Consider the following 139,737-nt stretch of genomic DNA (forward strand, 5'->3'; position numbering starts at 1 on the left):
CAACTGCCACTGCTTCATCATTCCTCCATAGCTTCCTGGGAATCTGCAGCCTTGGTCTACAGTTAGCTGCTGGGTGAGCTCGTGTGTGTGATGCTCATGGCTAAGACACAGTCCCAAAACTGAGACTTCCTGGCTGGTAGCAGATGCTCTTGTCCCCTGCCTCAATTTCAAAACTACAGTTCCTGCCTGGGATTCTGTCCTTTACGCTTTGGATCACAGTATAATTCAGGCTGGGAGAGACCTCTGGACCTAGTCCAGCCTCCTCCTCAAGCGGGATCAGCTGTGAGATTAGAGCAGGTTCCTCAGGGCTTTATCTAGTCAGGCCTCGAAAATCTCCAAGGATGGAGACTGCAGTGTCTCTCTGGACAACCTGTTTCAGTGCTTGACTGTCCTCGTCACGCTGATGGCCTGGTCTATAATACACTGCCACATGCTTGCCACTCTTACTGCCATCCATCACAAATGTTCAAGCTGCTCCTTCATGTAAAAAGCCCCCCCAATCTTCCCTTCTTCCTTCCCTGTCTTTCCTGAGGAGCTTGTATCCATCCATCACAGTACTCCCACCACATCTGTTATTCCAACAGCGCTGTAGTAACAGCACGAGGAGCTTTAGTTCCTCCTGCTTGTTCCGCAGGGTGCCATGCATTTGTATCCATACATTTGAGGTGGGTATCTGTTCATCCTTTTTTATTGTTCTTGAGGTCCCTCTGGTTCCCGTCACCCTGCATCCTTTGCTCTCAATCCATGTCCACCGCTGCCTCTCTTAACTTGGTTATAATTGTCCTCCCTTCATTGTTCCTAGCTGAAAGCCTTGATGTGGACACTGCTCTTACCCAGCTTACAAAGTCCCCTTGACATTCAAATCCTGCTTAAAAATTAATTTCTAAAAGGATCTGCAGGAAAATAAGAGGTTGTGAGTACCAGACTGGCATGACAGAAAAGCAGCAGAAAATATATTTGCGCCTCTGCAGGGGAGCGTGATGGAAACATCTGAGCTAGCTTCAGCTGTGCTGGTGCATCTGCAGAGAAGCATGTAACATCATGCAGAGACATTCACGCAGGTGTGGAAGAGGACTCTGCTGCCCAGCAGAGCTTGTCAGCTTGGATTTGGCACACTGCTGGTGCTCTCTTACCTCTGGGTCCAGAGCAGTCGGGCTCTCAGCTGCAACATAGCTGTACTCCCTGCTCGTGCTGGGTCGGTGGTCACCGAGGAAATGTTCTTACAACAGCATGTCTCTGTTCTTGCAAATTTATTTCTAAGTTCAATGTAGTTTATACTCTCTGGGGGGTACAGGCTATGTTTTTACTTGACACAATTTTGTATCTTTGGAAAAATGAAAGATAGACAAAGAACCTTTATTTAAATAATTCTGCCAACAAACTAGTTAAAGGTCCATGCCAAGTCCAGCTGAAGCAAGTTTAGGATTTCCATCCCGGGCTGCTTTGGAGAGCTGGTGAATCAACAGTTAGGAAGTTTTTCAAAGTGAAATCATCCTGTTCACTGGAAAGCTCTCTCTTCCAAATGCTTTGTCTTGCTTATTGCAAAATTACCACTGAAATGAAGAAATCTCCGAAAAACTCTCTAAGACTCAATTTAGAGTTTTAGGAAGCAGGTATTCTTTATTGCAGCGCTGGACGCACAGGGGATCGCTCCACCTAGTGTGCATGTCAAATCATGTAACCATAGGGGTTAAATGCAATTAGGGTATACATATTAATTACATTTGCGAGAAATAATCTAAATATTCATGTTATTTCCTGGAATTCATTAACATATGCAAATGTCCCTGACGCATGCGCCCTTGTGCTCTTTGGTGATCTTTCGGGGTCCTCTGGTGGTCGTCAATAGTCTTCATCACGGTGCCCTCTGGTTGAACTCAGTCTTCATGGATGCTCCGTTAGTCCCTTGGCTTAGTTTACGTGTTTTTCACTTGTAACAAGCTAGCTTATTCCAGTATACCTTCCCTATCAACCCTACAAGGTTAGCTTCTCCATCTAATTAACGTAAAGCACAAAGTTTCAAGGTTCTTTTATCTATTGAATGTCCCGCCTATCTATTCATGAAGCATTCCTAACCCATCTACATCATTCGAACCAAGGAATCTCATGTCTCTTCACTGGTCCTCTCCTTCCTTATAAGGTTGTTCCATTTCCGTGGTTCTGCTTACTGGAGCCTAACAATACTTTCAAGATACACAATTTATCTACATACCTACAAACAACACCTGATAGTTACCTAACTTTAAACAACAAATCTTAACAAACTATATCCCCTACATCAATTTGAGACTTATGATATTGCTCCCTATCACCACCAAGGTTCTCTTCTAGTACAAAATTCTCCTGAACGTCATGGGTAATTTGAGGTCAGTTTATTTGAAACAAGGGTTAGGATTTATAGAAGGCTAACCTGTGCCTGGAGATAAAATCTCTTCCTCCGTAAGTCCTCTTCGTTGAAAGTCTTGATCCACTGCTTTTGCAGACCTGTTTCTCATAGTTTCTTTGAGTAGAGGGTTGTTTTGCTTTCTTTTGCAGGACCTTCCTGCCTCTTTTCCCCCTCCCCATTGTCTTTTCATCGTATCTCATCTGATCTGATCTGATCTGTAAAAGATAGTATTTCATTTGGCCCATAGTATTTTGTGGAGAAATAGTGAATACAGCTGCATCCAAGAAATGGGTAGTTTTTAAAACGTGGCTCTCATGTTGCAATGTAACTTTTTTCGACTGCTTAATTTCTTGTGTAGATTGAGTTTCCATACTGCCTTTTCCATGGCTTGTAGAGGGATCAATTAACTGGACTTGATGCGCCTCACCTACAGTGAGCATGTACTTTTAGGAAGTCTGTTCATTTAAGAGTCTTGTTTAACACAGTCTGTAGTATTAGAAGGCAGAAGTTACCTGCAAATTTTTTGAGAGATGCTTTACCCTTCAAAATTATTTCTGTTTTCCCCTGTTGTTATGGGGAAAACTATGTTCAATTTGTTTCACAGAAAGACTTCAGAGAGAGGTTTTTGTTCCCATGCTGAGCTCTCTCGTGCATACAGATTTGTAGTCAATGTAAACAGTGCAGCCCTGTACAGGAATCTTGCATGGAACAACTCCCAGAATATGTCTTCTAGGTATTATCCTCGCAGCCCGATGGGGGAAATAAAAGCACCACAAATGGCTAAGGCATAGCCTCCCATTTGTGTGGCTGACTCCACAGGATGGAACAATTCCCGTAATTCTGTATCGCTTTTTCTCATGTTGGGCACAGGCAAAACTCTGCTTTCCTGCAGAGAAAGGTATGTATGTTAGAAGTCGGATTGCTAGGTTGTAAAGCGGTATTATTTAAATTCTTTCTGAGTATTTACATCTTTAAGTTTGGTTTTCTAAAGTCCTTCTCTAGGAGCTATTGCTGGAGATTTTCAGGATGAGAGAAAGAACTGGGAGAATACGTAAAGGCTTCATCTTTCAAGTAATTAGATAAATGGTAATTAATATTAGATTAATTATCAAAAATAATTATATAGTGGAAAGTAATACATGTAACAATCCAGCAATAACAAGGAACACTGCCTTGTCTCTTTGAACCAATTTTCCTCCCTTAATTTTCTGTAGTCCTCTCAGTGGTGCACTACTTTTATAATGGATGGGATTTGGGAGAGCATGCTGAATGGAAATGACAATATCCAGTACATGGGAGGGTGAGTATTCAGTCACTGCAGTAAATAAAAAAGAAGCATTACGGACTCCATCGTGAAATGAGATTCAGAGATTTTGTGACTCCAAAAATACAATATAGAGAATTGTTCTGTGGATCTTTAGGTGATTCATACTTCTTCCTTTTGAAAATTATCTTTGGACACCTATCAAAAGAGGGTTTGCTATAATTGCTTGATATCTGAGCTTGCGAAGTAAGATCTCATTTGAAATTTCCATGATCTGTTTTGCTGAGACACTAAAGACCTTAGCTATTACAGTTCTGCACTAAAATTCATGTTTAAGAGGGTTTGCATTGCAGTTGGCTTAGGAATGTGGAATATTCTCATTTCCAGTTCTCCTAAAAATGCAAATGCTTACAGATAGCAATAGATTTTCACACTTCTCCCACTTAGGCTGTATGATTTTAATTCCCCTTTTTACTATAGACAATATTTTCAATTTTTGAAATGTTTTGCAGCAATTAAGTTTATATTTCTTCTGGGAGATAAATAATAAAGTAAAAGATCTCCTCTGTATTTGTTCAATAAGTTGCTGTTCCATTGTGCTGTTGAAGTCTTTGATGAGACAAAGAACAAACTACCTGGCGCTTTCCTTCCTCAGATGTGGGCAGAGGTTTGTTGCATACTGAAACGAGGATGCATTTCGTAGAGCACTGATTTTGAACTGTTGCTCTCTGAACCCCTCAGTGTCCAAGGAACTATGTCTAAAGAGCTCACCAAAAAAAGCAAGAAAACAAAACCCTTTGAAAGCCAACCTGATTGTCAGCCAGCTTCAGTTCACCCAACAGAGGGTTTTAACTTTGGGGATTTTCCAAACAAAACAAAGGTCAAACCAACTGCCATTGAGTCATGGTTGGAGATGTAGCATTTCTTGCATTCCAGCATCACTTTATGATTAATAATTTGTTTAAGTAGATGGTGGTCTGTGAAGTGTATGTCTCCGTCGCTTACAAAACAGGGTTTCTAATGAAGAGAGCAGAAATAATATTTTGGATGCCTGACAAACTCTGAAAGTTATCTCTTAATGGGGAGAGAAGAAATTTTTTCTAGCAGAATATCTAAAGTTTCTGAACCCTGCCCTGGCAAAAACCTTGCCTTTTATCCTTATAAATTATAAATGAGGAATACAGGCGTCTCGGTTTGTCTTGATTTAATTTTATCCCACACGTATAGGGTTACAAGTATGTGGCAGTTAGGCATAAGTGATAGGATTTTATGCTCCAAATGCTGGTAAGAGAGAAGCTTCAGATCACATAGGTTAATGCAGACTTGATTCAAAGACACCTAGTCCAAATCTCCTACACTTTTTTACACCCCACCCACCATTGCAGCAGAAGACTATAAATATTAACTACTGCCAGCTGCTCGCTCCCAGTAGGGATGCCTTCCCCTGAAGTTAATCTTTGTGATTCAGTGGGGACATTTCATTGCCAAGCCGACCCAGGGGCTTGTGAAGCCTGAGAGGGCAAAGAACGGTTTGTCATACCCGTTCCCGGCAAGTTTTTTCCTCCTGACTCCAATAACAGCAGGACACAACCCTAAAATTCTTCTCAGATACAGAAAAAGCGGGCAATGGTGTTATAGCATGGCCATTTCTATTCCTCAGATTTGTGCAATTTATGTTGTTAGAGGGGCTGGACATTTTTATCTAGCATCTTCATCCTGTTTTTCAAAAAAGATTGATGAAACGATTTTTTTTTTTTTTTCCCCCGGAGTTTAATAAGCTAGAGCTTTCAGAGTTGTGCTTCACTTGCTCCCATGTTTGTCCTGGCAAAGAGCAAAATTTAAAGCTGAGCCTTTTTCTTCTGGGTGTTTTTCTTTTCTGCGATAAACACAAAATATGCAATTGGTGTCATGAGAGCAGTAGGTGCGGGATTCAGCTGACACTTCCCAGCAGAAAACTCTCCGTCTTGCCAGGCCGTTGAGCAGAAGCGACAGTGATTCATTTCGGTGATAACGCAGCAGGAACATAAGTCCAATTGTTTGCTATGTAGGTCAGAATGGGGTATGCTGGCATCTCTGTTTGCAGACTTTACCAGGTCGTCTGGGAATGGGAAGCATGACAGGAAAAACCCTGTTCTGATACTACTGAAATTGTTCCCCTGGCAGAGGTAGGCTATAAACAGTTTGCTGTCAAATACTTGCTGTCTAGCTGGCATAGCTGGACACTGTCTGTACATGAGGAGGTTTCATTTTTCAGATTAAACAGCTCGTTTACTCTTTACCCAAGCACTGCGATTAAAGTCTGGGTCTGTGTCAAGGAGAAGGCCCTTAGAAATAGTCAGTGATGCTGTTCCAGCATGAGTTCCTGACAGCAGTTTATGTTCACGTAGATATTTCATGTACTTAAGAGTCAGGGGAAACTGGCAGGTAACTTGGTTAGCTAAGGGCTCTTCTTGCAGCCCTGTGCCTTTTAATGTCTGTAATAGTGCTTCAGAAACTTGTTCACCTGTCAGTTTGGGTTTTGCCTATTCAGTCAACACGGGCTTTGCAAATTGGCAGGAGATGAAGTTGTTGGGGACACAATTTTGTGTAATGCATTACAACATTTTATTGGACACCCCATTGCACATCAGGATGATATGTCTTCTTGGGGGAGCCTACCAGCTCTCCCCTGATGCATCTTCGTTCCAGGAAAGCCTCTGGTTATTGAAAATGAAGAACCAAGCTTTTATCTCTTTCCCTCTGTGAGTGCTCCAAGGGAGGGACCTGGGGCTGCTTTTGTTTGCTAGGTTTGGATGGTATCACACACTCTTTGGAGCATGGCGTGTCTCTGCATGTGCCCACGCAAGCACCTCAGGCTCTAGTTTCCAGGTTTGTCCCTCAGTTACCATTATCTACATAAACAGCAGCACGACAGCTAACGCTGCTCTGTAGCTAGGAGAAGCTGAGGCACACATTGTGCCTTCCTATTTTGGGGAGATAACTCCTTCCCAAATGATGCATCTCCTTGAAACTGACTGTCAGCTGCTTCTCCTACCAGTGGGAGAAATGTGCAATGCCTTACAGCATCGATTGCGTATATTTTATGGCAAACAGGACAGCCCAAACCATACTTTTTTAGGTTCCACACCACACACATTCAAGGAAAAAAATTACTCTCCTTGTCCCGTATCTTGAGAGCTGAATAGATTTTTGAAGCAGCTGGAGGCAGTGTTCCAAGATCAGATCATGTACCCATTATTTTTCCTCTGGAAAAAAGGAAATAAATCCTGATGGCTGGACATGATATTGTCTAATGATCATACTTTTTCTTGGCACGTTTATTAGCACAATGTGGACTTTTATGAGACTGTTCTCCTCCCTCTATCAGTTCTAACCATTTACAGCAATTTTCTTTTCTTCGGGGTTCAGTTAATTATCTTACAAAAATCTGCCTCATACAGGAAAGATACCAAGTCAGGTGATAATAAATTTGAAATAACGATATGTGCTATCAAAGATTTTAAGTTGCAACACAACTCAGAAGGGAAGTGGGTGGTAACTCCGATATTTTTATTTCAGCCTCATCTTGAGAATTTGATTTAATCTATTTTTTTTATTGCTGGTGAGGCTTAATTTAAAGAAAGCCAGGGAAATTCTGTCTACCCACCTAAAGGTCAGATTTCTCTTCTAGTAGGGGCTGAAGCCCTAGCTAGTGTTTGTGTATACATCTGTAGCCTAATGGCTTTAAACAGAAGTCACTAGCTGAGGATCTTGATTGTTCTTTATTATGAATAAAGGCATAAAGAATAATAAAGGAAGGGGATTTTGATTTCCGCTACTGCACTCTTACGTGAAATGCATGCAAACACAGAGCACCGCGTTCTGACACAGGGAAGCATCTGTATGTAAATGCAACTTGAATTTTCAAAGGGCTCCAATGTCAAATCCCAAATCTTTTCGGCACCTTTGAAAAATTACTGAAAAACCAATTACACAGCAGTTTATGCTGGGAAGAAGAAACGGAGCATGTCTTCTGTTGAAGCATCACGCTGTGATGAATGGCCAGTAGGTCTGGTGAGCCAGTCATCCCTTCCAGTCCAGTCTTTGTTTCTGTAAATGAGCCAGTGTATATCTGGAAGAATGGGAAGTCGTCTGGAAACTTGATCCAACTGATCCAACAAACAGCTCAGTTGATGCTGTGATAAAAGCATAGCTGACTATTTCAAATGTTCAAATAATGGTGATGTTTTTAATTAAACAAGATATTATAACCTCGTTTAACACTGCCACTACTGTTTGTTGCTGAAAGAAGTAGAAAAAAAGGAGTATAGATCATGAGATACACACTAATCTTCCCATTTAAATATCTGTAACACCAGAATAAGGAGTAGCATGATAGGATGAAAAAACGTCTTTTGATAAGACTTTACCACACACATTTTGACTGTCAGGCTTGAAGTTTATATTTAGATTTGGATGGTGTAATAATTGCTGTTATATTAGGCTATTTTTATATGCATCTATTTAATGCACTAATTTAAATAAAGTTACTTTTAAAAAGTATTGGGTTTGGTCTGATTCCTATAAAAATTAAGAGAAATAAGGTCCCCCTTGATTTTCTCCATTGGCACTAAGGATTTAGCTGACAAGATGCTCAAAACCTCCCTTCATGGTTTAACCCCAGCCGGCAACTAAGCACCACACAGCCACTCGCTCACTCCCCTCACAGTGGGAAGGGGGAGAGAATCAGAAGGGCAAAAGTGAGAAAACTCATGGGTTGAAATAAAGACAGTTTAATAGGTAAAACAAAAGCTGCACGCACAAGCAAAGCAAACCAAGGAATTCATTCATTCCTTCCCACCGGCAGGCAGGTGTTCAGCCATCTCCAGGAAAGCAGCTCCATCACGCGTAACGGTGACTTGGGAAGACAAGCGCCATCACTCCGAACATCCCCCTCTTTCTCCTTCATCCCCCCAGATCTATATGCTGAGCATGACGTCATGTGGTATGGAATATGCCTTTGGCCAGTTGGGGTCAGCTGTCCCAGCCGTGTCCCCTCCCAACTTCTTGTGCACCCCCAGCCTGCTCGCTGGTGGGGTGGGGTGAGGAGCAGAAAAGGCCTTGACTCTGTGTAAGCCCTGCTCAGCAATAACGAAACCATCCCTGTGTTATCAACACTGTTTTCAGCACAAATCCAAACCATAGCCCCATACTAGCTTCTGTGAAGAAAATTAACTCTACTCTAACCAAAACCAGCACATCCCCCAAAAGTTCAAGGATGGATTTCTCAGTTGTGCGTGAAAGTTTTCTTGTTCCTCCCTCACAGTTCTAAGGCATTTTATACACATCTACGTGAAAGTCTCTTGCTGGGCTACAACAGTCTATCCTACTGATACCGTTTTCAGAAACAAGCTCCTGTTTATAACAAGCAAAATGTATTGAGATTTGCAAAACCCCTCTGTTACAACTCAGAGGGAGTGTAGTGCCTTCCTCCCTAGCGAGGTCAGATGTTGAATCAAGAGCAAGCCCCAGGCTGTTAAACTATTCATGTGGATCAGCTGTGACAATAGTCCTGTAAGTCGACTGAAAGCCTTTTTTTAGTGTATTTACCTTGCTGACAAAAGGCAAATTCCATCTCACTTTTCCGGCATAGATAATCAATGGAGGTAGAGTAGGGAAATTTACCCTAAATCATTAAAAGTAAAAATATTTGCATTAAATTCTGCTGTAGTATAACCCCCCAGGCAATTCTAGCGATACCAGGGAGTGATTGTGGCTACACCACTTCAAGCTCTAGTGAAAACTGTCAACAGCAAAATACATACGAGTTCTGGTGGCTCAGCACAGGCTAAGACAAGAAAATCATGGAAACGGTTAGATTTTCCCGTGTCTCAGGAAAGAAACTTGTGCAGCACTTTCCTGAGCGAGTTCTGGCTGCAGCTGCCCGAAGGCAGCAGCTTTGCACACCCTGTAGCTGGGTTTCGCACACCCTGTAGCTGGGTTTTCCACATTCTGTAACTGGGTTTTTGCGCACCCTGTAGCTGCGCTTTGCACACTCTGTAACTGGGTTTTGCACACCCTGTAGCTGGGTTTTGCACACTCTGTAACTGGGTTTTTACGCACCCTGAAGCTGGGTTTTTGCACACTCTGTAGCTGGGTTTTGCACACCCTGAAGCTGTTTTGCACACCCTCTAGCTGGGTTTTGCACACCCTGTAGCTGGGTTTTGCACACTCTGTAACTGGATTTTTGCGCACCCTGAAACTGGGTTTTGCACACTCTGTAACTGGGTTTTTGCACACCCTGTAGCTGAGTTTTGCACACCCTGTAGCTGGGTTTTGCACACCCTGTAGCTGGGTTTTTGCGCACCCTCTAGCTGGGTTTTGCACACTCTGTAACTGGGGTTTTGCGCACCCCGTAGCTGGGTTTTGCACACCCCTTCAGCTGCGGCTGCCGCGGAGGGAGCTGCCCTCCCCTTGTTCCTGCTCCTGCATTGCCCTCTTGTGTGGGCACAGGCATTTGCATGTCCATGCAGCCATCACCCCTGGAAGAGGGTCCATAAAAGTGACCCCAAAGCCCGCGGTTCCCCTGCTCCTCTGTCTAATGAGCACGGGAAGCTACAAGCTTGGTTTTCTTTTGCTTTGGTGAGCTCCTGCAGCCTGTCAGCAGTAAGTATCAGAAGTTTCTAATACTTATGTTCTCTTTATGTTTTAATCAGAAAAAGATTGACGTGGGCTTTATTCCCAAGGCAACCGCCCCCACCATCGCCGTACCGTGCCTCGTGCCCACACAGCATCCCGTGACGCAGAGAGCTGCTCGCAGGGTTGGGCTCAGCAAGCTCCACTCCTCGTTGGGAAATCCCCCTGCGTAAGCGAGTCCTTGTGCAATAGCGTGGACCTTGCAGCTTTCGCTTTTCTAGCTGTAAAAGAGGTAATGTGGAAGGCTCTGTCCCCATCCAACGTGACTTCGGAGCTGGGAGCAATTATGCTTCAGTGCTCGAATAAGCTGCAGCTCTGGCTGGGGAATTTTGAAATGTCGTGTGCTCCGTCAGGGAGTTTTAGGGTATGTGCCATGTCTCACAGAGACCTTCTCAGCATCCTCCCCCGCTGTCCCTCCCCAGGGCACCCCCTGTGCCACAGCATTCCCCAAATCATCCAAAGTCCCTAGGGATGGGGGAGCTGGCTGCTCTGCTGTCTGTTTGCAGACAAAATCACCCCAAACTTTCCAATAAGGGAGGGAGGAAACTCTGACGGCTGTGACGCTCCTGGATTTAGCGCCAGTTCTGAAACCCTGAGCTAAAGTGCTCCGTTTCTCCATGGAAATGGAAATTCTGGCCCAAGGAAGTGAATGAATCTGATAACATGGAAAGGGCCTGATCCCCTCCTTTGTCCGTCTCCTCTGCAAAGTCCGTAAGAGTGTTTCTGTGCTGCTGAGCCCTGTGAGGGGTATAATGCAAAGCACGTTTTCTCTTGGTATAACACTGGAGGGAGTAGTCCCTTTCTACATGGACAGCGTGAAAAGTGTGCTAATGCTGTTTTCTTCCTTTTAAGGCATTTACACAACTTGAAGAAATTTCATTTGTGTTTCAAAACCAGTGAGCACAGGCAGGTGGACGGTTGCTGTCAGCAGCGAGCGTGACCGCACTGCAGCGTGCGTGCGGCGGGGAGCTGGGGATACACCGAACGGCCGGTGCAGCCGTGGCTTCCTCTGCGGTCGGGGGCAGAGCATCCTGCTCTGCGCTGCTCTGCGGAAGGTGCCTCCCTGGAAATCGGGTGGCCGGCAGCAGCCCAGGGCCAGCACTGCCCTGCGACCCCCTGTGCTTCTCTGCCTTTTGCTTCATGCTTTTCATGATGGTAAAAGCACACAAGTCAGGGTCTGGGCTGTGTGCCATCCCCCCCTCCTCTGGTCTCCTCACACCTACCTTGGAACCTTACTCTCCTCTCTCCCTTGTGCTGGGAAAAGCCCTGGGTAGGTTCTTTATTGAGATAAATAATTCCTGCTCTCTGCCTACATTCTCTCTCACCTGCCAGCTTATTCATTGCTGGCTGCTGCATCACTTACACCTTTCTGGTATTAAGCCCATGTCCTGGACAAATGTTGTCCCTCTTCTGCATGTTCAACAGCTGGGAGAAAGGCAGATCCTGACAGGCAGAAGACAGCAAAACACCACCTCGTGTCTTGATTTTGAGTTTATCCACAGCATTAATAGAAAAAAAACTTCTATCTGCATGGAGTTTAACCATAACCAGTCCTTGATGATGGCAAAGGTAATGGGTTGGAAAGCGCGTAGGGACGACACGTGGACTTGGCCTTGCAGTAGCCTGCGATACGCTGAGAAAGACAGATTGGGTGGTCTGGTCCCAGGAGTAGCAACTCAGTGGGTGGGGAGATGTGGTGGATCATAATTTTGGATGACTTCAGCGCAGCACAGAAGACTGAACTTCACGCTGCTGTTCCCTGTCAAAAAACATTTACTGCTTAGCTGAACCACAGCCGAGCCTCCTCGTCGCAGCTCCATGAAGTTACACGTGGCGCCGGGGGTGCAGGTTGTCCTGCTGTCGGGGTACACGGCAGTGCACCAGCTGAGGTGCAAGCGGCTGACGAAGCCAAGCACATCTCCCCGATGGGGTGCGCGCTCCAGCCAGGCAATAACTGTGTTGATGGGCTTTATTGGAGGGTGTTTAGAAACGTTCCACCACGCTGCTTGGAAAAGTTTGAAAAGCAAAGAAGGTGTCTGGCTCTGCCAGGAAAAACATCTCCTAAAAGGAGAAGATAAATTACTTTTTCTGTGTGGTGGGCTCACTTTCCAGAAAGGCGAATGCCACCAATAGCGGTGGGAGGGATAACAGGCAGCTCGTATAAGGAGGTGATTTCTTTCAGGATGAAATTATGCATCTGTTCCGCCTGCCACAGACATTGCGGCATCGGCCCTCCCTCCCTCGGCTCAGCTTCTTTCTCTCAGTGTGAGGCTGCGAGCTGCTGTGCGAAAAATACATTTTTTTAACATGGAATAGCTGCTTCTGCAAGAACACACGTCAAAGGCACCAATGAGGCCATTGATTAGAAAGGGCTTTGCTGAAGTCCCAAGCAAGCTGGGAAACGTTTCCCATCCCTCCACAGATTTCTCTAAAACTGAATTTGAAAAAGAGTCTTCCCAGAAGGTTTGTTCGTACTCTTCTAAGCAAGAACCAGAATAATGATATCATTTGTTCTGTGACATTTTCCTACAAAATTCTCATTATTCCAGAGTAATTCTTTCAAGCCCTGTTAGGTACATGTAGTAGCTGCATTCTTTAATCCCTGTGAAGATCTATAGACTTTCCTGTTTGGGCTGAGAGCTGATAAAGTCTGGTATATCAGTTGCTGCTTACCAACAAAAAGCTTATCTGTTATTCACTAAAAAAAGTCCTTCTATCAACAATTGAATGAAGAGATAAAAATCATAACAATTTAAAGCTGGGTAACATTGGAATCACAGACCGATAGGGCCGGATGAGGTTGGCGGGGACCTCTGGAGATCATCCAGTCCAACCTCCTGCTCAAAGCAGGGTCAGCTAGAGCAGGTTGCCCAGGACCGAATCCAGTTGATGTTGAGTGTCTCCAAGGGTGGAACCTCTGCTACCTCTCTGGGCAACCTGCTCCAGTGTTTGACCACCCTCACAGTATAGCAGTGTTTTCTTGTGTTTAAATAGAATTCCTTGCATTTCAACTTGTACCCATTGCCTCTTGTTCTGTCACTGGGCACCACTGAAAAGAGCTTGGCTCCATCTCCCTTAAACCCTCCCATCAGGTATTTATACACAGAACTGGACACAGCAGTCCAGTGTGGCCTCACCCGTGCTGAGTAGAGGGGAAGGATCACCTCCCTCGACCTGCTGGCAATACTTTCTTTAATGCAGCCCAGAACACCACTAGCCGCCTTTGCCAAAGTTTCCCAAATCTTTTTCTTGCCCTTCCTGAAGAAGGAGGAACCTTTGCTTTCTTCCAGTCTTCAGGAATATCTCCTGATTGCCATGACCTTTCAAAGATTAGAGTGGCCTCTCAATGACATTGGCCAGCCCCTCAGCACTCATGGGTGCATCCCATGAGGTCCCATGGGCCTGTGTATGTCCAATTTGCTTAAATGTTCCCTAACCTCATCCACTTCCACTGCGAGTAAGTGTTCCTTGCTCCAGATTTTCCCCCTGGTCTCAGGGAAGTCTGTAACATCCTATAGCAAGGATGCACTTTTCTGTTAATTCTCTGCAATGCTCACAGCATATTGGGGTTTTTTTAATTATTCAGTTCTACAGTATTCTCCAGAAAAAATTACCTCAGCAGCAATGTTTCTATGTAATTACAACCACTATATATCTACCTTCCTTCCCTTCCTTTTCGTCCCACTCACCTCCAGCACCTTATTTCTAAATCCTCCTCCTTCCTCAGTGCCTAGGGAGGAGACGGGCTTTGCAGCATGTCCATGGCTCACATCTCCCGCTCTGAGGGGCACAAGGGTTGCACGCTTAAACCCCTGTGGTGTATACTTGAAAATTTCAGCTTCATTTTGCAGAAGAGGAGAGCTCTGTTTCCATTAACCTCATCCCAGCCCCAGCGCTGACATCATCAAATCCCCAGCAAGGCGGACCATTGCCGCATCTTTGCAGTGAAAAGGTGAAATGATTCTGTTTAAGCATACAAATTTAACTTGCTACCCAGGGTGTGCTTTAGAATACTGCAGAATTTCCCAGAAAGATTAATGCTGTTAAAGAGTGCTAATGGCCAGCGAGAGCAGCTTTTAGCCGTACGGCTGTCAGAGGGTGACACAGGACGCTGAGCTGCTCCCCCGCGCTGCTCCCCGCTGGGGCTGAGGATCCTCGCCCCGGCTGCCCCACGCTTGGAATTGCACGGCATGGCACGGGAGCCCACCTGCCTCACCAGAGCGAGCCCGGCATGAGTTGGTCATCTCCTGACAAGCCTTGACCAGGCTTGGGGAAGAGTTCCCGGTGGTTGCTGTCAAGCGTGCCAGTACTCACGCTTCCGCAGAGCAGGCGTACTCTGAAATGACAGTTTTTTTCCAAAATGCTTGTCTGCCTTTTATGTTTGCCTCCTCAAGCAGAAGAACACTCTCTTCATTAATATACCACTGCACCTTCTTCAGAAATATTGGCCCGGCCTTTGCCTGTCCGTCTGCAGAGCCCCAGCCGGCTGGTGGAAAGATTATGTTCCCCTCCCCGTTTCTCTGCATGTGCCCACATCACCCCAGCAACCCGCCTCAGCCCCAGCCTGCTCCCCATCTTCCCGTCTGGTCTGGGTGCCAACAGCCGCCTCTCTGCCCCATGCTGGCACTTTTTTCCTTCTCAGCTCTCTCAGTGGGACTGGATCCTTCTGTAGTTTCAGCCATGGTGTGATAGTTGGATTTTGGACACCGCTAGCTGGAAAGATTTTCTATCCAAGAAAATATTACCCACTGCTCCAGGACAAAAAATGGAGCAAAAATTTAGCAACATATACCCCCACCCTGGGAGACTTGTTGACAGCGAGCATGGAAAGCCAAGCTTCATCTCCAGCTTGTTCCTACGCACCCAGACCATGTTTGCAAGCCCAGAGCAGGTTGCATTCGGCATAAACCAGAAGTCTAAAGCCAAGTGCACAGTCAACACGATGGGCACACTAAATCACCTAAATAGGCAGAAGTGCGGGTCTCTGATTTCATGCACATGCCCCTGCCAATTTGAGATTCTTCTTAAAGGATTTCAATTAAATTCCATGTTCTGGAGTGTATATTTTAACTTGGAGAAAAAGAATGTCCTTCCTATAGGCTTGGCTAGAAAATGAGATGCATCCCATAAGGTATTTTTTTTCTGCATTTAACAGAAAATGAATTACATGGTGTCATTCTCTATTAATCTGCATATGACCAAAGAGTGATTTCTACAGAACCCAGTGGGTTAATCCCACTGCCAAGGCCTGCCCCGCTATGCAGACTGCCCAGTGGGGCACCAGAAACTGGTGTGGAAGACACTGGTGGGGCAGAAACCAAACCGACTGTGCAAGCGTCTCTGCTCCTGGAAGACCCATAGGCAGGAAAGCCCCACCATGGTGAGCCGGGCTGCTCTGCAGCACTGCTTCCAGAGGGGAACGGGCCGGATCCACACACAGCCTCTGCTTTGCCTCTGACATGACGAAGAAGTGCCGCAGCAATCACTTGTGCTCTGAGGTTGATCATGTCTGACTTTCTGTGACCAGACTCAATGGATAGAGATGATTAGAGTAAATTCCGGTGCTCTTTGGCTCTCGCTGGTGCTGGGATGCTGATGAGCAGTGACAGTTGCACCACTGCTGTCCTTTTCTGTGGTGGATATTGGAGATGTAAGTGCAGACACGTGGCGGTATGTGCTGCTCCTTGCAGCCCAGTTCTGGGAGGCTTTTGGCCCCCAACATCCTCGCTGCCATATAAGAGGAATAAGAATTGCGTTGGAAGGTGCATGGAAAAGTGGAATATTTGTGTGCATCTGTAGACACATATATCAGTATTTTTATCCATATTTCTCCAAGGAGAAGTAGCAGATTGGTTGTTTGCTTTGGGGAGGTGGAAGAAAGGTCAGAGTGAACCCCCTACCTGGCTGCACCAGGAGCCAGGTAATGCCATGTTTGCTCCGTGATGCCCTCTCTCTTCAGAGCCGTGTCACCCTCCAAATGCCACCAGAGCCAAATTGCCACATGATAACTCGCATTCCCCCATCTCTGCCCTCCTGGATCTTCTATCCGTGCAATCCCTTCACTTACTGAATGGCACAGCACAAATCATGATCACACCCATAATCATACACCATTCCTCTGGAGCCCAGTGGGAAATAATCACAAACCATTCAGAAATGCAACAAAAACATAGAAGCCTGCAGTTGTGTAATCACACAGTTGTGAAATCAAAGACTTTACATGTGTTTGAACAGTTTGTGAAGGACGTGTGGGCAGGCCGCCGTGCCTGCGCGTGCGCCCGCGGCCAGGGGCTGGCTGGAGACCAGGCACATGTTGCTGCAAGGTGAACGAAGGCGTCCAAGCGGTGCCGTCAGCACAGCGGTACTCGGGCTGAGGTAACCCACCGCAGGTGATGTCAACGCTGGCAGCAGAGAGGCAGCTTCCCGACGTCTTTGGGTTTTGTGTACAAAGCCTTAGTCTCGGTCGGCGGCAGCCACACTGACATGGCCAGCGGGAAGGTGGTTGTATTCCAGGCTTCAAAAAAAAAGATGCCATTTTCCTGTCTTCAAAGACAGCGATCTGTATAGGCACTGTGTTTGCAGGAGATGCTCTCTCTCTTTAGGGGAAGAGAGCTTTTAGTGAGATAGCTTCTCATCTAGCATCAGTGCCGTTTGGGACACTGAGCGGCAAAAGGACACTGGGAAACCAAAGTGAAGGACAGCGCATTTTGCTTTGAAACTTCAGTAGCTGATTACAGAGAGAAAACAGTTTTAATATAAGGTCCAGCGCATCCAGATTTGGCAGCGGGAACTGCTCAGTTGGAGGTTTAGATGTTTTACATATTTCAGAACAGATGTGAAGCTGAAGTTCTGTTATTGCTGGGAATTTCTCAGCTATTCTTTGCCATGAGATGTTTCATATGTTTTATACCCCAATGCACTTCCCCTCCCATCGCTATGGTCCTGAAACACTTAAATTAAAACTTCATTTTGTAGAAGTGGAAAAAGAAAATGTATCCTTTGTCTCCCATCACCCTTTACTCTCTCTCCTGTCTGCCTCTCACACACCAAGTTACTATCCCAAAGGCTGTTCTGGGCTCTCTCTTGGTCTTTGTCACACACGAGGTGGAAGCTTGGTGCTGAATTTTTTTCTGCCAGCAGAGACTGTGGTCATTCCTACTGTCCACTTCAGTTGTGCCAATGCAACTGCTTTTTTTGGGCTGTAGCATAAAATATGTCAGTGAAATAATTTGGGTTAAGAAATAGCAAGCAGCTGTTTAATATATGTTTAAGCAGAGCAAATAGTTTACTTTTCTTACCCATTTTACAGAAGTGAAGTAACTGTCTGCTGGCAAGCGAGGCGAGACGCCGGGTTAGCTGTGGCCAGCAGCTGTGCAGCCCCTGGGCGTGGGGGCTCCATGCTGGAGGCCGCCGGCACCCCCGGGCAGGTCTTGGGACCAGGGCTGCTTGTGCTGACGTGGTAGGTTGCCCCTTTGCTCAAAATCCATAATGAGCTTATGTCCCAGGTGATGCTGGGACCCCCACATCAGCAAACGAGGGATGGGTTTGGAGGTCACCAGCATGAGTAGACCCACCGGCAATACAGTGTTGTGAAGTGTGTCACCACCAGTGTGGCAAAATACAGAATAAAGCCATGAAAATAAATATCCCGAAGGAGCAGGGGCATTATGGGGTCTCATGGTTTCTCCTCGTGTTCTCTTTCCTTCCAGCATGCTCCATTTACAGCCTGGGACCCCATGCAATCATCTCCTCCGCTCATCTTCCTTCTGGTGTGTCACCAAGGGGTGCTGTGCCTGGCCATGCCAGCAGTCACTGTCACAGCAGTGCCTTTATGTTGACTCTTTCTTTCCCCTGGTCTAAGTCTCTCTTCAAACATTACAGCTACATGATCCCAGTGTTATGAAAAAAACAATAAAAAAACGTATTTTCCAACAGCCAGGAAGCTGGCATATTTCTAGTTATAACAAAAAAGTGACCGTAGCCTGATTTATACAGATGACTTCCTTTGGTTAGGCCAAAAAATGTGACTATTTCAAAGCTGATTTATATTTCTAACTGAAGTCCAGAATCTCTCCTACTGTTTCCCCCATCTGAACTATGCTTGGCTGTTGCAGAGCGAGGAATTAGGGTCAGAGGTGGAAGTCAAAAGGAAGAAGGATCAATTGTTCCTATTGCAAAAGTAAACAGCAGTAAGTGCTTGATTGTTTCTGTATTTTTTAATCAAGTGGATTTTTCAGGCTGCTTCGAAGAGCCCCTCCGTGTGTGAGAGCAGCACAAACTGAAACCCAATCAATCCATGTCCTTCTCCTCTCTTCAGGTGCTTGTTTTTCTTGTCGTCGGTGCAGGGTGAGGACAAGCTCCTCCAGTGCTCCGGGCCTCTGTGCAGGAGAGGACTTCAAGAAACCTCCTTCTCAGTGGATCAAAATGGTGGTATCCAGCCCCAAACTGGGACAGGTCTGGAGAAATGTCAGGAAATCCTGCTGGGTCACCTTCTGAGTGCAGCAGGGCAATGCAACCGCATGATCAGCCTAGCAAGCCTGGTCCCGCCTTCGCGGCTGACAGCCACATTGAGGGACTGCAGCAGAGGGATCTGACCCCTGGACAGCCCTTGGAGGCTGCAGGGGGAAAATAAGCTCATGCAAAACCAAGCCCTTTGGTGAACACAGGAGCTGCTGATGCCTCGTTTCCAATGGGTTTGTGTTTCATGCTTGCCCTGGGAAAGTGTGGTCTCCTACGCTATACTTTCCAAAGCAGGTGGGCTTCACCCAAAGCAAAGAAAAAGAAGGTTTCCCAAGAGCCTTGCTCCATTTTCAACGTCAGTCGTGCTCCATATGGCCTGGTCCTGACGCCAGCCAGGCTCCACGGGAGTATCCGGATGGAGGCAGGGCACACAGCTTTGCACCACACACCAGCGCCTGGTGCTCTCGCCGTCTGCAGCAGCTGAGCACCATGGAAAACATCATCCATTTTGGAACAAGCCCTCATCAGAACTAAAGCCACAGGCTGGGCTCCTGGCTGCCCACAAGTTTATATGTCTTCCTGTCACTCCCAGTCTGCCCAGGAATTTCCCCTCCAGTGGGATTTTTAACTGCTCCCTCCTTGCCCTCCTGGAAACACGCTGTTTGCTTTAGCCCTAGCCCGTGTCCTTCAGGAACATGTCTTCAAGTAACTGAGGGTGTGTGGGCTCTGCTTCAGTCTGATTTCTAGCAGACAGGCTGTGTTCAGCAGGAAGAACCTCTGCCACCCAGACCAGCCCTCTCCTTCAGCCCCTCCTAAAGACGCTGAAAGGTGCAGTTCCCCACAAAGACGTTTGATGCTCTGGGCCCGAACTGGGCTGCCACAGTGATGAATGATATTCCTGTGCTTGAAATGGCCTTGTGGATGGTGAGACTGGGAAGCACTGGATGAGTTTCCAGAGGCTGGCTGTCTTGTATCCTACAGATGATTTTTTCCCCCCTTCATATTTTTTCCCAGCGTTTCATGTGTTTTGACAAACAAATGTATCCAGGATGCTGAGGGATTAACCAGGATCAGAAAGACTTTCATGATTATTGGTGATTTTGGCTGTTACATTTCTTCTGCATTTCCCAGAGTCACTGGAAGGCTGCAATGTTCCTGTATGGGTATCGTATAAACCCAGGCTGCTACACTGCAGGTTGACTGTGAGCAGAGATGAAGAAAAGAGTTTAGCTTGGGCAAGAGGCACACCCTCTATTTTGGCAAGAAGCAGTTCAAATTCTTACTCTGATTTACGCTAGTTTATAGAAAAGGCTGTACCGAGCCCTTGAAGCATGTGGTAGTATTTAACTGTATAAAACTTGGAACCAGCTTCAAGTACTTCATGTGGGGAGATCAAAGCTAATAAACTATATATTTTATATAGGGAATATCTGTGATGAAGAAACAAATTCATCTCAGCGATAGCCACCAGGGAGAACCTCGTTCAAAAACAAAGGCTGGCGCGATGATGTTCCTCTGTTTGCTTGTTTTGCAGGGACATTGTTTATTAGAACCGCCATTTTAATATAAACTGTGCAAAGCTTGTGTACTTTGCACGAAGGCGCTCGCGCTCTCGAGGCGAGGCCGAGGGGCGCGGCAGCAGACTGAGCTGGGCTCTCCGGGCTCCGGCACCCGGGGCAGCAGCTCTGCCTCCCCTGCCAGGGGAGGGATGGCGGCTGCACCTTTCTTCTCAGGCAGCAACGTGGAAAATACTTTCCTCCTGGTGTAGTCAGGCTGATGTAACTGCCTCTGGCTGTGTTTTTCCAAAATGGGAAGAGGGAGACGAAAACCTTTGCTTGGTTGGTTTTTGGCACAGCTAATGACCAGTTGCCTAGTCCCAGCTTACTAGGAACCGAAGGCGACCTCCGATGCCTGTCCTAGGGAGCCCGGGAAGGCCATGGTCCTCCTGCACCCCTCAGCGCTGCTGCCGACCTTCCAGCCATCACCAGGGAGGGTCCTTCACTGTGGAGGACGGCAGCTGTTCCCTCCACCATCCTCTTCTGGGACCTCCTCTCTCCCCCTCCCCGCTCGCTCTCCCTCACCTTGTGCAGTTCAGCTTTTATGTCCTGGTTATTTATGTGAAGCCGGCTCTCCAGGGCTGCCCGCGTGGCTATTTTAGTCATTTCCTCCAGCAAGTTCCTGCGATTGTTGGGCTGGCAGTGTGTGAGTCACCCACCATGCTTCCTCCCACGCTCCCTCTCAGCTGGGAAAAGCCTCCTCCTGCTAATTCTCCTTTTAACCGAAGCATCCTGAAGTAATCCCACCTTTAACACCACAAAGGCTGTGCTTGGTGATGGCAGCCCCATGCTTTACAGGTGCCTGCACCATCAACAGGGGCAGAGGACGCCACTGAGCCGTCTGGCAAAGCTACCGCAGATAGGAGAAACCAGGTGGACTGACCTGCTCCTTCATTTTCTGCCTGCAGCTCCATGTGGTTGCCCTGTGCCTGGGGCTCTCGGCTGGCAGTAAAGCCAAATTTCAACCAGAGAGGGACCCAGAGCCGCAGCCTTGCTCCTGCTCTTTGCATGCAGCCCCAAACCTGCTGGGCAGTGCTTGTTCCCCTGCAGTGACCTTCCTCATGGCCTCTCCTGCACGGAGGACACCTGCATGTTGCAGCCAGTATCTGCTAGCCCCGACACGGGCAGCGGTGTGTTTCTAAAACCAGCTGAGACTGACTGCTTTAGCAGACACAAGGTACCACCCACTATGAAGCCCAAAGCCACAAGTCTCTGTGAGCAGAGCCCTTTTGGTGACAGGGATGCTGTCACCACTCCGTGATGAAGAGCAGGGCTGGCAGGAGCCCCAGCACGCTGCGTGTGCACAGGGTGGCGAGAGGCTGCACGGTGCATCTGGGCACCACATGGCCCTGGGAAACCACAGCGCACACCTGGCCAGGCACGCTGGCTTGGCTCCCCTGCAAATGAGCTGCTAGCCTGTGAGCACTGAAAATATCCAAAATATACGCAGGGCAGGTATCTAAATATATGTGATGGGCAAGTGTTAAAAGTCTCAAAGAAACAGCCCAGCATGTTTCTTTACAGTCTATCATGTTTCTTTTCATCTGTTTGTTTTACTTTGGGCTTTTTGATGTTGTCATCCAAAATAAAAATGCATTTTTTTTCCCCTAAGCACCAGACTGGTATGCGACTAACATTTCTGCCCCCATAAGAGTGGAAAACATCAGCAAGCTTGAGTCTAGCAATTCCTTCCTTTTATTTGATGGAGACATAATGTTTTTCACCTTTGTGCTGTGCTGGACAGAGTAATCCTCAGGCATGCTCCTTGCACACCAGCCTTGCCCCCATTCAAAGAATTCTAGCAATGTGCTTGTAGGAACGTTACCTCTGGCCACTGGTCCCCACTGGAGGTGCCCAAGGGCATCCTCCACCCCAGCGTTGCTGCCTTGCACTGAGTGTGGGTGAGATGCAGCAACATGGAGTCCTTTGGGGTATGACTGTACATGCCCGATGGGTCGGTGCTGAGCAGGCAGCCCCACAGCAGGTGGGCAGGGGAAGGCATGGACCATGAGCACGCTTTTCTTACGGCCAGGTGGATGCTTTTCTGAAGCTGTCCCTGAAAGACTAGGGACTGAACATGGGCTTTATACAGCTCCTTCTTTATACAGGAAGAAATCTGGCATTTCTCCCCCATTACCAGCTGAGGACGTTGGCTTGTCTGATGTTATTTCTGCTGCTTGTTAGGTTTGCTCTTCAGTAACCAGTGACATGTTTCCCACTGGGAAGGTACTAAAATCATCACCCAGCTGCAGGGGATAATTATAATTTCTGCTGCAGCAACTCTGATGTTTCTTATTAGCACCAGCGGCATGTGTGGAAACCTGTACTTCGGAGGGAGCAGATGGCGAAAGGGTCCCCTGGGAGTGCTGGGAGAGGAGGAAGGCTGGACTGCCACCAGCAGAAGCATCTGCCAGCTCTGTGCCTGGGTAACATCATCCCAGGCACCGCCAGTCTGAGGCTTTTCTAGCACATGGAGACACGGCAGAAGGTGTGAAGAAAAGGAAAGGAAAGGAGTTTAGAAGGAAAGCTCAAAAAAAGGGGCCTGTGAACAAAATCCTATGACTTCTCTTCATGGCTTCATTCCAGATGTGCTGATCCAGTAGTGATGCAGGAGGAAGGTCCAAGCCAGTGTCATCTGGAGGGATGCCATGAGCCGTGGGTTGGGCTTGGCCTGTCCTTCAGCTTCTCCCAGGACAGGGCCATGAAGAAAAACTGGTTTAGGTCTGAGGAAGGGTGCATGGTCTAATCTTACTGAGTTCTTTTCAGTGCACATGCAAGGGGCCAAATTTCCTCTTCTAAACACTGTGTCCTTACCCCATAAGGAACACAGGGCCACCCTGTACATATGAAAAGGCAGGCAGCGCATCTAAATTACTTCATTCATCTCCGGCGACGCCAATTCTCCCTCCACCAGACAGCTGCAAGGAAGCTGTTGCCTCTGAGCTTGTGCAACAGGACAGCAACCCAAGGGTAATACACCCAGGCCTTTCCTTCCCTTGTCATTTCTCAGAGCATCTGGGATCTTATTTTCTAAAAAAACAAAACAAAACCTGAAAATCACTTGAAGGTCATCAAAATCAGGAGATTGGGAGGGCTGAAATTGCCTCCTCACAGCTGTTTGAGGTTGTGCTACACCTGGGCGCTATCCCGCTTTTGAATGTGTTTCTCTAAAGCTTGTTGCGATAGTCATTGTTGAAATAGGCTGCTGTGGGGCTCCAGAAACACCCTCCTGAATTTTGGTGCCACACAGGTCCAGCTGATCCTTGCTGAACTTCTGCCTGCTGCCTTTCAAGTAGGGCTACTGGGCTGTCACAACAACAAGAGCATTAAGGAGTCTACTTCCTTCTGAATTTAACAGGCTTGGAAACTCTGAAAATCCTGGGGTTTGAGGTGAATCATAGAATCATAATCAAAGAATCATAGAATCATTAAGGTTGGAAAAGACCTCTAAGATCAAGTCCAACCGTCAACCCAACACCACCATGCCCACTAAACCATGTCCCTAAGCACCTCCTCTACACGTCTTTTAAATACTTCCAGGGATGGTGACTCAACCACTTCCCTGGGCAGCCTGTTCCAAGGCCTGACCACTCTTTCAGTAAAGAAATTTCTCCTAATGTCCAATCTAAACCTCCCTTGGTGCAACTTGAGGCCATTTCCTCTTGTCCTATCGCTAGTTACTTGGGAGAAGAGACCAACACCCACCTCGCTACAACCTCCTTTCAGGTAGTTGTAGAGAGCGATGAGGTCTCCCCTCAGCCTCCTCTTCTCCAGGCTAAACAACCCCAGTTCCCTCAGCCGCTCCACACAAGACTTGTGCTCCAGGCCCTTCACCAGCTTCGTTGCCCTCCTCTGGACACGCTCCAGCACCTCCATGTCCTTCTTGTAGTGAGGGGCCCAAAACTGAACACGGTATTCGAGGTGCGGCCTCACCAGTGCCGAGTACAGGGGCACGATCACCTCCCTGCTCCTGCTGGCCACACTATTTCTGATACAGGCCAGGATGCCGTTGGCCTTCTTGGCCACCTGGGCACACTGCCGGCTCATGTTCAGCTGGCTGTCAACCAGCACCCCCAGGTCCTTTTCCTCTGGGCAAAGTAGCTGGCGAGCTGGAAAATATTTGTTTTACTCCCAGTCCTGCTTCCTCCGACAGTTGAAACAGCAGGAGAGACAGTGAAGGATTCATTCCCTTTATATCCCCTATGCCCACAACCTCGTATCCTTGTCTTCCCCAGGGCTACAGAGAACACGATTCTTGAAGGTTTTTTCCCAAAGATGAGCTTTTCCAGTGCAGCCAATGGTTACCATGAGTTAAAGACCAAAAGATACAAGAATTTGAGAAGCCATATCCCAGGCCTGCCTCACACAAAATTCTACTTTTGTGCTGATCTGCATCTACTCACCTAAGTCAGTATCTTAACTACTCAGGTAGTGACCTTAACTGTAAGACTGGAGCATCTTGCAATGCTGAAAGTGGTTCTCACATGAGCTCCCTTCTATAGACAAGGGTGGAAAAATCATAAGGGTAAGTAAGTGACTTGCCAAGGTCAAGCAAATGTTTGCCGCAAAATGGGGTCTCCTGAGCACCTGATTGCCACCAAGACACTGCAAGACCTCAGCAGGACTGCACATGTTAGGACCGGGGTTCTCAGGGGTGACTTAGAGCCTTTACAACCTCTGTGCATTTTGAAATGTGTATTCCGGCTCTGCTTTAAAGCCAGCCTTTAAGCTTTAAGATTTTCTGGCACTGGCACAGGGATGCTCCAACTGACCTAATTTTACTGATCTTTCTCATCTATAACCTCCGTGGTTCATTAACTGCAGGGATTGCTGGGTTTCTCATTAGCGGTTAGAAAGTATTTTTATGCTCTTGTTCACTCAGCACAGAACATAGAGCAAAATCTTCCAGAAGGTTATCCTGCACAGGTCAGGGCTGCAGTCCATGGAGAAGCAGGCTCCGGCTGCGAACTCACCCTTTTTCTCTAAGAAAGGTGCAGCCAAGAAAGCTGGAATCAGACCTACGGTATTCACATAGAAAATTCTCCTTGTGTTGACATCGTATTTTTTATGTAAGCTGCTCAAACTCAGAATTTCTTTAGTCAGGCCAGTTCTCTAAGCACATATCCTTGAACTACTATTTCATCTCTCGTACTTTTGAGTGGTGGAGCTGCCTCTCACAGGTTGGCAGTGGAGCTCTTACTGATGCATGTGATAGCACAGGGGCTCCGGGGTGGTTTTTTGTCACCCTACCCTCACTATCGATTGTGGCGATGCTTTCCAGGCTCCTTCGCACCAGCTTGGGTGAGGCTGTGCAGCTGCAGAGGGAGTGGGCAGCGTTTCCTCCAGCCGCCGCACAGAGCCCTTCTCCCCAGCCAACCCAAACAAGCCATCGCACTCCTTCCAGGCTTACACGGGGAGAAGGAGGAGCAGCGCAGGGATCCTGCTATCTCTCTGCAAGGGAGTGAACGCCCTAGCATCAGCGAGATAAGAAACGGGGCTGAGGTTACCATGAACCTCCCTCTCCCAGCAGCTAGCAGGCAGTGGAGGTTGTATCCCATCTCTCGGACAGCACGTCTACATTTGCACTCTTCTTTCCAGACTGGGACTGAACCTTGTTGTTTCTTGTTAGTTGATTTTTCAGTTTCCTTGCTGTCCCTTTCGATGTCCCATGGCCAGCCACAGAACTGGGGACCCTCACCCACCAGGTGCCAGTGTTGTACCAGGCACCACGTCGCAGAGCCCCCAAGGGGGTGGCGAACAGCAACACCAACACCTCAGGTACGCTGAAGATACCCTGCAGGATATTTTCCATTCTTCATACACCATGGTGCTTCCCTTTACTTGTTTCATCTTAAACACTGACTTGCTGTTTCTTAAGGGGGTGGGGGGGCTGGGGAGAGAAAAAAAAAAGGGCAACTATTAATTAAGCCTGGGGTTTCACAAATACCTTCTCGGAGGCTTTTGGTGAAGATCAAGTGTAGTATAACATTAAATATTTAGTGTGTCCTCTCAAAAGGGATTTGATCTTTACATATGAAAAAGGATGAGACTTAAAGATTAAACAGATCTTTTTAATATCCGGCTTCAGTGACTCAAAATAACAATGCAAGCAGCAATGACTGAAGAATTTGCATGCGGGGGATTAGGCACAGTCATCAGACATCAGGAACAGAGCACAGGTCTGGGGAAGCTGTGCCATATTGAGGGTGTCACTCGGGGAGACACGGAGATACCTGGGAAAAAAGTGACACGAGGCTGGAGAAATACTGGCAGCCAAAAGGAGAGGGGCAGGAAAAAAGTGACTGTACACATGAGGAAGGGTTGTGTAGCGTTCAGGTGTGGTGGCCTGATACTTTCCCAGTTGGCCATCGAGCGAACAACCCATCCTATTACGCTACTGTAGTAGCTCTCTGTATACAATGAAGCTCAGGAGTCTTCCCAAAGGGCTCTGAGGAGTCCCTCCTGCTAGACACTGGATGAAAAACACCGCTCCTGCCCCAGGTAATGTATTCAAACAGAAGACTTTATGCCATAGGAACATATATTTATACACACATGTGCATGCAAATCAAAAAAGAGAATTTGTGAAATGTGTCTCTCAAGCAGAACAAAAAAATATTTCAAAAGGCAGAAGAAAGCGAAAATCATAAAAAAAATCTTTCATGCACAGTTTGTTAAAACTAAGGGTTAAAACAGAAGGATGCCCCTGCTGCCACAAACCCTTCTCTTTTTCTGCTTTTAAGCGACAAAACCATGAGATGAAGACAGCTTACGTTAGAGACGGCAGTTTGTTTCTTTAAACCTCTCTAGGAGGGCTTAACTAACGTGATGTGGCAGCGGCACGAGGTACAACGCAGAGCCCTGCCTTGGCAGAGACCGGCCAAACATGGCCACAGCTGTGGGGAGGCTGCACTTCGCTGCTGCCCTGGCTCAAGCATCTTTTTCACTTCAATCTTTCCTAAACAATGCACCTATAGTGTTTGGCCTGGAAAAAAATGCTTGTCTGACCTTCTGTGAAGTTGATTTCAGCCTTTTTCCCAGTCCAGCTCTGTGCCATTCTTGTGTCTGAATGAGCAGTAACTACATACGTGGGAAAAAGGTGGTGGTGGCTCAGTCAAGAAAATAAGCATTCCCCAGCCTTTCCGCAACATCCCAGTTTCAACTGTGTCCCATTCTGTTCTGTGGAGCAAAACCCTGAATGATTTCAGTCATTTCCCTTTCAAAATAATTGCTTTCCTGATGCAGCCTTGGACAGTCCAAGCAAAGAAATATTTTTCTTTGTAGCAGCCCCGGTGAAGGAGTGGCAGATACTGCAAACGGAGCTGTGGTGAGCTCAGCATTACTAATGCCTATCAGATCTAGTTCTCATCACTGTAGTGCAGCAACTTGCAAACCTTAAAAAAAAATGTACTAAAGCTGGTGAAACCTGTCCTCGGTTTGCCATTTAGATTTGCCGAATACAGAATCAGAAGAGACTGTTACAAACATTTACTCTGACTTCCCAGGCAGCTCAGGCCAGAGCTTCCCTGAATTAGTTTGCCTTTGAACTAGAGTATTTCTGTTTAAAAATGCATTATAGGAAAATTTCTGGGTTTTGAAAATCCACCCCAGCCTATGCTAAACCGTGTTTGATTCATGTCATTCCTAAAACACCTTCCTTTTGATCTAATACCCCCATGCTCTGACATCCAGCTCCAGATTTCGCTGCACTTTGTGTTCCAGATTGATGAGCTCCCTGATCACATCTTTATTCTCTTTAGCATCACTTACAGTGTGGTTCGCCTTGCCTTCCTTTGGATAGCTGCAGTGGGGATGTCTCCAGCAGAGCAAGTCACCCACAGGCTCTTCATACTCAGTTGAGGGAAATAGGTACTTTGAGGATACAATCTTTGTCACCTGTTTTAGACCTCTCCTTCAGCAGAATGAGAATTGCATCCCTAAAGTACTTATTTCTCTGCATTGACTTCAAAGGGAGTCTAAAGAATAAGCTTAAATATATCTGTGCTTAGTCAGATGAGACCCACCCAAGCAAGCGGTGATCCCAGCCCTCTGAACTCATCTCTGACAAACTCCAAAACCACACTGAGAGCCTCAAACTCTGTTTTACAAAGTGAAGTTTTCAATCCTTCCAGTTACGCCCATTGTCCTTCCTCAAGACTTCAGTTTCCCAAACCCTTCCTGCAGCGGTTGCTGCTATGATTCACAAGATCCCACCAGCATAGCAGCCCGAGCTAGGGAGTAAGCTCCCTACCCATGACAAGGGTGTGGCATCGTCATCATTCTTTTGGGGTTTATTTTTACTGCCTTGCCTGTGTCCGTGGAGAGCTCCAGGGCCCATGTTTGCAATGAGGCTGCCCCCTAAATAGGCACGACCTGCTCCCAGGGCATGGCACATCTCCTCTTCCCTTGCCAGACAGCCCTGCTACGCTACTCCAACCGCTTTGTCCAAAACATCGTGACGCACCGAAGACATGAAATAGAAAGGGAGATGTTGTTGACTCAAGGCCAGAACGGAGTTTCCTCAGCTCTCAGAGAGCATAGTCACTGAAGGAAAAGCTTCTTGGTTTGGCGGGGTGAGCCCTGAGCAGAGATCAACCGGTGTGAAAGACGGTTTCTGCAGGAAAACGCCGTCTTCCTTCCAGCCTTCCTTTGGCTTCCTCCGTGCCCCACGGCAGAGGCAGGCGGCTCTGCAGCTGCAGCAACACCAGCGCCGGCTCTGGCCGTGCTGCTCCTGCCCCCAGGGACAGGCCCTCGAGCCGCTGGGCAGTGGTGGTGCATCCCTCCCTCCCTGCTTCCCCCGGACTGCCATTTCCCCTCTCCGCTCTATTCCAGGTCTTCCTTTTAGAGAGGCTTCTTCCTGCATACCCTTTGCCTGCACCATTTATGTGTACTTTTAGCTCATCCAAAAATGCCTGATCCTTCCCAGGCCTTTCTCCAGGACACTGCGGACAAGAAGCCATCAAACAGACCCACTGAGACCAAAACAAGAGGGTCTCATTTTCCTTCCCCTCGTCAGCTCTTGGGACTTTTTGCTGCTTCTGCAAATTCAGAGCAATCCTTCCTTGTTGTGGGGCTGTGTCTGGGTCTCTGCTCGGTCCCCGGAGTGCCTGGCGTTCCCCTGGCAGCCAAGGGGAGGAAGAGAAGTTTTCCTCTTCTTTCCTGAGCAGGACTACATGCATAGCCCAGCCTGCATGCGAACATAGAGTCCCTAAATGAGGGACTGGAATTGCCACCACTGCAAAGCAGTCGAGCAATGTGCAGAGCAGGAGGGAGCACAAAAAAGACAATAAATGCTCCGCAAGTGGATGGTTTGCATATTTGGAAAGATCAGAGATTGCTGACACCCCAGCGCTCTGGGCAGCTTCAGGCACTTCAGAGCAAACAGCGCACGTCGAGCTGAGAGATAGCTGCCTTCCGAGCCTGGAAAGCCACCCTGTCCCTGCCAGTCCTGTCCCATCCAGCCCTGTTTCCCCAGCCCTGTTCCCCCACATCCTGCCTCCTCCATCCCTGTACCCTCAGCCCTGTCCCTTCCAGACTTGTACCCTCAGCCCTGTCCCCTCCAGACCAAACCTTCACATACCCTTGATATCCAGAAAACCCATCTCTGATGTCTATTAGGTTTTCCCATTTAAATACATAAAATGTGACGTACAGCCACAGGCTGTCAGCTGGGCTCGTTTTAGCTACCCTGGAGCTGGAGATAAAGCGAGCCCTGGTGAGAGATGGGGGACAAAGAGTCAGGAACCACAGTGTCCCCTTCACCTGCAGAATGGGGTGACGATAGGTTGGCATTGCTAGCTTCTGCCCTATTAACTGTTGGGGTTTAACATCCACCCCTGCTGTCTTCCTGCCCATGCCCACGTGGGCAGGGAGAAACTTTGATCCGTTTGTAAATTCGTATTGCTTCAAAAGTAGTAGTGGATTATGAATGAATATTAATATAAGAGAATATTACTGACACAGAACTGCTGATTTTTTTTTCTTCCTGGCCTGGTTTTGACAGTGATCCCTATGCTTCTGTTGAACTTCTTCCCCATTAGTTTTACTACGGTTTCATCCCATACTGATTTTCCCTCAGCTGTGTCTTAGCTTTTGCTTTTACACAGTTCATCAATAGCAGACAATTCCCTTAAGAGGAAAGCAAAACCTTCATTTACTGCAATTATTTGTTGCAATTTTTTTTTGCAATTTTTTTCTGTGTATTCTTCATCACTGATCCATGGGAAGGTGGGTTGTTTTGTTTTAAAAACATGTCTATTGAGGTAAAGCTGAAAGGAAATCAAACAACCTACTGGACAAAACTCTTGAAGGCAATGAAGGGTTCCCAACTGGTGATGCGCCTTCCCTTGCTAAGGAAAGCCCCACCAGTGCAACAGCTGTTGAACACAGGTCTGGGGAAATGCATTCCCCCAGTCATCTTCTCGTAATACAGATCTGGTAGGTTTGAGCCTTTAGTCTTCCAACCGTTTCCTTATGTGCGTAATTAGCATTGATCCTGAAATATAAAGCAGTCCTTAAGAAGGATAATATCTGCTAAGTAAATTGCATTGTTAGGTACAAGTCTATTATGCCCCTCTTTCTCAAAGATAAACCTCAAGGCTTGATGTATGTTTGTGTAAAGACATCATACCTCCTCCAATAACTGGGGAGAGTATTGATAGTGAAGCTGTTATTACAAAACAACCCATTTAAAAAAATCCATCTTTGCTCTGCTACATGGAGCAGAGCATGAACATGCTCATTGCAGGCACCGAGACGCCGAAACAAGGCAGATGGTTTTGGTGAGGGCTGTAAAGAGTGGCACAGACAGAAAAGGGTGGGTGGGGTGAATTAAGAGCAAACCTCAAATATCAGTATGGGTAATGTTCCTTTTCAAGAAGCGTCTCTGCCTGTCTCCAAGGCAGAGTCCACAGAGGTGAATGAAACGCTCTTTCGTTTTACCATTGAAGTGCATATATTGAAGGGCCATTCAAATCCATCCCAATTGTCCATGGCATTTTCTTTTCGGATAACCCAAGCTAATATAATGCAGCAGCCTTAGGCTGAATCCAAACCGAGAGCAGAGTCAGGTCAGTTACATTACTTCTGTTTGTGATTGTCCTCTTAAGTCCTTCATAAAATAAGACGACTGTATCTAAGGTAACTTGTAGGTGACAATGCATGCTGATTTGTGAGAAAGGATTTTCATGGCCGGCGAAATGGATTATCTAGAAATCCCATCAGCAGGGAGAGTGCAAAAGCACATCATTACTCTGTCCCTGCAATCAGTGGGGTGGGTAGAGCTCGTTAGACACTGGCCCTTCATTAGGGCTTGCAGCTGTTCCCTGCACACCAGCCTTTATCTTCCTCTGGCCAGAGTGACCAACAGTGGCACATTCCCCAGGAGACCCCATGCCTGATGTGACCCGCTCGGGGTGGTGGTTCCCAGCTCACAGGCAGTGGGTCCATGAGCCCTGTGGCCACAGTGACAGGGAGAGAACGATTTCTGCAACATCGCAGACGTGCAGCACTGATGCCAGGCGGCTTAGGGAAAAGAAAGTCAGTATCATCAGTATCTTTGATTTAAGGCTCTTAAGATCTGTGCTGTTCTCTAATTAATTGCCTATTTAATAATGATAATAATAATTAATACTGAACTCTTATCTATTCTTTTCATTAGTAGAACTGAAAGTACGTTACAGAAAAGGTGATTATTCCCATTTTACATATGGTGAAAGTGAAGCAGAGATGGGTGGATTGCCTTCCCCGACGTCACACATCAGTTTACTGGGAATAAAACCTCCGTTTTCCAACCCTTGGTCCAAGCTGGAGCTCTGTATCATTCAAGGGCCTTCCGAGGGACGTTTCCTATTTTGGAATGAACTTCACTTCTTTCCTTCTCTTCTCCTTTCCCCGTGTGTGCCCTGTACCACTACCCAAACACAAACCACTGCATACATTTTTTCTTCGTGGCCCCTTGTGCTGTGGTAGCATTGATTCCACCTCTACCCTGCATTTTATTTCAAGATCCACTTTCTTTCTGCAGCCTCTTCACTCTTTCCCTGGCTCTTTTGTATGGATTTGTTGTGTATCCTTAGGTACGTGTCTTGCAACACCTCTCCAGTTAGTGTTTATATTCATCCCGAGCCACAAGCGGAGGATGGCTTTGTGAGAACCGCTTTGCTCTGTCCTCTCGTGCTGCGTAAGAAGAGACACTTGGCGAACGGTTGTCTGACACCTTGTACACCACTTCTGTAGCACTCAGTATGGCCCTTCCTGACGTGGGTATTATGGGTTTTGTTGAGTTTGTGTAACGATGGCAAAACCTCTAGGAAGCCTGTTACCCTGGAGGGATTCAAGGATGATTAACTGTAAAGGTATATCTGGGGTTTTTTTCAGCTGAGATTTCCTGTATTTCTCAGATTTGATTAGCTGAATTCTTATTTTATAGAGGAAAAAAAAGACTTAAAATTCACTCTCCAGTGAAATAATACTTGCATCCTCTCTATCAATGAGTAAGCTCCCGCATATCTCTTTGCCAGAACCGAAATTTTTGCAAAATCTCCTTCAGGCAAGGCTGTAGTGTCCTGAAATATAACAGGTTTAAGCAATCATTTTGTAGCTGGATATTCCTCAATTCCCCTTGCATATCTCACTAGAAAGGAGAAAGGAAGAACAGCTTTAAAAAGCTGGGAGAAAGTGGAGCATTTCTGTATTAGCTATTAGCAGGTCAAAGGCTTTTCCTAAGGAAACCTGCCCATTTAAACAGAAAACTGAGAGCACGCAGAGTTTTTTCCTCCATCTTCCCTGCAGAGAGTGAAGTGAAATCTAGGCATTAGTGCTAAATTGTTTTCAATTTTTGTAATGGCTTCACATAAGTAGCTTTTTCTCCTCCATGTCAGTACACTTGACAGCCGTTAAATACCACCCTTGTCAAAACAGACCCTTGTTCCTTCAGACCTTATCCTGGTAAAACTCCCAGTTCCTGGTTGAAATCATGAATCCATGCTGCCAGTGAGCCGTTGCAGTGGTCTCTGCGGTTGCTGCGTATGGACAGGCAGCGAAGCTCGCGCGGGGCTGCCAGGGATAGCACGCCATGGCCAACCTGCCCAGCCAGGGGCACCCCGAGCTCCCTCCCGACACATGCCCCATCTTGCTCTTGTGCGCCAGAGAGTGTATTAAAAAAAACCCAAGCTATTTCAAACTCTTTGAGTGCCTGAAGACAATTACCAAAATAACTCTCCGCTCTGCTATAGCACCCAGTGCCTCTACCAGGGCGGTGCTGCATACCGCACGAGAACCAGACCTTCGGCAAGAGCAGCTCCTAACAGATAAGTTCGGAAAGACGTATTGAAAGTATAAGTGATGAATAAAGTTGCTTTTACTATCTGACATCTTCTGAACACTTCACAAATGAACCTTCAATCACTATCTGAAATACTTAAGGACCCTTTGCATGTCGGGTCCCTCCTGGGGTCTGAAGGGTCCCCAGCACATGCCGGGGAGGCTCCCTATCCAGAGGTCAGCATGGGCAATCTGGGGTCAGCCCCCAAACCTTAGGGTTAGACCCCAGGTTCATCTACAGCAAGGACACAAGCATTGCCCTCATTTGAATGTAGCATTTGTGAGGAAAGGCGTGGAGGCAAGTGGGTGCTCACCTGCCGTGGGGTTGGCACATTTCAGCTGACTGAACGTCTGGCTGCTGGGCTGCCCTCCACCAAACCCACCTTCAACCCCACCAGGCTTTGGCATCGTCTGGTGTCCACCCAAATGAGGACATGCACCAGGAGGAGAGGGCTCTTTGTTCCACAGGACTGGCTTTCTGATGCTGAGATCAAGGGCCTCCCACCTCTCGTTGGCAGCGGTTAACCATGGTGACAACCAGCTATGCCAACCTCCTCACGCCCAGGTGAGGGGCACAAACAAGCTACGAGCAACCAGGTTACCACCATCAGCTGCCGCTGCTGCTCCCTCCCATTGCTGCCAGCAGGACCTAGACCCCAGCAGAGCTGTGGCATCTCTGGACAGAGGAGCACTAAGGGCACCTGCAGTCCACTGCTGTCCTTCAACTAATCAGTAACAAGGAATTAAAGCACATTATTTTCAGTGGAGTGTCTGCCAATACACAGACATAGAGTCTCCTCATGGTGGGAAGGGGTCCTGTAAAGCACACAAGACAGCCCCTCTCCGGCATTTCTAGGGTTGCTGCAGTCCCTTCCATGTGCCACGGAGGAGTAGGTGACCCTGCTCCCGTGGGTACGTCCCACCTTCGCAGCACCAACCCTCCTTCCCAAACCGCCTCTCCAGGGGGTGAGTTTACCAGCCTGGCTGGACGGAGCTTTTCTATCTCCAAAAGCCCTATCAACAGCATACATGTGTAATTTGGCCATTACACCAACAGCAAAAAGAAAATGTGGCTTACTTTCTGCATCATTTTCCCCTGGTGTCCTTTCTCTATTATTTTGTTCTTTTTCCTCACTGCATTCATTTAAACAATTTCCAGTCTCACATTGAAGTGAAGTCATTTTAAGACGGCTTCCTCCTGTTTAAATTAGGAGGAGAAAGAAAGGGAAAAGAAAATCTTTCTTGCTTTGCTGTCAGCCCTCCAATATGAGCAAGTAAAAACTGTGTTTGGTGGTGGTAAGTCCCTTCACCGTTCTGGCATGAGTACCTTGCCTATAAAGGTATTGTCACACTGCCAATCTGAGATACAGACTTGAAGGCAGTCCCATGAATCTAACTGCCAGGCCAAAAATATCTACCTGCTCTTCTTCCAGCAAAGTTATGGTGGTGGTTATAAGCTTTCAAACAAAATATTTTCATTATATTGATATTTTCCAATCATATGTTGAAATACATTGGTAGTTAAAAAAACTGATATTGGTAAGAGGAATTATATTTTTCAAAACATTTACTCTCTATTAAAGATCAATAAATAAAATATTCAAGGAAACACATTAGTTTGTCAATGAGGGACAACAGTCATCAAAACAGAAACAGCCACCCCACAGTACGGCTGCAGCAGCAGAAACCAGCCAGGACCCACTCCCCGAAGGGCTGGGGACCCACAGGAGGGGATGCCCCAGGGGTGGCCAACACCCTTTTATTCATCAGCTACAGATGTGACCGGTGGGACAACTTGGTTTTTTGGACCCCTTCCTCTGGCTGATCAGCCTTGCCATGTCTGCTTCTAAACTGGCAAAACTTGTGGGGATTTTTTTTTTTTTTTAAATATCACTGCTAATTGACTGCTCTAGGAGATGGGGGAGTTAAAGGATTTAAATCAATAATGCTCCAAGTATGCAGGAGAGAGTAAGGACAGCTTTTCGGCTATTGCACCGGGCAAAGGCTCGGGGAGCCCAGCTCGGCTGGGGGTACAGGCACAGTCCCCCCGCATGATCTTGAACCAGTCATTTGCTCTCCTCTCATCAGCTCCTCACCTGCAAGATGGTGAGGACGTGTTCATCAGCGTTTGGGAAATGCTCAGAGGTTGGGGTAACGAACACCACTAATGAATGGAGGTCGAAAGGGGACATGGCACTTCCCAGTTCTGGCTTTCGGGGCACTTGCTCCAGCCTTTCCTCCCCCAGGAGGGCTCCGGGGAGCTCTGTGAGCAGCGGGAGATGCTCGGGGGCCGTGATGCTGTGGCTGGATTTAAGTTGTTGGCCAGGGAGGGGCTTGGTGAAGGCGCAGCATCCCAGTGCATGGGAGCAGCTGTCTCCATCCATAACTTCAAGCACTCCCACAGCAGCTAATTAGCGTTGGTTATTAGTGCTGCCTTCCCCTAGCGTGGCACGCTGCAGATTGCCTCCGTTATGTCCCTCCCTACCGCCCCAGGAAAAGCCCTGGAAGCAAACGTGCCTTGGAGCGTGCCCTGCAGGTCAGCTAATCCTGCCCCTGCGGGACCAGAGTGGAGGGCTGAGCTTCAGGCAAGGAAACCTCATGCAAAAAAGCATCTGTGCAAGGAAATGATTAAGGGTTTTCATCTTCTCTGCAGTGAGGTACTTCTTGCTGGTTGATAAGACCAGCCTTGCTGGGGATGCTGAAGCCGTAGAAGCTGAGTGTGACGCAGCAAAGTCTCCTCACCGGCACAGCCTGAGCGGGAACTGGTGGTGTGAAACCTCTGTGCACCCTGGCTGAGCCCCTCCCTGCCCACAGCACAGCCTCCCCAGCGTGGCCGCCAGCTCACAAGGCAGACTTGCCTTCACGCCATGCGGCTGGGAGCCCAGCAGGCATCGTTCAACAGAGACACCCAGCAGGGAGCCTGATGAGAAACACAACATGCCACCAGTGCACCGTGAACACCACGCTGCTCCGAAGATGAATACCACATTAACAGCAACATCTGCTTACACCACATCTACTGCTGGCTCTTCTCTACAGTGACCACTGGCTGAGCATGCAGAAGCAAATGCTCCAGGGGAAAATTAAAGAGCAATTTGTTTTTGTCTGGCTGAAATGGGAAAAAGAGGATCCAGCATACATGCTCCTGTACCAGAGACCCCTCTCACAGGTGAGAGGACGGGACTTTGGCTGTGCCTAAGGCAGGACTGGTATTCAGGAGACATCTCCACGGGGTACTCAGGTGAATGTAACCTTGTTGTCTCTCCGGGCAGCTTGTGCTTCAGCACACTCCTGTGCTGTGCCCACCACCCTCACCAAGTGGGCTCTTGCCGAGTTCAAAGCTGTGCTCCTGCTCCATGCCTTACGCCTGGTGTAGACATCTTCCCTCGGCTCAGCCTGCGCGTGCCCCTTCCAGCGCAGCCGGTCCAGCAGCGGGGTGCCAGCCTAACAAGATGCTTACTTATGATTAATATATTGTGTTAATTGTAGTTCATGGAATAAGTGCATGTGGCCTGTGGCTCAGAGAGCTTCCCAACAGGCAGAGGAAGGTCTCACAAGTGGGAGAGCATCTCACGAGCAAGCACAAGCTGAGGGGTGAGCTAAAAGAAATCACCCAGCAGCTTTTTAATTTGTCGCTTGGATTTTGATCCCCTCAGTTTCATATTTTTGAGCTTTTCTCCTCAAACAAGAGAGCTACTAACATTTTCCTTAAATAAACTTAGGTCTTTTCACATAATCAGATTATTCCAGGAGCTGGAGCCTTGAAGAAAAGCCAGAGCCTGTTACACGAGGTGCAAACACAGAATCCCCCGAGCATCACAGTGCTGTCACTTGGATAGATGGGAGGCACGTTTTTGCAGGGGGAGGGTTATCCTTCATTTTTAAGATTTGCATTTTGATCCAGTTAGCTTCTTGAAGATTTAGCAGCCCCTCTCAAATTTTCTCAGAGCCTCAAGGGACCAGTGGTGGGAGAGCAATGCAGGAGGAGGACGACACACCATGACAGCAAGAGACTGCAGCAGATGGAGAAGGGAAGCTGTGAAAAGCGCAGGGTCACTGGAAGGACAGTGCTCGGATCCTGGCTGTGGCCAGGGACTCTCTTTAGTTTGATGCTAGATTCTGTGAACTTGGCTTTTGCCAGTGGCTTTGAGCAGGCATTGGTAAGACCACCAACACCAGACATATCACCTGAATTATTCTGCTGTGAACTTCTGGGGTAGCAGAGGAGGATGAATCAGGCACAGGTCAAGAGTTGCTCTCTGAGTCATCAATCTGACAATGACCCACAGCGCGTCTTAAAGCCAGCGATTTAACCTCCCATGTTTCTATTTCTTTATCTGTAAAATGGAGCAAACGAAGTATTTCACTCAAAAAGCCTGAAACTCATGTTTGTGTGACATATTGAAAAGCAGTGTTGTGATTAATCTCCCATCTGCAGATGCATAGGAAATGAAGATAAACAAAACGCTCTGGTCTTTGGTTTCCTAAATTCAGAAATCATTTTTATCTTCAAATTGATGCAGCCGACACTATGTTGCCTTTCTTTAGGAGTCATGAAGGTGCAGTAAAAAGTAGGTTGGGACTTTGAGTATCCAATTCATGCAATATTTTCCCTGCCGCTTTACTTAGCAGTTGAGTCTAAATGGGAGGAGAAGGAGTGGGTTTGTTTTCAGGCAGCTTGGTTTCCATGGGACTTTGAGTTATCGATCAGTAAACATCATTACCACAACAGATGATGTGGACTTGCTACAGTCATATTCATGGCACCGCCTGGATTTGCTAATGCACAGATTTTTGCTATCTTAATATACCGCTGGCTGCGGTTCATTGTTAAGGCTCCTCTTGGATTCATTTCCTTGTGAAAGCTATGCCAACCTCCAGTGCATAAATAGGGTGTCAGTGTAGCGCATCGTGAGGACTAGATCCAGTTGGATATTTTCCAGCTGAATGTTTTTTTCCATTTGAAAATGCCAGTTGGTCAAAATGGGAATGTTCTGCAGGAATGTGTTGATTTTGACAGATTGCAGCAGCCAGGGAGTTAAAACCCATTAGTTTTGCCATGGGAGCTCTCACTACAAAGCCCCTCTGCACCCCAGGGCCCCAGATCTCCACAGCAGCTCCCACAGTTGCAGGGCTGCGAACAGGAGCTGATTTTCCCTGGGGCCCCCTCCCCGTTTTCCTCCGAGCAGCCCTCCTGGGGAGCTGGGCTTGTGCAGGCAAACCAGGCAGGCATCTCTGCTTCCTCACAGCAGAGCTTTCCTAAGCTTTTTCAAATCTCCTGAGTTTTCCCAGAGTGGAAGATTGTTTTTCTGCCCTGTCTCAAATAAGAATCCTTAAAAAACCCCTGTTTATGGTCTTTCTGTCATTCTGGAATACCAACACATACAGACGCATTGGAATAATCGCTGGTTAACTGCTTTGCTTCTGAGTATTGATAACAAGTGCAACCATATCTCCTTCAAACAAAGATGTAAACAAAAAGGAAAAGAAAAATTCTAATGAGATCAAGGAGACAAACCTGACCAATAATAGAAAATGCTGCATGGGCCTGAATTTCAGCAGCACACCACCTTGCCTTCCTCTCCCCTGCTGCCCTCGGGCGCCGGCTCGCTCACATCTGGGCAGGGGAGCCACCCAGCAGCAATGGGTCACAGCAGCCTGGCTTTGTGCCCAGAGAGCCAGTCATTCTCTGAGAAGAAAATGCCTGTGATACCCCACTCATCTCCTCGTGTGGCTGTGGACAGGGCGTAGTGTTTCTTTTTGCCCCATCTGCCCCAGGATGCTGGCTAGGGCTGCTGCCAACTCCGCTGTGACAATGTCACATCTTCTGGAGCCTGGCCTAATTCATTTAATTTGAGCTGCCAAGTAGTTCTCAGAGGGTAAGAGCTTCAAACTGCTCCTGTCTTAAATAGATTTGAGGAGATTAGCTAAAAGCGAAAGACTCTGTACTCAGGTCACTCCCTGCGTACAGCCCAGCACAGTCTGACGTTGCTTTTTTGCAGAGCAAAAATGAAATGCATTGCAAAGGGGTGGTAAGGAAAGAGACCCACCCATTTTGTTACTTAAAGTGTAATAAAACCAGCTTCAAACTCAGGAGCATCCGTATGAGGGGGTAACGCATGCAACTAAGATATTTGCACCTTGTTTTTGCTCTGGTAAATGTTCCCACTCCTGTCTTCATAAACCCTTTTATTTGGTGGGAAATTTCACTGCATCGCTGTCACTGTCCAGGAGCCCTCCCTGACCACATCCCGAATGGCGATTAAGCACTGAAAACTTGCGTTGCGACAGCAGCGAGGGGGCAAGCACAGGAGTGCCGCTCCGTGCCGTATAAAGACATGTAACGTAGATGCAGTTGCTAATCTTTTTGGGATGCTTTCTCCGTACTGAACTGACCAGTGCCCAGAGTAAGACTTGTGGCCTCCTGTGAGTTTCCGGACTTGCTGTGGCAGGTGGGAACGGCAGGGGTGAGACAGGGCTGACCCTGACTCCAGCAGCAGCTGCTTCGTTGCAGCTCCCCAGCAGCTAGTGCGGGTACATCCACAGCACGGTCTGTGGGGCAGGCAGAGCTGCCTTCAGAGCAGGGTTTGGCCCATAAAGTACCAAATGCCCTGGCTTTGGAAGGAGCCACTGGCATTTGTAGCTTTCTACAAGGCACGCAAGATTTCAAAAGTATCAGCTCTGCAAGTTGTGTCTGTGAAGGATGGAGCTGGGAGCTCATCTGCCAGCCTCTGCGTTATTCTCCTTAATTTCACCGTGCTTTCTTGTAATTTTTCGCGGGAAAGGTTGCTGTGAGCTCTTCGGTCTTAGCGCAAATCCGAGACTGATTATCAGAACCTTGCCAAAAATATCCTTGTTTTTCTCCATCGCCTCTAAATATTTGTGCATTGCTAATCAGTGAGTGACCCACATCGACAGTGTGAGGCTTGGTTTTCTGGAATACAAACAGGTAGGAATGAGTTTTGATCTGCTAGGGGCAGTGTATAATTTGAGTGCAACTACCTTTGTAGCTTTGCTTGTGAGTAAATTTCCATAGCTCAAAGGAGCAGCTTCAGCATCTGAGAAATCCTATGCTAAACACCAGTTTCAGAAAAAAATCAAGCAGAATTACTGTGGCCATAAAATTGAGGAAAGTTCAGTTTGCTCTGACCTTAAGCTCAGATTCTTTATACTTCCTGGGAAATCCTGGTGTTTGCTCCTTTTGATGCTCGCTGTAGCTAGAGCATGCTCATCCTTGTTCATCTCCATCATTAAAAACCCGAAGAGGATTTACACTGCCTTTCCCAGAAAACGTGCCTTCTAATCTAAGTGTACAAAGCAGAAATAGGTCCCAAACACCCAGGATCTTACAAGAGAAAACAGATTAAAGTGCATCAAAGAGGAATCTAACATGATGTTTTATTTCCCTTTTTAGTGTCCTTTCTCTGTGCTCTCTTCTTTAAGTTCGATTCCTGTTACCAACGCTGTATGTTTGTGTAACGGGGCAGGCAGGTGTGTGTCAGAGGTTCGTGCCCTGCCATGCCAGAGAGGTTGGGACACTTCACATGAGAGACGTCTCACCACCAGGAACTCATGGTTGGAATGGAAAAGCCAGACAAAGGGCTCCAAGGAAAGATGGTTTCTTTCAACATGCAGATGGGAATGGAGGCAGAGAGGTATGCGGATAGAGTTTCTTAAGAACTCGGGGCTGCCAAGCACGGGCAAGTTTTCAGAAGAGCTGAGCTCCCATTTAGTAAGTAAAATAATGGGCTAATTCTTCCAAAGAACTCTGGACAAGGGGAAATGAGCTCTTCTGGGGATCTTGCCTTATATAGTTATTGTAACGACTTGGCTTTAGTGCCAAGTGTATGAAAATCCATCACAAAGTGACTTGCCAAAGTGATACAGGGAGTCTGCGATTCATCTGGGGATCAAATACTGATCTCTGAGACAAAGTACATTATTCAGGCCTCTTACTTGTCTGCAAAGCACAAGATTTGGCCTTGGCTTAGCTGTCTTGCTTTAGACAAAAAAAAAAAAAGCTCAAAGCAGATCTTGCAATTCCTTAAGAACCTTTTGCGCGTTTCCCCGGGGAGCTCTAAAGAAGGACCTGACCTCTCTATGAGAAAATGTCCTCGGGGCTGGTATGACTGTGATGAGGTAGAGACAGCCCCACCTCGTCCTGCCCGCCCTGAGCAGTGCAAAGGGCTTCGGGCCTCACCAGGGTTTTAGATCTTCCATGCACACTTCATAATTTTTGAACAAATTCCTCCAGGGCTGCTAGGCGTGATGAAGGCTTGGAGAATCCCTCTGAGCAGGTTGGTGAAGCACCTTTCCCCCAGCCTTACAATATCATATGCAGGATAACTTTTCTTGCAAAAAACAAAGGCAAAACTTGAACGCTGCTCTGCAGGTAGTGCGAGGGGTAAGCGTTGGTGTGGTGGCACACTTCCTGCGTTTTATTCATGACCTACCTTTTTATTCAGTAGGATCTCTAGCCCAGCGTTTCCTTCAGATAGGCTTTCACACTGCAGCCTGGACAGCCACTTGGCTAATTGTAACAGAAATAATTACAGGTAAGTAGCTGAAGGCAAGGCATGGGAACAGAGGCTTTCTTAGGGATGCAGGCTGCAGTTCTGGATGCATTAAAAAGAGACTTATTCCCCTCCCAGCTGTCTGGATGCCTCCTGCCTTGCTCAAATTGTCAAGAACTGTCACATGAAAATAGCCAAGGAGCCACAGAGGCCACAGGACAGGACTCCAGTTTGTGTCAGACCCACCCTTACTTTCATTAGCAGCAATTACTCCTTTTCCTGGAGGAGCAGCTGTCAGGCCAGACCCACTCCCTTCCTGGTGGCTGGCTCTGCGTTTGGCTTTCCCGGCATAGAGTGACAAGCCATAACCACCACCAGACATCGGCGGCGTGATGGCACCTAACTAACGTGGCTCATTTCGTGGTCCGTGATACAGGGACCTGCCAGAGGTCCCTGGGCTCCTGCAATTAGAGGTGTGAGGGAAGAGAGGAACCATTGTTATTACCTAACAAGAACCATCACATGCTTTGCCTGAATATCAACATTTTCTTAAGTTCAGCAAAGAGCTCTGCTAACTCTGTTTTCCTCATTAGCCGCTATTTTCAGGATCTCTGTGGTTCCTGCTCCAAAACCCTGGTTTCCTTTCCTCTCAGCCTGCTGTTTCTCCATTTTCTCCACAATGTGTCCTGACACCTCCATCTGAACAAGGACCTCTGTTATTTCCTCCCGTCTCATTGAATGCACCTTCTAAACCAGGGACTTTATCCTGCCACCTTCCAGCTGGACAAGTTTGTGGGAAAGAAGTCTGTGGGTTGTGGGGAGCATCATTGTGACCATACTCCTCTTTTGAGTCAACAGATGTGCTGCCCACCGGCCTCCTGAGGCACACCATGCTCTTGTGCTACTTCTGTTCACACTTTTTAGGGACAGCTTGGCAACACGTTGCTCCAAGTCTGGATTAACAATCAGCATCCTAAATATACACACCATCACTGCGGGCACGACAGCGCAGTCCGTCCAGACATGGGGCATCGCTGCTGTGGGGGCACATACAGCCCTCACCTGTGTGGTGGGTTGGCCCTGGCTGGATGCCACGTGCCCACCAAAGCCGCTCTGTCACTCCCCTCCTCAGCTGGACAGGGGAGAGAAAATACAACGAAAGGCTCGTGGGTTGACATAAGGACAGGGAGAGATCACTCACCAATTACCGTCACGGGCAAAACAGGCTTGACCTGGGGAAATTAGTTTAATTTGTTACCAATCAAATCAGAGTAGGGTAATGAGAAATAAAATCAAATCATAAAAAGACCTCCCCCCCACCCCTCCCTTCTTCCTGGGCTCAACTTCACTCCCGATTTTCTCTACCTCCTCCCCCCAAGCAGCACAGGGGGACGGGGAATGGGGGTTGTGGTCAGTTCATCACACGTTGTCTCTGCCGCTCCTTCCTCCTCAGGGGGAGGACTCCTCACACTCTTCCCCTGCTCCAGCGTGGGGTCTCTCCCATGGGAGACAGTCTCCAAACTTCTCCAACATGAGTCCTTCCCATGGGCTACTGTTCTTCATGAACTGCTCCAGCGTGTGTCCCTTCCACAGGGTGCAGTCCTTCAGGAACAGACTGCTCCAGCGTGGGTCCCCCACGGGGTCACAAGTCCTGCCAGGACCCTGCTCCAGCGTGGACTGCTCTCTCCACTGGTCCCCAGGTCCTGCCAGGAGCCTGCTCCAGCGCGGGCTCTGCACAGGGTCACAGCCTTCTTCGGGCACGTCCACCTGCTCTGCATGGGGTCCTCTACAGGCTGCAGGTGGATATCTGCTCCACCGTTAACCTCCGGGGGGACAACCTGCCTCACCATGGGCTGCAAGGGAATCTCTGCTTCGGCTCCTGGAGCACCTCCTCCCTCTCCTTCTTCACTGACTTTGGTGTCTGCAGAGTTGTTTCTCTCACATGTTCTCACCCCTCTCTCCGGCTGCAGTTGCACAGCAGTTTTTTCCCCTTCTTAGATACCTTATCCCAGAGGCGCTACCACCGTCGCCGATGGGCTCAGCCTTGGCCAGCGGCGGGTCCATCTTGGAGCTGGCTGGCAATGGCTCCATTGGACATAGGGGAAGCTTCCTGCAGCTTCTCACAGAAGCCACCCCTGTAGCCCCCCCGCTACCAAAACCTTGCCACACAAACCCAACACAGCCCGTATTGCGAAGGAGTTCAGAAGGGAGCACAAGAGTGGGAGAGGCCTCCAGCTGCCCCAGTTTGGCTTGGTCCTTCCTGGTCCTGGATGAGCACTGCCATGGTGGCTTCTACTGCACATGCAGAGCAGCTCATGGTATGGAGGGTACAAGATAAGACAGTGGAGTTCAGAAAGGCACTGGTCACAAAATAAAGCAGGAGCTGACACTCCTAAAACTACCTGCTGCACCCGAAAACTGCTTTGGTTGGGTATCATTATGTAACGCAGTGTTAAAGACAGATACACATACCTGACTGCAAGAATGTGAATCCTTTGTTAACGCAGAGAAAACCCGTAATCTCATAAATCAGAAGTCAGTTGCCTTCATTTTTGATCCTGAATGTCACAATAAGTAATCTTCCTTTCCACAATAATGATGAGTATATAAACATTGCAGGAGATGCAAAGAGCTCCTCCTGCAACAGCAGAGCTTTCTAATAACACAAGTTCTCCAAGGCAGAAATTCCAGTTTATAGCAGTCACATATCTAGTGCAAATGCTCCCTGCTGATGGATGAGCCTTACGGACCTCAGAAAACACCTCATAACAAAGGCATATTAAGTAGCAGCAATCACATCTGCCCATCTGGCAGGCCTGGGGGAGAAGATAACATCTAGAGTGGAAGGTCTCACTGGGCACTGCTACTGGCACTTCTCTGTTGCTGAGCAAAACCAGCTCTTCTCTAGGAGTATTTTCAGTCTTGTCCCCAGTGAAATTTAGCTGTCTATACAGCCTGGTTTTCAGCTATCTCATCCAAAAGCTCCCATCAGGAAATGCATGTTCTTCCTTCTGAGATCCACATGGATTTTCTCGTTCTGTCTTATACTCACAGCAAGCCAGAAAAGGCTGGGAGATGGGATGTAGAAGAAGGGCAGATAGATAGATGGGGCAAGAAAGCTTAAATAAGACATAATCAGATCATAATACCTCTTTCTAACATTATAATAAAATAATTCCAACTAGACAGGAATTTTCCAATCAAATCTATTAACTGAAATCCTCCCACCAAAAGGAAGCTCTTTCTGAAGCAAATCACCATAAGGGCAATATAATAACATATTATATCCAGAAAATTAGGACAAAAATCTGCTCAATACAATTGACAGTTTGGTTATATCTTCATCGCAGAGTTACTGCCAGTGATTGGCATCAAGGGCAGTGCTCCTGGGCCAGCCTGGCTTTGATGTCAGCAGTCACCCCAGAAACTGTACTGACCTTACTGTGCTGTTGTAGTGCTGCCCTCACCTGTGTGGGTCCCCCATAACCCATCGCCTTGTCAGAAGGTGAGCTGTTCTATGGTAGCTGCCTAGTAAGTAATTTAAAAACCACCCTTCTAGGCACACTGGGGAGATCATGCTTCCCAGTGCCTTCTAGGCGTGCAGGGAGATATGGGAAGACTACCAGCAGCTGAATGATTTCAGCTTCATCGTCTTTGCAAGCAGGGTGTTCCTTTGCAAAAGCAACCCCTGAACTCAAGTCCATACCTGCCAGTTAGCCCAGATTTGAAGCATTATCAAACGCAGGCATTCTGGTATGAATGGGAGGAGAGTTAGGGATGCACCCTACCAAGAGGCCAACTTAGCCACAGTCACGATACACTCGTAAGCATCCATGGAGAAGAGTTAATTATCCTTATTTTCTCTAAATTTGTTAATTTAACCAAAAGAACTTGCTAAGCAACACAAATTCCCACCCTACTCCGAGCGATTGCAGATACAGGCCAGGCTTACACTTCTGTTACTGGCAATTCAAATAATTAAAAGTAAGCCTTGTCCCGACGCAGCCCTGGCCACTGCCACTGAACCCTTCCTGGGACAACTGTGAGGTACCCCAGGCTTGAAAGGTCACAACAGCTTTCCTTATCGCATGCTGAGCACAGCAGGTCACCTCCGCTGAAGTCCCAGTAGGTCCTTGGCTCATGCTTGGTTCCTGGTGATTCAGTCATTTAATCCTTTGCTTCTCTGCAGAGTCCTGCGGTTCCCTGAGATCCACCACGGCAGGGTAAGAAGAACCTGCACCATTACAGTTAGTTTATACTATATATTACTTTAGGTTTTGCCCAGTACTCATGTACTAACATCCAACACAACTTCAGAGGTTTCTACCATGTGAAACAAAGTTGATTGTTGGGGCAGTGGTAAGCTGTGAAACTTAAATGTTCTTCCACAAGTACTCGTTCCAGAAGGAGATTGATTTGAATTTGTTCATCATGCCAGAGCTGTGGCAAAGCCTGCAGAGCCTAGCTGCAGTGCTCAGCCCACCCCAGCATGTCCCTGCTCTTGCTTAGCAGACCTGGATCTCCTAGGGCCAGGCTGGTGGGTACCTCCGCTCCATGTCCCCTGGACCTGTCACCTCCCCGTGGGTGCCTGGGCCTCCATCGAGCAGTGTCCCACATAACCCTGAGCGGGGGTCAGAGTCCTAATGCCATTAACTGGGAGATGCTTCTTGCTGGGTTGGGTGCAACTTCCTCATGCAGGGACAAGACCTGCTGGGTTTGGATAGGAGAAGCAATGCCCACGTAGGGTCAATGGCTGCCAGCGCCCCTCCTGTGCCAGCCAACAGGGCCTGGATCCCCCAAACTGGGTGCCCACAGCTGCACACACATCATTTAAGGGGAAACTCTTTGGTGAAATTGCCTGGGTTAACTTGCAATTAACTCTAAGCTCGTTCGGTTTTAGCTCATCACGTCTTTTCGTGTTTTGTGTTCACTGATGGTTGTGATTGACATAGTTTTAGAAATAAATAGAACAGAAACAAGCACTGCGATCTGAAAAGAAAATAATTCAAGACGGATCAGCTTAAATTCACTTTTTTTCTTGTAATTTTTTAAATTTTCGACAACTATCACAATTTTGTGTCTTATGGTACTCGATATTGGGAGGGGCTGGTTCAGGGCCTCAGTCCCTGGAGTACTTTGATTAAAGAAAACATTTGCTTTCTTTTACAACAGAAGTACCAGATTTCAAAACTGCAGAGCAGAAGTGTGAAAATGTGGTCTGCTACCATTCCCAATGGGCTTTTTTACCAAAAGTTTGTGTTTTCTAAATCAATCATGTGGTTTTGTGCAGATCCTAATGGAAGATCTTTTAATGGTGTGGATTGGCAATATCACTTCTAGAAGCGGTTCCCTAATTCAAATGAAATAGAAACTTTTTACTTCTAATTCTCAGTTCACTTTATAAAAAAGGGAGAAAACACACAAAATAGATGGGCAACTATTCAGGTTCCTTTAACATGTAATTTCCCATCAACAACATCTATTATGAATTCTTCATCCCATTATCTCAGAAGGGGAGGCCAGTAAGGGAGTTCTTGCTGCTGCAAAATTGTACTTCATCGTACAGTTCATTGTGCTTCACATTTCCTTTCACTTGTTGCTCGGTTCATCTAAATGCTGACTGAAATGCAAAATTGAATCCCTAAATAGTTCTAGCATGGGCCGTGTTTTATTCTGCAGGCTTTAATGGAAGGCAGGTGAGCACCACAGCTTGCAGACCTCAGCCCCGTGTGATTACGGTGCAGAAATATCCAGCATCGCACAGAGGGTGCTGAAAGGGAATGTTCCTCTCACAGACCGGGAAAAATTTGTTGCTGTTGACACTTGGGAAACGGCCATTCCAGCTAAGATCCGTAATGTTAGGGTTGGATGAAGAGGGAAGGAGCTCTAGGAAACTATGCAGAGCTGACTTTGTTTTGGAGGCAGCGGGCACGTTTGTGGTCTGCACTGCAGCAGGAGGACACGTCAGGCAGGGAGCAGGTCTGAGCTGCCTCAAGGCATGAGAGAAAAATAACAAACTTCATCAATAGGCAGGTGTTCGACTTCCAAATGCTGGCTGCTGTGTCAGAGCCTAAATCTGGCAAAGGTTTCAGACAGAATGATTTGGTTTTTTTTCTAGATAAAAAATACAAACTTGAAGGAACTGGTTTGTGAATTTGGGTCCAATTTGTTGATTTGTCTAGGAGGAGAAAGGAAACGAACACTAACCCCGTCCCTCTATTGCTACTTTTCTCCACATCCCAAAGAAAGAGCAGCAATGTGGAATGCTGAAATGCCTTGCCTTGACATTTTAGAAATGAAACTCTTCATTTCTTTTATGTTTGTTTTTAAAGTGCTGTTTCTTTGTAAATTGAGTACAGTCTGACCTAAGAGATAAACTAGAAAAACCAAACCATGCGTTAGAAACAATTGTTTTTACTTAATTCAAAATGATTTTTGCTTTCTTCCCTCCCACTTATTTTTTAAAGTTTCTCTGGGAAAATGGACTCTTTTCAGGTCAACCTGCAGAGCAGCTTCTGCTGGCCCCTCTTCCTCCTGCTGTTTCCTATCGAGCCAGCTAAGCAAAAATGAAAAATATAACCCTCTGCAGCACAGAAACTTCCTTTGTGCATGCAAAGATCCTCCATCCAGGTGGAGCAGGGAGCACAAAAAAAGGAGATGGATTGTTTTCTTCCTAAAGCCCTCTCCAGCAGCTTGCAATGTTGGTGCACAGGTCTGGTGCCTGTCATACCAGTATCTCTGCAAACTGGGAGCCCTGGGCTCCCCCAGCTGGAGCTCCCCGCAGAAGGGCTGTAGCAACACCTGCCCCTGCCCCAGGAGCATTTCGCATGCCTGCTTTCCTTGTGGGGTCCCATGCAAGGATGAGGTAGAACCTGTAGCTGGGAAACATCAGTGGAGTTGATCTTACTGCAATTACAGCAATACCAAAGAAAGCCAGCTGGGGTGGAGTGAGCTGCTCGACTGGTGGAAGGAGAAGTTGGCTGATGGGCCAGAGGCATGTTGATGGGAGGTTTGGGGACATTTTGCTTCTAGCTCAGATGCACACCCCTGCCCATGGTACAGATGCTTGGGATTCCAGTGGCACAGATGCTTGGGATCCCAGTTATCTACCCTGCAAAAACTCAAGCTCAGGTGAGCCAGGCTGAGCCAAGCATTGGGGGGAGCTCAGAGAGCTCAGCCTGAGCTCTGGGAAGCAGGCTGACATCTGCAGAGATGCCCCAGTCCGTTCTGGGAACCTGCGCGCTGAGCTGGGCGACAGGCTTTTAACCACTGCTGGCCATTAAAGATACCAGTCTTGTACATCAGAGCGAGCTCTCCTGCAGCCAGCGGTACCCAGGTGACCCAGCAAGCTGACGCCCCGTGCTCCTGGCCAGCACCCCAAGAGCGGAGTGCAGGCTGTGACGCCCCAGCCAGCTGCCAGCTCCTGCCGACGGACGGGAGCCGGCCGAGCTGCCGGCGGATGCTCCGCTGCCTCCCTCCTGCCCGGTGCGGGCAGCGCTGCCAGACGGAGCTATCCTCCACGCCGGGGTGGGAGGTCCGCCCGCGGTTTTCAGACGGGATGATTACGTCTGCAAAGCACTCGGGAATGCTTTGGGATGAAGAGGGTTATGTAAGTGTAAGATAATGTTATTTATAGAGCCAGGTTTTATTCAAAATAGAATTAAACTTGTGTTCCTGAAGCCTCTGCTGTCAAAGACAAATTGGAATTTGTCCTCTTTCCTCTAGTGTTTTGCATCCAAACTGTTTTTCTCAGTTCAGCCCAAAGTTTAAGAATGCATTTTGTTTACAAATCATACCTCTCAGAAAGTTAATAGATCTCTTTTCCATCAGCTGCGAGGTGGCCCTGGAAGCCAGGACTGTAGCCATGCTTTGCAACCACAGCAGCTGTGGCACTAAAGTGTCACAAACCAGGAAACGAAGGCAGAGTTTGAGCTGGATTAAACAACAAAAACCCCAAACCAGTATCCTGGGCACAATATTTTGCCTGCATTTAACAATCTCCGTAGCAATCCATGAGCTGCAGGGAGGATAGCAAGCTTACATCCCCGTTGGAGATGACACTTGTTCAGCAGGCTAATGTCTGTGCTCCCGCAGAACTACAGACCTCGTGGTCTTTTAAAATCTTGCCTCATTACCTTAAAGAGCATTATTTGCTCTTTTGAAATATTAGATTCAAATCACTCATATCTGTACCTCTTACAAGCCATGAAAACCCAAATTGCTGGGATGCCTGCTGAAATCCATGCTAACAGGTGTTAGGAATATTATTTTTCAAGGTACGGCACCTTACATAGGTTAGTTGGTGCAGTTCATCTGCTGCCTCTCACTTGTCATAGTATCTAGCATGAAATTCCACACATGCCTTTTATTTAGGAAAGAACACAAAAGTATGTTATCTTATTCCTCTGGAATTTTCCATAGTTACTTAGCATGTTAGTTTAAGCATAATTGGTCAGCGGGCTCTTGAAATTTATATCTTAGCAGTACTTATTTACATCAGGCTTAAAGTAGTTTGTTTCAGTTGAGGTAAATGTGAAGCATTAGATTGCAAACGTACCTAATCCGTCTCTCCTCCCCCATGACTAGAAATCCTGTGGTTAAAATAACACAGCCTCTATTCAGAGCACAAACTTAGAGCTGCTAGCAGGAGCAGGCTTGGGATTTAGACAACTCTCAGCAGATGAGTCTGTTCAAGGGTCTTTCTCAGGTTTGTTTTTCATCCTACTTCTGATCCATGAGAGGAAACCAGGCTCTCTCCTCTGGGCATGCAAGGTAAAGATTTTCTGCATTCTGTATATGGTTGCATGTGCTTGTAAAGGAGCGTATAATTGTGATTGCAAAAATGCTGTTGCAAATGCAATTGTAAAAATGTTGTTGCTTGTAGAGCAAGAAGAGTTCGGCAAATGGCTTCACAATCTTTAACTGTTAATCTGGTCTTGTGGCTATTTCCATACGACAGTGAAATGATGAAATTACAATCTTGCACAGAGAAGCAAGCAGCAGCAATTCTCCATCACAAGTTAGGGAGGCTGAGCGTGTAGGCTATGTAGGAAATAACAAACTATCGCGATCAAGCCAGACTAAAGCAAAACTGGCATTTTGTTGACTGTCAGGTATAGTCCCTCCTGGGTTTGTCCAGCTGCTGTAATCCCCATGCGGGAGGCTGAGGCTGTGCCGGAGGATGGCACTGGGTCTGTTTACAGAGTATATGCTAATGCTGTTCCAGCGTGACTCTTACAGTAACGCGGAGCAGTGCTTTCAGAAATGTTTGGATGAGGCATGCCAGATAATTAACTGCCTTTATTTGCTCTTACTGCTTTCCAAGTCACAGGGGATATAGGAAAGCATCATCTTTTCCTTGAATCCTTATTTTATTTGAAATCCAGGAAACAAGCATGATGTCTGTGCTAATGTCCGTGGAACTGTACTCCCAGTGCCGGAGCCTGTTAACGCTCCCAGCCCCTAGACTCTCGCTTCTCCCCGTGCTGTGATTCACGGGGGATCCCGAGTACCAAATCAGTCCTCCTGCACCATGGTGTTAAAACACAGTGGGTCACGCTGCTGGATAATACAGAAACACTGTTACTCAGATTTTTGCTTAATTTTAAAAAAATGCTGCCCCTCCCTGCCCCGAGGCATGGGGCAGCGTGTGTGTGTTGGGGGGCACTTATACTCTCCCTCTGTCAAGGTAGCACTGAACAAACACTGCTCCGGGTGCTATTTTGCCAGTGCTGGAGAAAGCCTTTCTCCCACCCAGAGATGCTCGCTTTCCTCTTCCCCTTCTTTCCACTCCCCCTTCCCTACCCTGAGCGAGACAGGATGGTTTCACAGTGTCCTGCCTGCAATAACTGGCCTCCCCTGGTCCCCGCTGTCCCACACCCGTGTCACACCGCAGCACGCGCTCCACTCCTCTGCTCCTCTGGAGAAAAGAGGAGGACCCTGCTTGGCACACCATGTCCCTCACAGCACAGAGCTGCCGCGCTGCGGGGAAGCCTCTTGGCTGGCAAAGATGCCCTCGTCCCTTCAGCCAACAATACTGCTTTGTCCTGGAGGAAGAGACGCAGCTTTATCACTTGGGTGCCCGGTGCAAGGAGGGGCAAGCAGGGCTAGAAGGAATACAGACACACAGCTTTTCATGATGCTCATCCACAGCACGCCGTGGCAGAGAGGCAGCTCGGAAGAGAGAATATGTGCAGAACAAAGAAATGCGGTCAGGCAGCAACTATAAAATTTCAACATAGAAAGTGGAGCTGATGTCATTTTAACGTCCCAAGCAGTGCCAAGAATTCTAAGCTCCGTATCAAGATTCAGTGCAAATCCCCCACATACTCACAATTTGTTCTTGTGGAAAAATGAACTTTTATGGAAAATATGCATGGGAACCTGCCAGAGGAGTGTGTTGCTTTATTTCTTTTATTAATTTTGAATACATTAGTTCAGAGAACAATCCCATTTTACCATCAGCTGCTTCTATCCAAGAAGCCGAAGCTTAAATGCAAATACTGGAGGCGAGGGAACTGTGTTTTTCTGTACGACCAGTTGTTAGATGAGAAGAGCCGTTTGAGTAGGAAAGGGTGTGGGAAGGCTCAGTGGGATGACTGAGTTAAAGCTTTTTTACTGGTGACATGTCTGAATCATGATAAGACGCACCTGAATGGAACAGCATCATCAGTTATTATAACTTTGAATGTGTCAAAGGTAGGATTGCATGCAGCTTCTATGATTAAGGTTACTCATATGTGTCCTGCTATAAGACCACATTCGCAGTTGCTTATAACTTTGCCAGATTTGAACCATTTAGACTGAGTTCTTCCAACTTGATTGTCTGCCTTGGGCTAAGTTCTTTTCTGGAAAATTTCAGCAAAAACTTTCCAGCCATTTCCAAGAATGAGCATAGGGAAAAAGGCATTGTTGTCCAACTGGAAAAAAAAGAAAGGAAGAAATAGGAGGGGGGAACCTGGTGATCCTTTCCTTGGATAGTTCTTCTCCCTATGCGCTTTGGAGTAGAGATCTGAAATTTGGCACCTTTGTGTTAGGAATGCGATTTTTTTTTTTACATTTTTTTAAATCTCCTTCAATTTGGCTTAGTGATAGCTTTTGAAGGGAAAAAATAGCAACTTATTAGGAACGTGCTAGGGCCAAGTAGTCAAAATCTGCTGAGATTCCTTTCCATGTGAGCGAGTCCAGCTCAGCATCTCCGCAGCTCCCAGTGCCGACCCCAATGCTCCTGTGCACCCAGTTGGTGCTACCAAGTCCCTGCTGCCCCTGCTGCCTCCCCACAGCTCTGCAGGGACCAGGCTACCCGTGTCCCCTCTCTGCAGCCCAAGAGCTGTCCCCAGCTCTAGGAGCAGTATGAAGCTGGGCTCTCCCCGTAATGCTGCTCAGGGCAGAGGGGTTGGGCAATGGAAAGGCAGGCAGAGAACAACACTCTTGACACCTTCCCTGCACAGCCAGGAGGCAGCCAGGGACCCTGGGAATGCTGGGCTAAGGGAAGGTCTGGTACTGGGATGCTAAAGCTGAAGGATGGCATGGGACTGGGATGGGGAGTACATGGTACAAGTGAGGAGTCAGAGGCTCAGGGGGCTTGGGAGCGGGGCAGGGAGGTGTGCGTCAAGGTGTGAGCCATAGGGAGAGTCTGGACATGCTAGAGCCTGACATGAAATCTGAGCTGTCTCATCCATGGTCCCTTTTTGGGAATATGAGTGCTGCCTTGCAGAACTGACTTCAGTCCTGCTCTCCCTGCAGGGTCTTTTTTTGCCAGGTCTCGCTGAGGCTTTCCCCTGTCTGCAGTCAGTAGCTGTGGGGTGTGCCCCCCTGTCTGCACATGCCCCTGGTACTGAATGTCCTCTCCTGGGATGGGAGTTGGTGGGACCTCTGCCTGAGGCATGTCCAGTGCCGCCTGATGCTGAACACTCTTGCACAGCCCCAGCTATGTCTGTTGGTCACCCTTTGGTCTCAGCTCATGACCTTGAAGCACTGGGCTATAGGCCCCGTGAAGCCTGCAAAGGTGTATGTGGGCATGGGGGACAACTGGGATAGGCGACCAAGCCAGACCCCTGATAAGCTGGTTGCTTGCATGCCTGTCTCTTCCCTTCGTTTCCATTTTGTTCAAGTGGCACCACCACACCCCTGACAGACGTACCCGAGCTCAGAGATACTTTTGGAGCACCAAATACTATAGGGAGGTGTGCCACTGAAATTTTTCCAGAGGAGTACTTGGGTAGCAAAGAAAGCCTAGGACCACACTGAGCACTAAGGAAAAATTCTATATAGAATTCTATAAGGAAGAATTCTATATAACATCTCCAGTGAAGACAGTCCATCCTGTACCATGGGATAAAGCTGAGACCTCTGGCAAAATACTGTGTGATCATCTAATTAGCAAGTGTATCATAACACATAGCACAAGGGAGGCCTAATTCTGGCATCTCTTGCCTCATGGGTTCTTCAGTCTTAACAGTATTCTTAGAGCCTATTTTTGTATGCAATATATATGCAGCATTTGCAGACAGATGGTGAAATCTCAGTGTTTCCATTTTTCCACTTGACATGATTTCCACATTGAAAGGTAGGGAGCTGCAGTCTGCTTGTTTCCACTCCTGTTGGAGTAGCTTAGTGGTTTCCTAAGGGAGAGGTGATTTCCTTCACTTCTTTTATGGCTATGGGTTATGGAGCATCCTGTACAGCCTCTCCTTCCACAAAGCCAGGCAGTGAAGTTTCATTATCTTCAGCAGCTCCTGGGAGCCCCGTGCACACACCAGGACTCAGCTGTGCAAGACAGTGTAGAAACAAAGACCAGAAGAACAGGAGCTGACAATGTGAGAAGACCAGAGCTGCCTACTGACAGCTACTGAGAGATGAAGGAGTTCTAAGAAGCTGTGAGACGGTGTTGGCCAGCGTGGCAGGCAGTGCTTGCTGCAAACTGACAGATTCACCTTTGTCAAGGATGTCACAAGAAGGAGTTTTAAGCAGGGATTTGCAGGAGAAGTGGAACAGAAAAGGAAAAGGAGTGTGGATGCTTACAGGCTTCTGCTCCAAGTGTCATGGAAGAAAACAAGAAAGTGCTTGTCTGGACACTGTGGCAAACAATGCCCTAAACTTTGATGCTGGATGAGGGTGGATGGGTGGAGTGGAGACTCACAGTCAAAGGACAGGAGATGCTTACTGGGGATGTCCTTGTGGAAGTTGTCACAAAAGAAATAAATCCAGAAGGCTGTTGCTGTTACAACTTTGATGTGATGATTACAAGTGGGGAGCAACATCATGAATGAAGCAGTCAGGTCTGTGTATAAGGTTTCTTGCACAGCTCTGGAAAAGCTGCCACCTCCTAATCTGCAACCCTCGCTGGTCCAGCCAGCTCCTTTCTTGAGACTCAGACCCTGCTCTTATCCCACCTCTATTCCCAGCTAGCTACTGGCTATATCCCATCATGTTCTTCCTACAGTTTTGTTCTGAATTAAACCACTATGTGTGACATGAGTAGTTCAACAATCACAACACTGTGCCTTGGGACTTGGCCTTTGCTGGAAACTAAAGTACATGCAATTAATTCTACGGTTCCTCAATGAACAAAATGGGGCTTTTGTGTAATTCCTATTTCTCATTTGTTTCCAAATAGTCATGAATCATGTCTCGGAAATTAATGCTTTTTTTCCAAATGATCTGCTTTGACCTACTCTGCAGGCCCGTGTGTCTCCACAGATTGTGTGGGCCAGGTCTTCTGTCCTGAGCCGTACCAGGATCTTGGGTTTCTGAAGGTGGTTGTACAGCAACATTGAGGTCCCCAGATCCTATGGCTGGAGAAAACCACATTGATCCCAGCCCTGAGAGAAGCTTGCTACCTTCCTGCAGTTGCACCCCAGATATAAATTTGTCTTCATGTTATTCTGCTGTCCAGTGACATGGGATAGGGTGAAACATCAAAGAAGTTTGTTCATGAATGGGTGCACAGATTTTGTCTCCTACCAAGATACAGTCCTGGCTGAGTACTGCTGTAGCAACCATCTTGCTAATCCAAACAGTGTTCCCCTGTATAAATCATGTCCTACTTCGTACAGGGGATCTGCCCTGTCTTCAGATGCATCCATGAAATATGTGTCACCTGGGCTGCGTGACCTTTACAGAATCCTCCAATTTCAGGGACACTTTGGAAAAGTGATTTATTTGGTGCTCTATTGGCTTGTGAGTTAAATTTGGAAGGGGAGTGAATACACAGTTATATCAGAAAAGAAAAACTCATTTCTGATAAGGCAAAGGCCTTACCTTTTTCAAAAGAAGAAGACTAAAGGATGAGGAAGATGAGCATTTCAGCCTTGTGCACTGGTGAAGACCATTTGGGAAACGCCTACCCAGACATAAATTCAGGTTTCATACCCTGAGGCAAGTGTTGTGGGTTCCCCTAAGTCCTTTTCTATCAATTAATTTATAACACCCTTGTGAATCCCATAGTCCAAATCTATGTATGAGACTTATGACATGCACAGGTTCCTAATAACCTCAAACTCAGTGAGGGTTTTTCGACTGCATGTTTTCACTTTTATTTAGATGCCTTGTCCCTCAGCAGTGAATTTCTCTTGTTTTCCCTTCTTTTCTGCTGCTACTGGTTGGATGTTTATGCCCTTGGCATTTTCTACCTGCAGGGCAGAAAGCATGTCCTTGTACCAAACCTCTGACAGCGCACGGCGTTGAGCTTTGGCTGGGCCGAGCTCACCGCACAAGGTGAATCCAGCTCTGTAGCCACAGAGCACAATAAACTCTCACCCGAGTTGCCATCCCTGAGCCTCAAACAAATCAAGCAGGGTTTTAAAGTGAACGCGTGTTGCAATGTGCAGCCCTCTAGTATCAAGGCTGTGATTGTCTGTCTGTCAAAGACCAGCCAACACACATCATGCATGATCAGCCATACCCATCTTTGTCCCCTTCTTCTCGGGCACACAGTCCTGCTGCTGCGTGTCAGGTCGCTAGCTGTCAGGCAGGCTATCACCTGCAGAGCTAAACCCTGCATTTACTTCTATCCCCAGCTGTCTCATCGGACAAAACACCAACGGGGCTTGTAGAATGGCTTTCTTGCACAAGGCATCCACTGCTGGGACTGCCAGGGTTTGTACCCCTGCTGCACTTCGGCACTAGGCAGAAATGGTGTTGTCAATAACCTATCTCCGAGAAACAGAATCAAATGAAATTGCTTTCTCCTTCTCTGCCACCTTTGTTCATAACGGTTTGTTTTGGCCTCTTGCATATATGTAATCAAACACTGCTGCTTTCCACATGCTACAGCTCACTGTGTTTAAACTGAGAGGAATCTCCCTTAAATATTTATTTAAACAATAACATCCCTTGAGCTCTTTATAAATTGCTGTACAAGACTGCCTTTCATAAAAGACCCCAACCTTTTTATTTTAATTTATTTGAACGGCTTTCCTGCCTCACTGCCGTGCTGTGGGCAAGCACCTCCTTCTGCCGGGGTTGCAGATCCCGCAGCTCAGAAAGCCGGTGTTGCTCCACGGGGCTTACAGAGCCAGCCCTCAAATTGTGCCAGCCGCTCCCAGAGTCGCAGGGCAGAGTTTCAGCAGTCATATTGTTTCTGACCCAGGACCTCAACAACCCTGTAACTTCCAGGAATAGGCTCCTTTCAGACGCAGGAAAGCTGCTCTGAGAGCCGTCTCTTCCTACTGGTACCCACACACAACGGCTGAGGCTGGAAACACAGGGATGCCAACCCCCTATGGCTCTCGCCAGCCAGGGGGGGTGAAGCTGAGGCTGCTGATACCTTTCAATAGTATTTAAATTATAACCTCAGAACCTGCAGTTCTGGGCATTTTCTGAGCAAAAGGCCTTCAAGAAACATAAAACATGCCCTGTACTATTCAGTTGGAGTTCGCAAATCTAAGAGGGACTCACCATCCAAAATAAAAAGATTTTTATATTGTACATAAAAGAACGGATTCAAACTCTTCACTTAGCAGGCCATTTGTTTGTATTTAATTTTAGCTAAAGGTGGACTTTCACCAAAGTATTGGTTGTGTTAAAGTTATCTGCTAAAAAGTTTGCCCAAAATTATCAGTGTTTAAGAGTAAGTGGTGGACACCTACAGTCCTTCTTCTGCACTTCTAATTCCACATTCTTCCAGCATCTTGATGAATCAGATATTGGAAAAATCTCCATAGTCAACATGGGTTTGGGTAGAAATTGGATTACTCACCAGCTAAAGTAAGTGCAAAGGAGGTAATTCATTATGCTGTTCCTTAACTATAAATGAGGCTCATCTCCCCGTTCTAGGCTCTGTGTGGGTTTAATCATGGGAGCTAAACAGGAGAGAAGTACCAGAGCTTCTCTGAATCATTTTTATTCTTGTCCCAGTTCTTTATCATTAATTACATCAAGGCATTTCCATGGAGACTGAGAGTGGTGCCATCAGTCTGCTGTCCCTCAGGTCCCCCGAAACCTTCACTTGCTTTGCTAAGTGCAGTGCGTCTCCAGAGGGTCCCTTGGGAGGAAGAGGCAGGCTGCGTTTTGCTCAAGATTCTTCTTGTTCTGAGTGCAAATTTCATCAGACTAAATGAAAAGATATATCCTTTCGAGAGCAAATGCTATTGGTGAAGCTGGGGGATCAATTAGCCTCTTCTGGTGGCTGAGGATGATTGCAGAAACAGTTTTGAACATCAGGAGGGCATTGAGTATTACTTTCCTCCCATGGCAAATGCATATGTGGAAAGTCTGCCTCAGACATCCTTTTCCTTTTTCCAGTCTGAACTGGAAAGACTTTCCTGTACTTTTCTCTCCATCAGGCAAGGCCATTGTCAGCAACATGGATGTAGTAACACAGTTCAATAATTTCAGATCAATACTTCATTACTTTGCTCTGTTCAGAGGAAGCACATTTTTCTCCGTGTGGGTATGTGGAGCCTTTATCCAGCTCGCATCCACCCAGCCATCTTGTGTCAGTGTTAGGGTCAATTCCCTCCTTTTAATTTCCTCCCGTTCTTTATTCACAGCATCTGGCATAGACCTTTGACGGTGAATGTGTCTGAAAGAGTATTTCCAAAATGAAGTTCTTAAATCTTTTTTTTTTTTAATTTCTTGCCTAGTCAATCTGAACAGCTGCTTGGTAGCCAGAAAGGGCTCTTTCTTCCTCTTCTTCCAAGCTTTTGCCTTTCAGTGGTAGCTCTTGCATAGCTCCTGCATTGCACGTGGCTGCACTGGGCCCAGCGTTTCCATTTCATGGGAACTTCTGAGAGTCATACCCTTGTCTTTGTACACAATCAGGTCAGAAAGTCAAATTACAGAAAATTTGAGGGACCTGCATGGTCCTGAACATGTTGTTTCAGACATATCCAAGTGTCCTGGTTTTGGGCACTGAATTCCAGAAACAAAACATTCTGATGGTTCAGAACTGAAGCAACTTGTTTCCAGCTTGAACTGAACCAAAACCTCTGACTTCCTCTCAGTTTGACATTAGTCCATGCCCTCTCTTTTCTGCTCTGGTGTCTCATGGGGGCTTGTGCTTATCTACGGTAGCTATGGCTCACCAGCTAGGCTGCATGCACCCAGAGCCACAGCAATCACACTCCTGTGTCGCTCCACTGGAGGTGGGAACACCTCTTCCACCAAGGAATAGGTTTTTCTCATGATCCTGCACACCTGTAATGGAAGGTGTTCACCCAGAAAGGACTTTAGTGATGTGACCCAAAGCACTGCAGCAGAAATCCCATCTTCTCCTGGAAGCCCCTGGAGACCTGAGATAAGGCACTGAAAAATGCAAGACTGAGGAAACCTACCCAGGTACCATAACCTGAAGCTGTGCCAGAAGAAGCAAACCCATCCACGTACCATGACCTGAAGCTGTGGCAGAAGAAACAAGCCCACTCATTTCACTGTACTCTTGCAGGGGCTGGAGCTGCCTCCTGGACATGATGAGACTCACTTCCCAACTTCTACCCTCTTAGATTTGGAGAAGGGGCTTGAAGTGCGATGCCCCACAAACACACTGGCTGTCCCACCCACAAAACCAGATGTTTCCTTCTGACCAGTAAGGGCTGGAGGGCTGTGGACAGCATAAGCACAGGGCGATAGCAGAGCTGGGCACTGTGACCGCTATACCGGGCACCCCTGCAGAGGTCCCTGATGTTTGCATGGCCAAGGTCTGCTCAAAGAAGCATTAGTTTAATTTGGCCGTGTTTGTGTGGCTTTATGAGCACTGAAACAGTGTGAGTCCAAATGATTAACTGTTGTTATTTATTAGGTATAATACTGCCCAGTCCTGGGGCTGAACCCTCCAAACTGAAGCCCAGTATATACAGTCTTGCCTCTCTCCAAACAGCGCGCAGCATCAATCATGGCACTGTAAATTGTTTACACAAAACTGCAGACATCATAACTTATTAAATAACTCTCTTGTCAGTCAGATAAGTAAATATTTCGAAAGACTGTGAACACCATGGCAAGCTCCAACTGCCCAGACCAGCTCCGAATGGATCCAAGTTAACAGGGGACCAGATTTGCCTTGCCTTTGATGTCCCTGCTCCAAATCGGGTTGAGAAGGGATCTAAAAACAAGCCTCCCTAAGGGAGGCTAATGCAGTTTAAAGATGCTCAACTTTCAGTAGAGATAACAGGAGGAAGAAAACCATGGAAAGTGTTTGCAAAGAAACTATCTTCCTGAAGCTGTAAATTTGAACTTTTGGGAGTCAGAGCCTCCCCCTCCTTCTCCACGTCCTCCTCGCTTAGCCAGACAAATGAGGTGGATGCCAGCAAACCTCTGCTGCAGAAAGGATGGAGTTCACTCCTTGGGCCATAGCTAGAGACTGCAGTGATGGGTCTCTAGCGCTGTTGGTGAAATGGGTGGTGGTAGCAGCTTTACACAACCACCTAGTGATGCAGGCAGCAGTCCCACGGGCTTTGCACGTGAGGAAGGGACAGGCGTTGGCATTGACTCCCACGCCTCCATTGCCTGCCCATGGTAAGTCACCGTGCTTTTGAAAACACACCATTTCACAGCTAACTGCTTCTGAAACATTCAGCTCTCTGTTTGGCTTAGGATGTTGTTTTATGAGATATTTCTTTCCAATCATTTCCAACAATTATTTGGGATCTTTCTCCTTTCGAGTTCACTGAGTTGTACCACTTCACCTCCTTTTCAAAAGGAATCGTGTTACAGGCAGGAATGCGGAGTTGAAAGGGCCTGAGCCTTTGCAACAGGAATTTGTTTTGGAAGCAAGCGAGTCGGAAGGAGAGGAAATGGGCAGCCCACCAAGGGCTTCGGCAGGATTATCCCACCCTTTCAGCAAGCCATAGCTGGGGCAACCCATGGGCTGGGGCTGAGCCTGCTTCCAGGGGCGGCAGGGACAGACAGACCGCTGTTACCAGCAGTGTTATACAGCACAGGATCTGGTCCTGTTGTTTGAAACGTCATCTGAAAAATCCCCACAGGCACAGACCTCACAGTAGCCACCATGAGTTGGAAACCTTTGCGTGGGTGCAGCTGGATGCATGCTGCTGGGTCGCTGGGGTGCTGAGGAGGGCAGTCTTCCATGCAGAGCCCCATCAAAGGTCACGCACAAAGTTCGTTATCAGCTGAAAACTCATTGACTTGAGGCTAACCTGATGCTGAGTCATTGGCTCAACTGCATGTTTGGCGTTTGCTCATTTGGTACCTGACTGGGACCTCCTTTCATGCAATTCCTTTAATAAGATTTTAATTCTTTGTCTTTTGAGTTACTTCGATACCTCCTGTTGCTGGTGCATGGGGGTGGTTTCCTTAAAATATATGTTTTTGTGCACTGTGTGTATTACTTATTTAATGTCAGAGGCATGTGTGAGGCTGTCCATGTTTGCAAGAAGGCAGGATTTTCATCCCAGGACTAAATCAAATGCTGCCAAGACAGCACAGAACAGACATAAATAAAACACAGGTTGTAGAGACAAACTGTCAGTGGTTCTCATCTCCTTAAATTCTGTTCGTGTTTGTGCACAACCATACTTACTGGCACTCCTGCCTCAATATATGAACTATGAATCGTGTTACAGGCATGATGATTATGAACTGATGATTGATTGAGAAAACAAGTTTAAAAAAAAGAGTAATTTCTTACTGTGGTAGCACAAGTGGGTAGATGCAGAGGGGAGATGGGAAAAGGGTGCAGAGGTAACATTGACCCGGTGGTGCACACGCCAATATGTGAAATGCAGTCAATGCAGTCAATATGTTCACATCCCACAGGTGCGGAGAGGTTTCACACATTGGAGTAAATGTTTCCTAATTCCTAGACACACATAATAGGAAAGGACAGTGCCCAGAAGGAAACATATTCAGGGAACAGAAAGAAAGGTGCTATTTTTTTAAAAGAGAGCTGGAAACACTCCAGCTCTGGATCCAGATCCAGCTCTAGCCTCCAGCCACGGATACTAACCTGCACTAGTGCGGACACCACCTAAGTGCCACCACTCTTATGGGCTACATACCTGTACTGCATTGCCTACATGGTTGTCAGTGAATGGGGTGTCCCAGTGTGCTGTATGTACCTGTGGACATTACAGGAGGAATATCCTCCCACCACCTGGAGCCCCAAAGCCCCGGGACTCCCATACTGTGCAGAACCCCACAGCTCACAGCCCATCACAGTCATGTCCCCTCTCCCATGCTGGGGGAAGGGGTGATCCACCTTTTCCATCAACCACTGCCTGCCCCTGGATGCCTACACTGCTGGCTTCTTTCTGAGTAGGTGATGTGTTGGTAACTATGCTATTTGAGGCTTTTCTGTAAGCTAAAGGTGCTGTGCAGCTGTCTCTGTGTTAGTGTTCCTATTGACCAGCACCTACAATGGGAAGTTCGCAAGGGGGGTAGATGTGCCCTTAACTAAGTGCATTTCTTTTCATATCTTCATTGCAACATCACTGGTTTTTCATCCATTAGTGATTTTTTTTTTCCCCCTCTTAACATTGTCTCTGATTTCTGTGTCATGAGGGGGAGTATTGTCAGATCGCGTTCTCATGATGGGAGAGGCAGAAAATCCGTTCTGTATATCATGTGCCCTTGGCTCCCAACACCACAAAGGATTTCTTCAAGCCCTGCTCATTATCTCATTTTATACTTTAAAAGAAAAGCTAAAATGTTGGTGACAAATGGCCTCGTTTATCACATTTAATTGACTGACTGTTCTTTTAAGCCTCTGAAACACATACTTTGGGCCAAAGCACTGGAAAAAGAACATGCCATTTACCCTGGTCTGCTGCCAGGTCACATTAAAAAATGTTCAGGAGGTGTTTGCTAGACCAATACACGGGGTGCGCTTTCTCCAGCAGTCTGTCTCCAGCTGCATGATGTGTTGCTCTTTGAAAAGGAGATTGAGCAATTGCATCAGAGGTACTTTTTATCCTTTTCTAATTGTGCTAACAACTTTACTAGAAACTTGTGCATGTGCAGCACAAGGCCTGTGCCCTCTGCAGAGGGTAGGACTTGGCAAAAGGTGCAAAGATCCTTGAAGTAGAAACATAGCCATTCTGGAAGTGGCCAGCCATTTGCACAGCTCTTACCACTGTGAGGTTGCTAATATTTATTACAGTAGCAGAACTGAGTTGCATGCACTGAAAGGGAGGCACCTTGCTCCTAACCCGTGCTTCCCACCCCTCATGCATTTTGCCCTGCCGCAGCAGAGCCCCTGCTCCGTTTGAAGCCCTGTCTGTGCCAGCCCGTGCATGACCTTATGGGATCCCAAGATTGGGGTCTACAAAGCTTTCCCACAGCAGGGCCCATGCTCTGAGTGGCTCTGAGTCCCCCCTCTCTCTGCTTGGTGTGGCAGAGCCTGCAGCTCCCACAGCCCCCACCCTGCGGGTGCTACCTGCTGTGCCACCCCAGGCTTTGCCTGCAGTGTAAGTGGGTGCACTCCCACCCCAGCACCCTTTCCTCCTGGTTCCTACCAACCCTGACAGTGTCGTCCCTTTCATGAGCAAACAGCAGAAATGGGGTTGGAGTGAAACTGTTATGGGAAGGGTGAAGCCATTACGAAGTTGTATGTGGAAGGTGTCAATGCTTCCCTGTTGATTAGGGGAGTGTTTTGAATGGGACCCTGGGGGTCTTCCTTCATCCCAGAACTAACCAACAATTTCATTGACAGCTTGGGCAATGGAAAAATAGAGCAATGTGCTTGTTGCAGCTATGGCGGGTGTTGCGCTGGCTGTAGGTTGCAGGAATGACAAACTGGAGATCGGGATTGAAAAGCCCTAAGATGCAGTTTGGGAGGAATGAATGCACACCTCTCCCCAGTGTCCCTGAGCCAGGCTGGGGCTGACTGCCTGGGCTGCTGGTCGGCTCCAAGGACCTGCAGGTTGTGATCAGTCACGGACTGACTGAGCGCCTGTAATATCATACTGTTGCAAAAAAAAAACCCCAAACTCCATTGTGGAGTACCTAAATAGAAATACAGCGTGCAGGACATCTCCCTTCCCTCTGTTCAGCTCCCCCTGTTAGTGTGAGACTTCACCTAGAGATTTTTTTTATGGATGGGGATGCTATTCCTCAAGAAAAGCGTATACAGGTATGTGCAGGAAGGTAGGCTAAAGAAACTGGGTTTGATTAAAGAACAGATGTCTGAAGGCAGAAATAATGGCTTTCAGGCACATAAGGGGCTGAACAAAAAGAAAGTAAATAAACTGCTCTCTGTCCCTGCTGTAGATAGCAGCCACATGCTAAAATTTCAATGAGGGTGTGTACTGGGTCTGGCTGGGAGGGAGTTAAGAAAGATTTAAGACAGATTTAAGAAATGTTCTTAATAGTAAGAGCAGTAAAACGCTGAAATACTTTGTCTCAGGAGACTGTGGAGGTTCTGTTATTAGAGATTTTTAAGAACAGGTTATCCAGACATCTGTAAGGACTGAGCTAGGCATGGGGTGGAGGGATGGACTGGAGCCAGCCTGAGTCCCCAGGGACCCTTCTGCATGTCATTTTCATCATATTAATGTGAACACACGAGACTCCTCTTATAAAGTACTAAAAACATCACCCTGGTTTCTAAACAGCCCCCAGAAAAGGCTTCAGTCTCAACTGAGCCCATCTCTAGTTTGGAGATGGAAACCTTTTGACTCCTTTCCCCATCCCACCCTCGGACAAATCTGCTGCAAAGGGGCCACTGAGCCCCCAAGTCACAGAAATCTTCTCCCCCCTCCTGTCCTCTGCTGGTCTGGGAGCCCCGAGCTGGAAAAGGCAGCAGCAGAACCCTTGCCCGAGAGGCACCGGGGTCCTGTGCCCTGGGAGAGCTGGTCCCACATCCCTGCTGCTCCCCACGGCAGCACACACAGGGCACCCCAAAGCCCAGCACCACCCCCCACGGCTGCTCGCCCCCGGGGAGACCCAGTCCCTTCGCAGCCCCAGCCACCCATATGCTGACCACTGGGGGACTCGGCATTGCATCCTAAGTAAAAGATTGACACAAATCCCGCTGTCCTGATTAGCAGCCCGTCTAATCCCCGTGATGTCAGCAGGGTTTTGTGTGGCAGGATTTGGCCCACTGCTCTCGTACAGGCACTGCCAAAGAGCTTTGGGTTTTATTCCCCTGCCTTCTGGCCGGCGGTGGGCAGGAGCAGGCTGCAGGTGTGAGCCTGCAGGAGGAGCCTGCGCTGGGCTTTTAGCCACCCAGCAAAATTCACTGCCAAGTTTTGTTTATCTCGGTGGGAAAATGGGACAGAAAGGTGTTTCCTGAAGAATGCAGAAAAATCCCACTATGCAGTTCCTCTTTAAATGCACAGCATATCTATATATGGGTTTGATTGTATCTATGTGTATAAATATATATATTGCAATTATGCTGTTTTCATGCTTCCTACAAGCACAGTTTCTGGGGCTAAGACAAGGTACACATGTGGTGGGGGGAGGAAAGGGAGACACAGAAGGAGAGGAAACTGCCGCTGGACACGGCAGCTCTCCTCTAACTCCCATTTTTTACACTGATGGAATGCACCCGGAGACTGTTTCTACTATTTAAGGAAAAAGGTTCCTATACAAAATCCTGTGGTTTTGAAGTGATCCTTTTATAGGCATAAAGAGATTTTTCCACATCCCTCTTTGATTTCTTTTTTTATTCAGACCTGGCTACTCAGATAGATATTTGCAGAATATCGTGCACTGGAATCAGACACTTTGTTCCTATTCTTGGTACTGGAGATCAAATATCCCACCAGTTTACCACATAAAGCCACAGGGATGCAAACTGAAGTCAGTTTAGCTGTAGGGCAGTGCAAGAGAGAGTTGAATCTGGTCCTGTACCCATCCCGAGGGATTTTGAACTGGCAATGCCCCGTGACAGAATTGAACGTGCTGTATGTTCTGCAGTGGGTTCGCCATCGCCACAGCGCTCTCTAATGAGTTGTTTACTCTCCTGCTTCTCAACAGTGGTGATATTAATGGCATTTGTAATCTCCTCGATTTGGAATAAGATTAACTATATGTTAGCCTTGAGTTAATAACACAGATTTTTAGGGTGTGTATCCTAAACAGCAGTTGGATGCAATGCACAACCTGCACCTGGAGCAGGGACCTAAACACTCATCTCTCCTGTCCCAGAAGTGGGAGATGTGACATTCATGTCTGTTCGGGCCCAGAAAACCGTGAGCACATCCCACATCCTGGACAGCATGTTGCCAGCAGCGATGTGGGACGGGGGGGTGACGTGGGGTGCCTGGGCTGTGACTGTGGGTGCTCATGTGGGAAGACTCGGCCAGGCAGCCTGTGTCGCCTGCGGGGTCTCAGGTGGGAGACATCCAGCCTGAGGGCAAATGCTGAGCTGCTTGGCCTGGCCAAAATGCTGAGATGTGAGGAAGCAAAGCAAACCTTAGGGATTTACAAGGAAGCCCACAGACACCTGAGAGCTCCCTGAGTCCCTCTTCAGGCACCAACGTCCTTGGGGGCATCCAGGCACAAGTGCTAAGCTGGGGACCCAAAGCAGCGTTACACAGCTCAGTGCTTTGTAAGGACAACACAATCTTTAATTTATTACTCCAGACTATACAATCATATACTGTGCTGGAGGTAGCTTTTCTGCACAAAACTACAACACAAGGGATTTACAGAGCCCCAGTAGCTGCTCAGAGCCAGATGTCTATTATCTCATCACATACATATGCTGCACAAAGATGCCGGCACTAACATTTTCCTTCATTACCACGGAGACATGCCTGGTACCACCAGTTTGCACTGCCATAAATAACAACCTGTCCAAGCATCTCCCCTACAAGTGCTGGGGAAAGGAGGAAGGACATATGTTCCAGATGGAAATACAACCGGGGGTTGTGCCCTCGGTGGCTTTGGGTTGTATAATTTTATCTCAGTGCAACCTGAGTGGGAGTGATTCCTCCACAAACTGCACCGTATTTGGCTGCTTGCACACTTCCTTTTTTATGAAAGTAGGGACTGGTAATAAGGACGATGGCAAAACTACTGCAAAGCAGCTGAGACTCCCAGTATATGGTAAAAAAAAATTAACCCGCTATGTGGTTCCCCCTTGACAGATGAGGCATGTTCACTTATTATTTACATCACTTTAAAGAGATGTAAATCTCTGATTTCAGAAGAATAAATCCTGATTTACTGCCACACGGAATGAGTGGAAAATGCTGAAGTTGGGTTTTGGATCAGTGGTACAGGTCTCAACTCTCCAGGCTTTGAGGACTCTCAACTTGAAATCATCTTTTAACTGTATATGAGGCCACCATGGAAAATTGTGTGATCCAGATATGCTTCCAGCTCATCTAGAAGGAGCGATTAAGGCCAGGCTGAGGATATATTGACAGAATGGGGATGGAAAACTAAGTGATGCCTGCCTACAGAGGGACAAACTCATAACGCTCTCCCAAATTGTGGGTGGTCTATTGTGCATCGCTCTAGTCAATGAGAACATTACACTCATACATGCAAACCTAATTTGAAAAAGCATTATTTAAACTGAACAATGGATGTATTGTAACCTCATCATTCGCACACACTGAGCCTCAGCCCTCCGTTCTTCTCCAGTACATAGTAGCCTCTTCAAAATCCTGCAATTTGATTTAAAAAAAAAGAATGCTGTGGGCGTAAAGTTAGCATAGAAGTACACAGACCACTGATGACTCTGTTTTCATCCGCACAGAGCATAAGGCAACCAGATGATTTATTTTTATTGGCACTGCAGGCAGATAAGCTTCCACTATTATGAAGGAGAGAAGTGCGGGTTGGCCCAGGCTGTCAGTCAGAGCACGCCCAGCAGAAAGACTACAAAACTCAATTCAGTAATTACATCCTCCTTAAGGACATATTGCTGAGGAAGGCCAGGATCTCTGCTGCTCCCATTGCACTTGGAAATAACCAGGAGTGCTCGTAGTCAAAAAAGGACTTGGACTGTTGTTAATTTTTGTAAATGTTGTGGCATGTCATGGCATATCACGGCTACGCTGCAACTGAATCAAAAATGTCCAACTTAAAATAAGAACTAGATGCTGAGGCTGAAAAATAGAAATCCTCTATAAAGGTCCTGAGACCTGGTGCCGCAAACCCCCTTCCCAGACTTCGTCGAGGTGTGGGCAAGGGCAAGGTTGAGCATCTCTGCTTGGAGAGCTGCGTCCCGGGGAGGCTCACCAGCTCCCGGGGAGGCTCACCAGCTTCTCCCCCTCTCCCAGGCAGGCTCAGCTCCACGTGGCCCACCCAGTGCTTGTCAAACCTGTTCGCAGCCTCCCCGCCGGCAGCCTCTCCCACTGCCCCCTCGACTGCCTCATTGCTGCAAGTCACCTCTGCCTCCCACGGGCAGGGAGAGCAGCCCTTTTTCCCCTGCGACCACTTCAGCTGGGCTTTCCAGTATACAGAGCTCACCGGAACAAATCTTTTCCCTTTGGTTGTTGCTCTCCTGGCTTCTACAAAACAACATTTTGTGGTCACCTGGACTTTGGCACTAAGGGAACAAACTTTTGATGGATATTCCCACTCTTGCTGGGTTGTGGCTAATTTATCTAGATCCTAAGCTTTCCTTGAAGGAGACCTTGATTATCATGCAAATTACATTTTTACCCTGTTCCTCTGAGATCTCAAGTGGGAAATGAATTCTTTTTGGATTAACGATTGCTAGAGGATTCTAGCAAGTAAAAAAACCATGAATACAAATGGATGATCAGCGTCAAATATCAAATGATATTAACAGCACTGCAGAATTGCTCTGTAGCTTTAAATTTCAGTGGTGCGGGTCTGTGTGCCTCCACAGTTGTACTCACATTTCTTGGATGGAAGCATCGTACTTTGTATCCCCTTCTGCTGAGGAGGAAACAAGGCAGCTCTCCTGCAGCTTCAAGGCCAACAACGAAGACATCCCAAAGAAGAGGAAATCACAGCTCCATGTACACGTGGGCATGCTTTGGGCATGTCTTAAAGCATCCACAGTGGGGAGCAGAGCTACTCAGACTTTTGTGACTTTAAAAAGTTCCTTCCAAAAAAAGGGATTTTATCATTGGTTTTAAGTCCCTTGTTGTGGGAAAATGTTGCTTTTGAGCAAGTTTTTTCCAGTGGATTTAAAATATGACACCTGTAGTTTAACTTTCTAATTTTTGAAAAACAAAATACCTTGAGAAATTTGAATGTCATTTTTCCATCTCTGGTACTAGGCCTAACAACTCAAAAAATATCAGAGGGTTCTTTCTATTTGTTTCTCCCCCCTTTTTTATCCCTCTCTCTTTTACCCTTGAAGCCTGCGCAGCTGCCCGGGTGCCTCCCGCCTTTCCCGTGCCTTGCCAAATGGGTTCACCTGAGCGGCAGCAGGACCTCGCCGCCCCGTGTCCCCCGGCACAGCCTGCGTTTTGGTGGGGGGCCAGCAGCCCCCGAGTGCCAGCCCTGCAGGGGAGGAGCTGCGCCCCGGGTCACGCAGGGCACCCGTGGGACACCCCCGGGCAGGCCCCCGGTCGGGTGCTGTGTCTCGGGGCTGCTCCAGCGCTCCTTCTCCTCCCCGTTTTGCAGCCAGGGCTTAGCAAAGGTCTGAGTTCCCTTTATGCGGCAGCTGGGCGCGCTCGGTGCTTTCTGCTGCTGGCGTTGAAGACCAGGCCTTGGAGGGCAATGTGCTTTCCACAATGGAATCTGGTTGGAAGCGGTAAAGATCTGAGGGCTCCCTCAGCCGGAAAATCAGATTCAGCTTACCTGAATGTCAGGTCGTCTGGGCTGCAGTTAACAAACAGCTCGGGACGGACGGGGACAAACAGTGATGGAGTTGCTCGTAGGGGCCTGTGAGGTTGGTTTCCTGCAGGGCCCGGCCCTTCACGCTGCCTCGGCCACGGCCTTACGGCTCCCGCTGCCCTCCCCGGCGGCCAGCGCTTGCCTGGGCGAAGGGCAGCTGGTGCTGAGGACGAACCCAGCTCATTGCATGTCCCGAACCTGTCAGGGCTTCACGCCTTGAAACGCCTCCCCGTCAGGAGTGGGTGGAAGTGGCCGGCGGAGCCACAGCTGCCACAGGCAGATGGACAGACAGCACAGCCTCACAAGCCTCCTCTTGGTGGGAAATGCAGCTCAAACATCTAAGTGGTTATTTGTACCTGTCACCCAGAGGCCGGGTCCCGCTGCTGCTGGGCTGCCAGGTACCGGAGACACCAAAATGGACTGTCTTGTGTTCCCAGGGTTGTCCTACCTGCATCCCTGACCGGATAGCCAAAGCCTGTGTTTCCCCTCCCCGCCACAAATGTCTGAAGAGGTGGAAGAAGGTGGATTCTCCAAGAAAACCTTGGTATATGGTAGCTCTGAATATGCTGAATTGCTTGTAGAGAGAAGTCCCTGCTCTGGCTCTATGGTCACCTCCCTGGAGCATCCCACACGTCCTCCTTCCCTGGGCATGTGCTGCCCAGTACAGGGTCTGAGCACCCCCATGCTGAGCCCAGAGTTTCTTTCCAATGTGGGAGAAGAAGGCAGACCCCCATGCACGCCACGGGTTGTTTGTGGGACTTCCTGCGCAGGCAGGGCTCTGCCCACGCCGTCAGGACGCCGTGCAGTGAGATACCTCGCTTTGGAAGAGGGGACAGGGACAAAGGCGAAAAATGCAAAAAACGTGCTGAAAATGTGACTCCCGGTTGCCATGGCTGTAATCCTCCTCGTAACCCCGCGCCGCTGCAGCTGAAAGAAAAAGAGAAGGTGGTTCAAGGCAGCCAGGGGCTCTGCCACGGGGATGCCGTGGCCTTCAGAGGACACATGGGGGGACGGCAGGAGTTGCGAGGGTCTCCTCCCGGCAGGCACCGGTTACGGCAGTGCTCCTCTCCATGGATGTTTCAGGGTCCTGGCATGCCTGGATTTGGACCCTTTCTGCTGCCAAAGCATGAGTGCCCCCAAAGCAGGGACCACCACTGCACCCTCAACCCCTCTCCTTTTGGGCATCACACCATGAAATGGGTGCAGTGGGAAGGGACGTCCAGAGGTCATCTTGGGACTCAGGTTACCAGCCCTTACCATCTCTTTCTAGTCAAAGATGAGATTATTCCTTTCAGCTGCCAGAGGCTGAAAAAAATATGACTCAGATCTGATTTTGTACCACTGCAGTTAGATTTTCTGTCCTGTGCAGGGGAAACAATGAAAGGTGAAATCCCTGTAGGGAAGGATTTACGAAATTCTGCGGGAAATTGGTATTACAGATAATTGTTTCCTGCTGAGGGGATCTAACAGAACTTTGCAGAAAAGCTGCCCTTTTCAGCAATATCCACTGCAGCGTACCTAGGCACAAAAGTCTGTCTCTAGCATAAATGTGCTTCGCTGCACATTTTCCTGCTGCACCTGAAATCTAATATTGGTTAATTCCACCGGGATTTCCTTTAAAAGAGACACCATAATGTAAATGATAAATCTGTTAAATTGCAAATGAGGTGAAATGGTGGGTGCTTTGGCCTCTGGAGAACAAAGACTTTGATTAGCTATTGAGACTTACCTGTTGAAAACGTGTAGGGAAAATTTACTTACTCTCAGAACAAACCCTCCCCTCCTAAGCAGGCTTTACTGCCAGAAGGCACCAACTTTGTTTCATAACAAAAAGGCACCAACTTTTTTTCACATGGCTGAGCATAAAACAGACACTTATGAGCAGCAGCTTTTTTGTTTCTGGTTCCCTGTATTTTGAGAATATGTCCTTTATTTCTCCCTGTTGAAGGTACTCCATTAAAATAAGCCAGCATTAATAGAATAATAAATACGACAATTGATGTAATACTAGCTTTTACCATTGTATACAGTCATGGATATGCTTGTACACATCCAGAAAAATCCATTTTTTTCTCTAAGCCGAGACACCTTTGGTAGGCTACTCTGAGCTGCAATAGTGTTAACGGTGGATGGGAGAGTGGGTCCTCAGACAAGCTCTCCTCTTCGCTCTGCCACGGAACCTACCAAAGTAAACTGATGGCACTTGCTGGATCGGATACTGCTGTCCATTGAATGAAGCCCTCTTACTCAGCTGCCTCTGACAGCTCTAAAATTGAAGCAACAGAAACTTTGACCTAGACAAAAGAAAACTTCTGTTTATAATTATCACAATCGGAACAAAACCAAGAGCACTGTGACTGTTTTATTAATAGTGTGCTTTGCTGCTCCCAACCTTTGCAAAATCTGTGTATCTGGCTCTCCAAGAATATTACTACTTGGACCTATTTCATATGGATTGTGAAGGATAAAGCCATTCCTGAAAGCTCACTTGCCAGCTCTGCTGCTCTGCCAGCACCAGTAATTTTAGAAGGAATGATGGTCCCTTTGAAATATAGATCGCAGCATGGCTAGAGTACGGGGCCCAGCCAGATACACATGCATGGACATATCTACAGACAATTCATTTTCTGCCCCACAGTAACCCTCATCTTCCTTCTGCTGCTGCTCTGCAGTTTTCCTGCTGAGGACATGTGGGCATAGCAGACACCAAATCTGGTCTTTGTAATAATTTCAGAAACTTGCTTCCACATCAGGCTCTCCTCCTGATTGTAGGAAGAGGAGCCAGTGGCAGAAGGCTGGAGCAGGAAGGAGCTCAAATCTCATGTTTTCCTTACATGTCTCAGTAATAGCTTTGTGAAGAATTAGAGCATTTTTGCAGGACTGAAGGGTGCTGACGGCATCTGGTTTAATATGATAAACCTTGCTTGTCATCCCAAATTTACTGGCTATCAGATCAGCTCGTCTGTTAGATTGGTATAGTGGCTCCCTGACATCATCAGGAGCGAATGTGTTACATCGATTAAGCCTTTTACAGTCCAGCATGGATTTAGGTAAACTGCAGTAACTGAAAAGCTTAATGAGAAAAACAGCCTGTGCGTGTAGAGCCCTACCTGAGACATATATTTGAAAAGTGCAAGTGTCTGTTACATGGACCCCTAACTGCTTTATCAGATGAGAGGAGAAACCTGGCAAAGCTTAACGATCTCATGGCAAGACACGTGAATGTGGTTGAAAGATGTCTGTCAGATCACTGAAACAGATACTCAGGCTGTGGGAAGGGGTGCTGCCATCCCAGCTAAGGCGTTCCCAGCACATGGCCCTCAGCTCGTCGTCTACCCAGAGAGCTTCCTGGGAGGTAGCCGGCTTTTTCAGGAGCAGGGTGAATAAGCTGTAGTAGAAGAGCAACTATGCTCTCTCTCGCTCCCTGTCAGTCACAGGAGTTTGATAATCAGATTTCTGTAATTATTTTGAGCTCTATCTTGAGGAAAGAGGCACATGGTCAGACATAATCTGCAAGGTAGTAGAAGAGTTAGTTAATGGAGGAGTTTTATACCGTGTTAGGAATGACTTTAAGCTGTTCTTGTACAGCTTTATTGACAGGTGGCAGCATGAGTGGCTTTGAGCCTGGCATCCCATGACCCATCCAGCTTCCAAACATGCAGCAGCCACCAGACTGTGGAGTCCCCCTGGCTCCACTGTTCCCTACCAGACCATCAGTAGCAAGGGCAATGGAAGAGGGAATATCTGTTTTCTGCGATGGGTGTGCTCGTCATTTCTATCCTGGACCCCTCTTAGGGAGCGGGAGAAGGGGAGTGCTACATGGGAGGAAACGTACTGAAGCCAGGCTAGTGGCAGCCTATTCCCTTGTCACCCTTGTGCCATGCTCGTCATGACTCTCCAGTTGCAAAGAGCCAGCCGCCACCACCTCCCCCATGGTGGCTATACTGATGGGGAAGAGCAGCACCAGCCGCGGTTTGAGCAGGGGCAGCTCCAGCTGCTGAATTCAGAGCCCAGGGCACAGCCCTAGAGCATCTGAGCGACCCCAAACACAGCCACCTCGTCTGCACGGCTGGATGGCAGAGAGGCAGGGGGCAGACTCTGGTGCCCAAGCCCAGCTAAGATGGCAGCACCTAGAGTCACCTCCATTGCAGAAGTCCAAGTTTTTAAAGAGGTTCTGGGAAGGGATGTACAAAAGGGGGAACCTAAGTCCTTAGGCAGCTGTGAATTGCTGTCTTGGATTTAGGCACCTAAGTGCTTTTTTGGACCTCATCCCAAACACTTCATTGAGTGAGTGTTGCATTAACAACAGCCCAGTCAGAGGATAAGCAGCAACAGAAATGCTCCAAGCTGCTTTTTTAATGCATCCTAGGATGTGAACAAATGATCACTGCAGAAACAGCTGTACTGGGTTATGGTGTCATTGCCCCAAGCTGTGTCCTTCATCACTTCTACAAGGAAACACCCCTCAGCAGAGCTTTCCTCACTGGCTTCACTGCAAAACCGTCAGCCTAGTGCACTCCAGAAAACTACCCAGGCTAGTACCGCTGACGGTGTTGAAATGGATTTGCAGCTCCCACCATCCCTGCCTCTGACCCTGTTAGGGAGGAGGGTAGAGGAGGACAGCATCTTACAGCAGTATTGTTATTTCTGTAGTGATTGTTTGCTTCTTTCCTTAAATATGGAGCAGCCACTTGTAAGGATCTGAGCTACGCTCTGAGCTTTGCAACTCGCTCTTCAGGTTCCCTTCTGAGATGTGTCAAGTACTTACATGGTTTGTGGTGCTGCTCATGACCACTAAGTTCATGTTCAATAGAAGAAGAACAGAGGGTCTTCTAGAAATGATGGGAATTAAATGTAAGGCTGCACATGCTGCTTTTCACTTTGGGCAAATGTACTCTGACTTTGGAGGACACACGGTCGCAGGTGCATGCTGCCTGCAGGGCACAACAAAAGGCAGAGCTGAAGTAAGAAGACTCATTTCTATTTTAACTTTCTTCTTGGAGTGGATGCAGCTTGGCTTCTCTGATGTTGTCTGCTTGACTATAAGTTGCACATGCAGGGGAGGGTTTAATCTCCTTTCAAACAGCAGTTCATATGGAGGCTGGCTGGCTGCTTTTCTCCCAGAGCCTTCCTGAGGACAGACAAGGCACTCCAAAATTCTTGAACAAAGGATCTCCTTCTAGGTTCAGGTCTTTGTGAGGTGAAGGAAGGTCTTGGGAGGTCCCCCCCAATCTGGGCAGGGGGATGTGGGACCCCCCAGAGTAAGGACTTGCCTGTGGGGATGACTGGGTTTGGGCAGGGTGGCGATGCAATTAAAGAGTGAGGGTGATATAAACGTCCCACAGCACCCCGGTCTTTAAACTGCCTGCCTCCTAATGAGAGCCTGCATGACGCTTCTACATCACAGCACTGCAATATGCCCAAATATCAGGGGTGAAGCTTGAGCCAGCATAAGAAAGGATGTAATAAATTAAGGCTTCCATGGTGGCTATTTCTGATCCAAAGCACAGAAAATACGGTGTAAGTAGAGGTGTAATTTCCACTGATGAGTCTGAAAGCCCTCTAGTGAATCAGGGGGCTGCATAGATTATACAGAAGGTGGCCTCGGACCAAAATAACCTAGTAAAATGCACACAGACACCTTCTGATTAATCTGAATGAGGCTTTGCCTAATAAAAATCTTCTATGATTTTGGCGCTTGGTTCCATTTTCCCTCTGGTCCTGCATAGAAGGAGGGAAATGGAAGAATTCAGCTTGACAAAGAAAAGCATTTTGGTATGAGAGCTTAGATTTCTCTACCTTCCAAGCAAGATTTCTTTGTAATATCAGTATCAACTTCTAGCGGATAATTAATAGATTTCAATGGCTTTCAAACCCAAATACAATCCCTACAGACCTGCCAACCTTTATGGTGTAGGCTGACATTCTGTTGTTGGTGCTGCTGTAACTTAAAGGTTATTGAGCAAAACCATGTTTCCGTAATGCTGCTCAGATAAGTTCTTGGCAAAAGTACTTTTCAAAAAATGTGTCTCCTCTCCAGTCCCTCCAAAAGCAATTCCAGTAGAGAGCTGGTAAGAAATGGGGATGGCAGCAGTATCTGCAGAAGTGCATACCCTGCTGTAAAATAATATGAAAGCAAATAAGAGTTAAATTCAAGACTAAAATATGCATGCTCAAGGCAAGTTTATTACTGTGGGTCTAAAGACACATCCCCACTCGCTCCTCTAAACCTGTCCACCCGCGGGTGTGAGGGGGAAGGAAAGCAGCTTGGTGAGCATGACTGTGCAACGGGGGTGTTCTGTGCAGCTATATTTTTCTTTTTTTTTGATTCCCACTTGAAGCAGAGGTGGGTCTGTACCACTCCCACAGATAACAGCACGTTCCCTGTGTGATTTCATAGCTTTAAGTCAGGCATTTGGAAAAGATTTTTCTATGAAGAATGGATTTGAGCCATAATCCTTTGACCCTCTGGCCTGTTCGAGACGGCCGTGACATGTCATTGCTCTCTGATAACGATTCTCCATGCTGCCTCTGCCTGCTCCCGTGGCGGTGAGCTGCTCCGGGGCGGGTGCACGTCCCTGGCCTCACTCCGGAGCTCTGGGATCTGTGTAATCTCCAGTGTCAAGATGTGTTTGGATACGGAAAGCTGCGACACTCTGGTATATATCAGCTAGATAACAGGAGCATCCCCCCTCCCCAGGAGACAGATGCCTGGTGCTGGGTGTTGAGCCGCCGAGGGCCCGTCCCTCTGCGGGCTCTCTGCCTGCTCTTTGACCCTGGATGACAGTCACATCTTCAAGGGGCTGTTCTTTGGGAGATAAACATAGCTTTTCTGGTTCAAAAATTACAAGCCATTCTCACATTTTTTCTCTTTAACGGAGAAGGACTGTAATTTCAGCTTTTTGGTTGAGGCTTTTTGTGGGAATGCACTGGCATGAAGGGATCTTGCAAACTCTTGTTGAACTTTTTGTGTACTCCCATTAGAGACAAGCCTTTCTTCATGCTCTGCCCTTGCTACCGTGCTCAACTTCTCGTATGAAAAAACCCAAACAACCTACTATAGATAGTTTTCTCCCCTTGATCTCTCAAAAATCAGCTCATGTAGATCTACAGGAGGGAGGCAGTATTTCAGAAAGGACAGTGCTGCCCTTTGAAACATAAGATTTAAAAATTAATGTTACCACAGCTAAAAGCTGAAATTGATGAGTTAAACTTAAATAGCTATTACTTAAGTCCTTATGGAACTAATAGGAACTATGCCACAGAGCATTTATAAAAAGAGCCTTTTTATAGTGTGCTGTGGTTTTGTCTTAAAACGCACCACTTCAGCGATGCTCCCCCCTCCCCAGCACGAACCTGTGCTCCCTGGGGAAGGGCTTGCTGCAGAGGCTCCAGCACAAGTTGTCCCCAAAGCCATGCTGCTCAAACCACGGCAAGTGCTGTGAGAAGGATGGTATCTCAATTTTGAAGCTGTGTTTTATCTCCTGCCTTCTAAAGGCAAGCAGGAGGACTACAAGGCAAGCAGGACATGCCAATAGCTGGTTCACAGCCTAGAGCCGCCGGTCTGACTCCCCGTCCTGCTGCATGCCCCTGCCTGGCTGCACCCCGGTCCCTCAGCACCTTCGTGCCTCTCTAAGTGGCAGTGAGGGGGGCTGGGGGAAGGGAGTAACATGCTCCAGGGCAGGTTTCCTTCATTTTGCCAATAAAGAGCCTGGCCAAAGCTTTTGAAGAGTGCAATCCCTCCAGACTCTATGTATTGATATTTACTGCTGTAACTACAGGTTCTTTTACCATCAGTACATATTTTTGTTTGTTCCTTATAAACCTCAGGGCTTCATTTGTATCTTACAGTAGCGATTTTCATAGTGTAACTGTATCAGTGGAAATAAATAAGAATCCTTCTATCAGTACTGTATTTGCCGACTTCCAGCTAATTGTTTATACATATATGTTCAGAAAAGGGAGGAGACATTCCCAAACCACCTCTCCTGTTTCTACATTACTTCACGTACCTTTATCACCCTGCCCCTTGTGCATCTCCTCCCCCAGGTGTCCCTCTATTTCAGACTCTATTCTCCCAGATAAAGAGCTGCTCAGCACACACTATGTGTTTGTGAGTTAAATTATCTATATTGCTAAGAATACATTTGCGGCTGTTTTGAAGATGAAGTTGCTTTTTTTCAAACTAGATTTGCAATTAGCTTCATGAAAAAGGTAAAGAATTTTTAGCTAATGCCTTGGGCAACCCGAGTTTGCTCTCATCCTTCGCTGTAACTCCCACAGGTCAGTATCTCCTCTCACCACAGTAAATCTGGAGTCACAGTTGGGTGGTACTGAGGTGTAGCTTGAAATTCGGTGAGAGGACAGGGTGCATGCTACTGTTTGACTAGACCTACACTGGATATTGAGCACGACCCAATGGGCTGCTGAGTGTTGGCTGGTAGTTGCTGACCACTCACAGGTAACGATGAAATGGGCATTTTCCCTGGAGATCATCAACATCTTGTGGTAACACATGAGATCTGACCAGGGTCTGCTTTTCTTTTACCTTATTTGAAGTGTGTTTTCCATCAGCACTGGTCCACACAGTGATGTTAACGGGATCCACAACTCTGGCTAACCCCTTCTTTTTGACTAGAGAAATCAAGCTAAAACCTTGCCTGTGCTTGGAAAAAGACCATTTCCCATTTCAACGACGACCTCACTTCCCAGTGTCTGTGAGACTTCACTCCTTAACGAGTGAAGCTCACATCACTAGCAGAAATGACTATGTGACCATCACAGCTTGGCCTCCATATGTACCTTCGTGGAGATCGATGGAGCTGCGATAACATCTGTATTGTACCGTTCGTGTACCCTTGTACGTAATGCATCAAATCCATATTACTTTATTAAGCAAATGCAGGCATTAGCCTTCTCTAGAGCATCCAAATTTTAAAGTAGGAAAAATAGGAGAGATCCAGCACCAATATGCTTTGCTACTGTGTAACTATTCCCCTTTCATCTTCCCTTACCTTTAGGGACAACCCTCTCCATCCCCAGTCCTGACACCTTGCTGGGTGGCCAGCTGGAGCTCCTAACCCTTCTCGAGAGCTTTTCAGCTGAATGACTGTACAAATATTTTGGTCAGGAAACTCTCCTGAAAAATGAGGCCTAACTGTTTTCTTCCTCAGCTGGGGACGGGGGTAATTACTATGATAATTTCCCTTCTCTCCTGGGTGTTATGATGAGAAACTCATTAATATTTGGCTGAGTACCCTGAGCCAAGTCCTTGAATGAAAAGCTGTAAGGATTATTTTAACAATACTTAACACTTCAAAAAGTGCAAAGCAAACTTCAAAAGTTTTGGGAGCTCTACCTAATTTTCCCAAATGTAAACCAGCTAAATTCTGAAGGGTAATTTGTGTGCCACACCTTAGCCTTTTCGGCAGTGTTCACAACGTTCAGGTGTCTTCACACACACACTATGTGTGTACACTTCCTCCGTGTTAACTATTCTTTTATTTTTTAGCTACTTTTTTCCCTATTTTTTCCTCCCTCCAGCACACATTTGTGTGTCATACCTTAGGACTCTGAGGCACATCTACCAGAGATGATAGCTGAGTCCTTACATTAAAGGAAAATATGCTCCATTAGCGCACTGAACTATTACTCCTCCCCAGCAGCCTGTGGCCCAACACCTCACACAGACACTGACTGCTGTGCATTAAATGGTCCTTGCAGAATGGGCACCACTCGGCATCGTGAACTATTTCCCTCTATTCAATACAGACCCACACCTATCCCATCTGCTTCTTTGGGATGCTTAGGAAGCAATAAAGTAGTTCAAGAACTGCATCCCCAAATACCAGATCAAAATACAGCTAAAGAAGCACCAAAGAACTGGCAAATGAAAACATCCCCTCTCCATGGCAGTGCTTAGTGTTTCCCTTGATGTAGCTATAAAATATCTGAAGCTCCTCTATTTCAAACTAAAAAGAGGTGCCAATTCTATAAACAGGTGATTACTGGCGGGATGGGTAGTGTAACATGTTTTCTTGCAAAAGGGTAATAGCTGTTTTGTTTATGACTAACAGCTGTTCTAAGAAAGTTTAATATATCATGGCTGTAACATGCCATGTAGGATGGACAAGAGGAAAAAATAAGCACGGGTTTAATAGCACATCTGTGGCTAGTTAGTTATGGTAAACTTCAGGTATGTGGTGATTTCAGCATACGTTCCTAAATACATTCCCGGCAACTGGATCTAAGACAAAAACTGTTACAGTCTTTCAGGGGATAATTAATGCACCTAGTCACTTCAAACCACACCAAATCATGAAGAAATCTGCTTGATTTCAATGTAAAAACCACTAACGCAGGATCATCTCCAGAAATGAGGCTCCAAGCCTGCAACAAGCTCGGTAGGAATGGCAGGAAAGCTCTGGCCCTGAGCAGCAACGCTGATGATGGGACATAAAACATAAACAGAGGACTCCCAATCAGGGAGGTTTTGAGGCCAGAGAGAATTATATAGGCATAAAGCAGCAATAACTTGCACCGAGCAGAGCAGCACTTCCCATTCACTCATCACGCAGCAATGGCACGCAGCAGTGCTGTTGCTGAAGAGCTGGCGGGCGTGCAGCATGCCTGTGTGTTTTTCCTTTTCCCTTCCCTGTGCATTAATTCATCTGTATTTCCCCCATCTGGCCTGTCTCTCTTGTGTTTGTGTGTTTCTGTTTTCCACGATTCCTGTCCATAACGGCCACTCACTCAGACTTGCAGGCGCTGCTCTTCGTCTCCCGAGGAGCTGAGCCCTGGCGTTCCCTGCTCACCCAGGCACGTGGACCTGCTCTACCGTGTCCTGCCGGACAGTGATCTGAACCTGACCGCTGTGACACAGGGGACAGCTTTACCGCTTGCTTGGGTTCGTGCAGCCCCTCCATGCTCCTGTCCAGATACCTGCCTTTGCCGCATACAGCCACCGCTGGCGTTTGATTCATGGTTTCTTTGCTCTTCTCCTTGCCCCCTGCAAGCCATGCAAAGCAGAGGGGCAATAACAGCTCCCTCCTCTGTTGCCCCATCATGTCACCCTGCCCCATCACACTGATTTTCACCCATCTGATGAGTTCTCAGTGGCAGGGCAGAGGCTTTAGTGCTCCTTTCTCTTCTGCAAAACCTGTTTGTATGCTTCTCCCGCAGCCATGTTTAGTTCTTCCAGCCCTTTTGAGGCTGAAGCTCTAAACTGAACAATGTCTGACTGCGGTCCCCTTCTCCGGAAAGAGAGGAGAGGGAGATCTCCCCAGGTGGCTGCAGGACTGTGGGCTTTGCAGGGGAGCAATGCTCCATCAGTTGTGCATGTTTACTCTGACCATCAAAAAGCAGAATTTCTTTCCTGCCTCCTCTGCTTTTCTTCATCCTTGCCCTTCTCCTGGCAGTCACGGTCTGCATTGCAGTAGCCACCTGAGACCACAACCCCATTGATCTGGGCACTGAGCTAAGGCAAAACCAGAAGCAACATCTGCCCAAAGAGTTTGCTCTCTAACAGGCAGAGGGCAAGATGCCACAGGAGCAACAGGAGTCCCTGAAAGCCATGTGGCCGCCGAGGAGCACAGCCCATCACAGCACTCAGACTTCCCAAACCACAATCTAATGGCTTCACGCGTTACACCAGCCCTCTGGGCAATCCCGCTTGGACATGACTTGGGGCTGCCAGCTGTCATCGGTCGTTAATTGTGAAACCAGCCCAAGAGATCCCTCAGATGGTTGTCTCAAAAATCGTGCAATTTGCTTTCTGGAGTCTGACTGTGGAGCTACGTTCAGCTCAGGTTTTCAGGCTTTTCTCTGTAACAGGAGAGCTAGAAGCACGGGCGGCTGTTTTCTTCTTTTAGGAGGAAAGCTCTGTTTCTCAACTTGAGGCCCTTTGACTTGACTTGAGGGAAATCTTCAGTGACTGCAGGACTCCAACCAAATCTGCAGAAGTGCCTCCTTCCAAGGGCTGCGCCTCCCTTTGCAGCCCACGAAGTATTCTCAGAAGAGGTGTAACAAAAAATACCCCCAGGTTCAGAGAGGCAGCTCTGAGGTGTGCTGTCCTCTGCGCTTTTATCTACTCTCTGCAGGCTGTGACCTCTCGAAGACAAAAAGATGTCCCTTCCTTTCACCTTGACATTTTTCAGTAAATGATCCAGGTTTCCTTCACTGGAGTGGCAGCTCCAGCCTGTGCCCCCGCTCTTCCCATTCCCTAAAGCCAGTACCACAGCAGCTTTCCCAATGGAAAGCTGAGAGCTCCGGCAGCGAGGACCTGCTCTGTGCGCTGCCTTGTAACTACCCAACAGGGAGCAAAAGCTTTTTGGCTCGGGAAGGAGGGATGTAAACAGGACTCTCTCCTACAACCAAGGAGAGCAAACAGCTCTGAGCTGCAGCCATGCAGATGAGAAAATCATCCTGGAATTTTTTTCATACAAGACAGTAGAGACAGGTATTTAAAAACCCACAACTCCCAATTTGCCTGTCAGAGTCAAGATATTTAAATAATAAACCGTAACTTGTGCCAGCACGGCTTCCTTGATGAAAACCCATGCTGTCGTCACACCCACAAGAAGCTGCTCTGTGACAAAACCTAAACTTTCTACTGATTGACTGTGTGAGCGACAAGGTTTTACCATGGGAAAATATGGGGAGTTCCCAGTCAGCAAACCCGTGGAGAACTCCGCAGGTACCCTGCCGGGACGGGGTGTAAGGTGCCTGCGTGGGGTCCTGCTGGAGGTCCCCCTGCCACCGGTGGCATTGCTCTTGGTGGATGCTTCATGTGTCAGCGGCTGCAGGCTCAGAGCCTCACTGCTGGAAGACAAAAGGAGATGTCTGTAGAAAAGCAGGTCAATGACGATTACGCCCAGCGCCCTACAAAACCAGGGCACCCGGAAACCTGTACTCGGTTCTGGGCTCTCCTGCAGACTTCTCCCCTGACCTTGGACTCGTCGCGTAACTTCACTGCCCTTGTTTTCCTGCTATTAACTAGAGCACGTATTGAATAGGACTCAATTTATGAACATGTGTAAAGTGCTTTGATAGCCTAGGGTAAAAGTCAATTAAGACACGGCCAGCAGTTGATGGGCCCAAGCAATTGCTGAAGTAAATGATTCACAAACATACTCTTTCAAGAGTGTCATTAAACCAAAACAGATTTGCAAATTATTCAGCTGTTTCTAGAGGCTGAATAAATGATGGGGAGGGGAGAGGTGGGGAAACAGGCAACCAGCAATGCTTCAAAAACCCTTGCGGGTGTCCCAGTGAAAACCATGGCGAGGACGAGCCCTTTGGGCATGCAGCCACATGCCAGCAGGCACAGCGAGCTTTGAAAGGATCTCCTCTGGTCCCTCTCTATCCTTTATGGACCCCAGTCTTCCCTTCTGCAGATTTTCCTCATGCTGAGAAAGTTGATGTCTGTCTTCTCAGCTGAGCTGTGTGTTGAGCTCAGCTGCGGAGGGAGGGGGCAGGAGGTGCCTGTTCAACTTGTCAGAGAAAACAACCTGCCCCATGTAAGAGCGTGTTCCCAGCAGGGCTGCCGCTGCTGGGGCAGGCTCCTGGGTCAGGCCCTCCTGGGTTATCTTTCTGGAAGGATGCACTGCTGTTGGACATGTCCCTGGCCCAGCTTCGCAGCTAAGTGTCCTCGGAGCAGGCCAGTGACGGGTGGGCTTTGGTGCTTGAAGCTAACCAGACCTTCCAGGGCTCGGCTTTTTTAGCTGGCAAGTGCCTCATGCACATTTCATCGCCGGTGCAGGACATCAGCTCCCCAGTGCACAAGGAAACATGTTTACAGGGATGGATTAAAAGAGGATCGGTGGAGAATCGGCTGGGAAGGCAGTGTGTAACGCCTGCAAGGGCTGGTGCCTGCGGCTTGCTAAGGGCAAAGAAATGTTTCTCCAGGCCGTAAGCATGGCTCCGCGGGTGGGGGTCCGATGCACTGCTGCCCCGGGAGCTGCCCCAGCCCCACGGCGTGTGCTGGGGACCCTGCGGGCATCGTGCCCCGGGCACCCGGGCTGCTCTGTGCGGGGACGGGGCGGATGCAGCGGGAAAACAAACAAACAAACAAACAAAAAGGCAAAAAATAAAAGGGGGGGGGGGAGAGAAAAAAAGAAAGAATAAAAAATCCCGCAACGTCTCTTCGATGGAGAAACCGGCGCTTCTGGGCTGGGATGCTCCGCGCCGGCGGCCGGGGGAGCGCAAGGAGCCGCCCGCGGGCGGGGCGGGGGGGGGCGGGACGGGGCGGGGGGGGGGCGGGCGGGGCGGGGGGGGGGCGGGCGGGGCGGGACCGCCCCGCCCGCCCCCCCCCCGCCCCGTCCCGCCCCCCCCCGCCCCGCCGCGGGCTCGGAGCCTCCCGGCTGCCGCGGCCGCTGAGCGCGGCGGCCCCAGCCGCCACCCGAGGGTCCTGCAGCGACCGGCCGGAGAGGTGAGTCCCGGCTGGTCGTGGAGAGGGGTAGTGGGCAGCTGGAGGAGCGGGGTGGGTTTGGGGTGGGGGGAACAACGCGGGGTGGGCGGCGGTCTCGGAGGTGTCCCAGGGCGGGCGGCGATGCGCGGTACCGGAGGACGCATCCCTCGGGTTCCCGTCCCTGCTCCGGCCGCTTTGCACCTGCTCGTTCCTCTCTTCCCCCCATCGCCCCCGTCTCTCGAGGGGGCTCTCTGCCGACATTCCGAGCCCCGCATAGAGCCCAGCTCCCCGGGGGAGCTCGACTTGAGCAGGAGTCCCAGGCAAGTCAGTCGGAGCCGCTCACCTTTATTTAACGCCTGTCGCTGCTGTCCCCTGAGCCCGGGACCGGGGCACCGGCTGCGACTCGGTGCCGGCTCCCATTGACACCGACCGGGATGTGGCATCAGGGTCTGACACATCAACTGCCGCCCTTCTTGGTGTTTATTCTTACTCCAGTATTTACACAGCAGTCAAATAGATTTTTTGGGTTATTTCCTTTTTGGTGGTTGTTTTAAACCATGTACTGTTGCAAAGGAGATGAAAAAAAGCTGTTATGTCAGAAGGAGATCTGTGCTGTTATGTCATTTCATAATTGCCTTAGAATTACAAATTATGGCCTCAGTCTGCCACTGGATCTGTGCCAAAGAACTCTTGCATCTATTAAGGGTTTTTTTTTTTCCTTTCTTTTTTGTCAAGAGTTGAGAATAATGGCTTTTTTGTGGCATGCACCCTACATGTTAAGTTACTCCAGCCCATGTCTTTAAGTGAAAATACGACGTAACTGTTCTGAGTAGTCAGTCTGATCCACACAGTCAAGACATTAAATCTTGGCTAGTGACAATGAGAATTGTGTCCTGCCGAAAAGTATTCAGCTACACTTCTTTGCATGAGCTGAAGCATTTTCTCTTTGTTACTTTAAAAGTTCTGATTCTGCCCAGAAACGCAGTTGCTGTTTGTGGTTAACAGATACACGGAAAATAGCAACCTTCCAGCTTCAAACTAAAGAATATCAGATTAATGACAGAGAAGGGCTCTGCAGTTCAGAGATGCAGCCACTGCGAGAGCCTCAATTCGTGCCAGCGCTTAGTTTGTAATCACAGAGGCTAGATCTGCCCTACCCTACTACGCTCTTGCAGTTCTACCACTCACCATGGTACCACTTGGAGGAAAAAAGTGTCTTCCTGCCAGCTATTCCCTCTGCCAAGGATGCCGAGGGCAGCAGGAGTTCGGAGGAGGTCGAGGCAGGTTGCTGCTGCGGGGCAGAGAAGCTAGGCAGGGCTGTCCCCCTCAAGGTAGGATGCTCTCCTGAGCTCTGCCACTGGGGCACGTTATAATACCAACTGAAATACCAACTTAGTCTGTTGTTTTCGATGGCTGGGCCCACTTCTGTGTCCTCCCTTCCTATGGTGATGTTCAGGATTTCTCCATGTTGCGACATGTATTCGCCAGCTCTTGGAAAAGACAGATCTTTCGGAGTCTGCCGGGCTGTGTGTATCAAGTGGCATATTACAGTAGTATATTGTTCTTTAGATGCATAATTTCACTAGCCTCTTATGACCTAAAAAGCACACAGAAAATAAACAAGAGCATATTGTTCGGTGGGAAGGATGCAGAAAATTCTTCTGCCTTAGCCGTTAGTTAGGGAAAGATTACTTTAAAGTGTTTCTCCTGATTGTCAGAGAAATGACATGGCACATGTGAGCTTGGTTTTTGCCAAGCAGGCTTTATTTGGAAGGTGAGGCATTTCTGAACTCCTCGGTCACCTTGGAACTAGTTATGAGTGCATAGTAAAGTCCTGCCCAAATCTTCTCTTCTAATTAAGTTGGCTGGAGGCCATCCTAATTAACCTTGAGGGAGTTCAGGGGTGGGAGAGCTTGGTATGAAACAATTGTTCTCTTGTAATTTGCTGTTCACAATGTGTTGACCAAGCCACGAGCTGCATCTCTAAAATCCTCTGGGTCTCTTGCTGAAGCCATTACACCGGTTTATTTGGTTTTTAACAGATGTTGTTTTCCACTTCTTGAGTGGAAAGGGTTATCTCACTTTCTGCAACCTTGTTATTGTGCTTTGTTTCAAGAGCCAGTGGGCTCGGGCTTGCTGGGGAAGCTTACTCACCAGTTCCAGCTATGAAGGAAGGGGTTGGTCAACCTTTCAGCGGTCTTGATGCGTTCGTTAAGATCTCTATGTGAACTGATGGCATCTTTTCACATCTACCTAGAGATAACCCTCAGTTCTTCTGGTATTGGCAGTGCCTGCGGAGAACAAAAATCAGGAGCAACCTCTTCGTCGCCCAAGTGTTACAGTTAGGATATTAATAGAATTTGTCAGCCCTAACTTGGACCATCTCAAATGGTGGGGCAAGGGAAGGAAAACAGAAAAAAAAGTTAAAAGCTGAGTTCTGCTTTTTGAAAGTGCCGAGGGCACCCTGCAAGTCATTAAGTGTGTGACGAAGGGGGAAAAATTAACAGCCATTTCTGAAATTTTAGGATAGTCCCTCTTCCCCCGTCATGATGATGGCTGCTCGCCTTGTTGGTCTGGGGGCTCATCTGTGCTCAGGAGCTGGGCCACCTTTCACCAGCCTGGGCTTACCCCACTGGCAGGCAGCCCTGCCCAGCACAAGCAGCATAACAGTGCTTGCGCGTAGGCTTCTCGAGTGTCTGTCTTGTTTTTTTCTACGCTAATGCATACAAACGCTACTTTGGCATTTATTTTCTGGTACTGCGAGGGGTCAGGGGGAAATCCTGCTGAGACTACAAGGCAGGACACACAGATGCAAGAAAGAAAGATCAAAGGCGTCTATAATACAGGAAGAAGCAGAGGGTCAATCCAGAAGAGAGGGCATTTGATTATACATACAAGGGTAATATAAAAGGGATAACAACACAGGAGAGGATGGTAATGTCTGAAAATGAGTAAACAAACAGATGTGTAAGACTATGCTGAGAATTTATTTACTCCAGCAGACACAACCCTTATCTCTTTGAAAGAGGAGAAGACCACACTAACCTTGGAGCGCCTCTGCTCCCAGCCACGTTTGTGAGCAGGAGAAAGTGTTTACGGATCTCTCGTCCGTGAGTCCTGGCCTGATGGGCCGGCCCGTCCTGCTGTGATTAGTAGGATGCTAATGTGTGTAATCCTTTTGATCACAGAGCCCAGGCTCTATAAGTCATGTCACTGTCACCTCAAAGAAGTTCAACTATGTGATGGATCCCTTATTAAAAATTTGTACTTTGAAAAATTTAATAGTTATTATTGAGATCCTTTTTTTTTCTTTTCGTTTGTACAGATGGAAAGCTTTTCTGTTAAAAAACGTGCAAACACTAATAATGATCCATGTAGTTCTAGCGTGGGAGTAGCTTATTAGCACTTTGCCATAGGTATTTTAGGTGGGATGATTAACCCTTAACATCTTGATTTTAAGATGCGAGCAACAAGTGTGATTCCATGTGCTTTGTTCCACCAGAGTGCATTGCTCTGTACAAAAGTGTCGTAAACAGCATGGAAACATTCGTCCGAGTCCTTAAAAATATCCTCTTCTGCAGTTCCTTTTTGGGAGGGAAAGAGTTGGCTAATTACGCTTTGTTTAATAAATGTACTATTTTGTTCTCCTGTTGTGACAAACAAAAGCTGTCATTTGAGGAAATACACCATATGCTGCCAATTGGTCGAAGGACTGGTTGTATCTGGAGGACAGAGTAGCAGTGAGTGCTCTTTAACAATCGCTCCTTCTCTGAAAAAAAACCTGGACTGATTTCAGTGGAGTAATGTGCTGCTCTGTCATCGGTGGAAGCGAGCTGTTGACATTTTGAAAACCAGCTAATGCAAGCAGTGGTATCTGTGCATGCTTGGACGTTTCCTCCCTCCCTTTATGCGTTTACTTCTATTTGGATGCTTATGAGCCTCAGCGAATCAGTGCTCAGTTGGGGCTGGATTGGTCCATGGCAAATTTAAAAATCAACCTTATTTCAGACAGTAACTCCCATCCATGCACCGTCAGACACGTATTTCATCATTGTGTGAACCCAGTACTCAAACACCCACATTACTTAAAAAACCAAACGAGCTCTCTACTATTTTTTCTTGGCAAATCTAAGAAGGCAAACTTTGAAATATGACCTGAAACCTCCTAACAAATGGGGCTGGCAACCCCTGGAGAGCAGCCGTCACTCGTTAAGGTCTCCCCCAGGAGATGCTCTGCGCTCTCTCTCATGCCACAGTGGGTTTGCTGATGCGTCTGCACCGGTGAGATACAAGACAGGAATAACTACCTTCTGAGAGTTAAATAAACTCTTCAAGACTCGCTCCTCTTCTCCTCCCCACTTCCTAATTTTATTGGAGACACGTCGTATCATTAATTTATTCTTTGGCACAATTCCTCGGTGATTTCAGTGAGGGCTTTTTGCTCAAAGAATGCAAAGAGGATGTGAGCTGTAATTTTCACTGTCTGTGAATCTCTGTGTTAGAGAAAAAATGTGAACCCTCCTGCCCACAGGTAATGAGGGTTAAACACAAAAATTCACAGATTTCTTTTTAATTTCTGTGAGATGAATGGGAGAGACATGCAGGCCTGGGAAGACGTGCGGAGCCATCATAGAGTTGGCTTATCTTCCAGCAATGACTTTGGCACATCTTCTTCCCATGTAGTCAGCAGGGGTGATTGTGCATTTAGCACTAGTGGTTTGAAGCCCTCGGTGCTGACTGCAATGGGAACTTTTTTGAAGCTTTATCTGGGGTGTGTCCATGATCTGATACAAGTCCTCTGGTCAGGACTCTGTTCTGGTGCTTCCTCTCAGGTCATCTACTGCCTCTTCTCTGTGTGGGATCCTTCAATGTGAGTGTGTCTCTTGTGTCTCAGTGTCCCTATCCCTCCCATCCCTTTGCCAGGAGAGGCAAAGTTTCTCTTCCTACTAAGTGGTGCTTGCCAGGCTGCCTTGCCAGGCCTGCCCGCCCTTGGCACCCCCTCACTCTTCCCTGCAGAGCACAAGATGTCAGGACAGGGGGGTGCAAGGTAGGTCGTTGGTGGCATTTTGTGATAAAGTGTTCATTTTGCTTTGGACAGTAGTATCGGGGGAAAAGCCACATTGTCATTCAGGCAAGGTGGCTATTTACAAGACTGGGAATCTTGTACAGGAGGGTTTTGATTTTGTTGGAGAGAAGGTCAGACTGGTAGACAAAATCTTGTGTACGATGTGTTACCTTGGGGAGTTGTGCTTCCGACCCCACTTCTTTGTACATCCCCAAAGGACTTCGACTCCCAAAAATCAATGCACTGATCCTCCTCAGCTGTTTGTGACTCACAATGGAGGTACATGGAGGTTCATGTGAGCATACAAAGCCAGGGAGCCAGCCCCACAGGAGAGAACGGAGGCCAACAAACTATAACTGAGGAATCAAGGTGGGAAATACTCGATATTTGAAGTCTGGAAACTCCAGGTGTGGGGCATGCCAACAAAACAATACCTTTTTTTGGGGGGGAGGGAGAGGAGGAATGTAAAAATATTTTGTTTCCATCCCAAATCCCTTGGTTCTGAGGCGGAATCTGCTTCACCTGCACTGTTCCTGATAGATCTTCATTTAGCCTATTCTTGAAAACCACTGTTGATGGAGATTCACAGCCTCCCAACATAACCGGCAGTTAACTATCATCATGGCTAGACAGTTCCCCCTAATATCTAACCTAAATCTCCCTTGCTGCATGCTAAGCCAGTCCCTTCAGTTTTCCACATCCGCAGGGAGCGGGACAAGATTATCACTGTCTTTTAGCAGCCTGACATATTTGAAACTTGTTATCATCTCTCATTCTCTCACCCTCATTCCTCCTCCCTTTTCTTTCAACTGAACAAGCCCACTTCTTGTACCCTCTTCTCAAGGGGTCACGCTTCCTGAACTTCTAATTCTTGTGAGCAAGTGGCAGGGAGCAGCATCTCGCTTGAGGTAAGGCTCAAAACTGGATATAGGGGTGAGAGGAGTAAAAGAGCCTGACATGTGATGCTCCTCTTAGTAGATCTTCAAGCATATTCACTTGTGTGTACCAAGCCCGGCGCTACTCTTGATGTCTTCTCTCTTTGCGGCTCTAGCCCCCGAGATTCTTGCGCCATACTGCTCCATTTTGCACTTTTGCATTGCATCCTTCTTCAACATGGTGCTTTACGCCTGCCTGTATTGAATCTCAGTCATTCATTTCAGACTGGGTCTCTAATTTATTAAGATTTTATTCTAATTGTAATCCCTGAAAATGCTCGCAGCACTCCCTACAGATTTGTAATTGTAATCTTTATTCTAATTTACAAGTCATTAATGGAAATACCGCATAGAGCAAGACCCCAGGCACAGACCTTATGTGTCGTTTCAGGTTGACGTTGAATTTACTAACTATTCTTGAGTACAGATTTGAAACATTTGTATACCCACCTAGAGTAAATTACACCTAAATTGTATTCACCTGGTTTGCATATGAGACTATCACATGCATCCATCAAAAGCTTTCCTCGTTCCAATGTGCGACCTCTACTGTTTTTTCCTCCCTAGTCACTATGCTCCCAACTCCATCAAAGAAGAAAGTTAAATTGATTAGACTTAATTTGTTCTTGACAAGTTTGTGTTTTCTGTTTTCTCATGACTTTATCATGTGGGAGTGGACGCAGCTGCAGTGTGGGGTGGGAAGCAGGGAGCTGGAAATGCCGCTGCTCCTCCTGGATCGCATACTCGCTCCCTCCCGCTCTGTGATAAAGCGACACCTTTATAAGTATTTACAAGTGGGTTGAATAATAATTTGTCTGAGTCGATATCAAAGCCAGGCTGTTTTGTCTGTGATACCTCAGATCTGTCTCCTTCCCCCTTTTGTTTGAAGTTAGATAATATGTTTGCCCTTCGCCTATCCTTTGAGAATTTCTAGGAGGTATTTACTCATGGCTCAGAGGCTGCCCTGGCTAGTTCCCTACTCCTTCCTTACTCCTAGCCTATGTTTAATTAAGCCCTGCCGAGTTGAATACATCCAACTTACATTAATATTCTCTAATCTCTTTTTCTTGTGTTCTAGACTATCTTTGCATTAAATATCTAAAATTTGATCATAGTGAACATTATCGTTGAAGGCTCTTCAAGCACATGAATTTTCCCTTTCCTGGTGGAGCATGGGTCTCCAAGCCAGTGAATGTGGTGGTGGTTGTTTCGAGGAGGGCAGGGGCACGGCACGCCGGGGTAGCTGCATGCACGGCAGCACAGCAGCCTGCTGTTTACAGTCCCATCTGACTTTATGGTCCCCAAAAAAGATGAAATGATCAAGGTAAAAGCCTCATTTAATGTGTTTATTTTTGATAAGCTGTCTCATATGCACACATGCAAAATCAGAGTGAGAAAACAGGAGAGATTACAATGGCCAAAGACTTACATATCCTCCTGGGATGTAGCTCAGGATTATATTTAGACTGAGCAAGTAGTACCATCTAGTTAAAACTTCTACTACAAGAACTTGTTTTCCATTGCTGTAGTCTGTCAGGCTTTTATCACTTGATCTGAGACTTTCAGATTGTGTCTCTCTCTCAGGCTAAATTTATTTTAATATCGTCAGCTAAACCAATTCAACCATTTCCAAGGAAAACTAGTGGGGGAGGAGAGAGGAGAGAAGGAATGTTGTTTTGCCCACATTAAAAAGGGGAAAGAAAAGAAATCCTCCAGCTGTTTGATTGAGAACTGCGGTGCCATCATGTTCAGGAACAGGATCTATGGTGACAAGGCTCGGAGACGTCCACGCATGTTCTCGCCAGACTCGTCTCTGTTTCTAGCCACTCTCTTTTCCGAAGATTTTTTCCTCCCATCCATCAGCACCTCACAGCCTCTGGTACTGAGCAGCCCACTCGTGACCCAGCCCTGCGCAGGGACGGTGCTCGTGCCCTAACCGCTCCAACAGATGTTCCAGCAGAGCACGTCTGCGTAGCCCCGGCGCGGGGCCCCTGCCCAGGGCTGCGGCGGTGGAGCTGGATTGTCCCCGTAATGACGGCTCCTGCTTTTTCCAGGTACAGGTGAGATAGGGTCTCGGACCTGGGAGCAGAGAGCAGGCACAGAGGTGCTTCTGCTAGAAACATAGATGGGACAGAAGCTGGTTATCAGGAGGAGAAGGAGGAAAAATTGGGATGAGGAATGCAAACAGAGGTCTGGTGGGAAGAAGCTGTAAGGGCTGCAGGAGGGCAGGGTGGGCTGGCTAGCACGGTGGTGGGAAGAGTGGCCGGACTGGTGGGACCAGGAGACGGGAAGGCAGGGGAGGGATGCTGGGTGGTGGTGGGAAGGACGGGTGGCTCTGACCGGCCAGAAAGTTGGGAAGTGGGAAATGAAGGCACCAGTGTGCGTGGTGGTGAGGAGCTGACAGGGGTGGGAGGGAGATGGGGGCTGCGTGGACAAAAGCATTGGTGCTGGGTTAAATGGGCAGAGGGACAGAGGAGAGCAAGATAGACAAATTACTGCAACTGATTTTTTGGCTCATCCTATACCTTCATTGTGCGGGCATCTGACTTGCTACACTTGGCTTGACATGCCGAGGCACTAGGTTCTTGCAGCAGTTGCTTTGAATGTACCTAGTTCAGTTTTAAGGCTAAGCGCTTTGAAAAATCAGGTTGTAGACACTTCAGACTGAGTGCATAGAATGGAGAGGGTTGTTTTCATTTTAGTCTATCTGCATAAATACTTCTGTCTGGCACACGTCTGATATGAAATGGGAATAATGTCACCCAGACGTGAGTGAAGATAAGCTAGTTTAATGTGTGACCCATCTGGATAATATGCTTTGTAATTCAGATGCCTGTTAGTAACTCCGTCTTCAGAACAGTGTTTGGATAGCTGCTGTAGATAAAGCCTAGGAAGACTGGCATCACCTGGCCTGGGTATCAAAAGAGGCAGGAGTCCTGCAGACTTCAGTAGCCTGAAGTCATGTAATTACAGACTGCGGCAACTCGTGCGTCCATGCAGGGTGCCTTGATTTTGGCAATTCATGATGTTTGTATGCTTCATTTTGCAATATGAATCATGTTCCTTTGATGTTTTCTTTTCTCTAAAGTTGTACAAAATCACTTACAAAAATGTTATAAATAGTTCTGCAGAGGTGGGCAGGGCAAATCACGCACAAGAAGGAGTTTCAGGGGTCGTATTTGAACAGTTGCGCAGCTTTATTTAAAGTAGCACCTTCCACTTTATTTAAAGTAGCAGAGGGCAGGAGAGTCGTAACAATACGTGGGTGCTGTGCCAGGACGCTCTCTGGACCAGGGCTAACCCAAGGAGCACGCCAATGGGCTGCTCTAAATGCCATGCAGAGACGATTCAGTGGCACACAAGCCGTTTCAGAGCATGGAGGTAAGAGCTGCTTCTGCCACTGCTGCAGGTGTTGGCATTCATCATCGCTGGTACTGGTCATCGTACAGGTGGTGGTGGTACCCCCCAAAATAGTAAGGCTTGGGAACCCCTGCCACTGAAAAAACCTGCAGATAACGGCAGACCATCAACAGAAACCAGAGCGTTTCCCCCACCGAGAACGGGCTCCAGAAGCATCTCAGAGGAAACTCTAGCACCAAATTTCTTTAGGGTGTCTTTCAGGAGTGCTTTGGGCTTTTCTCAGGGCCAGCGATGAGATCCCCACTCTGGGACAGACCACCCCGAGCCGAGGTGCTCTGATGACGTTTCCATCTGGTGGTCCCATTGTGTCCTGCTCGCCGAGGCTGCGGGTCCCCATTGTGTCCGCGTACACGGGGGCTGATGCCGATTTCCGTCAGCCTGCGCTTGTTTCTTTGCATCTGAGAGTGCTGCTGAGAAGTTTCCAGAGAAAAGCTTGGCCCCTGTTTCCAGTGTAATGTGGAGTTGTACTGGCTGACGGGGACAAGTCGGAAACGCTGGCAAGATAGCAGGCATCCTCAGGAAGCAAACCCTATCAGAAAGCACTGATGTCATTGGCAAACAAAACAAATGAGTGCTGGAAAAACAAACTGTTTTCCAGCGTTGTTGATCTTCCCTCAAATTAGAAGCTCTGCACAGCCTTTACTCTTTGGCCCAGTCTGACAGATTATTTACAAGACAGCGCCGCAGCAACGGTTTTGTTACTCCTGCCAATCCAATTCCTTTGATTTTATTTTTCAGATTTATTTATCTAAGGGAGGGTGGGAAGAGCATCCCAGTGCCACAGGCAGGTTTGGAAAGCTGGCCAGTGTCCTTGCGGACGTTGGGTGCTGACATGGTTGATGTCCTGCGGGCTTTGCTCGGGCAGGGCCTCCAGATCCCCTGCCCCGGCCAGGTCCGATGCGCGGTGAGGGTACATCCCTGCGATTCCGGCGCAGCCCTTCGAGGCATGTGTCCGGATAGCATCCCGGCTAGTGGCCACCCGCCACCACTGCTACCGGCTCCTGGGAGCTTGTGCCATGGGCACGGAGCATTCTCCATGTGGTGGGTCTGGGGAGGGCTTGTCGGGGGGTTTGGTGCCGAGGGCACCACGGCAGGCAGAGAGGTGCAGGCTTCTCCATCTTGTTTGTTCCCATTGTGGAGCTGTGATGGACACTGTAATAGCATCCCGCTCCCAGCTGGGCCTTCCCACCGCCTGTAGTACCGCGGTTTTCCCTTCCACATGCGATAAGTTTGCAGAGCAGGAGGAGACGGTCGCACCAGTTCCTCTCGGTGCATTTCCACCCCGTTGCTTCTCACCACCGGTGCCAAAAGGAGGATCAGAGTAAACCCCACAGGCTGGAGGGTTCTTGCCCACTCGCCTTTGCTGCAGTGGGCGGCAGAGAGAGGGTTAAGCTGCGCTCCCAGCCAGCCTGACAATAATAGCAGGAAAAGCACATTTCTTCCTTGCACCTGCGAGCGCTCGGATGGGCTTTCTGCTGTTTATGGTAGTCACATTGGATCTTTCTCGTTAGAGGCTGAACAGCTCTAGCAGCAGCTGTTCCCCTTGCTCTGTTCGTACCTGGCTGCTTGCACGGTCCGGGGAGGCGGGTGGATGGAAAATCAGCCTTTTAGGTCAGCATTCAAAAATAATCCACAAAGCCTTCCCTTCCTTCCAAGAGGGAAGGGTCCCGCTCCTCCCTGCTTTCTGCCTGCTTGTACTTACTGCTGGCTCGCATACTCAGAGCACTTACTGGGAATTTGGAGTCCTGTTCTAGCAAGGGATACTCCTAAAATATCTTCGGCACAGAGCTTTATTTCTCTGTTTTTTAAAGGGTGTGTAGCATTACATGTGTGAAAAGGGAAGAGATTCATTAAGCTCTAGAGACAAACCGGTTTAAGTGCTCAGCAGGCTTTCAGGCTGAAAAGCCACTTTTGCAGCGTTCCAGGTTACCAGTTAAATTGTGGCTCTGCATAAAAATTGTGCGTGTTTTTCCACACTGCAGGCTGTCCTCGGGCAAGCGCCGTGGCCGCTGCGGGCAGTGCATAGCAGAGGCGGCTGGAGGGTCCCTGCGTGCCCGGGAGCCGCACGCCAGGCTGGCCCGGAGCGGCCGGCCAGACCGGCTCTGCAGTCTGCAGAGCATCCGGGAGACAGGGCGGGAGCAGAAAATGGATGGGGCGCTGGATAGGCAAAAAGTGGCCATAATATATGGAGTGCTGCACCACAGAAACTGGTTTATATTCTAAGCCAACCCATCAACTCCTGTGTATTTGTAGCCTGAGAGATTCAGTACTATTAAATGTGCAGCAGCCATCTCAGTAGTTGCTCCATCTAAAGTAAATTATTGTAAACAGCAGTGAACAAAGTTCTCCCTTTCTTCTTGCCCAAGGAGGGCATTAGAGCCCGGTGTAGAAAATGCACTTGCTTTTCATAATCTTTGCAGAGACGATCTCCTTTTGATCAGCTGCCAATGCTGGGCTCCTGTCTCTCAGGTAGACCTGCCGCTACTAAAGACACTCACTACTCACCAGGCATGTTAAATGAACTCTTCATGCAGGGAAAATCATCTCGAGTGTTTTATGTTTTACATAACAAATCTATTTCTGTGTGTTTCACTTCTTCTTTATGCACCTTTTTTTTTTTCTTTTTTCTGATAACACAGTTCAAGCAAGGAGGAATGTACCAGAATGGGTCCATTGTTGTGCACAACCTACAGAATAGATCATTATCTTCCACTCGTTTTAAAACTCTGGAAGAATGGGTATTCCGTAATTGCCATAACAAGCTGCGAGAGTGGTATAGACAATAGAGATTGTTTCCGGCCAACTAATTCAGTTTGCTGAATCTTTGCTGTAGTGAGTGCAGAATTGAGGGCTGTCACTGGGAAGAAAAATCTTGACTGTCCCGTGTCTTGGGAATCATTGAGACACAACAGACATGGGCATCTCAGGTTGTTCCCAGTCATTTTATACAGTGAGAGTGTGCTGTGAAAATAGACCATACTTGAAATCTTAGGTTTTGTATTATTCTAGTTGAGGATTGCTGATTTCCAGCAGGCGAATGCAGGCCAAAAAGAAAGTAATCTGTAAAAAGGACTGTTTAGCTGGGGTATTGCATGATATTACCTGGGTTTCTCATGTGGTTGCATAATTCATTTTTGTTCTCATGCATATTTTGTCCTTGTTCCTGTGAACATTTTTTCTTAATTGGAATATGCAGAGCTGTAGGGAGAGGCATATTGCCCTGTAATCCGCCCCCTCCTCCTGCAGCAACTTAAAACGTAATACAGAGCACACCTCTCCACGGCTGGGGAAAAATTGTTTTTTAAGGAAATGCCTGACTCAAATTGTGGGCTTACCTCCGGTGCAAAGATGTTTTTGAGATCATTTAGTGAAATCTGAAAGCTGCAATCACCAGTGAATTCTTCAGTGAAGCGGACTGAGTCAGCAGCAGCATGGCATCTGCTGCTTGGCTGAGTGCGTGGAGGTGTATTGTCTAGGGAAGGTCAGCACATGATTCATCAGCACCTGCATGCACTTTGCTTCATCTATTTTATTACAAGGGTGGAAGACTGAGGCCAGGGGATGAGACTCTTAGCTTCAGCAGCCTACCCGCTGATGAAAGATATCTTTCCTTGTTTAAAGTGGCCTTCTGTTTGTTTTTGGTTTTGTTTTCCAGTGATGGGTCCTGCTGGAAAGAGCTTTCTGATGGCACAGCTGTGAGTGAAACCAGCACAATATGTTCAGTGTCGAGGACCTTCTGATTTCTCATGGATACAAATTGTCAAAAAATCCTCCTGCTTCATATGAGAACAGATATGATGGATACCGGCACGAAATCGCGGGGAACAGATCTGCTCAGAGAACGCTGAACGGGTTTGAGGCAGAATCGAGAGCCGGGGCATACAGCAAGAAACCTCTCGTGAAAACCAACTCGAGCAGCACTGACAGCAGCCATGGGAGCCAAGGGAGGCAAGCGGGTCCTGGTTACCACCATGACCTTCAGGGTTTGTCCACTTTTCATACTTCAGAAGGGGGGTAAGTTTCAGCATCATGCCATGGCTTTGCTTTCTCTTCCTTTTGGTCCTGACAGATAACTAAGCATGACCCTAACCCTTGACACCATCTTCCTGTGATCTTTTCCTGCTCCCATACTAGTGACCATTTCCATGCGCTGCAAGTCCACACGAAGCAGTGGCACATCCATTCACCTTCTGCTAGAGCGAGGCCTTTGAGAATATTGGGGTGATGGGAAGTGGCCGAGTGTGGGAAAATTTCATTTACTAATATGGTCTGTATCAGAAAGGCCTTTCTGATGGGCTTAGAAAAGCTCAGTCCAAGTATAGTAAAAAAAGTGGCAAAAGCGCTTCCTTTTCTTCAGTTTTAAAAAACTGAACCCAGCTTCTTCTGCCACATACCCACCCTGGTTTTTGCTGTAGATTCAGCCATGTGCAGCTCTCGGTGGGTGTTCCTACATGCACCGAGGACTTTCTTGGTTTTCTAAGACCACTCTCACGGAGTAAACATGAGAAGGTGCCTGTTTGTTTCTTTTTAAAACAGCTCAAAGCCAGTGGAAGCTCTTGTTGTCACTCCATAAAACGTGCTTGTACAACTGTGGCTGGCTTAACGCGGAGTACGTGCGCGCTGGGGCTGGGGCAGGCTGGGCAGGAAGAGCTGTGTGTACACACGGCGGCTCGGCCATTGTTCTGCGGCTATTTGAGTGCTGCAGATGAACAAAGGAAAGGGGCTAGAGCAGGACTGGAAGCCAGCCCAAGTGTGACGATGGTTTACGAGGAAAAGCCCCTTCCTCCTGCCGAATGGGCTTGAAACTGAAAGCAGGGAAAAACGCTATCGCCTTGGGAGCTTGTCCTCTTACGAAGACCTTCGGTAACATGTGGCAAAGGCACGTGTCCCCTGACTGCTGGGCTCGTCTGCTCTTTCCCTTCATATCTCTTCCCCTTGTGAGCCTGCTTGCCTGGAGCAGGGATGGCTCCTGGCTGCCAGCTGGGATAACGGGCAGGAAGAGATGGAAAGCAGTCCTAGGGCAGCAAGTCCCAGCCACCGGTTGAAGGTCCCCAGCTGGCATTATCCTTTCTGGAGAAGGAAGGAGAGGACACAGGTTTAAGAAGGATCCCTCATCGTGTGTTTTGGTGAAGTAAACTGGATGACGATAAAGTGAGAAAAGAAACTGAAAAAGAATGAAAAAGGATTTGAAGAAGGGGAAGAGAACGTACAAGGGTGTCACGGAAGGTGACGCTTGGCCTTGGAGCAGAGTTTACAGTGTGGAGAAGAACTGGTGTGAAGAAGATACGGCTGTGCAAGGCTGGAAGCGACCGCAGCGCTGCTGCTCCCACGCCCTGTAAGGCAGAGCCTGCGTGGGTGGACGGCGGCGTGGGAGGGCTGCTGCCCCCCTGCCTCCGCCGCGCCAGGTGGTCTGCCCCACGTCGCGGACGTGGTAGAGGTATCTGTAACTGCTGGTGTAGGCTAAATACAAAATAATGCTCTCTGACCGTTTAAATGTCTCTTTCTAACATCTCAAAATGCAAGGGGTGAAACCTGTCAATCTACAGCCTAGTTAGATATTATATCCTGTTTTAAAAAGTGGCTTTTCCCCATAAAATAGGGAATGCAGCCCTGGAAATGGCTTTGTCATACTTTCACAAAAATAGAAATCTTTTCATACTATTATTGTTACAGCAAACTCTGATTCCCAGTGAGCCTGTTGGGAACTCTTACAAGGCACTAGCAGCTATGAACAAGGGAAGACCTTTGTATCAGCCGTCCCTTTCTTGCCATCCCTGGGTGTGCAGAGCGTGACGCTGTCCTGCTGGTGCAGGAAGGGAGGAGCGAGGTCTCCGGGCCGGACCCAGGAAAGCGGTCTGCAGCTGCAGTGCTGCAGCACCTGTGTTCCAGCTGCTGAGCTCCAGGGTGACAGTCCCCCTCCAGACCCACTCCCCTGCCCTGGGGAAGCATCCGAGGCACGGGGCTGCCATGCAAGTGCGGGCTGGCTCAAAACTGAAGAGAAGATTTTTGTGATGGCCCACTCTGGGATGTTTTGGCCTGTTATGGGTGGGCCATAGTGAACTCCACCGGGGATTTTGATCTCACGGTCTGGTTTCTGGACTGTCGCAGGAAATAGGTTCCTGATTCTCAGGCTGGGAGGGAACTGCACACCGCAGAGACTTGGGGGCCATTTGGGCCCGAAGAGGGGGCAACCACCTAGCAAGGTCCAGCACAAAGACACTGCTCTTTGGGCATCGCAGGGTTCCTGCAACCATCTCCTGACGCTGCCTTCCCAGTGCAGCACAGTGGCAGGAGAAGGCCAGAAAAGGCAGCGTGTGTCCCAACTACCTTCACTGACCTTGACAGCTCCATGGCAATTTGGAGCATGGCTCAGGCTCCTCAGATGAGGAATTAGCTACACCACACTCATGCTCAGACCACTGATGTAGAAGAACTAATTACCCTCCAAACACCACAGAAGTGGGTGGTGTTGCCCACCTCATTGCTGCCTTTGCAGACAGGTTTGCAGGGCTCAGGGTGTTTCATGACGGCAGGGGATGATGCTGTTGTCTCCACTCATTGGGATTGTTCTGCTGATCAGTCCTTGCTGAGGAGGAGGAGAGAGGCTTCATAGCAACTGCATGTGGGCACATCACACCGCCTGCCGCTGCTGCTTGCAAGGGGGGAGTGATGCCCCGGCAGAGCGGGGAAGGAATGTTTTGCTCCATCCCGTTGTTCTTCAGGCAAAGCGTGGGGGCGCAGATGGTGGGAAGGCTGTCCTGGCTGCCCTTGCCTAACTGAGCATTAGGAGGCCACACGGTAAAGGTTTGGAAGAGGAGACGAGGCAAAGAAAATGGGAAAGCTGACCCTATGGGTAGAGATGAGAGGGTTCACAGGAGGAGAATGCCCTCCTGCTTCTCTTCTGAGTGGAGAGAAGAGGCACTTTGCTTAGCTATTTGTGTGGGAGGAACTATGTTGGTAGCTAGCAAATTTAGAGATAAATAGATAGCATCATTAATGAGATTACCTGCTGGAAAAATTAGAAAAGTGTATTGGTGTTTCCCAATGTTGAGGCTTGGAAGAGTGTATGTGAGGATAGGATCCCAAAATAGAACAGAAGCTGCCAGTGTCCAGAACAGCCCTCTGAAAATTTTTCCCCCTTGCTGCCAAATCCTGGAGATTTCTTAACAGTGCCTTCCCGTTGGGCACAAAGTCTGTCCCGGCACCTGCAGCTCACCCTACGAGCTACTGAGTGCCTAACACCTACCGCTTGCATGCTGGCAGCCAGAAACGGACAGGAGCTCCCATGGTATTGCTAGATAGCCCTGCAGCGGCCTCATTCTGCAGGGTTTTGGTTTCATAGCCTGTGCCATGCTCCTGCACTTCTAGCCCCGTTCTGTGAGTCACGCAAGGTCCTGTTGGTCCAGTGTTGCCCTGGGGGAACTGGACAGCTTCAACCCATTGCTCTGAGAGCGGCAGCTCAGTGAAATGCAGTCAGCTGCAGGGTGGACTGATGGGCTCATTTCTTGCAAAGGCCTAAAATTCATAGAAAGCTAGCAATACTTGTTTTTTTTTAAAATGCTTTTCATTGGATTAATTTTATATAGAATCAATTCAAAGCACTTTATGACAGCAAATGTGATATTTGTTAGAAGCAGGCCCATTAGAAAAGAGTTCATAATGTTAAAATCTACCTCCTTGGTCCCATGGGACCGCTCTGTCCCTGGCACTTAAATCTTTCTGGTTGGTCCCATGAGACCGTTCCACCCTGGGCACCCCTCCCAGCTGTGAAGCACTTGCAGACCACTGTATCTGGGTGTGCATTTCTTCACGTGTCAGTACCGTTGCATCACGGAGTGAGACAGAATGGCGTAGTGGCACGGTCAGAGATTAGCTGCTGCTGAGAGGGACTGTGCGGTCTCTTCATTGATAGTGTGTCACGGATGCAAAGACTGCAGCATGACTGGCATTCGCCATCCAGAGACGTAGCATTGCTGAGGATGTAGTGAAGCATTTTGAACTTGGGGTGGCTCTTGGATGCTTCCCTTTCCCACCACTTCATTTGACTGCAAGACCCAAAAGTGCCATATATCCTTGGAAGAAGCCACTCTGCCGCAGTTCAGCCACAAGCAGTGTGGTTGTGCTGTGCTGCCCTGCTGCCTGCCTGCCATGCCTGCTGCGTGCAGGTGTGCAGGAGCCACTCTCCATCTTTGAGAGCAGAGGAGTCTTCAGGCTGGAGCTAAGCTGGAGGGTCCTTGGGGAGACTCTGGAGCATCGTCTTGCGCCTGCGCAGCACCATCCTCTCCAGAGGCTTGTGGGGCCCAGGAGACAGGCTGTGTGTGTAACCATCTCTAGCACCTGAGCCAGAAGCTGGAGAGACAGATACTATCCACCTTGTTAATAGATCATAGAAAAGGTCAGGTTTAAAATGCTCTAAAAACCTCCTTTATCTTTTCTACCTTCATGTTGCAATGATGACATAGTACAGGTCACAGTGGTTTGTACCATGTTCAGAAGTTTATTACTGGAACCTAGTTATTAATCTTTAAATTTTTAAAAATAAATTTAATCTTTTAAACAGCTTTCAATAAATGGAGGAACATCCTTTCTGTAACTGAAGCTGTCCTAACTTAGGGCTAATTTACTTTAATGAATGTCTGAGCTTGGGTTTTGTTTGTTTTTGAAAAAGCAAACTAACCAAAACTCTTCTGTTTCAGTGGTTTCCTAGGAAAGAGTCGAGTAATGCTTCCTTCCCTATTCCTGATTTCCTATGAAATCCTTTAAACATCCAGCCCATTCCATTCCTGTGCTGTTAGTTGCAATTGTTGCAAACCTCAGTATTATTGTCTATCATACGTCCTTCCCCCAATGCTTTTTTATTTAGGTTGATAAGAATTTGGCTTTACTTTGGGTTTTTTTTAATGGTGAATTAAGCTTTGCAACATCATCTCTGGAAATTTAAAGATCAAGATTTCTAGATGCTTTTCTAAAAGACATGCTACCACTGAAGCAGGAATCATTTCAGGGAAGTCTGATGGCCTGCGTTGAGCAAGATGTCAAACTAAATAATTGTAACTGTCTCTGCTGATCTTGGAATCTATGAGTCTGTACTTCCTGTGATTTCTATAGACCCTTTTACGATGATGGTTAAAATCAAACAGAAAGAGTAATCTGTCCATTCCCTCCTCGCTATTGCTAGACCCTGTTTCTCACCTCGTTTTGTAAATGCAGATACAAATGGTGCCATAGCAGCATGGGGATGGGATGAAAAGGTATATTTGATAATCTCAGAAGAAGGCAGCATTTGTTCAGCTGCATGTTTCCACATGCAGAGAGGCATGGAAATGTTCCTTGTTACAGCAATCAACTTTCCAATATAGGAGGTGTCCTGTTATATCTCACTGATTAATGAAGACGTCTGTTACTTCCTGGGGTTCAGCGATCGAACTGTACTTTGTGCTTCAGAGGGAGAACATTTTGTTCAGATGTTAAGTCTTAATCCAGTTGAATTAATATGAACAAGATGCTCCTTATCCCAGTTTGGTTTTTAAACTTTCATAGTCATAGGATGAAGTTAACATACATACAAGAAAATTGCTGTGGATCGAGATTGCTTAGTTTTCATTCCGAATTTTGAATTGTATTATGTTTTCACAAACTACGATTTGAATAGATCACTGTTTTTAGTAAAAAAGAGCCAGATGACACTGTTTATATACCTTGGGGTGGAAGGAAGAGAAAGAAATTCTTGGGTTCTATCTACATACTTGTCCTATTTCTGTCAATTTTCATTTTTCTTTCCAGTCTTACGCTGGTGGCAGCTACATAGTGTAAAGGCAGTTATATTGTTGGACACCTTAGGTACAAGAATAGCAGAACACGGTTCAAGGAGAAGGTTAATTATTTATATAGAAAGGTACCAATTTTGTTCAGCAGTAATATAGGAAATAGTTTACAGTCTGTTCAGAACACACAAAGAACCTATTCTGTGCATGTAAATCTGTGTTCTGATTTCTAATCCGCAATAAAATGTCTAATGTCTTTCATATTTCAGTAATGGATTGCTGGAGTTAATCCCTCTTTTATTTAACAGTGTTATACTTCTTTTGAGGTATTTTAGATTTCAAATATTGGTTCCATCTTATTCAGAACTGTGCCGATACATCACCATTGTTGTGGCATGTATCATTTCATCCACTTTGAGAAATCTGTTCCCTTTGAAAGGTGAACAAGAATCAACAGTGGAAATGACATGTTTCATTTCAGCTCTTGTACTAGGATGCAAATCATGCTTCTTACTGAATATATCTTATGAAATAGCCCCCTACCTGTTCTTCCTACCTCTGCTTTTTAGCTTTGGATTCCTATTAGACTTGCGTACCACAGTAGTCTCCTTGACGGCTAAAGGTTTTGATGTAGCAGAGTGCAGAAATAAGTTCAACAACAATTTCTGGTTTTCTGGTATCCATCGAGGAGGGCTGTGCACGTTTGCACAGCACGTAACTGTGTGCATTTGTTTCTCTTTCTAACAAACAGCTTTGCATAGCTAACAACATGCCAGCAGAGCATCAGGCCTTTCCTTTACTCATGTTAATGACTGACTTTTAAATCCTCTCATTAAAATCATAAATCATCTGGCTGCAAATGGATTACACAAACCCCATTGGCATAACTCAACATTTGACCTCCTAATGGCCTTACCCATAAGGGAGAGAAAGGGCATCTGTGCAAACTGCCTGTGACGCTGCGTTTCTTTTTCAGGGTTTATGACAGGCCTCAACTAGCATGGTCTTCCCAGCCCAAGACTGATAAAGACCTTGCCTACTGGAGAAGACGAGGACAGGACTTCAGCGTGCTCCTGGGCTATTCCCAGAAAGGCGGTGTGGAGATGAAAGGCCTGGCTGCAGCCCCGGGGGCACCCCGGCACCCCAAGGAGAGTCAGCTGAAGGTGGGGACGGGCGCAGGGTACGTCAGAAGAAGCGGCTTGCAGGAGAGCTGCGAAGTGCCTGGAGACTGCAAATGGCAAAGTCTGGGAATGGAAAGCTGGAACCAGCCAAAAAAGGTAGGAAGGCAAATGTCCGACGGTGACAGGGAGAAGCTGCTACAAGAGCTCTATTCGCTGACCCTGGGAGACAACGTACTGAGTGCCCACAACAAGGGGAAATCGCAGTCCTTGCCGAGGGTCCTTTCGCCAGAGAGCATGAGATGTGTGGAAATGCCCTCGCTGACCAACAGTAACAACTCACTCAGCATAACTAAAACCCCCTCCTATCCCCCAAACAGACTGAGTGTGGAACCAGCCAAGCACCACGAAACGGGAGGCCATTTCCTTCCCCTGGTGAAACCCAAGTACGGGAGACCTCTGAAGCCTCCATCCTATGAACTGCAGCGGCAGACGAGGGCACCTGCAGAAAACGCGGGTTTCCAGGACCACTACCAGAAAGACGAACCCGTCTCCTACTTAGCCAAAGTTAATGAGCCAAGGCAAGATGCCTGCATCCAAGACTCTGGTTTGGAGCCCCCGGTCTACGTACCTCCTCCTTCTTACAAATCCCCTCCTCACCAAAACGTGACCCCACATCCCCTCAGTGAAGTGCCTAACACCAACACGTATGCCACCAGCGATCAGCAGGGTCCTGCAGAGCGGGTTGTCCCCTGCCAACGACCAGCTGCGAATACTTCTGAAGTGGGGGGAGAACCTTGCAAAGACAACCATCTTCCTCACGGGAAGCAAAGCCATGCGAGGCGCCCCACTGACTACCTGCGTTCTGTTCAGTATATTCCCTTTGATGATCCTCGGATACGACATATTAAAATTGCACCACCAGAAAGTCTGCAGGACAACTCTAAACACCCTGAAAATGCATGTAGTCCCAGTTCTAGTGCTTTGCAAGAGAGAGATCTTGAAGTACAATACAACAGTGCCTTTTTGGATGCATCAAACTTGTCCAATTCCGCAAAAGGAGAAAGAACTTCCGACAGCTCCACCCATAGCAACAGATGGTTGGCACCATCCATCCGAGATCAGGAAAATTGTGCCTTGCCGGACCAAAGAGACAGTTGTAGCACAACTAATCACAGCTCCCGTAATGAGGCCAGCGCGGAGTACACAAAAGGGAAACTTTCTGTAAGAAATTCACATATGGACAGCACCTGTGAGACTGTTACAAAAGTGAAAAAGTTTGAACCTGGAACTGGGATGCAGAGCAAAAAGAGTTCAAAGAAAAAAATGAATGAAACTATATTTTGTTTGGTCTCTATCCCAGTTAAATCAGAATCCAATCTGCCAGATACAGATAGGAACAACAACATAACCCAGAGCCCTGATAAGAATGGGTTTGATAACAATGGGGCTCTGCAAGAACAAAGTCTCTTAAGTATGTCTGCAACAGACTTGGAGTTACAAGCGCTTACAGGAAGCATGACCAATAAAAATGAGTTACAAAAACAAGAGCTGTGGAGACCAGAAGAGTTCAAACAAATGAATGACCTCAGATTTATTCAGCCTACAAAACACAGAGAGCTCAAATACTCTGGCTCCTGGCCAGGTGATCAGTACAAAGACCAGCAGACACAGACCAGTTTCACCGAAGAACCTAAAAGCCCACAATTTTTCCATGGTACAAAGCCTGGGCAGCCCAGTAGTAACAAACTGCTGTCCCCAAAGCTCCTAGGGTGTACAGCATCCACGATAGGGTCAAAACAGACAGGGTTACCTTCTGACGAGAGAAGCTGCAGACAGAGCGCTTACGGTATGAAGGGTCAGATGTACCTCAGCCAGTCTAGCAACAGCGCGTTTTCCAGGACTGCCACCTCGGTCCTTCAGGCCCCCTCCCCAAAAGCCCACCAGAGCCAGCCTGTGCCTGCCCAGGAGAAGGAAACCGGCCTTCTTTCCAAGGGAGATGTAGTTAAGGGAGAAGCAGGCGCTCCCTGCAACAGTAAAGAGCTGTTTGGGCAGTTCCTGTTGAAGCCTGTAAGTCGCCGTCCCTGGGATGCAATAAGTCAGCTAGAAAGTTTTAACAAGGAGCTGCAAGGGCAGGAGGAGAGCCCAAGCAGTGAAGAAGATTTGGAAAGTGCTGCGGCTTCTCCGCAGGCAGGTGCCCTTACGCAGAGGAGGGCGTCCAGAAATGAGAAGTTGAACCAGGAGCCAAAACACGGTGGGAAATCGGAAATGGTTGTGCCAGAGGTGCCTGTATTTAAGTCAGGAAGAGTTAAAAGTAAGTCTGAAAGTTGGAGCGTGGGGATGGAGCATGGCGGCGAGCCGGGCTGCGTTGGCTCTCGAGGCTCCTCGCAGCCAGGAGGGAGCAGTGAAGGAGTCGGGCCAGCAGATGGAAGTCTGATAACAGAAATGAGGACGGGGGAAGCCAAGAGTAGAACAAGCAAGCAGCCAGTTCGCGTGGGCCCTCTCAAGAGAGTTTTGTCCAGTAGCCCAAACAGTTCGTGTCACAGTAATCCTTTCAATAACCCTGTCTTGCAGGCGATGAGCGAAGACCAAAATTACCTAGCCTTTGTTAAACTGAGCAAAGGTGCAACTCCCACAAATGATACGGTGTTAGAGAGAGGCTCGGTAGTACGCTTGTCACTAACGAAGAGGAACCAAGGGCGCTCTGAGCCAGATTTGAGGTCAGTGGGACTTGATGTAGCCCCAGGACCTGGTGCTAACAATTCTGATCACTCTTCAAATGCAAATGCAGTGGAAATCCCTGTGAATGAGTCATTGCAGGCAAGAGCTGCAAGAATTTTAGGTATAGATATAGCAGTGGAGTCTCTCCTTCCAGATGACCACGCTGGGCCCCTCCCAGACACTAGCCCTGCAAATGGTGCCCAGGACTTTGAGTCATCAGTGGGGAGCACAGTAAGTGACAAAGAAGGAAAAAAAGATGGTTCTTATGAAGGCAGACGAAAGTGTGGTTGGACAGAGAGTGCTCTCTTTGTTGGAGTGGGAGGACGATCTTTATACCCTGATGAATGCCAGACCACTCACCAGGAAGCCAGCGCTAAAACACTGGTAACTGAGCAAGTCCCTGAACAACCTGCAAGTCCTAGCCAAGGTGAGGACCAAACCTTGGTTTGCAAGTCAGCTGTGTATCAGCATTCAGAAAAGAGAGTGAGAAGCACCTCGAAAGTGATAGAGACACTCCAAGGCAAGCTCACTTCTCCACCTAGCCGGACTGCCATGGATCGCTTAGTGCGAATGAAAGAAGTTGACTCTGTGTCCCGGATGAGACGTCTGAGCATTAAGAGCACAGACTTGGGAGAGGAGGTGGACGAGGAGAAGCTGTCGAGGGTACAGGAGGAGAGAGGAAGCAAACTGCCAAGCTCAGGGGCTGTTTCCAAGCGTGTTATCGCTCTCAGTGAAAACGGATATTTAGGTGGAATGGACAAGAAGAAGATCGACAGAGATTTTTCTTTAGGTAAGACCCTATTATGGGAGATCCAAGTGGGTACTGTTTCCTTATGTAATGGGCATGATCTGTTTGACTATGCCCACATAATGCTGCTCAAATAGTAACAGGCTGTAGGTGGTACTACCCCGTCTGGGTGCCACCCCCTTTGCTCTCCTTGTGGAAGAGATAACACGAGTGTTCTCTGATCCGATTTTAGGAGGAGTTACTGTAAAACTCACTTGTGATACTGAAACTCATTCACAGAGACTGGAGCGCTCCCTGAGGTCTTATCTCCGTCTAATTGTTTCAGGGAACGGCCAGCTTCAAACAGCAGACTTCAAAGACAGTCACTCTAGTGCCAGTGTTTGGGAACACGTGGTGATTTAATCATAGCCTCTCCTTGAATACCCATTTTTTCCCTCTCTAATACTTAAGTAGACACATACTATATCAGAGTTCAGAAGAAACTAAAAATAAAAATCTGATGTTCTTCTGTGAAGCCTCTGGGAAATGGCTACATTAAGGGGCCTGGAAAATTCTCTCTCTCTCTCATGAATATTTTCCAGATCAGATGTTGAGAATAACTGTTATCCCCAGGTCAAATGGAAAGTTGACTTTTTCAGTGAACACCTTTTTTTTTTTTTTTTGTGTTCCTCATCTCTTAAAAGCATATAAACTTTTGTAGTCCATATGCATCCCCAAAGTAACATGAGCTGTTCTCTCTCCGAAACAGTTTTTGTACGGCGTTGTGTTGAACAACTGAAAATCAGTTGTTGCCATAGATCTGTGTAAAGGGATAAATCTCCCAGGCCACCTGTCTAGTCCATTAAATTAATTGGAGTCAGCAAATGTATGGTGTGAACGTTGTTAAATTAATATTAATCTCCTCTTTCCTTTTTCCATCCTCTCTGTAACAGCTGACACTCTACCTTGAAATCTGCACAGGTTATTCATTAAACCTCATTGATATAAATCTGTTCACAGTTTTGCAGTATAGAGGGACTGAAATTAAATGGAGCATACTTTAAAGTGGATTTACGTATTTCCATCTGAAGAGAAGTATTTGTATGAGTTCTAAGTATTGGCTCCTGCAGTCTTGCAGCCTTTCCCTTCATGTCTTCTTCTGTATCCCACTGCTCTGTGTCTCTTTCTGCTCTGAACTGTATTTCTCTAGACCAGATTTTCCAAACAGGCTAATTCAGCTCCCTTGTACCCATCAGGTCTTTCATATGCATTTCATATGCTTTCCTCCCTTGGGTTTTCTGCTGGAGTGAAGAAAATAACGTTGTGGTGACATGACTTCAGGGATGTATCAAAACAGATTGTGTGTGTTTTATTGGAGCGTTATTCTGCAGTAAATTAGGTCTAAATTTATCCCTCTTGCTGACAATGCCAGGCTTGTATTCTGCAGTGTGTTCCCATTGCAGCAGTTCCCTCGCAGACGTAAGAGCCCTCCCCGCGCCTGGATGGCGTGGATGTCCCTTTCTGCTGTGCACATCCAGTACTCACGCGGGGCGGGAAGCGTCTCCTCCACCGGCCTCCTCCCATCCAAAGAGACCCTGGTTTGTTGACGGCCACAAGGTCTTCACCTTATCTTAACGGGGCAGGACTGAAGATTCATGTTTGTAGAAAGGCCTGGTGTTGGGTCTTCCTCTGTTAGTCCTCACTCCAACTTCCAGACTAGCTCACTGGTACCACTGAAAGCCAAAATGAGAACTGATCCTGGAAAACCATTGGATTTGTTGCTTTTAAAGAGTAAATATTGCTAAAGGCCATTCTATTTGGAGTGAGGTAGGGTGATGTTGGTCTTATAATTGCAGACTGGGCCCGTCACAAAGGCTAGAGGCCTTAGCAGAAACAGGCTTTCACATGTGTAATGCCACTTGGCAGATGAACAGTCATCTCAGAGTAAGAGCTCTGCCGAAACTCAGTGCAAGCAGCTCATCTTACTATGCAAATACTGCCATTAGAAGAACATCTCCAAATGTTCCCAAATGCACTGGATGTCTTTTCTTCTTTGCTGTTTGAAGACAGCTTCCGTGAGGCTGCTGATCTGGCTTTGTTTCTGTAGAGAGCATTTCAAATGAGGTTAACCAAATGTTGAATAAACATTTCTGTATCAGTGCTAGAACACCAATGCTTGTCCCCCCAGAAGTGTGACATACATAGCCTGGCAGTCTGGCCCTTTTGTGTCCTTGGTTTAGGTGCCGAGGGTGTGGGTAAGCTTTCAAGGAATAAACTGAGCCATGCAGAGGCTCCATGTCTCATGGTCTGATTTTCTCCCCCTCCCGCCACTCCCCGAAACAATGAGCACCTGCAATTTTGTGGGGAGTTATATTAGTGTGAATGTGTCTGGCCTGAAAAAAATCAGGTTTCTGAAATGTAAATCCATTTCTATTCTTAGGTCAACCTCCCACAGAACAATTCAGAATTTTTGTACATTCTAGCAGTTTAGATGGCAAAATACTTACAATTGAAAAAATTTATTGCTTTAGAGTCATCTTCCCACACCATCAGTGCATTAAGCTTAGAAAGACGCAGCGTTATCCTGGAGTGCACTGGCCCTCAAAAACTTTTTTCCTCTTGATTTTTTTGCATTCACGTGGTGTCTGTTCTTGAAGTTTGGAAAGACCAGAAGAGGCTGAAGAGTGATAAGCAGTTCTGAAAACATAGGTGTTGCTGGCACAGACTCCTTTCTTGGCTGGCTTACCAATTTGAGAAGAGTGGGCAAGAGAAGCGATAAAGGATCCTGCACTAGGAATCCACCCACTGGGGCCAAATCCAGAAGTTCTTTCTTAGCCAGCCCCCCTGGTATGAGTGTAGATGCTGCAGATGGACCACTTGCACACAGGAGTAAAAATTTCCCTCTGAGGATTTTTGTGCTTGATTAAATGAAGATGTTCACTCACAGCAACATAAAAGTCCTGAGGATGAACGTTTTACTCCGAAGTGTGATATTTCTGTGCAACTATTTTCATGCCCAGCTGTTTAAATGCGAGTGCTGTGGGAGTACAGCCTACCGGAGGGATATTTAAAGTTAGCACAGATACCCAGGTTGCGTAAGACCAGCAAATAGCACGTGCTAGCACGAGTTGCAGTGCTGGTTTGTCCAGGCCCCTGTGTGCCTACAGACTCCTCCGCAGGTAGCCCTGGTTCCTGCATGCCATGACCGTGCATCCCAAGGAGCACAGGATGGCACAGGGCAGGCAGATCTCACAAGGCAAAGCCCTTTCATTGCAGTCCTGCCCCAGAGTCACAAGGGTGAAGAAAAAGGCTCGTATCTGCTCACTTCATGTTGGGATAAATCTAAAAAAAAAAAAACTGATAGAAGGCTTCAGGAAAAGGAGAAGGAAGAGTGATCTGTCCTGTGAACTGACAAGAGGTAGGCTGAAAATGAAGACCAATGTTAGTAAGCCAGTCCAATGCTTTAGTGAATAATGTTCAAAACGTGAGCTGCAGTTTTGCAGACTGAAGCAAGACAGTCTAACCGTAGTGATGCAACGCAGCTGTGCTTTCCTGTATTCTGCTGAATTAATCTGAAACCAAGGATTTGCAGTCGAATGAAAAGACCCTGATGACTGGATGGCATCATCACTTCTTCAGCCAGCCTTAAACACCCTGCTAGGATGCTTAAAGCATTTACCTGTCCTTAGTGTTCAGTACAAGGGGGACAAATCTCGTGTCTTTCTCTCCCTGTCAAAGCATCTGAAAACTAGAAGTAATCACTTAGCAGTCAGTGTGCTGGTTCCTACCTGCTCAAGTTTTGTATCTGCATGCATTCGATGCAAGTTGCTCCCAAATTACACTGCTGTAAACACGTAATTTGGGTCAGGAATGTAGTTTGTATCTTTAAGGCTGTAAGTCCAGTATTAGCTTCTTTTTTTAATAAAAACTAGAAAAAAGATGTCTCATTTCTGCAGCTAGCACTGTTGAATAGATTTCACAATACATTATTAATAGTGTTTTCTTGTCTTTTTTTCAGATACATATGACCCCACCAAAGTTGAAAAGGTGTAAGAAGAATGGAGAGAAGAATAGAGATTTCTGCTCTACTAAGAATGTTTCACTGATTTTTTTTCTGGGTGCTTTTTGTTTGTTTTTGTTCTTTGATGCTTGGAAATTGCCTCCATTTGTGGTGTTCATGGTGTACTTATAATGCCTTTACCACTGTCACTAGGAATTAGCTAGTCATATCTGAAACTGTTGCGGAGACCACAGAAAAATCTGACTTCTACATTGGAACCATCTGGCTTTGTAGCGTTAAGACTTAATACCTACCGTTGGCAAAGAGTTTTTATCTGAACTCTATTTCAGTCTTCAGCGGGGATGATGAAATGCATGAAATGAGGCTTTTGAGCTTTCTCTTTGGTGTAAATGTAAACGTGGGAGATTAGTGAAATGATTTTTAAAAGAATGTGAATTTATAAGCTAAACTTCTAAGTATCTACAGTCTAAACTTTGTTTAATTTAAGGGATTTTTGGCCATAAGTAGAAAGTGCTGCTGCACTATGTGGGGGAAGGAATGCGAGAGAATGGTAGCAAAGACTGATTGTGAAATTATTTCTGACTTCCAGAGTTTGAATTTACTCGGATTAAATACTTACTTGCCACCTAGAAAGAAGAAAAGCAAAAACCCCAAAGCTTCTAAAAGATGGAAGACTTTTGTAGTACAGTGTACAGAACGTGTAAGTATAGTAGCTGGCAACTAGTGTTTCAAACCAATGCAAAGTATACCACTGGCTGTTTTGCACTCAGTATTACCTATTTTTGTTTTGCTGTTTAGAAATTCTTTATATGAAAGAATAGTAGCTGGTTTAAAATAGCCCATTTTAACAAAGTAACTATATTTCTTGTTACAGAATACTATCTATTTTTCTACGATGTAAACAATTGCTAACAAGTGGCAAGTATAAAGAAGTATTATTATTATTATTATAATATTTTAAGAAGACTTATCCCTCTGAGTGAAGGTGCCCCAAGCAGATTTCACTTGTATATCTTAATGCACACTCCATATTGCCACATACTCAGTAGTGCTACCTTATATTGTTCTGAAAAGAGCCATCTATGTATGTATGTATGTAAGTACTACAGGGTTAATTTCTATTTTTCCCCACTCACCCTTGGATAATTCTTCTTGGAGCCACTTTCTGAAACACAGCTGAGAACCATCGGGGCTGGTGTTGCTGCCATTACATTCCAGTAACAGTGATTACCAAAAAGTGGGTTTGGATCTTTGTCCCTGTCTCTGAGTGGCTCAGAAAAATACCTGGTTGCTTTCTTTTACCTTGTTCTCTTTTAAACATTATGGGTTTGGATTAGGCCAGTGTATAAAAATAAACAAACCTGGGTTTAATTCTTCCCTGAAGTCAACTGATGTTGCTGGGGAGGAGTTCAGGTGTCCTCTTGATGGTATTTAAATACATGGCTTTAAGTATATTTTATCTGCACACACAAATGCATGAATTACAGAGTTTATAATAAAGCCTATACATTCTGCTCTTTGATACTGAATTAGCCTGCATAGTATCTGTGTCTTCAAAGCCTTTGTGTCCACTTCTGTGTGTTTTTTTGTAAGTACCTGTGTACTAACATTCTTCTGATGACTTGTTCATGTACTTCACTCGTCTATTCTACTGGCCTTTTCTGGTTTTTAGCATAATTTTATTTTTTAAAATCTTCTAATTTCTTGAAATCTTTTTTCCTAAGTCTGTTATTTGGAAAGAACGACGAGGGAAAAACGCTCATCCTGTGTTTTGGCAGCAAGAATTTCTTGTCTGTAACACATGATTCTGTTACATATGGACTATTTAAAGCTTGTTTGAAAGGAAAATGTGGTGTATAATTTATTTTATTAACTCTTGTGCATGCTGTGTAGCGATAGTTGTTGACAAACTGTTCCCACCACTCTTACTATATCCACCTTTCTTCATCACCATCTAGGACATCTGGGGGCTAGTAAATAGCTACAAAACATGTTTCTTCCCCCACTCCCCCACCCCAATTCTACCCATAAAAAAATACTTCTTAAAAAGAATTGCTTTGACTCTCATCATCCCACTTACTAGTAAAGCTGAGATGCCTGGCAATAACTTGAAAGTTTTAATTCATCCTCGATTTCTGGAGAACTGTAAGTTGTCACATATAACCAGTCCTGCTACCTTCAGTTCATGTCTCTGTGGAACAAGAGTTTTCTGTGCATTTTATTTTCTTCTGATGGGGAGGGGGTTAATTGATTTTGCAACATGTCTGTTTCATCAGTCATGTCAAGTAATTATTTTTCCAATGCTTGTAAACAGCCAAGATCTTAAAAAAAAAAAAAAAAAAAAAAGGAAAAAAGGAAAGAAATAGGAAGCAGCAATATTGTGGGGAAGGTTTTATTGGCTAAGAATGAGAAATTAAAACCTAGAAAGTTAGTAAGCTTTGTTTTGCAGTAGTATGTGACTGACCAGTGGATGAAAGACTAGAGTTAGTACTGCTTTAAAAATGGTGTATTCCTCTAACAACACTGGCTGTTTAATTTCATACTATGATACAGGCAACTAAGAAATACATGGAGTACAGTTTTATGAATGATTGTGGCTCAGTGTTTCTACAGTACCTGTGCCATAGCTAAGATGTCAGCTATCGGAATGGGCTGGTTGGTGCCATAGCTGAACACCTTTCCAGAAGCCTTTAGCCAGTTGCAAACAGCAGCCAACAGAAAGCTTCTTTTATGCCAGATGTAGGTAAAAACCAGTAAATGGTGACTTACAGTGCCTGTCTGGATGGGTGCATAAAACTGTCATGGCAACAGAGGTCACTGGTAATGGCAACGGCAGGAGCTCAGGGCTGAGTGGATAGAGAGGAGGGGGATGTGGGAGTCTGTTTCCAGACTGCAGTGCAGTCGTGTGGCTGCAGAGCAGCAGTGAAGAACTGTGCGTTTATCTTTATTCTCAGGAGGAAGAGCAGAGCTAGAACTTCAGAAATCACGTTGTTACAAGCTGTTGTGTGTCCAGCTTGTGCTGTTGCTGTATTGCTGCAGCTGGGGATGCTGGGGTTGGATGACAGGTTATCAAAGCGCTTGGTCGGGAAGATACCGGTTTCAGGAACGTTCCCAGAAATTCATGCAAAAACCCCATGCCTGGTTTATACATTTCAAAAATGGGGAACTCCTTAGGAGATGGATAGCCACACAGGACCTGCCATCTCCTTCCATTTACCCCTGAAATCCAGAATGGATAGTCAGCCTAAGGGGTTAGTGGCAGTAGCAGCACTTGGTGGCAGCGCTAAGGTGCCGGGAAGATAAACAACTAACCCAGACGTTCAGGCTCTTATCTTCCATCCGAGAAAGAAGAGTCACCCGTGAGCTCCGGGGGCTCCCGACTCGTCCGAGCCCAGCTTTACCCACCGCCGCGGACGGAAGGCGGGCGGGCCCCCCGGCCCCGCGGCGGCCGGGGGCGGCGGGAGGCGGCTCGGGGCCTGCCCGCGGCGGGCGCCGGGTTTGGAAGGTGGAAGCGCTCCCTCCTGCGGTTCCCCTGAGCACGAGCTGGAAGTTTGTTTCCACGAAAAATCGCTATTTCCAGGTCCAGTCTCCTTGCTAGGCGCATTCTGAGCGTGGTCTGCGAAGAGTCTGAAGTACGTGTTGCAAACCCCACCGCCGTCACAGCTAAAGGGGGCGGGATGGGGGGGGCGAGGGCGGGAATCCCTTTGAATGGCTCGCGATCACCGGTGATCGAAATGCCCAGCGATACGCCTGACTAAGCATCACTTGTCAGCTACTAACTCAAGAAACCTTCCCTAGGCGTGAGAAGGACTGTTGTATTCCATACCACAGGTTTTATGGCAGGTTAGTCCTTACTGCAAACTATCCTTCAAGTTCCCTTGACTCGGCTCCTGATGTGGGGAGCAAATAGTCTATATACTGAAACATCCAATAACTCTAGAAAAAAATAAAGGACAGCATATGCTTAAAGTGGTCAAGTTACAGAATTAATCTGTCACCCTTTGAAAATAACCAATCCCATCAAGCTTATTTACATATAAATATTGGAATTTAGTAAAATATTTCTGTTTTTTTAATATCATAGATCAATATTAATATCTCAGGTCAACATTCTGTCGCCTTTGCCACATTGGACAACCAGCTGAATGTTAGTTTTATAGCACTCGACCTTCTCTTTGGGTAAAAATGTTGATATTCTCTTCACTGCCCCTTTTCAAAGGAAAAACTAGTGGAGCGATTAGGAGAAAAGTAGAAGTGAAATGTTCTTGCATTTTAAATGGCAGAAGTTCTTGCAGTTGCAAAGGGGGCCCTTTTGCCCAGGTTCAAGATCTGATAGAGGCAAGTATATGGCAGAAGCCATCAGCTCAAAAAAGAGAGAAAAACAGCGTTAAAAGGAATGGAAAGGATTGACAGCTGGTCAGCCTTTTCTGTAATGTCCTTTTGGAGGACATTGGTATTTTCTTGGTTGAGGATCAAACAATCCCCTAATTTCCCTCCACTGGCAATAAGCCACAATGCTGCAGTCCTAATTTACTGGAGTAAGATTTAATTACAAGTGGAGTCTACAAAGTTTAAACTTCTGTTCTTCTGCATAATCCCAATAAAGAATCAAGCTGAAGATTTCATGAGATGATGACTATATCATTGAATTCATTAGAAAAGTTGGGAAATTGTGATTTACTTCTTATTCAAACTTGCATGAAAATGTTCACTGCACCTCCCCCTGGGGATTAAATGAAAGCTGTTTACCATCAACTCTATTTTTAAAGAAAAAAATGTTTCAAACAAAGAAAAAGGGAAATCCTGATATCAATAGCAAAGCCCAAAACCGCAATGCTACCTCCCACCCATGCTGAAAAATATGTTTGCAATATGGCTTGCAGAGCTGCACAGCAGGGAGAGGGTGAAAGGAACTTAAGTCAGAATTGACCGACACATGGCTGAGATTAGAAATAAAAATGAAATTTCCCAGCCAAGAGAAACCGCAATAACATACAGATTATAACATGAAGGAGGAACTTTCCACCCTCAACAGCAGCAATCTCAGCCTTCTTTCGAGCTCTGGACAGGCAGAGAAAATAATCATTCCAAAAAGCCATTCCTAACCTGGAAGGAAAACAAGGAGATAATGTGCTACACAGTATACCAGTACCCTTGCGTCTTTGTCCTTACACAATGCGTAAAACAAAGATAATTCTCCACACTGACTTTCAAGATACTGTGGCCTATCTCCAAATCTAATACTATGTCATTGCCATGGTTTTCTGGTCTAACTAGCTCAAAGGCAGATTTAGAGGGATAAAAAGAGAGGAAATAGGGGTAAGCAATTACAATACTATTTATATGATATCAGAAGATGAATGTGTTTTAAGAATTTCCTTTGTATTTTTTTCTGCACAATGCAAATACTGTGTTTCTGGGCTTATGTGTAAAACTGGAGGGGTGCTGTTATTCAAGAGGAGACATTCTCCAAATAAAGATTTTGCATGGATACGCTCTTCTGTGATGTTGTTGATGTTGTTATCATGGGGCAAAATGGAGCATGTGCTCTGATGTTTGCTTTGCCTTCGAGAAAGATAAGTGTATTGGTGAAGCGTTAAAAGGCTGCAGTATTCTGCAGGGGACTGCTACTCCAAAACCTGACATTGTGACTGGGCTGTTACACCACCAGGTACAGAAATTGTGTTTACTTGGAAGAATTACTTTTCACATCTGCGCTTTCTCAGATCAGCACAGATTGTAGGTCACTCATTTCCAAGTTGTGTTCTGCTTGTTTGCTACCTTTAGGGTATGTTCTGCCTCTGTGCGAGAGTCGATTCCTCCTTTACTGCCTGGCAACCAGCCAGGGTAAACCTGCACTGGGTAAACCTATGGTGTCGGAGCATTTTCCACTCCATGTGAGTATTTTCCACTCCCTCTCCACAAGTTGATATGGCACTGGGATAGTTTACTTTGGCTACGTTGCAGTAAAGAACGCTCTGTATCTGTGCTGATAGGACTTCAAGAGAGCTAAGTTATCAAGTTAATATAAAAAAGAAAATCTTTTTTTTTTCAGGCAAAAGTGTAGGCTGCTCATGGCTAGAATGCGCAGCTCTGTCTTTTGTCACTGGCTCACAAGCAGGTTAGACCTTACTGTCATGCTCACATATATTGCTGTGTAGAAGCAATGGATTCATCCTGGTATTCCTCACCTGTCACCAACAAACCTGTGGAACAAAAGACCTGAGAAATCTGGGGAGGAAGATGGAAATCATTGTGGCAGTTTTTCTTTTTATCATCCAGCCAATATGACCTCATTATACCCTGTCCTTTCCCACCTTCTTGAAGTATAAAAATCTCTAGTCCAGCATGATCCCATCTTCCACCCAATTTGAGTCTAGAAACCAATTTTCCTACTTTTTTCTGCTGGTAGGAGAAGGCAAGCATTCAGTTCTTTCCAATTGCTGATGGGTGGTTTTTTTGTTTCTACTCTTCTCCTTAGTTTTGGTCCCTGCACCAATGCACACATATTGATCATTACTTTTTCCAGAAGTAGCCATATACATAACAGAATTGGCCCATTTGCTATCAGCTACAACAGGAGGAAATCCCCAGAGTGCCTAGGGACCAAATCATCCTGTTTCCCCGAGACCTGATGTTTCAAAGCGAGGGGATGGACATGTCTTGGGGAGCCTACACACAGCTCAGTAGGAAAGGTGAAGGCATGAAGGCAGAGACCTTTCTGCGCTTGCTCCCACCCACCTACATCCACCCTCTCTGCAAAGAGGTGGGCAGCTGTATCAAGGCTGATGCTGGCTGACACCAGCAGGGAGCCATCTCTCGCTTTTGCTCTTGGATGTTACCTGGCCAGCATTCCCACGACATGCTTCAGGCGGTCAGATGTTCTGCTGTCTGCCAGCAGACAGGGTCGGGGATGGCCAACATGAGTCTATGCTCCCTCCAGACAAATCTGTAGGTGCTCAGGCTCACCCTGGACTGCAAAGCAAGTCAGCAGGAAACACAGGGGCAGCTAAGGATGAGTGGATGCAGCTCAGCCCTCACTCAGAAGGTTTCTTGCTAAGTCAACCAGAAACCTTCCCAGCTGCAGGGCTTCCTTTCACCCCCTCTCCAGCACTAGTTGGAGAGCCACCAGCTCACTCACCCTTTGCCACACTAGCCCACACACGCCTGACCCTTGGCTAATCGCGTAAGACCTTTAGCTCTTATCTTACTCTACACACACCTCATCTTCTTTATCTCTCCCACTGACCTCTTACAGCCCTAGAGCATGTTTGACCTTTCCTGGGTAACAATGGTATGCGTGCCCAGGTTCAATTAAAGCTGTATTATCTCTGTCTCTGTTCTGCTCTGAATCTTCCCTTTTTTGGGGGAAAGAAAAACAGTCCCTTTGCACCATTTATGCAGTGATGTGCTAACACCTGCCTCCAGAAATGTCATACCTTGGATAACCGAGATCAAGGCAAATATTTGCCAAAAACAATAGAAAAAAAGCCCTTAAATCTCTTTGAGAGGATATACTACTACTCTGCAGCAATGTACTTCAAGGGCTACCCGTATCTCGCTTTGCCATTGATTTAACAGCCAGTCCTTGGGAAGTTCTGGGTGGACAGATGTTGCCCTAAGCGGGGAGCTTCAGCTTCTCCTCTTACCCCTTCCCTACCCCATTTAGCCTGCCGAGTCCTTAGACTCACTTTCTGTGTACTGGCCCAGGTACAGCCTTTAGCCTCAGTTTTGCTATAGTAGCAACAACGGCCAGTAACCTGGAACCCCCTGAGCAAACAGCATGGTGACCTAGCCAGCTCGCGTCATTTGAAGTGGCAGGGTTATGGCATTTTGTGGGCAGGAAGGCTTGTCATTTGTCCCAGTTTCTCATTATTATTATAGCATAATGTTTAGAGTATAAAGGAAGTCCTCTGCTCTCCCAGTGGTGGGTCACACTATAAATACCCCAGATGGCACAGGACAAGGAGGGCTGTAAAACTCAGGATGTGGGTCACAGGATGGCTGTCTGCTTTCTGTCTGGGAGAACACGATAATAAACCCTCGCAAAGAACTCTGATAACACCACATGAAAGGAATACAAACACTGTAGAGGAGATCTTCGGCTGCTGTAAAATGTCACCGCTCTCTTCACTTCATGATATGCTGCTTTTCTTATTTCCTTCCCTTCTCAGCCTCCTCTTGAGTGCCCGAGACTGAAAAGTATCCACAAAACTTTTTTTTTTTTCCTTCTGCATTACTTTCATTACTTTTCAGCTCCTTCTCCCTCTCAGTGCAGACACACCTCCCTGTTCCTGCAACACCCTCCTTACCCTAAGCAGCTCTCATACAATTTGGTCACTTCAGCCAAAGGTCCCCTGAAGGATATCAGCATCATGCCAAAAATATAGGGCCCTTTCCCCTGCCCCCAAGAATGACAGTCACTGCGGGGAGGTGAGTCAGGACAGTCAGAGGCCACTGGGCTCCTGGGCCAGATTTTAAACGGAAACATTCCTTATGTAAAATTCATCTTCTATTTCCCTAGAGAAGTGGAAAACAAAATTCGTGAGTGTTGTCAACTCTTGTAATAAGGGGATGTTCATTGAGAACATTGTGCCTTTTATTGCTGTGTACTTTGCATATTTATTATCAAATGATTACTGGCTATGGTGTTGGTATTTTAATAACCCCTGGATAATGTGTTTGATAACAGATTTAGACAGAGGATTTGGGGGAAGTGGTAATAGTGAAACAATTGTGGATACATTTCAAACCTTCTGAAATGCTCTTTGAAATCCCTCCCCCCCGCCTCAAAGTAATTTTGCATTTTTTTATCTGCTTACACCTCCAGGTTCCCCCCACCCCCAACCTTTCATACCACAACCACCAAAGCCTGGTGTGCACACAGCTCTATGGAGCAGAATATTTATTGCAGCTGAAGTTACAATTCAGTGGTTGGTAGATGTTGGTGTCTGCATTTATATCTGTACAGTTTTGTTGACTGCTGAGAAATTATACTGCTTTAACTATGTGAGTGAAGCAGTAGAGTTTCATAATATAGGTCCACATTTCACCAGACAGGGTTGAAAGGTGTAACTCATGCCTCCTAAGGCAAAGGAGATTTATTTATCCCTTTTATTCTCCTTCCCCCTGAGGTAGGAACTGCCCTCTACTGCTGAATCAGCAGGATATGCCCTGTGACACAGACTTTAGCTGGCTGAAGAGCGTTAATGGGCCCGAAAACCATATCCTACCCCAGCCTCCCTTCAGGCAGCATGTGCGGGAGAGGCAAAAAGCCGAGCAAGCAGCATGGGAGAGGGAAGTGGAGACCCCTGATACACACAGCTGTTATCTGTGATAAGCTGCATCCTGTGCCATGCTCCACCTCACTGCAGCAGGGAAGGCGTTTGAACTCCAAGACCCTTTCTCAGTTCAATCCCTATCTGACAAACACACAGCAGGCAGCTGGAAGAAAAAAGCAAAGTTCAACCCATTCTCAATGACTCAGTTTCTAAGACTTCTGACCAATTTCCTAAAACTCTGCCTTCAGGATTTTTTTAGGTAGTGTCGGTACATTTGAACCATATAAATAGTTGAAGGAGTTCATAATAGTTGTGGAGCAGTGAAGCGAAGAGATCGAGCTGAGAAGGGAAACAAAAAACTCAATTACATGCAGGCAGGGCAGTAAAAAAGCCAAGCTCCTTTCAGGGGAGCCACTTGTTTAAAACGGCTGCAGCTGATCTCTGATCTCCCGTCAGCCCACGAAACTCACTGGAGTGTGGTTGTTGGCTTGCATGTCCTCTTTACAGACAGTTAGTCACCTCTATTCTTGCTCTGACAGTTGGGATTGACTGTGCTCTTCAGTGGAAACCCCTGGGAAGACGGCAGCAGACCTCCTTCCCCAATGTCCTCCTCAAGGACTCTTCACCCATGAGGGTGTAGACCTTCATCCTCAAGGGTGAAGACAGAAGAGACAAAAATCACAGCTTTGAAGTAACCTCCCCTTAACTTCAGATTATCTTTGTCAAGCACTTGTTCCTCATTTCAGTGTCCACCCTGTTTTTACACAGCAGGGCACAACAAACGTTCACGGGCCTCAGTGGCCCATCAGGGAGTTGGCCCTTTTCCCTCCTGTCTGGCCAGCCCGGAGCACCCCTTCAGCAGGACTCAGATCTCACTTCTCCATTTCTCCCTCACACAGAGGAGCCAAGCGGAGATGAGAGCTGCTGTGACCCCTTCCTTGCAAATCCCCTCAGAGGCACGGCCGCTGGGCCACAGCCCCCGGGCCACAGCCCCCCGGGCCACCAGAACTCTGCAGAGCTGGCAATCATCACCGCCCCGCACAAAGCTGCCACACAGCCCCGATCCCTCCTGAGATGTGCCGTGACCCTAGGCCAAAATCTGTGAGGAAACACCAGTGTTTCCCACACCCGGCACTGCTGCTGGGGCCGGTGCCATTTTGTGCCGACGCTGCGGCCAAGGGGCTGCAGGTCTCTCAGCTGGGGGAAGGCTGCCCTTAGGCTTGCTGCCACGGTTGTTTGTTTGTTTGTTTGTTTGTTTTCCGCAGAGGAAAGCCCGTCAGTGAAAAATTACTGTGCTTTTTTTTCTTTTATTGGTGTTCCTTACGTAAGGAAAACGTCACGAGAAGAGGCCACGGTTTGTCAAGTCTTTAAGGCTACTGCCCACCCCGTGGCAGCCCCACTCTGCGTAACCTCCTTAGGGGGTCCCCCAGCGTCCCTCGGGATCACGGGGCTTTTTCAGAGAGGGGTAATTACAGGCAAATTCAGGCCTTCCTCGCAGCCTTGCGAAAAACCCTGCCGCAGCCCCCGCCGGGGCGCTTCCCCAAGCAGGCGGCGGGACCGCCGGCTCTCGCTGCTCTCCTCCCGCCGGCGCTGCGCGGCCCGACCCTCCCGCCGCGCGGGGCCGCCCGCCGGCGGCAGCCTTTGCAACAGCGCCACCTGCGGGGCGCGCGGGGGCCGGGCCGGGCCCGAGGCGCTGCGTGGGGCGGCTCAGCGCCTGTGGGGCCGCCGCGGGCCGGGGGTCACGGGCAGGGCCAAGGAGAGGGCCCCGGCTCCGCCAGGTGCCAGCGGGCGTGAAGCGAGGGATTTGGGGCACGCGGGGACACCGTGATCGGGGTGCTGGGGATCAACCCCCCAGGCACACCGGTGAGCTGAGGCAGAGGGTCCCTGAGGAGCTGACCTGGTACCAGGCGGAGGAGAGACCCTGGCCTTGCGGCGGAGCAGGGTGGTCCCTGAGAAGCTGCTGCCAGGCCTGTCGTGACCAGCCCGCCCACACGGCTCAGCCCCGACAGGCCAAGCTGGCAGGGAGGCCATTTGCCACCTTCACCCCGCTCATCTTCATCCTGGCCTTGGGGCTGCTGAGCAGCATGGGGGACGGGGAAGAGTGCAGCGGGGAGGGGCTTGTTTGCTGGCCAGGCACCTTTTGCCAAAGATTAAAGGGGCTTGTGAGACAGCTGAAACGCAAACAGGCTGTGATAGGGCAATAGGATTTAGCGGGAGCATTCAGGGACAGGTTGGGGTTGGGTGGGAGACAGATGGCATGGGTGGGAGCTGGTGGGCTCCAACTCCTGCTAAACTGGAGCTTGGACAAGGGGCAGAAAGAGACAGTGGCAGATGAGGGTGGGGAGGTCGGACAGATTAGGTGTGGTGGCTTGCTGCTCTAGCTGGTGCTGTGGCACACTGTTTGTTAGAAGCATTATTTGGCAAACCTGGAAGGAGTCAAAAATTTCAGAAACTCTTCCACTGGAGCTCCCGTTTCCTTGGATTTACCTATGAAACATGTATCAATATACCTCAGTCCTGAAATCACTTTCACTGTGACTTTCCTTAGGCTAGGCCTACGCAGGAGCATGTACCTGACCTCAGCAGCTCTCTTCAGGTCTGTAGAAGCACTAGGAAGTGATCAACAAAATGTATTGGAAATTACTCAGCAGTGTCACCACATTCATCAGCCACCACTGACCTTTTAAAACATCTGTCTCTACCTCACCAACATCTGCTCTTGGTTCTGAACACAACACCTCTAGTCCCACTTTGGCCAAAACACCACCATCAACATTTGACTCTTCAGTAAACCCCTTCAGAGCAACCCACTTTCCTCCCATAGCCATTCCTCCTACCTGCCTTTGGTGTCATGCCTGGCTTGTTCTCATTTACTCCTTGCACTCTGGCCAAAACCCACTGTTTTTAATTCCTTCCCCTTTCTAAACTGGGATGCCAGTAATTAGTAATCAGTTTACTCCAACTAATGGCCAATAAGACACAATTTCTCCTCTTACCAAATATAAAATTATTTATACAAACTAGGATACTGTTAGCAGGGGAGACATAATGCAGAATCTCAAAAAATAATAAAAGCCAATGCATGGCAGCCAGACTCTGCTCTGCCTGGTACATTATGAGCTTGGTTTTACATACTCCAGGCTGCTGGGCTCCTCTGGAAAGGGAGAATCTTTTATTTTTAATGAATATTTCAAAAGTCCTGGGGTTTATTCCAGTGACGGTTCTCATGGAGGCAAAGCAATAAGAGGCTGTTTTGGATTAACCACAGTTTCTTCCCACTTGCCAAACTGTAACAGCCAGAGCTCCATAGCTCTTTTCATGCCAGCCATCCTATACCCCAGTCCCAAATATGTAACCCATAATCCCATTTGACTTTGATACTACAACTGAATTGTCCGATCCCAGTCCTGTGGTTTCAGACCCAGTGTAGGCAAATTTGACATTTCAAACTTGTATGGAAAATAGCTTGAAGGCAGTGAGTAAAACGAAAATCTATGGAGGTTGGCTTTGTTTTCCATTGTTGATTGTGTCGAGATGGCTAAAGAATAGCTGGGAAGGGATTAGGCATGTTAGCTTGGTGCTGGAGAAGGAAAGCTGTGTCTTGGCATTTCTTTCATGGGGAGCTGGGTCCCAAGATGACTGGGAACACCCACTGAATTGAACAATTAATTGTCCTACTGCTCTGTAGCCTCACCCATCACTTATATATTTTTCTCAAAGTTTGAAAGAGATGTTGCCAAATTAACCCCATTTTTCCTGAAATCCATCTCAATCCCAAGTTTACCTTAGATTTCCTCCAACCTTTGAACTCAGTGAACCTCTGTTGTGGGGAAGGGGACATTTATATTGAAACATGTCACAAGATGAGCTGGGAGGAAGAAAGAGGAACATTTCAAGAGTGCAGTAGCATGAAGGTAATTTTTCACTCTTGATTCTGATGTAAACAGGTTTGGTGAACTCAGCAATGGGCTTTGTGTGCTTTCCATCTTACAAAATGGTGAAGCATTTTGAGATCTGAAAGTAGGAAAAGGTTGTACTAGTACTACATCTTTATGAGTGTATTTTCCATTCTTTCTCATCTGTTTTTCTTAAAATGTTTTTCCAGCTCTCTACACATCTTCTGTTTCCTGTCTTAGCTGGGAGATGGGCAGATGCCTTGGTCCATCTCCTTCCTCCTCTGTGGTGACACAAAAGGCAGGCAGTGCTGTCACGTTACCCGTGCTGTGTCAGCATTGGCTCGTTGCATAGAATTGCCAGCCTTTGCAAGTCACGTAACACAGCATAACATTTTTTACCTATACTGATCCCTTTGGTGTTATAGACTATAGGAGGGAGATGAAGGCCAAGATCTGCCTGGGTGGGAAGAAACACATGGCAATTGCACTCCTTTTGTCTACCCTTCTCCCCTCACCTTCTAATACTGCCTATGATAAGGCAGGGTATTCATATAAAAGACACTGAAGAGGGAGAAAATCCATAGTCATGACAGCAGGACAAAAAATTGAGAAATAAACAGAAAAGGTTTCAAATCCTGCAAATAGAAACTCCCCTTGTTTCAAATGAGTAATAGATCAGACTCTCCTCTGCAGCTCTCCAGAAGTGTTTATCTGACTTTTTTCTGAACTGACCAAACTCAGAGCACAGGCTACCCCACAGCGAAATGCCTGCCAGCCACCACCTCTGAACAAACATTTCTCAAATTAAGTCTTATTTCACAAGAAAAGACAAACACAACATCCAGCTTGATAGATATCTGCATTTGATAGATACCAAGAGCCAAGCAACTCCTTTCAAGCACTTGGAACCAGGAGGGGGTGAACATCTCTCCAGGGACAGCTACCACAACAGCCCTGCTTCCTCAAGCATGTCCTCCTGCTCCCGCTGCGGCAAAGGCCAGGTTTGAGTCCGGCAGCTGAGAATCTCGCCCTCTGGCCAGTTCCCAGCACCTGCAGGCTGCTTCCTGCGCCAGCCAGGCCAGCTGCTTTCCCCGGTCTCTAAAGGGCACGGATTTCTCTTACACTGTTTTTCTGCACAGATTTATTTGCATAAAATGAATGTTCTTTAAACCCTGGTTCTTCTTTTTTTAAGATCAAAAGCCTAGTGCCCTTCACTGCAGCTGTGTCTGTCTTTTAATGTGTAAGCCAGTATTATTTTAACCGGCTTCAGGGAGCTCTTCTCTCCTGCAATGCAAGAGACTTTCGTGAAAACATGTATATGAAAACTAAATCCAAAAGAATACAGATGAGCGTAAAGCAGAGAACCCAAAACAGCATCTGGGATGATAAATATTCAAGCACATCTATCTCACATTAGGTATCTAAATCAGAACCTTTTTTGAGTCACTGTTTCAGTTCCCACATTTTAAGCCCTGAGAAAGTGAAAAGCAGGTAAAGCGAGGCAATGCTCACACAGAGACAGTCAGTGTCAAACTAATGCTTTTCCTTTCTCTTCCAAACAGGGCTTTCTGCAAATGAACAGTAACATTTTTGAAGAAGCCATCTGTAGGAAGAAAGAAGCTGATTTGTATTAATATTTGTTGTCACCTTGATTTAATAAGTGATCAATTATAGTCCATGAATTAGTCCTACAGGTTGTTAGCGTAGAATAGAAATCTAGTGATTCAATCTGAAGAGATTGGCTACTCACATTAACCAAGAAACACTATCACTTTTTGGCTGTGGATTTAGCTCAGTGCAACTCTTGGTGTCAGTCTAATCTCAGTGAATGTCTACAGGAAAATGTAGAGGATTTTCTGCAGTCCTTCTAAGTCTTTATAAAACACCAGTCCTTAGCTTATTAGCGTTGAACCCTGTGTGGAGAAACTCTTATAGATCTTATATCAAGTGCTATTTTGAAGAGATTTAGCAGCTCTATTTGTTATTTGGGTTGAACAGTTTTCTCTGTTATAAGACCCCGGTCTTCCTTGTTTGTGATTTCACCAAACTTTTAAAAATATTTGGGCAGGAGATTTTCCATGCAAGACATCCAGCTTGAGCTACTTCCAAGATCCAAGTTAAGGATGAAAAATTATTCTTTTCTTGTGGCCTGAAATTCTTGAGTGCCCTTTTTTGGGTGGGGGAGTGGGATAGGTAACAGTTCTTTCACTCTCCGGAAAGGGCTTGCAATGTGGTAAAAGAACTGGCTATAGTGCAGAGCATGGAGCAAAAGAACAGCCTTTGAAACACCAGAGCAGTCTTCAAGGTACATTTACAGACTGTGATTTTGGTACCTGCCAGAGTCCATCCTCTCTAAGCACAAACAGAAGGGAAGTGCATGTTGCAGCAAGGAAGCACGGGAATAGGAAAGACAGTACTACCCCACAAAGCTGGATTGTCCTTGTCCATCTGTCCCTGGGTGACACAGGGCACATCATTCAAATAGTCTTTGAAGAGGTAGGTAAGCCAGTGAAAGCCAGTGGGAGCTGTGCTTTGGGCAAATGAGGTGCCATGCTTAAAAATCCTGAAAAATCAGGTGAGACACATTTCGAACAGAACAATCAATTTTCTGGCAAGCTCTGGCTGTCACGATTTATATGGGTGAGTATAGATGGGATCTTCACTCATGGAAATGCTAATCTCACAGACTGTCTTGAAAATAATAATTGTTTTCTGTGGAGGACAGACACTACAGTGATGACTGCCACAGAAGGATAACATGGCTATGTCATTCAAAGTGCTAAAACAGAGCGTAATGACCTTATTTCTGGTATTGCCTAGCTTTTGAATACTCATCTTGGCAACCTTTGTATTGTTCATCTAATAGAAGTTTTATGTGCGATAATATGACTCTGACAGGCTGAAATGCCAGTTATTAGGCAGGCTTCTTAATCTCTTTCTAACTTTACAGTTCCAACACGGAAAAAGCCCAGCCCTGAAATTGGGTTGTCAAATATGATTGATCTAAAACTCTGGTTTTCAGCCGTCATCTGTGGATCCCTGGAATGACTCCTGCGGGGATTGTCCAAGTTAACCGCTTGTTGCCAACCAGCTTGCATTTGAAATGCAGGATTTTCCCCTTCACTACATGGTTCTTTAGAGGTTTGCAAATGAAAAACATGGGTTTGAAGCATCAAGGCTGATTTTCCTGGTGTCCTGTTGCTGGTGCCTTGCCAGTGACTGGATACATATACCTGAGTGTTGCCATGTGATTAGAACAGAATAAACTTCTTGGAATAAAGATTGCATTGAATTATTTCTCTTTTGTGTGTGTGTGTGTGAATTGACCACAAGCAGGTTATGACCATTTAGAACGTTTTTGCTTAATCAGAATTACTCAGTGGTCCCTGGTCAAAAGCAATTTTGGAGCGGTCTATAGCTAGCATGCAGTAGTTGAACACTGACTGAGTTGACTGAATTTATGACTCATAAGGATGGTTTTGCTCCTTGTTCTCCCATTGGGCAAGTGAAGCTTAGCTTTGGGTTTTGTGCACGATCACTCCCCTTGTACAAGTCCAAAATTGCCCTTTTCTGTGAACATTTCCAAATGTTGCTTAAAAATCTACTGCTTGGCACAAACAATAGACCCTGTCAAATCCAATGTGCACTAGAACACCTGCAGGGCCTCTGGAAACTAGCTCCTGATTGCTGGAGAAACATGAACAACTTAAATTAAAGGCAGTAAATGCTTCACCTCACACTTCCTTTTTATTAAAATGCCTACAAACTTTTTTGGCCTTTATGATATTCCTATAGGAAGTGAATCACTTGTAAAGATGAATGTTTCCAGAAAACGTTTTGTATGCACAAGATCTGGCAAGGGAAATTGCTTGGTTGTGTACAGGACGCCTTCTGGAAGAGCTGTGTGTCACTTGTAGGTCACTACAGCATATCAGATATTGCAAGAACAAAATAACTGTAACATAGCATCATAAATCAAAACACACAGCAATTTCCCTTGTTGACTACTGTAAGTCTGTTAACTCCTGGGTGTCGCGGATTTTGAGCGGCTCCAAAGGGGCTGATACTAAGCTGTGCATTACTCATCAGGTTTGTTAATTACAGGATTGCCTTTTATGGATTTTGAGAGACAAATCCCATAAAAATTAAAAGGTTCCACAGTTTTTTGATAAAATAATCTAGCTGCTCTTTTAAGAACAGAAACCTAAAGGGTTCAATAAAGAAACAGGATATTTTACTCAATTGCTTTGCACTGTAGACATAAAGGTTAATAGGGGGCTGTTTTAAGGGGAGGAGGAAGGGGACTAGAAGGGTTTTGGTCTGTCCTCCAGATTTCCACATCTGGATCCAGCTGTTGTGTTGCTCCTGGCCCATTTAGGTAGCCAGGCTGCTTGTATTTTGCCACATGGGCAATTAGGCTTAAATCAGGACCTGTGGAGGGACTTCATCTTAACTGGGGCCAGTCACTCTGGCTCCCTTTGTAATCAATGGAAAGAGGGGGGCAACTGGGGAGCATGGGGTTTTAGCATCCATTTTAGGATGAGACATGACATGCCCAAGACTCCACTACCCATATTAACTAGGTCTCTATTTGCTAAACATTATTTATTCTGCCATACCCAGATGTCTAGGATGTCTTGCACCATAGCTCCCATAGTCACTTGCACTATAGCTGCAGCTCCCCCCGCTAACCATGCTGGGCTGTACTTGCTAGAAAGTGGCTGGAAAGTCACTCAAGTACAGAAGACATCTACAGGGTCTCAGCACTTAGCTGAGCAGTTCTCCAAGACAGGAGAGGCTACACTTAGGAGGCAGTGAGCTGTGGGAGCTGGGGGCCCCCTGCTACCTGCCACCTCCCCTGGAGCTGCCGGAGCACACAGGACACTAGCAGGAGCAGAAGAGGTGAACAGAGCACCTCACAACCCCAGTGCGATGGTGTCTTGCTGTGACATCTCCTGGGACAGCAGCAGATAGGAAGAGATTGCATTCCTTCTCCCCCAGATCCATATCTCGTTTTCATACTAAACTATTCTGACTCCAAGGACCTTGCTCACATGCACTTCTCCCCATAACTCAGAGTTTTTTCTTTCCTCTGTAAATCACATGCATAATGCACTATAGAGCCCCATTTATGAAAACAAGATCTATAACAAAACCCTCTTAACACCAGTAAATCTTCTTTTAATGAATTGGGCCTGTAGCTTCAATTATGAAGCTGGGCTGTGACGGCTGCTGAGCGAGCCATGCCAACAACAACACTGAGGCAGATCACTGTCATAAGCTCGCGAAAGGCTTGGACGCTCCCTCTTTCCCTTCAAGCACTTTCACATCTGCACTGCATTATATCCCCGTCCAGATGACTTCGCTGGGATCTCCAGTGTTCTTGGGAGTATTTACATTATCAGAAAAGAAACCACTAATTTATTTGTTCAGTCTTCCACATAAATATACCCATAGCCCAGTGTGAAACAGCTCACATTTATCTGGTTTGCTTTGTTTTCAAATGGACCTACCCTGGATTTTCAGTTTTACAATGTGTATAAAGAATTAAACTCTTTAATTAGATTGTAAACCCTCTGGATCATATTTTTACTCTGGTTTTGTGCACTACATACCATCAGAGACTATTTTTCTTCAGCATTATTAGAAATAGATAGAGCACTTTCAGGTATCCTGTAGGAGCTGGATGGACCACTTACGGGGAGAGGCAGATTTAGTGGCTCCCACAGGGACAGCCGATGTGGGAAGGCTGAAGATGCTATTTCTGTCCTCCCCCTTGGCTGGTACATTTGGGCCATCCATAAGACAGGGTGTTGCGGAGCCCAGTTTTCCCTTCTCTGGCCGTGAGAAATTGCCAGTGGACACTGAGCTAGGAGATGCTTTTATCCTTGTGGTCTTGGGCACAGAGAAACGGGCAAAGCACAAAGCAAATGCTCACCCTCAAGCCTCCCTGCCCTCCTCTGTGACCAGTGTGATGGTGAAGGCACTGGGCTGGAGGGATCTGATTGCCTGCTCCTGCTCTGTGCAGGACCTCAGACTTCCATCTTTAATGCGGAGACCAGGATGATTTTCACCCATTCTCGTCATAGTCACACTGGCTATAAGCTTTTCTTGCTACCTGCTTCTTCTGTTGGCCTCACAAAGTAGCTCCCTTGAGTCATCTTGGTGCTTAGTAAAACTCAATATTGCAGAGGATCTCTTTGGCTTCATTTTATTCTTAGGCCGCCTGAGCTTGTCCTGTTTTCTGTCTTCCTGCAGCCGGCTGAGTCATGTTGATTTAGTGATGGAAGATGCCTTGATGGAGAAATGGGAGAAAGGAATATTAAACCAATAAATTTCACTTACTGGAATGTTTGGCCTAGAGACACCTGGTCCTGTGGACTTTCATCGCTGATGATGCTGCTTTAAGTAGAGCTAGTGCAGCACATAGGCACTCTTGTGTACTGCAAGGTCGACTGCAAGGTAGGGTGATGTCTGGATTGATGACAAAACCAGACACCTAGCTTGCTAAAGAGAAACCACTGAGCACTGAGGAGAACTACTAAGGTTTTTGTGTGTTGTAGTATCTCCTTCCCCTAAGTTACCTGGTTTATTAGAACTGGTAAAGAAGAAAAAGATAGCGAACGTATGAACATTTCCAACAATCAGCTGAAACTGGGCTTCTACACAATGTAAATGATCCAGCTTTGTTACTGCTTTTGTTTCTGTGAAAGTGCCTGGCTTGAACAGGAGTTTCAGTTTGGGCAAAATTTGGAGAAATTTGGGGAATAATTCTCTGCAGATTTTGAGGTTTTCTTCAAAAAAAAACAGGATTTTTTTTTAAGGACCACATTCAAAAATTCAAAATTTCAAATTGGGTTACTGCAAAGATGTATTTCTATGCATTCCCTTACTTTAATTCAATCTTCAAAAAGATTCTGATGAAAACAGGTACATTCTGCAGAAAATGTCCCTTCTGCTTAGCCCTACCCCAATCCCAAATTAAACCACAGTCCTGCACAGCATTGCTTGGCTGGGGAGGGGTGGCCGTGCCTGGCCGTGCACGCAGGTCCTTGCTGGCTGCCTTCTCCGGGTGCTTACGCTGCTGGAAGAAAGCCAACAGCTGTCACCTATGTATGTACCCAAGAGTGGTAGAAGGGCTGCAGATGTTTAAGCTCCTGAAGGGCGACAGAAGTTTGGGGAAGGGCAGAAGAGAGGCGTGTGGGTGCACATGCAGCACGGCCTTCTGGTGGCAGCCACACAACACTTATGGTGCTTGGGAATTTGAGGATGAATATTTCCCCTGATAGCTCGGTTTCTGAAAACCAGCTGGGGGCACATCAGTAAGGTCAGGCATTGCTCATGAGTCAAAAATGAGACAGTACTAAAGCTCACTCTTTATCTATATATCAAACCCTAAATGTTCTGGTCTGGAAAATCATTTTGCTGGTTTAGACTAACCATTAAAGGCCCCGGACTTGTGGTCAGCTGCATGACCCCAGGAGGGGTTTTAAGGGAAGGGTGTGACTGAGAAAGCAAAAGAAAAGCCCTTAGGACTGCGGCCAGTGTTAGTCAGAGGAACTGCTTTGTTATTGTATTACAGCTGCATGGTGTTTTTAACTATAAACCATGCTTCAGACTCAGGCTGAAATGGGCTCGGGTGCCGCAGTGATTCGTACAGCAAAACAATTTACAAATCCCACATGAAGCAGTGTTTGAAAGTCCTTTGAAAGCATTGTTTGGCCAGCAGCAGGGCTCTTTTCAAGCTCTACTCTGGTTGCAACTCTTATTTACGAAGGTACAGCTATACAAACAAGTGACCGTGGAGATGTGCATCTACATCACATCATGTTTTCCACAACAAGGTCCCATTCACAGGCTGTGGGAAGTGAAAAGTTGCCTAACCATGAAGGGAAATTTGCTCCAAGGCGAGAGGCTGCCTCTGAGAAGTTGCCACTAGCAGCCACACTGACACTCTAAATCCACACCTCCACTTCATTCAGAGTAATCTGTTTGCGCAGCTGTACCCTGTGTTACTGATACACTTGCTAGAGGTGCGGTCTCATGGCTGCAACAAGCAGCCGTGCAGGAGGTACATGCGGAGTGTGCTGGGTATTGGAAATGGATACAGCTACTTGAGCAGCCAACGGGGAAGGAGGAGAGAAGTCCAGTGTAAGTGTCACTTTACAAGCCTATGTATTACAGTGTTATCTGCCTCCTCCATCCGTTGCTTGGAAAATTCTGGCTAATGGGATGTTTTCCAAACGAATCCTAATTTTGACTCTCGCAATCAAAAGGAGGTGGGCTGAATTTGCTGTCTGCTCCATCAGACACAATGCAGCTATTGTCCACGTCAACAGTGCGTGGAACTAGCGGGACCTGCTGGAGGCACTTGCAGCCTCGCAGGAAAACGGCTCTCACACTGCTGACGAGCTCCTGCAGACAGTGCATGGCCTGGGCTGGTGGAAGCCCCATCTTGTTGTGTGGACAGGCCATAGACTCAGCGTAGACTTCATTTTATGGACTTCATTCACAGACTTTATTTTTTTCTGTTACCCTCTTTCGTAGGAGCAAAAGGGAAACTGTACATGAATGGGACAAAGATTATTAAGTCTGTCCATATTCCCCCACAGCTAGGATTTCTAGTGCCTCTAATTCCCTAAATTAGTGATGAGGTTAAATAGTGCTAGAGAAATATGGGCTAAGGTTGGACCTCCAGCCAGCCAATATCTAGGTCATAATTTAAAATGTATTATTCATGAACACTTTATTAATGTTCACATTAAGTCATTATAATTCTTTCAGTACCAATGTCCCTGCTTCACATGAAAGGTGTTTAATATTAGCTGCTGTTCAGCCCTTTCCAGCCAAATAAAATCAGTCTTAGTTCATTCTGTCTCACTTAGATCAACAAACATGGAACACAATGAACTCGCCCTGTTTTATGACTTATCTTGCCAGGATGGGAAAGGGAACGTACCACAGCGAAACATTCCCCAGCGCTTTCCTTTGACAGCACATGCGCCAACTCGGGCAAGGACCGTGGCAGCGCCGCAGGGTACTACACCCTCTGGTCTCCTCCATCCCCTTCCACGGGAGAGCCACCATGCCTGCCCTCCCCGCCGCCAGCTGCTTTGGAAGGCAATATGGCAGTGCAGCGGCTCCTGCGGTTAGACTGCCTTCGAGAAAGGCTCGAGGAGGGATATTCCCCAGCAGCAGCCTCTCTCCTGCCCCGTGGCCCCTGTGCAAGGCACGGGGTGGCTGCTGGGTTGACACTGTGCGAGCAGCCCTGGTGCTGGGCTGGCGACATGGGAGGCTCTGCAGCAAGTAATGGGAAACCAGCTCACCTCTTGAGTGAGTCCCACTCATAATGATGGAGACAGGAAATTTTGGGTATACCCACCCCCATCTCTATTAAGAGTTCGAAAGTGGGGCACTGGGAATGTTTTTGAATCATGAAAGCAATGCCAAGAACAAAACCATAGAATAATGTCAGGTTCTTCTGATTAAATCTAAAATTTTCCCACTATTACTTGAAAATTAGAAGCAGACAAAACTATCCATCATGTTATAGATAACTTGGCTGCAGAAATATGGCATCAGCATATGCTGAAAAGTAAAAGCTAACATGATTAGTAGACTATTAATTCTAGCAGCAGCCTTGCCTGTATGGGATCCATGTGTTTAGAAAGTAAAGTCTTCGGAGCAAAGACCAGCTTTTTTGTGTATCTGTAAAGCAGGTGGCATAGGTCTGAGCATTAAAATAAAAATCTGGTATTGCAAAATTGGCAATGACCTTTGAAAATGTTGGCCTATCTGAAGAGTTGCCAGAATCTTGTGTTTCTATTGATCCAAAGCTTGATGATATCCATAAGTTTCATTCCACTGAGCTGGTAGGCTGACTTGGATCCAGCATCCATATATGTCCATCCAAAAACTAGGATTTCAAAGCACATTGCAGCTCCTGGAGTTCATAAAAGCTGTGATTACAGAACTGGTAGTCAGTGCTCTGTGTGATGCAGTTTGCATGATAATGCATTGGACACTGGCCCCCCAGGCCTCCCAAGCCTCTTTTCTTTTGCATTTGGTGTTTCCCAAGTGCTTTAACCTAGCAGCTGCAAATACCCCTTCCCCCATTTGTGAAGAAAAGAAAGAAAAAAAGGACTTGATTAAAGACTGTTAAAGACTTGATACCTGCTAGTATGATTAGCCCCACTGAACTGCAGTACTTTGCTTTTCCCAGGGAAAATGGAGAAGAAATTGCATCCTGCTGAATTGTGGCGACAGTTTGGCAGGAGAAGGTCCGTAAAGAAAACACTATCAGCAAAGGTCTTGTGAAAAACAAACTTCAACATCACTTGATCCAAACAGTCCCATTAAATCATGTTAAATGTTTTATATGCATCCACGAAGGGTATGACAGCTGGTGTCTCCATATCACTGCAGCCTGGGTTAAGTTACAAATTATACACATACCGTCCTCTGCTAGCCTCCTTCTCATGAATCCAGCTTGGCCCTTCCAAATCAATTTGGCTATAGCATTTTCTGGCCTGATCTTCAGTATTTTAACATAAATAATGTGTATTGCGGTTCATCTGCCCCAGGATTCTCGTTTCCTTGGTAGGATCCGTTCGTGTTCCCTTTCCTGGCAAAGGCAGCAATTTCCTCGTGGTAGTGAAAGCTTGCCACCGCGGCCGCTCCCTGCCGAAATAGCTGTCCTTCACCCAGGAACACGCTGTGCTGTCCAGCTCCCAGCCGTGCCTCGTCTGACCTCCAGAAGTCACCCCGTGCCACGGGCTCAGTCATGGGAATTGTGACAACCCAGAGCAAACCCGCAGAAGACCAGTAGACTCTTTCCTATCCGTCACCTCTCCGTCATTTTGATGTCACCACATTTCATTAATTCCAGCAATTTTTATGTTAAAAATATTGTTCACAGGTGAAGAGGAAGCTCATTTTATATTAACTGAAACCTTAACAGTAATTCAAGAATCACTGCTAGTCTAGATCCAATTGTTACAGAAAAAGAAAGAATAACAGTGCAGTTAAAATCGTTTCACACGCACTTAATTTCTACCCCTTTTCCTGGCATCAGGCTCGCCCGTCCCCTGCTCCACCGTGCCCTGAGGTGGATGGTCTCAGTCTGGTGGGGCTGGGGGTGTTGCAGCGAGTCGGGGGCATCTGGAGCGCTTTGCAGGGCAGAGCGTGATGTTCAGATTGATCCTTCCTCGATCTAGGACCCACTTGGAGTCATTTTCATAAGTTTGCTAATACGCTTTATTACACCTTTCTCTTTCTCCACTGGTCTGCAGCTCCGTGTTTCATTGGAATTTACTCTATGTGGTGCCTTTTACATATGTTGGGTACTATTTCTTTGTTCTCTTTTTTACCCTAAAACTGGTTTTGTCCAGCTCTACTTATATTGAACTGACTATGGGAGAGATGTTCATAGCTGTGGGATCACCAGTGCCAGCCTGTGCCCCATCTCTCATCATCCCATGCCTGTGCTCCTCTGCGCCTCATCCCGTGTCTCCACTTCTCGACGGCTGTTGTAGCAGACCTGTTCTCCTCTACACTACATTGTTATATTAGTCATAAATATCTCATTCTGCATAGAATAACTGCTATCTCCACAAAAATATGCTTGTACCATGCAAAGAGATACAAAAGTAAAACAAATTAGCTTTGCACCAGTGGTCACTTAGAGAACTTGCTGCCCCAGCTAAATGAAGCAAAACAAAGTAAAGCAAAGCTGCGAGCAGGTCAAGAAAAGTTCAGACCAAGCACAGCCCGAAAGCCTCAGTTCTGAGGCCTTACAAATTGAGTGCAAAGCTTCTGGCCTGCTCCTGAGAGAGGCATCCCTGTACTACAGGGCTACATCATCGTGCAATGCTCAGCTTCACGGGCAATAGCTTTTCCAGTGCCTCACCTCAAAAACAGACCACGGGCTTTGGAGCATGCGAGGATGGATGACAGTGACATGCAAAGGCAATGGCATGTTTCAAGCGTTATACCAGTCTGTGCTTGCTTTTTTGATTAGCTCTTTGAAAGCTGCTAGTGGAGAAGTTGTGGGTGATGGAACAGGTATCTCTTGCTTTTCGTCTCTTGAGTTCTTGAGCTTCTGGCCAGTTTTAACAGAGGCAAAGGCTGGGTTTGACAGCCCAGCTGTGTCCCAGCAGGCCTGGGAAGGCGCACCTCCTCACGCTTACCCTGCTTGCTTCCAGGAGAGAGCAAAGTACTTCACATTTGGTGTGGGCAGCTTGTCAAAATTCTTTTATTTTCCCTTTCAGACACATTGTTTCCCAGGTAAATGACTCCTAAGAACTCCTGGCATCACTGACATATTTGTGTCCTTTAAAGAGATCTGAGTGGCCACGTCTGCATCAGGCTGGCTTTCACTGAGTTAGAGTCACGGGACACTTGGCACTTTTAACCCAAGCTGTCAATAAGTCTCTTGCCCTGGCAGTCCTGCTGTAATAAGACACTTAGTGCCGCCGAGCGAGGAAAATGCCACTTCTGTTTGCAAAATGGACACACGTCCCTGGGTAATAAATGAAGCGAGTCACTGTCTGCATGGGCTGGCAGTTATCTTCTGCTCCTTGCTCCTTGATTTACTCTGTGTGTGAGCAGCTTAGCACATCAATATTGCAAATTAAATACCAAGCGGATAGGTGATCTTTTGGGTTCGCATCTGGGAAGGAAACAACTTTCAAGCAGAGGTTTCATCTCTCCTCTTCTCTTCTTCTGTTCAAATCACAGCACGCAGCTGATCAAACAGTGTTTGATCAGCGGTTTTTATGCAGCTCCAGTCTGCAAGGTCTGTTCGGGGCTTTTTCTTTCCTCTTTCTCCCTCTTCCTCTCTCTGTTTCTCTCTTTCAGTAGTTAAATTTTACATCAAAGGGCTGGTTGAAACTTTTAGACTAGTATTACACCATTCACTGGTTAAGTGGAAGCTGCTTAAAATCCTGCATAATTACACTGTCTTTGCATATCTGTTTTCCTCAGCGGCCTTCGTGGCATGTGGAATCAGTGCGTCTCTTAGAAGTATCAGGGCCAGGCACAGTTTAGCCGATGAAAATGCTAATTAGAATGAAAAAATATATTGTATGCATCCCACATGTTTAGCCCTCAAAAAATGTGAAAAATCCTTAGCCTTAACACCCTAAAGATGTCAGATACTTCTCTCAGACGATGTCTTGGGAGCCCTAGTAAGCCTCGGCAGAGAGAGATTATTTTGTTAATGCTCCCCCGATAATTAGGTCCACATGCATGCACGATACATGAGCCCTGTCTTGCTTTTCAACTTCAGGCCTGTGACAGTGGTTTATGTTGAACTTCAGGGAGTGTTTTAAAATATAAAATAACACCAAAATATGTCTACTAAATATTGAAGCTACCAGATGAAGCCCCGAGCTAGGAAAGGCCAATATCCATGCCCTCCTGTGCCTCCTTGTGTCACGTCCTGCACAGTGGCAGAGCCTCTGGTTGCACAGCCAGATGCTACATCTCCTGTAGGACCTCTGTCTCACCCAGGGTACAGCAGGCTACCGTTAATTAACCAACAGCTAATCAAGAGATTGGTTTCATCCTGTTCCTCAGGTAACCCAGTGCCTTGGGTACTGCAGCCTGCTCAGCCTAGGGCAGGACCAGACCACAGACCCTGCAGCTGGAGCTCAGCAGCCAGTTGCCGTCACCTAGGGCAGCTGGTGAGGATGTGGCTGTCCTCCTGCCTCCTCCAGGCATCCATCTGCCCCAACAGACCTGGTTCCTTCCTCTGTGTCATCCTTCCCTCCTTCCTGCAGGCAGACCCCACCGATCTCTCCCCGTCCTTCACTTCCCATTAAAGGCAGGATGCTGTGTCCCACCCCTTGCCACTCTGTTGGCAAAGGACATTGGGGAGCCCAGGAGGGAGCGTGTGCCCGGGCACAGAGGGACCATGGGGCAGCCCGCAGCTGCTCGGTGCTGCAGCAGCAGCACGGCCGCTGTGGTGGCACATTTCTGGGGCAGCGTCATGCAGCAGTGAAGGGGCAGCGGGGCAGGCAGACTGCTGTGG

The 139,737-nt window shown here is 47.1% G+C and overlaps 1 protein-coding gene across 4 annotated transcripts; it reads left to right on the plus strand.

The window, feature by feature from the left end:
* Nucleotides 1-50,800: 50,800 nt before the first annotated feature.
* Nucleotides 50,801-114,050, plus strand: JCAD (junctional cadherin 5 associated). 4 transcript variants are annotated; one of them, XM_075144006.1, is made up of 4 exons: nt 84,683-84,778; nt 97,833-98,191; nt 104,918-108,570; nt 112,526-114,050. In XM_075144006.1, the coding sequence occupies exons 2-4, from the start codon at nt 97,893-97,895 to the stop codon at nt 112,558-112,560; spliced, it is 3,987 nt and encodes a 1,328-aa protein (XP_075000107.1). In that variant the 5' UTR covers nt 84,683-84,778; nt 97,833-97,892; the 3' UTR covers nt 112,561-114,050. The 4 variants fall into 4 exon arrangements, with proteins under 4 accessions (XP_075000106.1, XP_075000107.1, XP_075000104.1 ...); XM_075144005.1 differs by lacking the exons at nt 84,683-84,778; nt 112,526-114,050 and adding an exon at nt 50,801-50,949 and having other exon boundaries at nt 104,918-108,669; XM_075144003.1 differs by lacking the exon at nt 112,526-114,050 and having other exon boundaries at nt 104,918-108,669.
* Nucleotides 114,051-139,737: the final 25,687 nt, after the last annotated feature.

The sequence above is a fragment of the Calonectris borealis genome, chromosome 2, assembly GCF_964195595.1.
Source record: "Calonectris borealis chromosome 2, bCalBor7.hap1.2, whole genome shotgun sequence".
Classification (NCBI taxonomy): Eukaryota; Metazoa; Chordata; class Aves; order Procellariiformes; family Procellariidae; genus Calonectris; species Calonectris borealis.

Bases quoted from the DNA above. Each gene is read 5' to 3' on its own strand.
- JCAD (XM_075144005.1), top strand. From the start codon at position 97,893: ATGTTCAGTGTCGAGGACCTTCTGATTTCTCATGGATACAAATTGTCA. The intron at 98,192-104,917 runs GTAAGTTTCAGC...TTTCTTTTTCAG, and splicing joins TTTCATACTTCAGAAGGGGG to GGTTTATGACAGGCCTCAAC.